Source organism: Rhea pennata, chromosome 1 (assembly GCF_028389875.1).
Source record: "Rhea pennata isolate bPtePen1 chromosome 1, bPtePen1.pri, whole genome shotgun sequence".
NCBI lineage: Eukaryota > Metazoa > Chordata > Aves > Rheiformes > Rheidae > Rhea > Rhea pennata.
In genome coordinates this window covers 78,630,718-78,751,356 of record NC_084663.1, presented here as the reverse complement: position 1 = coordinate 78,751,356, position 120,639 = coordinate 78,630,718, and the positions used below count along the sequence as shown (strand labels likewise).

The 120,639-nt window shown below is 37.5% G+C and overlaps 4 protein-coding genes across 11 annotated transcripts; 2 read left to right on the top strand and 2 right to left on the bottom strand.

Annotated features, from left to right (window-relative positions):
- Positions 1–521: 521 nt before the first annotated feature.
- Positions 522–24,477, bottom strand: TTC38 (tetratricopeptide repeat domain 38). Its single transcript, XM_062592723.1, has 14 exons — positions 24,356–24,477; positions 20,926–21,003; positions 20,114–20,195; positions 19,756–19,927; positions 18,480–18,653; positions 15,875–15,950; positions 13,351–13,470; positions 10,137–10,196; positions 9,002–9,040; positions 8,096–8,177; positions 6,967–7,132; positions 3,508–3,667; positions 3,304–3,377; positions 522–2,446 (listed from the first exon to the last, which is right to left on the bottom strand). Exons 1-14 carry the CDS (start codon positions 24,377–24,379, stop codon positions 2,353–2,355), a joined length of 1,401 nt encoding a protein of 466 aa, XP_062448707.1. The 5' UTR covers positions 24,380–24,477; the 3' UTR covers positions 522–2,352.
- Positions 24,478–24,938: 461 nt separating this feature from the next.
- PKDREJ (polycystin family receptor for egg jelly) lies at positions 24,939–32,941 on the top strand. The gene has a single exon (XM_062569294.1). It carries the CDS (start codon positions 24,939–24,941, stop codon positions 32,910–32,912), a length of 7,974 nt encoding a protein of 2,657 aa, XP_062425278.1. The 3' UTR covers positions 32,913–32,941.
- Positions 32,942–37,791: 4,850 nt separating this feature from the next.
- CDPF1 (cysteine rich DPF motif domain containing 1) lies at positions 37,792–60,984 on the top strand. 4 transcript variants are annotated; one of them, XM_062592677.1, is made up of 5 exons: positions 37,792–37,876; positions 38,184–38,415; positions 49,400–49,523; positions 51,864–51,975; positions 56,931–60,984. In XM_062592677.1, the coding sequence occupies exons 3-5, from the start codon at positions 49,411–49,413 to the stop codon at positions 57,081–57,083; spliced, it is 378 nt and encodes a 125-aa protein (XP_062448661.1). In that variant the 5' UTR covers positions 37,792–37,876; positions 38,184–38,415; positions 49,400–49,410; the 3' UTR covers positions 57,084–60,984. The 4 variants fall into 4 exon arrangements, with proteins under 4 accessions (XP_062448661.1, XP_062448671.1, XP_062448680.1 ...); XM_062592687.1 differs by having other exon boundaries at positions 37,792–37,891; XM_062592696.1 differs by lacking the exon at positions 37,792–37,876 and adding an exon at positions 38,017–38,089.
- A 5,360-nt stretch (positions 60,985–66,344) lies between these two features.
- PPARA (peroxisome proliferator activated receptor alpha) lies at positions 66,345–100,734 on the bottom strand. Of its 5 annotated transcripts, none has more exons than XM_062592638.1 (8): positions 100,654–100,734; positions 96,787–96,909; positions 78,120–78,358; positions 75,158–75,318; positions 73,680–73,818; positions 71,652–71,854; positions 68,569–69,016; positions 66,345–67,252 (listed from the first exon to the last, which is right to left on the bottom strand). In XM_062592638.1, exons 2-8 carry the CDS (start codon positions 96,849–96,851, stop codon positions 67,005–67,007), a joined length of 1,503 nt encoding a protein of 500 aa, XP_062448622.1. In that variant the 5' UTR covers positions 96,852–96,909; positions 100,654–100,734; the 3' UTR covers positions 66,345–67,004. The 5 variants fall into 5 exon arrangements, with proteins under 5 accessions (XP_062448622.1, XP_062448612.1, XP_062448629.1 ...); XM_062592628.1 differs by lacking the exon at positions 100,654–100,734 and adding an exon at positions 99,981–100,417; XM_062592645.1 differs by lacking the exon at positions 100,654–100,734 and adding an exon at positions 100,224–100,417.
- Positions 100,735–120,639: the final 19,905 nt, after the last annotated feature.

Below are 120,639 nucleotides of genomic sequence, written 5' to 3'. Positions count from 1 at the left end.
CATTTCACCCTAGGTTAGTAGATCGGGTCTTGATTTGTAAACAAAAGAACACGTGACTCAAAACTAATGTACCATCCACAGTAGTTTGTGGCGATATCACTGATGCTGTGATACATTTTCCTTGCCCCCCCACCAAAAAAAACCAAAAAAACAGTGAGCTGTAGTACTGGTGGGTTTCGGGGGTGGGAGTGGAGGGAGACTAGACAAAGCTTGAACCAGCAGTTGGTGACAGCTGTGTTTTCATGGTGGTTTCCACATTTCACCATTCAACATAGAGGGGAAAAGCAAAACAGTCTGAATAGAAGGAATAGCTGAAATATTTTAAATAAAAATAAGAACAGGAAGGTAAGGCAGGAAAACAGAAGTACTCACCTACGGCAAAATGTATAGTAGTAATTGAATGCAAAAGCTTCAAGTCACATTCATGGAAGAAAACACTGTTAAGTTTGTAAACCAATAATTTAACAACACATTTAAAAATTTCCCTAGTACAAGCAAAGAAGTCATTTACTTGTGCTGAATTAAGCATATCTGAATTTATTGATGCGAAGTAGGCAAAGTTTTAAATCACATTATATCAAAAGTATTATAAATGTAATTGTCACTTTTGTTTAGCAATGGATCACTTACACCTACACACTTCATAAGTAGCCAACAGTGTTCTCTGGCTTTTGTTCCCTAGGAAATCTGTTACAATCTTTGAGTAAAATTTATTTGTCCAAAAGCATTGTTATAAATGCACTGATTAAAAAAAGGCAATAGTAAAAAGATTACTGTGACTGTAGCAGACAGTGGGCCAAAGCAAGGCCATGGCCAGATAGATACACAAAGGAAGGATGTACCTGAAGTATAGGGAACTACAACTGCCTGCAGGATTCAAAAAGCTACAGGCAAGGACTGAAGTACCCTTGTCTGGTTTCACAAGTTATCATCGCATTAAAAATAAGCTGACTATTCTTTTCTCAAAAGAGGGCTGGGGCAGAAGGCTGGCAGCAAGACACTTTCAGGTCTTAAACCTCTATGCAGGAACTCCAGGTGAAATACAGTGCAGTGTGAGCAATATAGGTGGTAAAGCTGGAAGAAGCTGTACATGAGAGGGGGCTGCTGTGGGACCCAGGGAAGAGCCTGAGTAGGGCGAGAGGGAAAGGGAGGCAAGTGTGCAGGAGACATTGATGATGTGATACAGAAGCCAGAGTTCAGGCACCTGAAGATAGTCCTATTTCCATTCAGAAACAAGATAAGTTTAGTTTTGGTTTGAAATGCTGTCTTTCTTCCCTTTGTTAGGGATTCTGAATTGCTTTTGCAAGATAATCTGTTACCTTTGCTGTACTGCAAGAATCCAGAGGCAGCATCAGAGCTTGTTATCACCTCACTTAAATGAGGAGAAAGCTTTGTGTCAGTTCTCATTAGCTCTCTCTCTTCGTAGAAGCTCCCTTCCAGTCTTCACCTGTACTGAGATGTCTCAGTGTTCTATAAAGTGCATACTGTGACATTGGTTTTAAACTATACTTTGCTAACACGCAGTGACTTGGTGCTGTTGGGATCATAAAAAGGCCCAATTTTCCAAAAGTTGAGATAAGCACAAAAACACCAGTTCAAACTAGCATTGAGAAATATCACTGCTTAAAGAGGGAAAAAAAATCCAGCCTTTTTTTTTTCTCTGAAAGATCTTCAAGTGCCAAAGGAGTACATTAAAATACTTCCAATCAGCAGCCAGCAATTGTCCCTCATGTTTGGTTTCATTCACATAATAGTTTCAGAAAGCTCTGAGGCCCCTTTTTTAAGGGAAGAAGCCTAACATTTTATGAGAGGGAGCTTAGAAAATATGCACCTGGAAAGAGATCCTGAGTGCAGATAGATCTGTAATGCTAGTCTGTGACCCATGGCCAGGCAGTCTAGAAGCTTTGCACAGAAATCAGTTTATGCTTGTATTGCATTTGGCTCTTTATTTTCTATTACCTATGCTTAAAAAGCCTACTTGAATTACCTGAACACTTAATTAACAAAGTAGCAAACTGGGCCAATAACTGACTGATGCCTACATGCATCTTCATAATCAGGTTACAAGGGAGTTTTCAGGCAAAAGTACCAGAAAAGCAGTATCATAGGATGCTTTGGAAAGCTGTGCATTATCAGCAGGGGAGCTTATTCCCTGGTGGAATAAGCTAAGTTACAACCTCCTGAAACCGAACAGCTCTCCTTTAAAAAACAAACAAACCAAACAAAACCCCCCACATTGTTAGGTCTCCAGTTCCTAGGGAGTCTAGAATGGTTTATAGTGTCGCATGCCCCCCCCCCCAAATGTTGATTGGTAAGCTCACTGCCACTTCATCTGAAGCACACAAGAAGGATCTAGGCCATTGAATGAACAGCTGCTGCCTTCCTAATAAGTCGCTCTGTCAATGGTGAATTTGGTCTCATCATATCACGTTCTCTCAGTAGGCATCTGAGAAAATAGAGAAGGAGGAAGAGAGAGAGAGAGAGGAAGGTCATGAGTATAACATCACATTTTCCATAAGATCCCCAGCTATATCATTGTAAGAGGAAGGAAAGAGCACCTGGGACCTCTTCTTGAGGTACAGAACTTCTTTATAAGAGACAGGATGCATCATGCTTAGAGAAGGGAGCAGTGCAGCAGCAAGCAGGAAAACTAGGAAGAAGAAACTCTACCATTTGGCCTTTGCAGTAAGTAAAGGCAGGACAGTTTTCTTTTCAGCACTGAGATGAAAAACAGGCACTCAGGGCTCAGAGTGCACAGAAGACTCACTTTGATTCTTTTATCTAATCTTTACACACCAGAGAGACCTTAGCAAGGAGAACAGGCAAGGCCTCATGTTGTCCTAAGAATCCATTCTTTAAAGCATGCAAGCAGAGCCAATGTATAAATTTTTACAGAACTCAATATGGGTCACTGAGCAACTCTTACGATTTGTACTAGAGCAAGCTCACATATCTGACTCTAACATATTTCCCAATATCGTAGATATGTTACCATTAAGAGGGACTTGATTGTCAGCAGTTTACAGAAGTTTAGCAATCCATTAACTACACTGATAAACAGGCAAGAAGCACAACAGAAGCAAGAACCATTTAAAAATCAACTGCTCTGTAACACAGATCATTCATCGAGAATGTGAGATGACTGGGAGGTATTGTACTTTTTACTCCTAATTAAAGTTTATACATTTAAATTAAACGAGTGCATAAAATTTCAGCTTTAGTTTGGTGTCCCAGTATACTAGATACTTCTCATTTTTAAGAACAGTACCATATCCACAAATATTTAACAGAAAGAATACTTACTTAGCAAGGTTTTGTTTGGCTTCTGATTTACAGTTTAAAGCAGCATGGATCAGTAACTGGCTGAAAACATCTCTCTGGAAAAACACAAGCACAATTCAGTTTTTCACTTCCTAAGAAAGAAGTGTTATTAATAATGTAAGTGCTTAGCAGGCTACTGGAAGAGGATTAAGTCACATTAAAAAGCCTTTTATTGATCTCTTTTACCTGAGCATTGCTGCCTCCTATTTGGATTAGTTGGTAACGGATTGGATACAGCAGATCTACAGCTTTGTCATAATTTCCATTTTCAAACTCCACAAGAGCCTGGCATAGTGGCAACCCCAAACCTGGAGCCAAGGAAAGCTCGTGTTCTTCACAATGTGTTCTGTAGAACAAGAAAGTGGTTAAAATCCAATTTAAAAAAATATAAATATGTGTACTTTCAGTGCCAGTCTGTCCCTGCCTGCAGATAGAACTATTTTTTATCCTGCAAAGCCTGATGTTTCAAGTACTTTATTTAGATAATGGGTTTTCGGTAGTTATGTTACTTTCACCTTTTTGTTCCTGACTTGCTGAAGTTAGGAAGCCTGTTCTCAACATATTTGCTAAAGGCACAGGCCCAATGCCTCCTGCCTTCGCAATATAGTTTTGCGTACAACGAGTAGAACTTTTGCCTGACAACTAGTTCAATAATGACCCTTTCTGAAGGGTTTGGATGACAAAGTAGAAACAATAGTTTAAGCAGGTTTTTCACCACCCAAGCCCTTCTGGTAGCAACTTCTCCTCTCAGTGCACACTCTTAGAATGAACAGGCAAGAACAGGGAAGAGGAGAAACAGAAACATGTCTCCTTAAATACAGCTAGGAATAAAACCACATAGGAGTTACTGTCTGTCTTCCAAAACTCATTTCTCTAGCCAGAAATTCTGCACAAGTTGCTATCCTAATCTTCCCACCAGAGTATCATACTGCTAGTTCTCTGTCTGCATCTCTGTTAGAAGTGGCTAGCAATTTCTTGCAGAAAGCTCCAAACAGTAACCTCACAAAACATCTCTGTTCACACATGTCAGCACTGCACTGTATTTCAGATATAAACTGTATAATGAATCACAGCTCTCAAAGTCTACCCTCTTTCTCTTTTTCCAGACATGACTACTCAGGCAGACTGCTGGTCCACAGCAGGACACAAACAGCCAGGTGGCAGGTCCACAAACAGCCAAGGAATTTCATCTAGTTCTTAAGGTAAGTTTTGTTTTGTATTTTATTTTTTAGTGTTTTTATCTTAACAATCTATGAGTGGGAGAAACATAGCAAGACAACAAGCCTGTAAAAGCAAGTATAAATACAAACAGTCATTGTTTCCGATATTAAAAAACAAACAAAAAAACCCCCAAATAGCCAGAATTACAACTCTTCAGTCCACAGACAATACTTGCACAGGCAACATGGACGTGTGTCTTTCCACTGCCATAGCAGAAGCTGACAGTGACAAGGCCTCTTGAGATAGCCACATCATTTAAGTGCCAAAAGGTTGGTTGGTAGTGCTGGAAAAGGGGAGGAGGGCTTTCTATACCAGCCTGTATAGTTATCTCTGAGATTATAGTGCACATATTTCAATGTTTTAAATCAAATCAGTTGCTTAGAATAGATTTTTTTGGTAATTTTTGCCACTAACCTTAAAAGTTAAGGGACTAGAGTACTAACCATAGTCTCTGGCTACTTCTGTTTAGAGGGCTTGTAACAACAGCTGAGGGCAATGCTCCTAAGCTAAGTAGCTTAAACTCACTGAGACGAAAATGTGATTACATAAGAAGTACATAAGGTAAAAGCAAATGGAAGGCTACACTACACCTCACCAAATGCCACATAGGTAATTTAACTCTGAAAAAATATGCATGTGCATGCTTTCCATTAGGATCATCTTTCTGAGAGAAAGGACAGTAATATAAAAAAATACAAACAAAAAGACCTCCACAAATTGTTTTTCAAGATCTGCCTTTCAAAGCACCAAGCTTTCGCCTAAATCCTCTGTACTGGCTTTCTACAGTCACTTCTACAAATTTCTCTTTTCTCCCACTAGATAACCACTGATTTTTCAAAATGCAGGGTTGCCTATATATAATTCCTTACAAAATATAACCTCCTGGGAAGTTATAAAATGCACATCAACTGTGCACCTAAATACCTAAGCATATGTTTCAGCTCTCAGAAAATGCACATGCATGGAAGACTGATTTTACTTTCTCTTGCAATCATCTGAAATACTGGTTCATGAAGAACAACATGAACCCCTGAATTAAAACCAGAATAGCATTTCCATCCATGAAAATAAGCATACAATATCAACCACCAGAGAAAGCACCACAGAATAGGGTGTTTTTTGATTTATTATTATTTTTTTTTATTTCAACCTTGGATTGCAAAGGCTAGGGTAAAAATAGTAATAAAAATCCAAGGATGATTGGTGTTTGCTTAAGTAAGAGTTTTACCACTGCCTTTTAAGAAATACAAAACACATCTTAGAAATTGTTTAGTTACTACATATCCATGATATATAAAATTAATCTTTTACTATATACTAGCTTTACTTTTTACTTTGCTTTTACACATAGATTACTAACTCAACCTGGTTAGTTTCCAAAGTACCTATTCTTTCCATAGTTAGTTAGAACTGACTAAATTATTAATTGGCAAGCTAAAAAGCAATACCAGAACTCATGGGCTTACACCATGGAAAGCCAAAATTCACAAAATTTACAGCCAGAAAGCTGGGGAGGAAAGGCAGCGGTGTGATTACAGGGACAAGCAGGACAAATAGAGATGTTATTTGACAGTAAGTTATGAATTTCCTTCCTTACAAGCCTATTTCTCAGTTTTGTATCTTCAGTCTCAATCTCTCCAAACCTTAGCAGCTTCCTTTTCACTTTCTGTTGGAGTTGTTTAACATCTATACATCCAAAACTGTCAGTCACACTGAGAGAGTGTGACTGGGAGAGATTCTATTTATATTCTACTTATAAAGCAGTTATATATTTATTAGTTAGGTATTAATCTTTTGTTCTAAGTTTGTTAAAGAATCTAGCCAGGTGGTCTATCGCTTACAGCTTTGTAAATACCTCTGACTTCGGTGCTTAAAATGATGTTTCACACATACCATTCAAACCTGTAACTTGCTTTTAGGATCTATTAATTACATTTATGTATTAAACCTAAAAAGTAATTTACATTTACTTCATATATAAAGAAATATGACAAAAACATTTTGTTTAGTTGAAATATTCAAATTCTGTAAATACTTGAGTTTGAATACAAAATACTTTCTAGTGTTTTCAACACATCTAATAGTAGTTACTAGAATATCATTACTAATTAATGCACTCTGACTAAAGAATAACCTTTTAAATCAGAGCAAAAAGAACCACCACAAACAGCTGACAAGCTGCAGAGTGTCCTTATTACTATACAGGTGAAATATTTTCACCCTTTGTATGTAACATAGCTTAGTATGAACCCACTAAAAGGAAATACATAGCAAATGTTCAAGTAGTGTCCACAACCTCAAATATAGAGGACTTCTATGTAACAAGATTAGAATCCCCTCTAGACATTGCCATATATTATTGCCCTGAAGTTGTGAGGACAAATTATTTATTCAATACAGTGAATTCATACTTCACTTGCTTACTTGGCAAGTTCCTGAAGAGTTGTTAAAAGCTCATCAGTAGTTTTGAGGTCTTTGGCTCCAAGTGAGGACATCAAGATGTGTACATCATTAAACAGGAGAATGTGATCTTTAGTGTGCTGCTTTGTAAGCTTGAGAATATTGTCCCACCTGTTTCCAAGCTTTACACCTATGAGTAAAAAAATTTTCCAGTAGAAATGCCAGATGCAAAAATATCACTTTGCAACATATGTTCACTTTCACCTAGCATAAATAACATTGCTAATAAACTTAAGAAACTTGTCCCTGATACGGCAAGACTGCTACAGCCACAGACTGCTATATTTGGGCAAATAGTTTGTTGACTGTCAGTAATTTTTCACCAATACTCTAGATTGCATTACATGAGATCCTGGCTTTACTATGAGATAACTCATCTCTTCTTGGGAATTGTTTTTATAATGAGTCACCTGTAGCAATCAAATTATACAGACTGGTAAGATGGATTTCATACACAAACTCAATTCATCACTAGAATTTTAGCAGAATATTATAAAAATGACTTAATTCCTCCCCCCTGCACCTCAGAAATCTAATATGTGAATTCTAAAAGTTAAGAAAGAAGTCTCTGGCTCTTTGTGTACACTTGTATCTCAGTGGTGTAATACATATGTACTAGTTATTTCAATCAATATCAAAATGTGAAGTTAAGTATTAGTATTAGCTGATTTGAAGTTTGCTACAAGGGAAGCTCTACAGCTTTTCAGGGGCTTATGTATTTGATTCTTTAGCCTCAGATCTCCAGCAACAACCAAAGAGAAATTTGCCAAAGTGTGATCTCTGGTAGCTTGTGCTGAAAGAAATACTGATGAAATACTGTACTGGCAGGTGAGGAAAAAGCAAAACAAAGCAAACAAACAAACAAACAAAAAAACTCACAAAACAAAAAACACTCTTGGGAAGAATAGAGTTTATGCACTTTATTATAAACTCCAAATTGAGGCTTTTCTCAAGAGGAGAATTTTAAGATTTCCTGTGTAACACTGACCAACCTTGCTCTACAAATCTCTTTAGGTCCTTCTCCAATGATCAAGGAAAAAAAAGGGGGGGGGTATTTCTCTTACAATTTAAAAAAGAATGACTGGTATCCTACCTTCCAAATGAAGTCGGTAGAGCATAGAAGAGTTATCTACCACATCCAGCATGCTTCCGCTTGACAGACACCGGGGAGCAATCTGCAATCACAGGTATTTGTAAGCAGCCAGTGCACTGGTGAGAACTGAATCAGGTAAGTCAAACTTATTTTCACAGTACAGAATTAATTTTATCTTCTTATTCACTAAGAAATAACTACTTTGCAATTGCCCTGATTGCATCTTTCCTGAATACTGCAATTTGCAGAGACTAACATATATGTTTTGTTTCATTTGTATTATTTTGCCCATTCTGAAGTTAAATCCAGTAAATATTGGAAAGAACCTAATATGGTGGTGACCTCTAACACAGAGGTGTAAGTATTACATCACTTCATCACTTTTCCAAGGTTAATAGATAGAGTCTACACAGCAGGTCTCCCAATACTTATGCTATTTTTACAATCTTTACAAAGATATGCTATCTGATTTGCTATTACTTATTTAAGAAGATTGTTTTGAAATCTGGACAGTAAAGAACTATAATAAATTAACAGTGAATGAAAAGATATGTTTATGCTGACCTAGTAGTTAACATACAGAATCAGTTCTCTTAAAAGGTAATTTGACTTTATAGGAAATATATTTTACATTTTTTTCCCCCTCCAGGACCAATACAGCATAAGAGACGTGGACAGACTAGAAAACTACCAGTGCTACCCCTGTAGCTCCTAAAAGTACAACTATACAATGCTGTGTCTTTTGGGCAATCTACCAGTTGAAAATTTTTCCCCACAAATATTGTAATAGCAGATGTAAATAAAATATGTATCGCCCACTGTGACAGCCTTCAATCTCATACAGAGGGAAGGAAGCACATACGTTCCTCAGTGTGTTCTCAGTAAAGAAAAAAGCCCTCTACTCACATGATTGTCATAAATCGTCAAAGCAGCCTCATATTCACCCTGTAAAAGTAAAAGGGACTGTGTGGTTAATATTAAACTACAGTAACCAAAAGTGATTGGTAGAGTCAAACATATATGTAATGTTAATAGATATCATGGTATTATTCCACAGCTGCCTCGTGACTTGATCAAATAACCTGAACTAGGGAAACTTAGAGGTATTAAATGGAAGAACTAAGATAAACTAGGATTTACTTGGCAAAATAGTAAGTATAGTTTCATTTAATGATGGATAACAATATTGCTCTAAGTTAAACATGAGGGAGAAAGACAAGATACTACTTCTAGTCCTAATGTTCCTTTTAGTGATCTTTGCAAAAATGAGTGCATCCTGAAGTGTGTGCAAAGACACAGGAAGAAAAGTAATTTTAAGCAGGCTGCAAAAAAGTTGTATAGACATAAGGTAGCAAAATAAACAAGCTATTAGTCTAATCCTGGGAATTATGCTTCTTCTATGTTACCATTACAGAATATAGACAAGTTACACCACGTTTTCTAAACAAATTACACTGCCTTCCTGACAATATCTTATTTGTCTCCCTAGGTAAATGAACCCCACAAATGCAAAGCATTATAAGAAACATAATTTCTGCATTGCAATCTGACAAGTTGGGTATCTTTTAAGCATTTTTATAAAGTTCTTCAATAAATATGAAATCTCTAAGAAGAAGAAGAATTAATAACACTAAATAGATCAGTCCTACTGCCTCTTTCTTACAGTCTTTGAGGCAGCAAATTAATATTGAATTTGAAGAGAATTTTACCTTATTTTTTTCTGAAGATAGGAGAACCAAGTTATTTTTTCTATCAAATAATTGTACCAAATGTAAATAGTGAGAATATTTGATCTTCAAATGTGTAACAATCTCACAACAATTTTTCAACACTAACAAAAATCTTGGAACTTTCTCCAATGTAACTAAAACTTTTCAAAATAACAACAGACTATCTTACAAAAAATGGCATTGTGTTATTTTATAAAAACATCCCTTCAAGTAGCTGGAAGCCCCTTACCACCCATAACTGCCTTTTAAATAGTGTTAAATAAGTTATCTATCTCGACACTATAAAATATCTATATGAAATTCTCTCATACCTTTTCGATAAAATATAAAGCCCAGTGCCAGTAATTATGGCAAGCAAGTATATCACTGTTCTGGAAAAGAGAAAAAGTTATTTGCAAAATAATTTCCCCTTTAAATCTATCCAGTCAGATTTTTGTTTTCTTCTTCAGTAAAAGCAAGTACTTCATGAAATAAAAGGGACAAGAATTTTATACCAGCTGGCCAAGATACCTTCTCACTTGATACATTTGCTTTTGTGGCTATTCAGAGAGATATCTGAAGCAATTCTTTTCCCACATCATTTTTCAGAAAGGAATTGCATTCAGATCCATCAGAAGATTTCATCCTTTTTTGGCATTTATTTTTCAACGTTGAGGGGGGAAGAAGTGTCAGTAATGTGAGTAAGGTTTGTCTCATCTGAAAATGTAGATGTATAGTCTAAAGTGGTCCAGAGAGTTAGAGGAGAAAGATACTCATTTTATGAGGGCCATTCATCCGTACTATCCAGATAGTCACATTAAGCAGAGAGGAATCACTTCTTAAAGGCATGTCTCACTGCTGATCCCAGAAGCTAGATTAGACATCAAACACATAGGCAGGTCATGAGACAGTATGAATATCACCTGGACTCTATTAGCTTTGCACTGTTCTCTCCAGCAGTTTGAGTACTCCTCCCTGGCCTACAGTTAAGACTCACTGCCATTCACTTTTGTGAGTGCATGAAGAAAAGAAACAGGAATGTATTTCCATAACCTATTGGTGAAAATTAAAATATGAGCAAGGTTCCTCCCTCTTCTCCCATTCTTTCTTGCCATCGTAGGTAAAAATTAATCTTTTCACAAGTGGAAAAAAACCCACTCACTTCTGATAAGCACAAAGGTTCCCAGTGATTCTCAGAATTTTACAGTGCTCAGGTAATATTAAACAGGTAAAGATTACCAGACTGCTTACATCACAAAACAAACCTAAGCAACTGAAGTAGTTAAGTGCTTGGTGTAAACCTGATGATGACAAGTTTACCACCAGGAACTATTCCAAATGTCATACAAACAAGAATACTGGACTCCCTCCTCATGAATAAAATGAGGCCTTTTTTTTGCTATTGATTTTGAGTCCTGAATGACTCAAAATTGCTATGTTGACCTAGTAGTTAACATGCAAAAATCAGTTCTTTGTAAAGATAATTTGACTTTATAGGCAATATATTTTATATCTTTATTTATTTATTTTTCCCCAGGACCAATACAGCATGAATAAGAGACATGGACAGACTAGAAAACTATCAGTGCTACCTCTGTAGTTCCTAAAAGCACAAGAATCTAGAGTCTCAAAATTGAGACTCTAAATTCATAGAATCAAAGAATCAGTAAGGCTGGAAGGGACCTCTGGAGATCATCTAGTCCAAATTGCTATGGGAAAGCAGGCCAATGGGCTGCTAAAATAAATAAAATAAAGCAGGTTACCTTATTTATGTATAAAGGTAGTCAGGGAAAGGACAACAAAAGAGTAGGTTATGAGAACTCATTGCAAGAGTGCTGTAAAAAAAAATCCATTTATAATAAATAGCATTTGTACAGAGGCCTCTTTGGCAAGATATTTTGCCTTGCTTGATTTTTTACTGAAACATACATATGAAATGAATGGCATCTGCTTTTTTGCAGTGGGAACAAAGAAATAAAGCCACCTAGGAAAGAAAATATAGCCATTCTTATTGGGAAGGAGAAAAACAAATTAAACGGAAGAGGAGTAACCTAAATGTGTGGCAGTATAGATAGATTATCTTAGTCATTAAAAAACAAATAAATAAAGATTCCAAATCACCAGGCCAAATTCATGCAAATTCATTAATGTCCTTGGAGCTCCATGATCTTTTTCACATGCTGACATTTGAACATTCTGTGTTCATAATGGCCAAGATGAAAAACACTGCATGATTATATTATCATCACAACACTGTCAGCTGTTATAAATCTTAGCTATACTGAGTCAGACATGAAGGTGTGTCACAGTTCTGCTTACTGATCTTGCAATTTGTTTTATTTGGATAAAGGATACAATTGCAGGGGCGTGCAACCATTTTAAGAAAGAGTTCAAAAGGGATGCAGAAGTCAAGGACTCATTTTGAAAATGGCTGGCGTGATTTTGAAGGTGTCATCTAAACTGTCAGTCCTTGGTATCACCATTTTACTAAAACTGGAATGCCAAAGGACCAAATGTATTCTGAGACATGACAGATTTGAAACTCAAGTGAGGGATCTGAAACTTAAGTGACTACACTTCCAAGCCTGATTCCTGAATAGTTTAACTTAAAAAGCAAACGCACAAGAAGTCATTTTAGCCTCATTATCCAGCCTTCCTCTTTGGGTGAGGTGGAACTGCCCACTGCAAGAATAAAGCTTATCTGTGCAGCCGGCAAGCTCAAATAACTCTCAAAAAACTCTTGCGGCTTCTAGCAACTCCAAACTCTACTGACTTCTGCTCTGCATATGGCACGCACTTAATCATTAGTAAAACATACACTGTCCAACACAAATAAAAACTAAGCTGCATTTCCAGCAATACTCTGCTGAGATATGAAAATACATTGGATATATAAAATAATTTGAGTAGACTTAAAAAAAACAGAAGCATCATTTCTCTTTCCTTTATAGTTGATCTTTAAAAATCATTCCCTATCCAGAAGCAAACATGAGTGTTTAATGAGCCTTCCAAAATGTCTGCTTTGCATTATTTCACAGCTCATCTTAGGTTATTACAAGTTTCATGCCTGATGTTTCATCTGTCAACAATGATACTGTCTTTATGAAATGTGATTTATCTAGCCAGCCCTACTCACTTAGAAAACAGGAACGGTGGTGTTTGTACAAACTACACTCTTGCTCAAAAGCAGTGTTTATTAAAATATTTCTAGCTAAAGTAAGACAGTGTGAAAGGACAGACTTTGGGTGGCTCTAGCCTACTGACTTGTTTGGCATTTGTATAACCTCAGTATTCCTAGTAAAGATGGCTTAGAAGTAATCCAAAACACACAACCCTCATAAAATGACATTTTTTTCCCTGACTCTTGCTTCAGAAATGGCATGGATGATAACAGCACCTGAATCATGGTTTCCTCTAATTTATAAAATTTGCATTGCTTGTAACACCTCTGTGGGTGGAAAGGAATTAAAAAAAAAAATCACTGAATTTGCCTAGAAGAGAGAAAGACGACCTACAAAATTATAAAGAAATTATAAGAACACGTACCTTCCAGTTGTTTTCAGTTTCTTTCATAAATGCTAATCCTTTCTCCACCTCTGCTTTCATTTCATTTATGTGAGCTATAGTATGAACAGTCCATGCATCTGTCTTATTCACAGCCAAGGCCTACAAGAGAGAGAGAAAAAAAGAAAACACGGTAAAGCTTACAAACCTGTAAATAATCATGTTTATTATTGCTGATACAGAAACTAGAAGCTATTTCTCGTTTGCTGTGTGTTAAGTATATCACTGAACTGTTCAGGCCAACCATGGCCTGGAAGACTGATTTGAACAGAAAAGGGAGAAAACGTTTATTGGCTGACTTCACTTCCTCATTTCTACTGCACAGAGATGGACAGCTGCAAAACAGTTTTAAAATGCAGGCTTTAATGATGATTATCAAATGTCATTTTTCTTCACAGACATGAAACCAATATCAGTCATGAAAAAACTGCATGCATAGGCAAAAACATATTTTTTTTCATCCTCCTTCTCAATACAGGGCAAGTTAATAATTTAGTTTAAAAAAGAAGCAAATAAGCAAAAGTAGCATTGTTCCCTGAGTTTTGCCTGTAAGAACATGGTCAGTTTTGAGTATTGAGCAAATTCCTCTTTCCTGCTCCAACAAGTTTCAGGCTTTTTATAATGCTAGTCGTTCAAGTTAAATGATTAGCCTTTGTTGTCACTTTCAGCAATTTGATGTGTAACAGAAACTTGGCAAAAACACACATTACAGATTATAGCTGAGACTCTTGAAGGACAGGGATGATTCTGATGACTGGAAGTAAAAAGAAAAAAGTAATTACTATCTTCATGAAAAGAGAACAGGCAGACTAATTTTGACCCCCCAGAAACATTCTGGAGTTAATTGTTCAAGAATCCAGCAGCGAGCAGTTAGAAAACGGGGGGGGGGGGAACCAACAACCAGGATGGATTGTCAAGAGCAGATTGCCTTAAACCAGTCTAACATTCATTAATAGCGATAAATAGCCTACTACACATAGAAGAACCAGTAAATAGGACATACACTGTTTTAGACATGTTTTTGGACACTGTCTGACATTCTCATAAGCAAGTGAAAGATATATAGTTAAGATAAGATTGCATGGTATGGCATAGACTGAGAAATCTCTCTAAAGAATCAACTGTCCTTTATGAAACTATGTATACATTTCCATGTTACACTTTCTCTCTTCACTATTTCTACTAACATTTGGGATGATGGAGAGAGTCAGTCTATGATATTTGTGGAAACCACTACCCAGTGATAGGCTTCAGGCAATGTGGAGGACAGGAACAAAATTCAATATGATACTGACTGATACTGACACTTCCTTTGGAGGAATGATCTAAAATCAACTTGTAAAAAAAAAAAAAAAAAAAAAAAAAAGGAATATGTTACATGAATGAATAAATAATGAAATAATGAATGAATTAATGAATAAATATTAAAATACAGAACAGCTAACTGTATTGTAGGAAGAGGACAAAGCTCATCACATAGGAAATAAAGGTCAGCATTCTGTTCTAGTCATAGAAAGGCAAATTCTACTCTTGTTAGCAGCAGTGTCATATGTAATAGATTAGAGATAACTATTCTGTTGCAGCACTGATGAAGATTCAACTAGAAAGGTTAATCCACCTTGGACTCCACATGGAAGAGAAATGAACATGCTGAGAAACGTATAAGCTGACCTAGGTTTACATGATCCTTCTTCGGAGCAGGTGAATAGCCTTGGTGACCTCTTGGAAGTTGCTGCTAGTCCTAACTTTCTAAAATGTCCTACCGAGGAGTTAAATTGTTTCCATTCATGCAAAAACTAATATTTTGGAGTGCTGAAAGTCCCTTGTTACATAGAGATGCAGACTCCTTCATATCTCCCTCTGAAACTAGGAGATATATAGATTTCTGATCTTTTACTTTCTTTTTGAAATAATAAAATCAGATTTTCTACTGTTAGCTCTAAAAGATCTTCAATAGCCTTTAAGATAACCCAACAAACCCACAACAAAATCACAAATACAGAATCACAGAATGGGTAAGGTTGGAAGGGACCTCTGGAGATCATATAGTCCAACCCCCTGCTCAAGCAGGGTCACATACAGCATGGTAGACAGGACTGCATCCAGGTGGGCTCTGAATATCTCCAGAGAAGGAGACTCCACAACCTCTCTGGGCAACCTGTTCCAGTGCTCTGTCACTCTCACAGTGAAGAAATTCCTCCTCATATTCAGGCAGAACTTCTTGTGTTTCAGTTTGTGCCCATTGCCTCTTGTCCTTTTGCACGGGACTATTAAAAAGAGTTTAGCCCATCCCCTTGACATCCTCCCTTCAGATACTTGCAGACATGGATAAGATCCCCCCCTCAGTCTTCTAAACATTTTCACACATTTTAATTTTAAAGCAGTTCCTTATATTTGTTTAGTTCATTTTGAATGTCCCTTAACCATATTTCTCAAACGAAGATTTCCATGCAGACTGTAATTTAACTGCTCTAAAACTTTTTAGCACCAATAGCAACCAGTTTACCTCATAGGCAAGCTCTTCAGCACGATCAAAAAAGTTTGTCTCCATCAGTCCAAAAGAGTAGTAGCCCTTCACATAGCTAAACAAAAGGAGAGGGAAAACAAAAGCAGCACTTCATTCATTTAGAACTAATTTAAGCCAGGAAAAAAAAAAAAAAAACTTTAAAAGTAGTATAATTCAAAGGAATTCTTACTATACAAGTTATAACACTGAACAGCAGAAAGAGGTCAGAACCCATGTATTTTTTTCAAATGAGTGTCTAACAAAAGACTAACTCTTCCTCATTCCCAATAAGCACAATAGTCAGAACATGTAATGTACATATTGTGCTGGTAGAGTGTCATGTGGAACTGTGAATACAGCATTTTAAGAAAAATAACTTTTTCAATGCTAAACTGTAGAATATACAGGCAATATCTAAACTCAATGTCTGTTTTCCTTAACATAGTCTAAATCATCATTTTATCATTTTCCAAATTTAAAACATTTAGTAGCAAAATGAATTTTACCAACAGAGGAGGGAAAAAAAGTGCCCATGAGTGTATTAAGAGTTACAGTAGTTAGGGTGGGGAGAGGGTGTTAAAATACCTTACAGTTTCTGAAAGGTGGCTATTCTGGCTTCCATGACCCACCAGGCTGCAGCTGGTAAAAATCAGCTGTTGGGCCGCTGCTGCTGCTGGCAAACTATAATGCTATTTTTAGATTTAGAGAATGTAAGCTTGCAGAAAACAGAACAACTAGCTAGTTCTCATAGGAAGTGAGAGGCCCAGGGACAGCAGCATGGGAAGCAGTGACATGATGCACATCACCAGTGTCAGGCAAACTGATGTTTATATCTTTGTACAGGCTGGAATTAACAGAGCTGAACAGAACAGTCTGCTGATTTCTTAACAGTAGCAAAATGCAGAATTAATGGTTAAAAGCAAAACAGTGTTTCTCCCAAAGTTAGCTGAATGTCTCAAAGGTAACATGTATATATGACTCTAGCCTTCTGCACTTTCCAGAGTGCTCACAAAAAGCAAATATTTTTACGTGAAGTGGCTCTTTAAAACTGGTTATTATCGTTGTCACTTCACAACACACCCTCACTAAGCAATATAGGCTCAAGGTAAAGGAAAATTAGAGATGTTGTGTACTCTTACACAGATACCTGATTTGGTCATTTTAAGAAATATTTAACTCTTATTGCATTTGCTGATTCATGGATTGCAAAATACCATGGATAGGTTCTCTATTCTCAAAGTATCTGTTGTGTTTTTTGGTTTTAAACTCCTGAGGTAATGGAAATAATAATCTGTGTACAGATTACACATAGTACATTGTGTATGATTAACTTCAGGAACTGAGATGAATAAAGGTTGTTTTTTTTCCAGCAAAAGTAAGTTTCAATTCATATTTAAGCATGTGCCTATTGGTTTTAGGATGTGGGGTACCTTCTGGGTTTTGACACTTGAAGAAAAACTTGGCACATAGATATTCTTTTCTTCTTTACAATTAAGTAGACAACAACTTGAAGTTTTGTAACATGTGCATCTGGAAAATTTTACAAAAATGCAGTCAAAACTGCTGAAGAGTTTTTTTCCAGTAAATAATAATAGAATACTGTAGTTGGAAGAACAAAGAGTTTCAGATTTTTCTGAGTTAACACTGCTAGAAAAAAAAATGTCTGACACTGCCTGCTATCCCATGAGTTGTGGGGTGCACAGGTTAGATACATTATTACTAATGCTAACATTCAGTCTATTCTTCTTTACACAGCTTGTGGAAAAGACAAAAAGAAAAAACTGTGTTGAATACAGAGGTACTATGTATTGGTCTACAGTAAAATTCATAGAATATTCAGAAAGTTATGGCTGCCTGTGGATGGCCAATACATCTTTCTCCCTCTAAATGATAAATCTATGTACATAATAATGTACATTTTTACATAAAGTTAGAGGCTTTTGAATAATTTAACAGGTCTTTAAAACTATTTTAAAACTATATATGGCAGGTCAGTTTTTATAAAAGATCAGCATGTCAACAGACTTATAGTATCCTGAATAGTTTCAGGAAATAAAAGCTTTTGGGACTGAACTAATGATACTAAAAAGAAGTCTATTCTCCTTTCAGTCTTTGCCGCACTACCCATTATGAGATATCTCAAAATTTTATTTCAGAATTATACTTTGATGTTCTAAATTGCAACTCCTTTCTTCCTTCCTCCGATGTGCTCTATCATCCACAGTGTGGGCTCTGGGAAAAAAATTGGTCTTAACAGCCCAAAGGAGTTTTGGCACTGTCCTCAGAGAGCCCAGAATTTTATCCTGTACGTTACAACACATGATCCATATATGATAATAAAAAAATTATTAATTGAGCTATAGCTCACTTAAAAAAATAAAGACCTCCCCAACAGTGTTAGCAGCGGTATAGGAAAAATGTTCTGATTGAGGTCAGGTTGGATTCACCTGCCCCTAAGTTCGTCTACAACAAGATAACAGACACCGCTATTTAGATGTGTCTGAAATTAAAAAAAAAAACAACCAAACAAACAAACAAAAAAAAACACACAAAGCACATGCGTACACCAGATACGTGGCAATTTTGAAAATAAAGCATGACCTACTTGCTGAGAGGAACATCAGGTGTCCAGAAAGGATAAACCCGGGCAACAGAATCACGCATCTGTATATGATATCCAAGGTAGAAGTAAGTGTCCTGGGAAAATTTGAGGGCTAGCAGGTCAGTTGGGTAGCTCTGTAGAATCTGTTCCCATAGGTCACAAGCTTTTGGAAGCTGGCTAGAAACAAGAAACTATTTGAATCACTGAAAGACAGGCCTACCTACCTCTACTGTCACTACTAAACTCATGCTACTCTGAAAAATAGAAAAATTGACATCAAAAGATTTCACCTTGAAGGAATTTCTTAGTCTTTTTATTTTAAGGTTTACTGTGACATTGACTTCACAAAGTACCTCGCAGGAAATCATGCAAACAAATGGCTTGTGCTACAAGCCACACACTGTAATAGACAAGGCAAATGAATCAAATTTAATTCATAAATCTAAAGATTTTTCTGCATGGGTCAACTTTTGTATAAAGACCTGTTATGCTTAATCTAACTTCACACACATACGATCATCTTTCTTCACCTCTAGGTGCAAATTAAAGCCACGGGACCAGGGCTTCAGTAATTTTCCCTCACGTGTTACCTCTGTTAAAAAAATGTGAGCAATAAATCTGTGGTCATCTATTTGCTTGACAAACAGATAATGGAAGTGAATCATGTGCCATGCTTTCTATAGAATAAATAGATTTGTTATATTGAACAAAACAGTAAGCCCCACAGTGCCTCCAACACGGTGCTATCTCCCAATTTTACAGACAAAATAAAGCTTCTGTTATAGGGAGGCAACAGAGAGAAGCAGAAAAGTCTGTAGCTTTGATTTTGTGAGCCCAAGTCTGTATGATATTTTACTGGGCCTTTGGAGCATTTAAATAGTTTCTCAATTTTAAACCATTTATTCCAATGATTGACCTATGACAAATTTTTAAAAAGGAGTGTTTAATGACACGACGTATCAGCAATATAGCATTTGCTTGCCTGTGGTGCTGCTGGCTAATTAGTCATGGTGCATACCATTTGGGGAGATAAATTCAAGAACATCTGTCTATGTGTCATCCTGATCTTTTGCTAGATCTCAATTAATGTCAGGTAATACTATTTTTGAGTAGTGCTTCTATTTGTGGTTGCTAAAATCTTCAGTCTTTCACGTAAGATGAAAGATGGCAACATGACAGCAAATGTGATACATCCCAAGGCAGTACGCAGTGGGTAGCAAGAAGATTCTGAATGGTCAAACCAACTCCTGCCTCCTTCCCTAGAGGGACTGCCACTTACCCATTGGCAAACATGTCCAGAGCTGATACATGAAGTTTCTCCCGCTCAGTCAGTGGCTGTGATTTTGCAAGTGTCATCATTGTTCTCACTGCACTGTCCAACTCTTTGTTGAGCCGCACTGAACTTCCGGTGCCAATCAGCTCCAAACCATTAGCGATGACATGTCCCATTGCTAGAGAAACCAGCACATTAGAGCTTTAGATATAGAGAATTACAGGTAATTTATCTCTACATAAATTCTCAAACGGTTTTGGTTTTTTGTTTGTTTAAAAAGGGACTGTCTTGTAGGCAAAAAGTAGTCCTAGGATTTAGGACACTATCCAGCACTATCAATCAATGAATTAAAGGTTATACTTACTAAAATTTGGATCTGCTGCTTTTAACTTGGAGAGACATCCCTCAATACCTCCTAGATGCTCATCATTGGTCCAGGTTGCATACTGTAACAGAGAGAGACAATTGCTAGAAATCAGATGACGCTGTACTTCTTTCCATTATCCCAAGCAAGTAGAATTCAAAAGTAAGCAATATAATTTAGTAAAAGAGAAACTTAACTTTCAGATAAGAGTTAGCTTAGCAGAACAATAGATAAACTAGTTTCCTTAAGGCATTTCAGCAAGTAGAACTAATAATCTTGGTTTTGATGTAGTTTATGTTGAGTAATTTCTCCAGTGCTAAGTAGTATGAACTGGCTGGCTGGAGTTTTTCCCCACATTTAGCATAGCTCTCTGCTACATTGATTTTTTTTTTTTTTTTTTTTTTTTTTTTTTTTTTTTTTTGCTGCCTACTAATGCCTGGCATTTGTAGCCATGCGGCAGCCTGATTCTGAGGTTTCTTCTTCTCTCCTCAGCCACTTTTTGTCAAGACACTTGCATGAATGTAACATCTTTGAGTCCACAACCTTCCTGCTAGGTTTGGCTGAAATTAGCTAACAGATTCACACATTACTGGGAAGAACCAAAGGACACACACGTACACACACACACACACACACACACACACACACACACACACAGAGTCATTGCTTAAGCTTTCCTTCATAAAGAAACTAAACTAAAAATAGCTTGTTTCTAATCTTTCAGTTGATAAGAAATTTATAAAAACACATGCAGTGAACACTGTTTCACACACAAGTTCCTTCGATTCACATTTTCTCATTTTATGTCATACCTGGGTCAACACAGCATCAAATAGTTTACAAGCTTCATTGCTAGTAGTGGACAGGATAAGTCCAGCATCCTGCCAGGCCTGCACAACAAACAAATATGAAAGGGCTCATTTCACACATTGATTTTTCCAGATGAAGCCAACAGACTTTAAAAAGTGATCATATCTTTAGATGTTCTTCAATCATGTTATTAAAAAAAAGAAAAAGAGCTGGGAGAACAATGTGTGGTTATAATTACAGGAGATAATCAATTAAATGGGGTTAGCAGGGGGAATTGTACTCGTGGAGAGACAACAAATTCCAGAATTCACAAGATTTCAATGGGCTATGCACCTTGCAACGAACTATCCTTAATTCAAAACACTTCAATTTTTGGCTAGTCTCTCTGCTGCAGACAGATCTCTTCTGAAGTAGTAACATGGTAAAATAAAAACCTGCTTTACTCTTTATGAAATCAATACCACAAGTAACACACAGGCCACATAATCTGCCTGAGTAGGTTGGTATCCACCATGTCACTGGATTGAAGCCAACAAGTAACTGGACCACAGATTGTGCACAGTCCTTATGTAAAGGAAGAATAATGGACATTTGATAAAGCTAAAATGCAATACCGAATCAAGCTGTCACAGTTTCTTAACAAGTTATATAACACTAAGATATCACATCTCCTACAGTCAAACTGCCAGAAGATTAAAAGAATTTATTTTACTAAGTGGGTGGTAGATGTGCTCTTTACCCAACAGTGGAATTAGCTGCAGCAAATTAGTTCAAGGCAGTCTTTAAGAGTGCTCTTGTAAGTATCTCATGAAACAAATGAAGAATCCAATGATTATTCCAAAATGCCTAACTTATTCATATGACTGCCTAGAGCCAATTGGCATTTTATCAATAACTGCCTGCAAGCTCTTTTCTTACACAGGATGGCTGCACAATCAGAAAGCCTGTCATTTTACAAATGTGAGTGCTTCCCTTCAAAACTTACTAACATTCTTTGAATACAGTTTTCACATATTCCAACTAATCACTCTCCATTCAGCGGTCCTATATTGAACCTATTACTACCTTTAAGATTGCAGGCGTCCCCAGTACAGACTTAAATTTAGCACACCATGTCCCTGTCTAAGTGTATACACATTTGAAGAGCTATACTAATCACTACAGGATCACTCTTATTCATTATTGCAGGATATATATACAAAAAAGACCTGGAGCAAGCTAATTCATACTTCTCTTAATCAGGGATTATTCCTTGTGTGTTCTGCAGGAATTTATCTAGTTCATTCTACAGTTTAAATAATTTCCTGGTTCTAATAATTCAACTGTCAAAAATTTCAAGTAACCAGGCAAGGACATCTATTTTAATAATATTCTAAAGCTTTCTCATTGTGACTGAATTAAAGGCTCACATGCCAGCAGTTTAAGTACACAAGTGTTCAAATTGCAACCTTAGAAGACTACACCAGAACATAAAGTTATGTATTTTCTTAAAAATAAATAAATAAATCACACTGCATCACACTGCATTAAGAAATAGGGTAAGAAGGAAAGTGAAAAGGGTTAGGCCTACTACTTATAAGCTACCTTTCACGAAGCTCTGCAAAATAGACCATGAACCATAGGCTGATAATCACTAGTTTTCATACCAGTTTCTATGCGAAGTTGTTTTTTTGTGCTACCGCCCGTCTTGCACAACAGTTGGAAGCACTTTCCAAGTGGAATATGTTATCCCATTTTGAGGAGATTTGTAATATTAAGAATTGTATGAATGAAGTAAAAACGAAATTGTGTGTGGGCATCAGAAAAAATAACAGAACAAAGGTTAACAAAAGGCCAGTACCGATAACTAAGATTTTCTTCACAGTTTATCAAATTGAGGAAGGTGTTGTTTTTACTGAGGTGAGAAAGTCTGGGCTCTAATAAAGCCACAGCACAGATAAATCAACAGAGCCTCACTCTGACAACAGGAAGATTACAGCAAGGTTGAGTTGTTTCATATGTGCCATTACTTTTCATGTTAACCCACCAATAAAACAGACTTTAGGAAAGAACCACTCCATAAATGTTCAATCCTAAAGGATATAAAAGATATGCCTGAAACCTACTTTGTTGCTGCCAATTGAGAACCTAAGAGCCATGATGAGGATGGAAGAGTCAGCACCTCTCATCCTCTGTATCTCACCTAAGTGACTCTCACCAGACTACCTGGACACTGCTTGGTTTTTGTGCTTGTGTGTACACAGGTGTGAGATTCTGAGCAAATGAAATCTGCGACAGAATGAAGTGTTCATAGGTAAAAATCACCTTGAGATTTTGTAAAACAAGTATCGCTGTCCTCTTTTCTAGTGTCCGGCATCGAGTTTTGTTGCCTTAACTTCCTGCAACCTTTCACTCTAGAACAGATTGTTCTCTATAATATTTCTTGGAGGAGAGTGCCACTGCCTTGACCCTTTATTCTGCTTTTCGGCAAGGTCAAAGCCTTGCCCTTTTTCCTGCTTTAAGATGAGAGTTTAGTTATGAGAGCTGGTGATTTTTTCATACCTACATCCCTCCTGGAGGCCCAGCTAGCTCTCAGGAACCTCTGCTTCTTCCAGGTTGCTCTTTGCCCACTCCCTATCACTCTAGTGGTAGTTTTGCAGAGCTCTGGCATTCACAAACCTATGACACTCCCAGAAGGTCTCGAGCACTTCTTTAGCCTCCTCTCCTAACTTTTTCTTACCTTATATATCAGCAGGGATCATGCTGGCACCTCCTTGGACCTCTCAGTATTTCCTGATAAAGGGCCCCATTAATAGAACTCTTTCCAAGTTAAAATTATCTCTTTTTTTAACCAGTAACATGACAGTACACTTTGAATCCCTCCAGATGTGGCTTCCTCTGGAAGCCTGAGCTATCTCTAATACAACAGACTACTCTCTGTTAAGTGTTAAACTTTGAAAATGCCACGGTATGAACAAGCCACAGCTTTGGGTAAGAAATTAAAATAAATAAATAAACAAAAAAGGAATAAAGGGAGTGAAAGAGAGAACAAACTGCACTGTGCAGGATAATTTGAAATCTTAGAGCTGGAAAGGAGAACAGCAGGTAAGACATGTAACCAACTAATAAGGAAGTAGCTACCGCAGGCAGATTTTGAACCCTGAGCATCAGCTGGTTTAGAGCTCACCTAGAGGGCTCTCTGCCTCGGGGCACACGAGGGACTGCCAGGCACGGCCGGGCACCCGCTCGCACAAGCGACAAAACGCGGGGACTTTCACCCCCTTGTGCGGCGCTATTTATACAGAGGGGAGCGACCAGTGACTCGGAAGCATTTTAAGGTCGTAGCAGCACCCGCGGCTCACCTCACCCTTACTTTCTGCGTAAGGTTATCGGGAGAATAAGCCAGGGTGAACTTTAAAGACAACTCCCCTCTCCCCGCAGCGCGGCCCTCACCTTGCAGTCCCTCAGCGGCGCCATAGTCCCACTACGCAGCACCTCCGCAGACACCACACTGCCTCCTGCCCCGCGGGAGACGGGCCGGGGCCGCCAACGGCCGGAGGCGGGGCCGCGGGGCCCCGCCCCTCCTCTGCCCTGCCCTGCCCTCCCTCCCGGGCGCCGCCGGGGGGGGTCGAGGGGGGCGGGGCTGCGGACCAGCAACTCCGGCCAGCATGGCTCTTTGCTCCTGCGGCCCTCAGCTTGAACGCGGGCAGCGCTGGGGTTTTGACAAGCCAGGCTGGGGGGGTTATTTCGTTTTAGAGTGGGAGGCTGACAGAACGGGCCGTACAACACCTCCCCCCACCCGCGATGGAATGGGAAGCCCTGTTGCCAACAGTGACTTGGCTTGGCAGCTGCCCTGGGAACCAAAGTGCCCATTCCGGCAGCGGGCCTGGGGGGCACAGCTCACACCCCACCAGGCTCCCTCCCTCACGGCCCTGCCGCTGAGGGATTGGGCTTTGGGCGGCTGCTCCATGGCAGTTAGAGCAGTCAGAAACAGCCGGAGTTTTCTCTTTTAAGCTTTCTTCTAGGTTGCCACGCAATGCAAGGGCCTGCACTGCGTCTTCTGCTCCTCGGGTTGCTCAGCTGCTGCCCCCCAGGTTTGGAAGACACCTCTCTCCTTTTCCAGCCATCGCCCCTGCTCATCACCTGCCTGGGTCCTCATGGACACATCTCGCAACAGCGGGACGACAAGGACTGGATCTCCTGCTTGTGGAACAGCACCATGAAGCTGCGTTACCAACCAGCCCCAGCAGGCAGACCCAAGGCAGAGGTGCAGCCGCAGACCCCACCACATTGCTTCTGGTACCTGAACTCAGCCTGGGTGAAGAATACCTCTCGCTGGTCAGGGCAGGTCATATTGCAGATGGACCTCCTTCTAGGAAGCATTCCACCACCTACAGCCTCCAGCTTCATTACAGTGCAGTGCTCATCTACTTCATGCACTGCACCTGAGTGCCTTCATCACAACTTCAGCATTGAGATATCTCGGCAGGATATGCATCTGTTTGTACTTTGGCCACAGATTCACCTGATCCACACATGGCAGCCAGTAGAGCTGGGCTGGTGTGCACGCCTCAAGAGTGCAAACTGGCAGTACCGTTTCAGCAGCCATGGAGGTAACCCATCTGCCCTTCTCATTCCCAGCAATGAGCATGAAGACACAGTACCACCCTCTGTTTACCCAAGAGCCGAGTTGCAACAGGTTTGTGCTACCTACTACAGCTACCGTTTGACTGTACGCTACAGACACCATGGGCTCTATGTAGCTTCAGTCAGCATTGAGCAGATGCCTCAGATAAGCCTCAGCCTCTCTCTCAACGTAGAGCCTAACTTGCTGCATGTCCTCAGTATCAGCTCCAAGCTCCTTAGTGTTCTTCACCAGCCCCTTAGCCTCTCCTGGAGTCTTCAGCCCCTTGCACTTAGGACAGTGGCCTACAGGCTGGTAGACACACAGGGTATAGGAGGTTGGTTCAGTTCCTACAGTTCTTTCACATTGCAGAGCAACTTCTGTGCTATACCCACTATTCAGAGGCTTGGTGAGATGGTGGTGGCCAGCCTCTACTTTCATGCTGATGGAAAGAGATTCAAAAAATTGACAGGAGAATTACATCTCTTCAATGGCACACTAGGCCTAACTGGAGTTGGAGAAACTCCTACCTATGTAAACCTTCACCCTGGCAAAAACAAAAGAGGCACTTATATTTTCAGATACAGCCATGGAACTTTTTCTACAATTGAAGAAAACAACAGCAGTACTTCCACAGATGGCTCTAACACACACTATGTATTCTACCAACACCAGGAGCTTTCCTACTTATTCTCCATTGAATTTGTGAAGTTTCATTGGTACAAGTTCAATATCTACCTTTATATGAATCAGAAAAGGGCTTTGTATAGGTCTCTGGTAGACAGAGATCTTGAAGTCCACATTTTCAATAGCAGTCCTTCATTTCTGCAGAGTTTTATTTATTTAGTGTGGTTTATTCCTGTACAACATCCTATGCTACAGTGTGAGTGGACCTTCAATCTGCAACTATTTGGAACAAGAAGAGACCATCTTATTCAGAATAACACTTATACATACAATGATCACGTAAGAAATGCCACACGTTTTGTTCGTCGCTCTGTTTTACCTTTTGATCCTGAGAAATATGCTGGGTTTGTGGCAAAAGTGAATTGCACCAGGAATGGACTTACCCCTGCTCTTTTACAAGTCAGAATCAATAATTATGCTTCCAGAACCATAGAACCATTGGTGGCTTGTCAGAAAAAGCCCTGTCGGATAGACACGGTTTGGATTCAGAGACCTACTGTTCATACCTCTCTCTTACGTCATAAAAAGGGGGCATCCTTTTACCTGTTCGTCAGACTGCTAGTAGACTGCAATGTAGGTATAACTATTAGGCCTCTGTGGCAAATCTATCCTGTTGAGGACACAAAAGCTATTCCAGACTGGTCAAGACCTATAAACTCATCTATGATGTATGGTATAAATACCATACGCATAACTGTTCCCAGTTATACTTTAGATTACGGGTTGTATTTGTTTAATTTCTCTGTCACAGTAACTCCAGTTTGGACCAAAACAGTTCTCAGGGGCTCAGATAAAATTCATATTCAGATTGACAGATCTGATCTAGTGGCAAATATTGCAGCAGGCACATTCCGAACAGTGGGTTTTTCTGATAGGTGGACTCTTGATGGCTCTGCATCCTCTGATCCTGATTCAATGGAAGGACTGAAGGGAATGATTTTTACTTGGTACTGCACTAAAAGGTTTTCAGACTATGCAAACATGAAATGGAGTATAGGAGAGAAATGTCATCCAGCCCAGAGAGATTTGAAATGGTTAATATCTTCGGGTCCACTTCAGGTAATGGCACCAGAAACCCTCCAAGGAAACACTATGTATTACTTTCGTCTAGTGATTCGAAAAGATATAAGACGGAGTTACGCTGACCAAACCGTACATGTGAAGTCTGGATCCCCACCTCTTCTGAATGTGGTATGCATTGAAAACTGTGGTAAAACTGTAATCCCAACAGAAAGGCTTACGTTATCTGGAAAATGCCTAAACTGTAGAACAGGCAGCCAACCAGTCTATCACTGGTCCCTTTTTTCTACAGAAAAAAATTCTACAGAAATTAGATTTGATTGGTCTTCCAGAACCTCAACAGGGAGGTCTGGGGCTTACCTATCTATACATGCTTTGAGTTTTATGAATACTGCATATCAATCATATGTACTTCTTTTAAAAGTAACTACTTGGGATGGTAGGTCATCAATCTATAGATACTCATTTAAAATAAATTCTCCTCCAAGGGCTGGAAGGTGTACCATCAAGCCACACTGGGGTATTGCGTTTGTGACAAAATTTGTCATTCAGTGCAGTGGATTTTCTGATAGCAATTTACCTCTGACCTATAAAGTAATAGTAGCTTCTGAGGTACCAAAAACTACCAAAATAAATTCTTTAGAGCAAAATACATTTGGCACAATTCTGTACTTTGGTTATCAGCCTGAATCTCCTCCATCTTTTCTCCCAGTTGGATCACCCTCTCAGAAGTATACGTTGACAATTTATGTTCAAGTCTATGATTCTCTTGGGGCATTTACCCAAGTGAGCTTACACGTAAAAGTGCAGAACCCAGTTGAAAGTCGACCACTAGCTATTGTGTTTCATGAACTACTTGCTTCAGTAAGTGGTTCAAGTGCACCACTGACCTCTTATCTCCAAACTGGAGATTATTTTAATGCAGGATATTTGATTTATATTGCAGCCTCAGTCTTAAATTATATTAAAACTGCACCAACTCTCCAAATATCTAAGGCTCAACTTCGTGAAAACCTTATTAAAACAGCCCTGAAGATTTCAACTGAGAGCATAACAGAAATTAATCAAGTAGTTGCTTCTATTTTTCAAGTCACAGAGGAAGTTGATGAAATAAATATTAGATCACAAGAGCTTGTCATTAGGAAACTGAGAGAAGTAACTGAAGTGCTGAAAATACAAAGGAATGAGAGCCACTGGTCTGAACAAACAGAAATTCAGACCAGTGGAATACTAAGATGCTTATCTAACATCCTGAGAGCTTCTCTTTTACATCGTAGGAATGTCAATGAAGATGGAATTAAACAAGTTTTCTTCATCATGGAAAATTTAACTGACATAGTTTTCCAGGGCAAAGTCCCTGGGGAAATGGAAACTGTAATGGAAACAAAAAACTGGAATATCACTTTGAACAAAAATGAAAAATGGAATGTTACAAATGCTTTCTCTACCATAAAAAAATGCAAGAATTGTTTCTATCCAAAGCTGAAAAAAGAGAATTATTCAGAATTGCCCCATGATGCTGTGATTTCCACTGCCCTTTATGAGTTTTATGAGAACCCTTTCCCTTGGTTAGGTTATACATCAGAGATTGCAACAACAGTGCTTGGGTTCAAAATGACAGAGACCAAAACTAATGGGGATCTAATAGGGCTCATGCCTGAAAGGGCAGACATTATTATTGCTAGGAAAGATACGGACTCTTCAACTTTTCAGTTAGCAATAGGGCCTGATAAAACACAACATTACACAACTGGAGGATTTAGTGTTGAAGTGAAAAGAAATACCAAGGAGGTATATATCCAGATTGTGACAAAATTAGAAGTTACTTTCAAAGTGTTAGTATTCGCAAGTGCTAATGTCACTCATGCTTCTCCTATAGCCTCTTTTTCTGCATTTCACAATATGCCAACAGTTGCAAGCAAAAATAAGCTATCTAATAGTGACTGTAACATTAAGGCTCCTTACGTTATCTGTCTCCCAAAGTCATTGTTGAGATTCACAGCCCAAGAAAGTGGTACTGATAGTACTGGTAGTCATAATATCTCTATCATCTTGATGTCACGCTATTTTGTAAGGTATCAAACCCCAGGACTGGTGAGCATATCCATTTTTAGTGATCAATGCTTATTTCTGGATGGAGTTCAAAGTCACTGGAAAGAAGACACCTGCAGGCTTGGCTCTTCTACCAATTGGCAAAGGGTTCATTGCATCTGCAATATGAAGTCGAGACCCAGAAGACTGTTAAAACACACTGCCTCAAATACATCCACTTTCAACATCAGGTTCCTGGCAGCCAAAGTAATAGTTCCCCCCAACACTGTGGATCTGGAAAAATTTTTGATAGCAGATATACCTAAAAACCCTGTGACTCTTTTAACAGTGCTGTTTATTTTTTTAGTCTACTTTCTTTTGGCGCTCTGGGCCGTGAAAAAAGACAGGGTTGACAGAATCAGCAAAGACAAGATTATCCTTCTGCCAGACAATGACCCTTTTGATAAAGCGTGCTTTTTGGTCACTTTATACACGGGTAGTCGCTTGGGAGCTGGAACCAAGGCAGATGTTTTTCTTCAACTCATTGGTCAGGATGGCACAAGTGATGTCCATTCTTTAAAGCACCCACATTTTCCATCTTTCGGTCAGGGAAGCACTGATACTTTTTTGTTAACTACTAAGAGAGATTTAGGAGACATTTGTTCCTTGAGGATCTGGCACAATAACAAAGGCCCTTCTCCAAGCTGGTTCTTAAGCAGAGCCAGAGTTGAAAATATGTACACAAGGAAGATATGGTTCTTTATTTGCAGGAAATGGCTTGCTCTTGACAAGGATGATCACTCACTGGAAAGGACATTTACTGTCATGAATCCAAAGGCACCTCTGTCCAGAATCGACTATTTTTTGATTAATCTTGCTGAAAACCTGATAGAGGGTCATCTGTGGTTCTCGATTTTTGCTCATATTGTCACTGGCACTTTCAGTAGGCTCCAAAGGTTATCATGTTGCTTAGCAATATTATTATTAAACCTGCTTGTTAACATTATGTTCTTTAATGCTGACAAGAGTAAAGAATCTCCACTACACCTGAGGTATTTGAGATCAATAGCAGTAGGAGTTGAAAGTGCTTTGGTTACCATACCTGTACAAATGATTATAATTGCCTTCTTTAAGTATTCCCAGAAGAAACCTTCTTCCTGGGGTGTGGCTCAGAAGCACCCAAAGGAAAGTCCATCCCTCATGTCTGAAAATCCTGAGAACTGGAAGGAATACTTACAAAAATGGTACCTTTCAAAGACTTCAGCACAATCCAGAAATATTAGTCCCCTGGGGAACTTTCCTGGTGCTAGCAATTCACAGAACTTCCAGAATTACAGAAAGACAATAAACCAAGGAACTCCCCAAAACTGGAATAACTGCACAATTTCTGAAAGAGATGCAAACGTAATTGCAGCAGAGGAGGAGACAAGAATAAAGGATTCCATTCCAAAGGCTAAGGCCTGGCAGAGAAGAAAACTACCAAATTCCAATTTTAGCAATAATAATGCATTAGAAAAGGACAATTTTCAGAGAGAAAAGAAACCACTAAACATTATATCCATGCCCTTTCGCAAAAGACCACGTATAGTTTTTTGTTGGTGGTGCGTCTATCTCTCATGGGTATTAATTATAGCTGTAACTGGGCTATCATCATTTTTCATTGTATTATACGGTTTGTCTTATGGCTATCAGACTTCACTAGAGTGGCTTTTAGCATCTGCAATATCATTTTTTGAGAATGTGTTTCTTCTTCAAACTCTAAAAATAATTTTTTTCTCAGCTCTGAGTACAGTGATTCCAAAATACTGTGAAAACATCACATGGTTAACTCAGGAAAATTATTCTGAAATTAAGTTGGATAAAGCAACTATGAATGCAGATGAGATGGGAGAGATGCACTGTCAACTTGTTAAAATCAGAGGTAGTAAGCAGTATAAGCCTTTAGAAGATGATGAAATTGCAATCATGTTGAAAAGGGCAAAAATTAAAAACAAAGCTCTTGTTTTTCTAAAAGATATCATCAGTCACCTTACATTTTTAACACTTATATTAAATCTTGCCTATTCCACTGAGAACAGAAATAGTTTTTACTATAACCAATTCATTCACAAGCAGTTCTCTCTCAAACTTTCCAATGTAGATAAACTGGGACATATTTACATGTGGGTGAATGGTGTGTTCTTGCCTTTGATCCATAATGACATTCAGCCAACCTTTCTTTCTGACAGCTGGTCGAAAATCATTGGTTTGCCTAGAATGAGGCAAGTACGGGCTAAAGATACAGAGAAAAAGTGTTTCCGTTCTCGCAGCTTTGTAAATAAAGTTGTGATCAGTAAAAGCCACTGTCTTCACAAATACGGCAGTGATATCCAAGAGAAAGGTGACTATGCTGGCACTTGGACAAAGATTGCCAAGGAATATGTTTCCAAGGATGCCAGCAGTTATACTGGATTTACTTACCAGCCAAACAAGTCTCCATGGGTGTATTACTCATTTGGAGATTTGCACACATATGGACCAGCAGGATACACCTTTTACTTTTTCCCTGCAGAAGGAAAACGCAATTCAACAACAAGGCTGGATGTTTTACAAAAGAGCAATTGGCTTGATGAAAAGACATGGGCTGTGATCATTGAACTAACGACATTTAATCCAGATGTACATCTATTTTGCTGCATCTCAGTCATATTTGAAGTTTCTTATTTTGGAATCATAAACTCAAGCTTGTCAGTACATTCTTTTGCTCTCCCCATTTTTCATCAGCAAACTAAAGCTCAGATGGCTGTATTTGTAATTGTCCTTGTCTTTTTCTTCATTTACATTGCAGATGAGCTTCATACCATAGGCCAGGAAAAGAAAGATTACATTAGCAATATTTCCAATATAATCAACTTAGGTTTAAAATCAGCATTCTTCCTTTTTGTTTTTTTTAAGGTCAAAAAGTTTAAGATGGGAGCAGATATTGTGAAATTTTACTTACTTCATCCAAATGATTTCATTCATTTTCATGCAGTTTCTCATTTAGATCAGATTTTAAGGATTACTATGGGTTTTTTGGCATTTTTTACAGTTTTGAAAACTCTGAGATATTCCCAATTCTTTTATGATGTACGCCTCGCACAAAGATCGATCTTGGCAGCTCTTCCTGGAATCTCCTCCATGGCCCTTGTGGTGGTGGTGTACTTCTTTGTATTTATGGCTTTTGGCTACCTTGTATTTGGGCAGCATGAATGGAATTACAATAATATGATTCATTCAACTCAGACTGTATTCTCTTACTGTGTCTCAGCTTTCAGAGACACTGCATTTTCATCCAACAGGTTGCTGGGTGGTCTTTTCTTAGCCTCTTTCATGTTGGTGATGATCTGTGTCTTGATCAATCTATTCCAAGCTGTTATTATATCAGCTTATGAAGATATGAAACAACCTGTATATGAAGAACCATCTGATGAAGCAGAAGTAGTTACTTTTCTAATTAAAAGGCTCAGAAAGATGTGGTATCTCCTGATCCATAAAACACCCAAAACAAGTGACCCAGATCTTCTTCACAGTATATTCTATGGGCAGCCTCAGAGGAGACATCACCGACATTTGGGGCTCAAGAACAGAAAAATAAATGGGAAAAAAATGGTTTATCTTGTCATATGAGCAAGGCAGGATTTTGTATTCAGAACTAACTTTACCCTTTGATATTTATTTTTCAAACAAATACTCATAAATATTTACGTTAATTAGTTTTTGAAGAAATTCTTAACACTCAGCCACTTGCTTTTGATTGTGTTTAGATCTTCTCCAGAATGTTTTGCATCTACTTCAGTGGTACTTTACTATCGTGGGAAGTGCTACCTAGTTTACACAGACAATGAATAAAGAATAAGCTCAGTAGACTTTAAGTTGTAATCTTGCCTCTGAAAAGAGTGTCTGAGCATATCTATACTAACAGAAGATTAAAAATGGCTAGAGACCTGAAAATGTTGATAAAACCTTTACTACTCAAACCATAAAGAATAAAAAAGATAGGATGATCTATTGTGGTTTGACCTGGCAATTATAAAAATATAAGTTCTCAACACTACATTTACGTTTGTATGCAGATGACACTGATACAGTTTAACTTTTGGAAATCATTAATATTAGACTATAAAATAGTACAAATAGTATAAATACTATTTATACTACATAGCCTAAAGGCTTTCAGTAGAATGCTGTATTTTACAACTTTATATGGATACTAATCAGTATGTTACTTTGTATATGTGAAGACTATGCAGTGTAAACAGATGCAGGCAAGAAGAAAAACTTGTTTTTATCTCATCAAATATAAAATAAACAGAAGTTACCCAGAAAACGTATCAGTAAGCTTTCTTTTCTCTCCACATAACTTGTTTCCTTTACCAAATGGATATGTACAATAAAACACTTCATCCTCAGTGTTAATGATCTAGACTATCTCTATGTATTCATTCCGTGCACAGAATTTTTTACTCCTTACTTGAATTTCTGCTATCCAACGAGAAATTTCAGGTCCATATTTTGTTAGAAAAAGTGAGGGCCTTACTATAAAAACCTCTGACATTACACGTTCAGCTAACACTTTTGGTACTACATTTTGTGTTTCAACAAAGTATGGGAACATTATTTTAATGAACTGATTTAGTGATTTTGAGCATTTATTTGCTGTATACATACTGAAGAAAACCAAACCTTGCTGGTCAGCTGGCAAATACAATTATTCCTTATTCATAAAACAGTGGGCATATTCCAGGCAATGTACTTTGAATTAAAATCATAAAATGTAGATCACGGAATAAATTGTCGGGTTTTTTTCTATAGTAAGTGATGGACTGCATTGATTTCTTAAGTGTTTTCAATTCAAGAGTTAACTGCATGATAAAAATCAAACAGTTCCATAAAGTAGCTTCCTGGTTTACGATTTTTTTCATCTTACAGTGTTGTCACTTATCAGTATATCATTGGTTTTTTTTAATGTAGTATAGTCTTTGCTATGCAGTTGCTTCATCTGGAACATTATGACTGATTTGTGTAAGTGCTCCGTACCGTCAGTGGCACACAGCAACAACACTGGGCACATCTTGAACACCTCCTGCTTTGCAAGTGGGGAATGAAGGAAGGCACTTACCAACCAGGTGCGGGGCGCGTGCTGCTGTTATTAGCACAGGTGCAGAGCGGCCCCTTGCTGCCGTGCCCGGTGCGCAGCATGGCCTCTGGGCAGACATTGCGCCTGGTGGCCTTTACAGCTCATGCCAGACTGGGCAACTGCATCCCCATCTCTCTCATAGCAGCCTCAAAGCACAGCTTGCCCCCGCAGGCTTAGCTGTCTGGTGTTGAACAGCATTTTCTGGCCCTATTGCATTTTAGGAAATGGAAATTGGGGAATTACTCCTAAATTTTCTGGACAGAATGTTTTTTGTGACTTAATGTACAGGGCTTTATCCACAGTTGTTGAAGAAAGCTATAGGGGCAGGTTAATTGATGCATCTTTTTTTTACCCTGAAAGGAATAAAAGCCCATTACCAGAGTATACATTGATGTGAATAAACATTTTGATTTCTGTATCATTTTAACAACCTTTTTTACCTAGCAGCTTATGAAACCAAATGCAAGTCAGTAAAGCCCAATGACAGCTCTTGACATTTGAAGCAGCCATGTCTACAGTGCAACTGCTCACCTTCTCCATCACTATTCTTGTATTAACCTTGTTTCTGCTCCATTTATTCAGAAATTGCTCTGTAATGAATTATCAGTGGCAAAGATTTTTTTTTCTATTGCTTGTGCTTTGTTTTTATTTCATTTTAACATTTTCAGGCCTCGAGTGCAACGAAGAGCCTTTCCTCAATGCAGGCCACATAAGATATGCAAACAGCTTTGGTGAGCCGCATATTAACTAGGGCTCCCATTTATCCATATCATCCCTGCACGTCCCATGATTTCCTGCACTCCCAGCACACACCACAGAAAGGGTCTCACACATGCCAAGTCTGCACTAGTAAATCTTCATGGTCTTGTATTAACAAGACTATGTATTATCACTCCTTCCCCCATGCATGCTAACTCCTACTTAAGGTTCAAATAAAGCCTCAAATAGAAGATCTGTTTCTCACTCATTCCAACAAATACAAAAATCAACAGATGAAAGATCCTGAGAAAATAGCCTCGAACAAATGAAGCACAGAACCCCAAAGCAGGTGTACCTACTGCTGAAAATGTAAAGGCCCACCCATATAAGAGATGCAAATTTTATGAGCCAAGGAAGATTAATCAATAAACTTCATAAGGAATACTGGAGGTGGCTGCATCATTCAGGGAAAGAGAGACTGTACAGCCTCTTTGTGCAAGCAAGCCCATAGTCCCATATGGGAAATACAGTGTATTAAGGAAAAAAGAAAAAAAATATAAAAGGAGACCACAAAGCAAAAACATAAACAATTATTATCAGAAGAGTGAATTCTCCAAAAGGGTTCAACTAGGACAGGAGAAAGAAGAGCAAACCTGTTACATTGTACTGCTGCAGTTTTTCTGGGGAATCCCGAAGTGCAAAACCATTGGTAACTGGGACAGCAGTACAGTATTTTTTTTTAATGCTGTCAGATACCTCAGAGATAGCAACCCACCTGTAGATTTGTCCATACTAACTTGGTCTACTTAAAATAGACTGACAGAAATAAAGGTCCCCGCATTTGTCCAGAAATATGGGGAAACTTCTGGTGGTGTGACACTATGGTTCTTCACAGATTTCTAGAAATCTGCACTGTCTTCTCTACCCAGCATGAGTCAGACCCGGTATGCAGCACAGTCTTCTCCAACTTGACCCTGCTTATCTTCCACATTTAATAAAGCCACTCTAGATGTGGTCCTACGGAAAACATTCTTCACTCTTTGCCTGAATATGAATATGACTTGTGACCATTTCACAAAAGCTGAGGATGGCAACCTGTGAGGTGTAATTCCAGAGCAGTAAGAGTTATACTGACCACATAAGAATGCTATTAAGTATTTTCCAAGCCATTTTTTTGGAAAGGTCTAAAGCAAGACAGTTTTTAAGAAAGGCAGTATCTTTTTTAAGACCAAAGATCTAGTTAAAAAAAAAAAAGACAAATTTTGGGGCACAAGCCTTTCTGCAGGTCTTACAGTCTCCTGGGGTTAAGTGGCATAACTTTTGTTTTTCCTTCTGGCTCATTCTAAATTTGGAAGGTTTTCTAACTTCCTCGCTCAAAACTTGGAACTTGTCTTGAAGTGGAGCTATTACTGCTAATAGATAACTGCAGTACCCCTGGTAAAAAAATATCTGATTTCTTAGCACTGCCTTATTACAGAACAGGTTTATACTAATGGTGCATTGCATCTATATAGGTGGTTCAGACTACTTTGTATTTTCCAAACCATTCAACTAGCCTGAAAAGTGAATTTAACCAAATCCAGCTGATACCGAGCCTAAAGGAGCAGGATGGTTCCTCCTGTGTGGAGGCAGTGCTGTCAATACAGATAAAATATATAATTAATAGAGTAAGAACTCCTAATAGCTCTAATAGAGAAGTCTTTAGGCAGTTTTTAACCTTACAGCTGTAACCCTCTCCTCTCTAGAGATGCCTGGAGATCATTCAAGCACTGCTGTCATGCCTAATTCTATAAAGTTTCCTACATCCAGACTGTTGGGGGAATAACATTTTATTGGCTGTTTAGCTGAACTGTTACCTGATTTGTTTCTGTTAGTCTTTACATAGGACTTCAGAAGCTCTGGAAGTGAAGAACTTTTTCATGAATAATTATGGTTTGTTAAACTTTAAGTTCATGTTGAGTATTTTACCAGTCTGTTTTCTGTTTTGGGATGCAGGTGAGGCTGCATAGGCCAATTTCAAGCATTACAGCCAAAGGATAAAGAGGTTCTTTCCTGAGATTTCAGTTCATATTTCATCATTTGCTCATTCCTTGTTGAAATTTGGTGACCAGCAATTTTGTATTATCTGCAGCAGCTGCAACTAATTTCAGACAAACAAGCAACATTTTTACTTCCAGAGTCTCATGTGGATAAAAGGCAAAACCTTCTTTCACATCCTAGAATATAATTTGCAACTTTTATCCTTTATTATTAGACAAAGAATCTCTTGCCTTCAGTTGGTAAAAGGGATCCCCTCTGGCAGGACCACTAAGTATAGTCATGATTCGCAGTCCTCTCCAGTCTTAGATGCTCTCTTTCAATTATTAGTGCCATCTGCAATACGAACGCGCTACTGCGCCCCCACGTCGGACTCCGGCGCCGTCTTCCCTCCTGCCCGCCGCCGGGATTCCTCCAGTGGCTCCCGGCGCGCTGCTCGGGCCGGCCCTTCAGCGCCGCCCCGCGGCATGGCGGTACCTACTCGGGCGGCCGCTGGCGCCAACGGTCGCGCGCAACAGTCGGCCGTGCGCCCCCTGCCGGCCCGGCCGCGCGGCTGCGCAGCCCCGCTGCTGTAGCGCGTAGTTCCCGTTGTCGTTTATCACTGAGCAACGCGAGATTTTACCCCGAAGGGGCTGCGCGCAGCCGCGAGCCCGCAGGGCGCCGGCCCTTTAAGGAGGAACAGGACTGGGCCACCGCGTCACAGCACCAGCACAGGAAAGTAGGAAGCGGCGTGGTGGGTCTGCGCTGGCGGCGGGGTTGGGGCGGGGGGGGGGGGGGGGGGGGATGTGCCGGGATGTGCCCACAACGGCTCCTGTCGGGCCTGGGACTTGCGTCTGAACGAGGGCCCACACTGGGGAGAGCCGGAGTAGCGGGGGTGGGCCGGCTGGAGTTATGCCTGCCTTTGGCAGCCCAGCTCCTGAGCATTCCGGAGGTAGTTACTGCTAGCAGTAGGCAGGGATTAATCTTTATCTTGTGCAGACAGCGTGTCCAGGGTCAGAAAAGAGTGTTTCCTTTCTTCTCCGCAGGCTGGAGGCCTTTCTGGAACACCTGTGGCCATACCCCTACCTAGGAGGTTCGCTGACTCTTCAAAAGGCTGTTGCAGAGGCAAGAGCACAGGGCCTCTCCATTGCAGAAGACAGCAGGTGGACAGCCTTGCTGCAGAGGTGGGAGAGCACCATTCAAACCCTGGCTTGGCTTGAGGTGGCAGAGGCTTCAAATACGCGTTTCCTACTTCCAGAGTGCCTAAATCACTGGACCGTAAGTTACACTGAGCAGGGGGCCCTTCCTTTTCAAGCTGCTAAAACAATTGTGAGAGGAGCGTAAGTGAAGAGAGGTAGCACAAGCCTGACAGTAGCTGGCTGACCAGGATGCTTACTTAACAGAGGAGACACTCTCTGAGCTTGGTCCTAGAGCCAAAGCTTGATTCTTATCATATTCTTCTATGCAATACTTTTATATTAAAATACAAAGCATATACTTTCTTTAGAAGAATATAAAAAAAAAAAATCTGTAGTCATTAAAGTAACTTGGCTGAATTGAGGTTGGAGCCACAGGATGCAGCCCCAGAGGGGTTTGTGCAGAGGATTTTAGACAGGCGCACACTTTTAGACATGTGCAGAGGTGGAGCTTTAAGGACTCTTGGAAATTTAGGAAAAGCCCTGAGGTCTGGTGAAGTTTAGATGTATCCAGTAAGAGGTTGCACCAGAACAAGGCTTTTCAGGATCACAGTTTTGTACTTAGACAACCTTAGAACCAATTAGGTTCTCAGTTCCCCTTGAAACTATGAGGGTAGGGATTTTGTAAAATGTGTGGGAGATGAAGAAGCGTAGATTCTTTCTGAATCTACTGTGAGAACTTCCATAACTCTCCATATCTTAATGTTAAGAAATGGTCTGACTGCTTAAGGAGAGAGCTTAGTCATGTGACTTTCCTTCAGATTTAATCCAGACTTGTTCACTAACCTATTACTTGTCTGTGAGGCACTAGGGCTGGTAGGAGAGTCTCTATAAACATACTTCAAATCGCCGCCAAAATGAAGTCAGTTATGTCTTGGGAGCAGTAGACTAAATCTCTTGAGCTCTCTTCCATGTACAGGCCTCTGTGAGTCAAATAACTTGATTTGTGTACTGGTAGTTAGTTATACCCATACTCAAAGGTTTGTGCACTAGTTAAGCTTTTTCAGTTACGGTTTTTCTCTGTGCTGTAAATTTACCAATGTACACATTTGGAGGGCATTAGTAAAGCTGTAAAGATAGCTGTAACAATACTGTATGCTGATTTATTTCCCTTAACTGATGCAGCTTGTAAGCTGTACTGATTTGAACCTCTGCTTAACTAAATCCATACAATTCAAATATGTTGTTTTCTATAAGACAAAATTGAAGTCCTTTGTGCTTCAGGATGCTATGTCAAAATGTTACTTTCCTTATGCCTTATTTTCCCAGGTAAAGGGAAAAGTTGTTCAGGCAAAATAACTGGTATGACAAGAGCATGGTAGGGAAGTCCCTGAAAGTTTGGTTCTGTGCACACAGGTGGCAGCCTGGGGTTGTTTGGTGTTATTCTGTTAAGTAAGATTTTGATTTGATGATGTAGAAGACTTGGATTCCATTGTTAACCTCACTGGGAATGGTGATTTGCTCCCCAAGTTTGTTGAGACATTAAACTTCCTGTCTTACACATTAGCCTTACTGTTTACTAAGGCAGAGCTTCTACTGGCGCACAAAAAAAAAAAAAAAAAAAAAAAAAAAAAAAAAAAATGCTGCCGAGCCTCTAGTAGATAAGCACAGGCCTGAGATGTATATTAAAAACTAATCAATTAGCCATATGGTTTCTGTGTTTGATTTTATTTCTCTAGGTCAGAGTAAAGCAAGGGAGCTTTTTGTCATGTTCTGTTTCCCAGTGCCTTGCAAAAAGAGCACTTTTTTACCTGATCTTCCTGTTTTCCTTTTCACTGGCCTGCTAACATATAAATATGCTGTCTCCTATAAGGTCTCCTTCTAACTGTACTATAATAATTTTCCACCAGGCTCCCTACCCCATCTGTTCACTTATTTTGGCATAATTTTCCTAACATAAACTAGGTCAATATATTAATAATTAATCACATTTAGATGCATACATATTTACAAAAAGGAAACATACATTTAAGCCTATAACATAAACATCACAGTGTTCTTAAGCTTTATTCATCTGTAGCTGTATCTAGTACTTCTGTCAACTCTTAACATAAACATATGGCTTATGAAATTTCTATTAAGACCCTAAAAACTCTACTACTTACTCAGCTCTACTCTGTAGTCCACACTATTCACTTAGACATTAGGGTTACCTTAGACCAATCTATCCTTGCTTAACAGAGAATTGAAGCCAAAGGAAAGTTACTTAAGTATCTACGATTCTTTGAGGATGCTGCTATTTTTTGCTGGATTTTGAACCTCCTGGAAGACAAGCCAGAGCTGCAAAAATTTTGCATGTCTGCCCTCCTAGCATATGATGCAGTAGGAGTGTTCAACTGTGCTGTTAGAGTGAATTCTAGCATCCACTCATCTCTCTATGTGATAGAACATGTCACATGAAAAATCCTACTTTCTTCCTGTAAATTTGTCCAGAAACTTACAGAGGAGGAAAACATAAACACATGTGCTCTGCAGAACAGGCTGTGCAGACTACAGAGCATGCACAAAAGTTCAGCTGCCTATGGTACAAGACATCTCCCCCTGTTTAAGAACAGGTAAATTGCTCTGTTTCACATGGAAAACTATGGAAATGGTTGTTGTAAGCAAGTCTGCCTGATACTGATTTGATGAGAACGTTGAAAGGAGCAAATTCAGCCGTAGTTCCTGCACATTTTTTAGGCTAAGTAATTCAAGTAATGATTGGGGAGCCAAGTCTTTCTGGTAGAAAGAGACTAATCTGAAAGCATACCAGAAATTCACACCCTTAGTGCATACTTGAATTTGTATTAGTCATACTGCTGTGTGGTTAGAAAACAAAAGATTTACCATACAGACAAGTCACAAAGTCTGGAAGCCACTAGTCGTTATCTGAAGGATTAATTTCAACTGTAACTTGTAATCAAAGGGAAAAAAAAAAAAAAAAGTTTGTGGGGAGATACCTGTTTGTAAGTTCTTGTGCCAAAACTCCCACTGAGTGCCCTGGAAAAGAAAACTTTCCAGCAGTTATTTTGGAGTGGGTTTCTCGGCTTCATCAAACATACTAGGAGTATCCATCTCTTCAGTTTTCTCCATTGCTTGCTGTTCACAATAGCTGAGATAACCAAACTTGGTAAACCAAGTGCCTTGCAGGGGAAAGGGACAGTGCCTGTAAGAAGGTTGGAGGTGGGATGGAGGACTATGTGCATGGGAAAGTTACATAAGGAGTAGATACAGGACATTATTTTGTGGATTTTTTTTCATAGCATCAGAGAATCAGTAAGGTTGGAAGGGACCTCTGGAGATCATCCAATCCAACCTCCCTGCTTAAGCAGGGTCACATAGAGCATGTTGGACAGGGTTGCATCCAGGCGAGTTTTGAATATCTCCAGAAAAGGAGACTCCACAACCTCTCTGGGCAACCTGCTCCAGTGCTCCATCACTTTCACAGTGAAGAAATTCCCCCTCATGTTCAGGCAGAACTTCCTGTGCTTCAATTTTTACCCATTGCCTCTTGTCCTGTCACATGCGACAACTGAAAAGAGTTCAGGTCCATCCCCTTGACACCCTCCCTTCAGATACTTATACACATTGATAAGATTCCCCCCTCAGTCTTCTCTTTCCCCAGGCTAAACAGGCCCAGCTCTCACAGCTGTTCCTCAGAGGGCAGATGCTCCACTCCTCTGATCATCTTTGTAGCCATACGCTGGACTCTCTCCAGTGGCTCCATGTCTCTCTTGTACTGGGGAGCCCAGAACTGGACACAGTACTCGAGATGAGGCCTCACCATGTCTGAGTAGAGGGGCAGGATCACCTCTCTTGACCTTCAACACTCTTCCTGTTGTGCTACCCCAGGCCACCCCAGGATACCATTGACCTTCCTGGCCACAAGGGCACATTGCTGGCTTATAGTCAATTTGTTATCCCAAAGCTTGTACTGGTGCCTAGGGTTATTTCTCCCTAGGTTCAGGACTCTGCACTTGCCCTTGTTGAACCTCAGGAGGTTCCTCTCTGCCCAGCTCTCCAGCCTGTCCAGGTCTCTCTGAATGGCAGCACAACCGTCTGGTGTATCAGCCCCTCCTCCCAGCTTGGTATCATCAGGAAACTTGCTGAGGAGGCACTCTGTCCCTTTGTCCAGGTTCCTTTTTAAAGGTTTTGCTCTACTCTACTATGTAGTCCTCAACCTGATCTCATTCATAACAAGCTGAAAGCATCAGTCACATTTTACTGAAAAGAATTCACTTCCCCTGGTATGTTAATGCTGAACTTCTTGCTGGTCATAGAGAAGAGTGGGCACTGGCTATCCCAGCAATGATGTTGTAACACACAACCCCAAGTGGAGGTGATGAGTATTTCCTTATAGGTGCAAATTTGCTTACTGTAGGAAGATAAATCACTGATGCTATATTTGCTGTATTTCAGTAAATTTGTATTCAGTATTATGTTAACTAGCAGTGTCTTATTTCCTGATACACTGTTACCTTCTCCTTGTGTACTTCAACAAAATCTTGCTGTTCCTAATTTTAGACTGTTGGAAAGTGTTGCACTAAGTTTAGATTGTGCTTAACCACACTGATATTTTTCACTGATACGTGTGCAGCCCTCCATAATTTTTCTTAAAGGAGAACCTAAAGGGAACCATCATCCCCTACATATTAATAGAGTCTTACCATCTATGGATATTAATCCAACAAAGCTATAATAGGGAGCTATAGTTTGAAGGAGAGCCAAAATCAGTTCAGGACAGGAGGCAGCCTGTGGCCATAGCATGCTTATTTATTGTGGATGAATCAGAAGGGAGATCTAATGAAATCAGACCTCAGGTCTGGTATACTCTGTATATGGAAGGAATAGTTATAATCCAGAACTGATAAAAATTCAATGTTTGGATCCTCTTTGTTGCCTTCTCTGCACTGTGTCCCTATAATTATGCTGTGAAAAGAGGGACAAACTTGCCTTGCCTTCATTTAATTTCTGAGCCATTTTACATATAGAGTGTTAGACTGGCATCATGGATGATGATGTGATAAGCTCTGTGCAGGAAAGAAAAGAGTTGAGTGGAAAATCAGATATGACCATGGATAGATTTTTTGAGGGGAGGGAGGGTAGGGGAGGAGAAACTGGAGAAACTAATGATACTGTTCTCCCATCTCTGTTAGTATTGTTCAGGGATAATACTTGCTCTCTTAAGCAACAGAGAGGTCTACCATTCACCATGCCTCTGCAACCATTATACTATGCATGCTTGGCAACTTACTTTTATTTTATCCTATTATTCATTCTAACTGTGGTGATCCACTTAATTGTGTTTTCACAACTGAGTCACTCTTAACAGCTTCAGCTGAACTACTGAAACAAGAATTCCTAGCAGCTACTGAGAGAAATACAGCCAATCGCCATGGCTGTACAGCTCTGAAGTGTCCACTGGGGGGCAGTGGTATATGGCAGTTAATCAGTGCCTTGTTGCAGCATTCCTGTGTGAAGCTGTTAAATTCTCAACTAATCTGAGATTCTTCTATATTAAATGCTGTCTAATTCAGAGCTGGCTGCCTGCCGCATTTAGGTAGGGAGTACATGGGTAGACTTTTCTTTTGTGTAAGTGTTGATTTCTCAGCTTTTAAAAATCTTATGAAGAAATGCTTTGTTGAGATTCATCTTGTGTTCCTAATGCCTTTTTACCCAAGGCATTAGGAGCATTTTACCTTTTGATTTGCTCATGTATAATATTCTTCTCTTTCTTCTAACGCACCCCTATTCAAACATTCTCTTTAACTGTTCAGAAAAAACATTCACATCTAAAATGGCCTTCAGGGCTAGCTGCATGGACCAGGCCCTAGGAGTGCTGTTGATCTCAGGTTGATCTCATGCAAACAGCAATAAAGAAGCATAGGATCTACATGATCCCTACATAGAGGGAAGCTGTGCATTGCAGGAATGTCAGTTCCTTCAGAGCAGGCAGAGCCTAGCAATACCAGCGATATCCCCTTAGCCTGAAGGGAGAAGTTGTTGTAGCAAGGGTAAGGTTCAATTCAGTCAAGCTGTCTTTGGGGGAGGTAATGGGAGTCAAGTTCCAAGTGGCTGCACTTAGTGAACTTGTGTTCCTGGGCTAAGTAGTTACCCTGAACCCAAGGCAAGTGAGCTTGAAGGAAAAGCAGGGAGGCAGGCAACAAGTGATCTAAGCATACCTTCAGGGCATGAAGGAACTGGAGGGAGAGCTGTTCACCAAGGGATTAACTGGCAAGTAAGAAGGTTGTGCTGTTTCATCTATTACCTGAGCAATTAAGCAATAGATAAGTTTTCTAAAGGAGGTGAGTGCATTCCTAGTGCTGAAATGTATTCAAACTTATACCACACCAAACACTGTGGAATAACTTGGCATTTACTAGGCTATGAACTCAGTGGTCCTAGCAGTAGAAGCAGTGTGTCCTGCAGAGAATCAAGCTAAGAATATTTTAATAGGTTATCATCGTCACTGGATAGTGCCGGAAAAACTTGGCAGGAAAAAGAAACGACTTTAATTTGATAGGATTAAAGGTGTGTCAATACTGGGCTTATCTGATGCCCTTTCAAATCAAAGTCTATTTCTGTTTGTAAGCAGTTTCTTGCATAGTTTCTGTAGTTTATCAGTGACTCAGAAATACATGAGTCTCCTGCTGAGAATTAAGAGGGGCTTAAACTATGCATTGTAAAGACCTGTGCTAATAAGGTTTGAAGCAAAGAAAATCAGATTACTTATCTGTGCCACTACTTTGCCACTGACCCTGACAATTTAATGGTGATTTATTATTTCTGGCATGCCCTCTGGGCCTGTTAGCAGAGTGCTCCAAGCAGAATTGCCCTGAAGTTTTTAGGAGTCCCTAGAGAACTGCACTGAGAGCCATTTCCCCCCATCCATATCATATATCAACCACAGCACAGAGAAACACTATTATACCACTGCTGTCTAAGTTGCACCTTCCTTTTACTATAATTATTTACATAGTACTGCATTCAAATCTGTGTGCTTTACCTTTTACCATACCACATAGGCCAACCTCACATGTGTCCTGCAGTATCCTGGGCTTGACTTGGCAGGTTTTTGCTGAGCGTGCTAGTTCAGGATTTGAACATAATCAAGCACGTTTGGGTAGCTGTGTTCTTTTCAGAAGTGCTATGTATGTGCTCAAAGTAAGTATAAGCTTAAGTACCTTGTGGCTTACAGCCAAAATGCCAAATACCTTGGCAGAGTTCAGTTCTAAGCAAGCTGTTCTTAAAGACTTCTTCATTACATCCAAGCCTACTGGAGATTTGACATGTTTCTGGGACATGGTACTTCAAAAATTCCCAAAGAAAAGAGGAAAAATCCAACAATACCACTGATAATGATTTGAGTCATTTGAGGTCCCCAGATTGCCTGCCTTGATTACAAAGGGATTAGTCTTGTAGAGTTTTTCCTTTTTCAAGAGATCTGTCATCCTGTAGCTGGTATGCAAGAGAAAAACTAGCTATCATCCATTCTTCATATGCTTGGAAGGGAGGCAGATAGCTTGTCAGAGTCATAGTATTAGGCATTTTGCTAAGGTTGGATACAGGGCCAAACCGATGAGTTTATTTAATGATAAACGAGGAGTCCGTCTTGACTCTTTTTACCCCCAAACTGCTTCTGCACATTAGTTTTCTGACATAAAAATACATTTTTTTAACTGCAAAAGAGTGAAAGTACTGAAAGCATTGTGAGAGTGCATCTTAGCATTTGTCTGCTTCATGGTTTAGACTAAAGATGTGAAGCACATGGAGATAAATTTAAAAACTTATTATTTTTTGCCATTATTTTTTTTCTTTAGAAAGAAAATGGCTTTATTTTGTTATATAGCAAACTTTACTTCTGAGTGGGAGCATTCACACAGAAATCTGTATGTGCATTAAATTCACACCTTAAGTTAGTGACCTTAGTTTTTCAAGTGCTGCTGCGTAGACAAGCTTTCAGGACAAATGTTGTTCCCGTGAACTGAAACTTGGTGCAGCTGATGTCAGTGACCTGTAGGTTGGAGTGAAATGGAAAGCATCATAAATTCATCTGTGCCTTGCAGGCAGGATCATATGCTTTTCAACTAGCATGGCCAAAAATCTTTTTGTACATAGATATCATTCCTTCCCAGCGGTAGTCACTGAACAGATTCTCTTCTACGTGCCAATGGTCTATAAGAGAGCAGGTGTTTCTATATCTAATGTACTTCAGTTCTGAAGCCGGGGCTGTTCTCTTGACTTGGAATCGGGACTCATTCATTCCAAAGTCTATGACTCCTGCTGCCATAAATACTCTTTTGTTGTTGTTGTCCTTAATTTTTTGTTTTGTTTTAAAGAAAAGATCACCATGATAGCCTTCTCTATTTAATTCAACTGATCTTCCATACTCTACCTTTGCAGACTTAACTATTTTCGCTTTTTAAAAAAAATTGGTCACCAAAAATTGCACACACTGCTCTGAACTGTCTGAATGAGGCAGGTGGGTATCTTGGTATTGCTACTCACTACCTACTGAAAAGACAACTTTAGGTATGTTTGAGAGATTTCTCTGTTAACCCTAAAATTTAGGGTTCAAAAAGCAGACTCCTCAGTTCAGGTTATGTAGTTTGAAGAATCCCAGTTTTACCATACAAGAAAAAATACATAGCATATACATGCTTTAACTGAAAAGCCTGAAAATACTTTAGTTAGTTAAAGTCTTTCAGCATCCCTGTGAGATAAGTAAAATACATATTATCCCAGGTTTATATCACTTTCCAAAAAACGTAGTTGCCTGAGGTATTCAAGGGTTAGATGTATTTATTTAACCAGTACCCAGGCACATTAGTGTTAGGTTTGGAGAGCTCCCTGTACTACTAAAATGACAGGAATGGCAGTGGAAAGGGGTGGGGAGTGAAGGAATTAGTTTGACAGGATAAGGGAGACTATCTGCAAAATTAAGTTTCGGGATTTAGCAGGCTGAGGCTTTATGAGCTGCAGGTCCATTATGAAACCTCTGTAACATCTGAGGATCTTGGAGCTGCCTGTTCTTTTGGACTATTAGATAACAAGTCTGTTTCAACTTGCCCCTAATTCACCTTAGCAGCATATGTCTCTAAAGATTTGATTTCACCACCTGGGGTGAGCAGAAATAGCAGCTTACTGTCACTGAAGGGGGGAAATACAGGTCCCTCATCCCAGCCCTCCCTTTCTATTGGCTGTGAAGGTTTGCCTCACCTTGAGCTACTGTTAGCAGTTGTTGAATCCTTCTGCAAGCTAGTTTAACTTACTAAAACAACAGAAGAAAAGACAGTGAAATAAAACGGAAAAGTAAGGTAGTTCTGTTGTTTTTGACTACATTAGTAAGTGGTGTGATGCAGTAAGACTAAAATCATGGACCAAAGTGTTTGGTGCTGAGTACCTGACATCCCACTCTGTATGTGGGATGTTTAGGGAGTGTTTCAGACTGCTTCTAATCTAGTCCTGTGGATTGAGTGCCCGTTAATTGGGTATTCAGGTTGGAGGGCGCTAGGTGCACCTCTGAAACACGTCTTCCAGTTAGTTCCATCACAAACAGTCTGGTTTGTGTTCTTTAAGACTGCTCCATGGTGCAAACCAAGGTGTGGTAGATGCGCGCAGTCAGACAGTTAGTTCCCAAAGTACATCCCTGACCTGAATATTAATGGAGACACAGCCTTACTGAACTGAATCAGCCCTGAAAGGAAAGGGTATGGCTGGAAGAGTGGGGATGGCTTCTGTTCTTTGACAGCAAAGAGTTGTATGTCAGCTCATTTGTGAGCACACACAACTAGACCTGGACTAGTCAAGTGTTTCCAGTGATTCCTAGTGTTTCACATTTCTGACAGCCTAGTGCTTGCTTTTCATCACTTATGAAAGTGATGGGTTTGCAGCAGAAAACTGCGTGGCATAGAAAGTCTGAGGGCTCTTAGCTAAAAGCTTGAATTTTTTAGCCAACTGCTGGGTAAATGCATCCATTCAAGAGAATGCTGCAGGTGAGCAAAGATACCCAATTTGCAAACAAGCAGTCACATTTCATTCATGGAGCAGTGCAAATTTTGGGCATGTGCATTGTGCTTGATCTAATCACACGTGCACATAGCAATCAATCTTAAAAGAATACTTTCCATGCTATGCTTTTGGAAAACTGAAGAGTATGACTCTCAAAGTAGTATCAGTTATCAAATGTAAATCAATGGCCAAGATTTTAAACAAGTTGTCTTCTAAGCACCAAAGATGAGGAAAAGTGCTTTCCTGAAGTTTGTATGTCATGATTGACAGCTACACCTTTGTAGAGGGTGCCTGAAGTCTTCTTGGGTGGATTCTCTGATGTATAGAAACATACAGATTCGTGTTGCAGCTTTTTGCTCAGTGAGGACTAAGCAGCGTCTCCCTTTTCTACCTATTTGCTTAAAAATTATAGGACCTAAAAATTTTTGAAACTGCCTCCTTCTCTGTCCTGGTTGGTTTGAACTCTAGATAGATACATGATACGACTTCATCAGCCTCATTTCCCTTGGAAGCCAGATAATAACAGGCAGTCAGAGTCCCAAAACTGTTTGAAGGTGATAGTCAAAACCCAAGAAAAAGTACAGAGGCATTCCTGTAAGTAAACCATTGCAACACCTACCTTTCTGGTACCTGCTTCCTGAGTGGAGTTCCAACCCTTCCATGGTTTGTGGGAGGAGATGGATGCTGCAAGCCTGGATGGGGATGCTGCACACTGGATGGGGAGGTGCTTACAGAGCACAGGCCTTAGTTGGGCAAAGGGTTTTCCAGGTCACAGCTATGTGCTTCATTACCTAAACTCTTTCTTCAATCAAAATTGGTAAATTGGTAGGCAGACTTTTATAGTTGGGCTCCAAGGCTGTAATTTCCAAGCCTGTCTGAGAAATTTGGAAATGTAACCAGGGCATGGGAAATCAACTTGATTTAGAAGAAATGATTTACCAATCAAGGCTTGCAACAAGTCAGTTCTCTGCTGGATTTTAATTTGCATAACCAGATGTCCCACATTAGTTTAATTATCTTGCAAGTATGTTCCAAGTGCAGCATTTTGGAGCGAAAAGATTTTTGGTTTCTTGTAGGTAGCTTAAAGATGGATTCTCACAAAGAAGCTCAGCCTAAAGGAGAGTTCAAATGTCGGTTATGTGGCTTAACAGCTCCATGCACCTACTATGGGCAGAAGCCACCAAACACACGCTCTATCATGTGAGTACAATTTTTCATATTATAGACTTCATTTATGCTGTGGGCATTAGAAGCCTTGTACTGTGAAATGATATATGCTACATAAATTCAATAACATGCCATATTGATCCTGAATATGAGGCTTCAGATTTAAGATGACTTTCATTTTCCAGAGGAAGAAAATGTTAAAAATTGTCAGCATTGATAGCAAAGAAAAAGAAAAGTAATAACTTTCTCATTCCACTTCAGTGCAATGCAAAGATTCATATTTAACCTTTTTTTGATCCACGCTGGCCACCCTACAATTTATCTGTACCATAATTTTCATACTAGAATATTGTTGACTATTAGCATAGTGTTTCTGGGAATAGCCCTTTACTTCACAGCTGTGTCAGCTGGGTAATACTGTAAACATAACATGAATTACATCCATATGGTAAAAACACTTTTTAAGAGCTGTTTGACAATTGAGTTTCAAACCACATTGCTTTTTGCATGAATTAGACAAATTTTTAGCAGAATATATAACATTAAAATGTGTGGAAGTTTAGTATATATTTACATTTCAGAAGACTGAAGCTTTTTACTTCCCTACCAAACAGGGATAGTTTGACTAGAAACTACGCAGTCATGACTCGGTCTGCAGACATTAAACTCCTCACAAAACAAACGTTTAGCTTTAAATATATGAGTATTTCTTTTAAGGCTATCCTGGTCAATGAACCCATCAGGCAGACATGGTCAGGACCGTACTGGAACTGGAAGTCAGGCATACACTCAGTGTTTCAGCCTACTAAGACTGCTCAATTACTTCTAAAATGGAAACAGCTGTTGTCACTGTTTGCGTGGGCTGAGATCACTTCTGTTATCCTCAGGCAGCTGTATTTTTATCACTGCAAATCCTACAGTTCTACCATTTTTCCCCCTCCCACTCAGAAGAACAATGGATCACCTTTAGTCAGGCCTTCGTGTAAAGAGTCTGAATCAAAGCTGAATATGACTCCTACTTTTAAATTGTCCTGGCTCGTTGTTAACATCTTGTCTTTAAGTCATTCAGATTCAAACAGCAACAGAACACTTACGCTATGATAATGCATTGCCATACTTGCATACGGGAAATACCTTTACAGAACAGACTACCTTTACTGACTTATTTTCTGGTCTACTCACTAGTCCTAAGCACTGTAGGAGAGGCATGCCAAACATGAAGGCTTGTACAGGTCTCTGCATTGATGATGGCTATGTTAAGACTGTGAGGCTTGCAAAGGGAACTTTGCAAAGATAATCTATCCTTTGTACACTGGAGGACTTGTTGACAAGATGTTCTCCCATGCTAAGGTGCCTAATCTTTCCTAACAGCGAAGGCTTGAGCCATACCATTTTTTATTTGAGTGGAGAGGAAAGTGAAATATATACTCACAGACACACACACACAAAAGTTTATGGACATATGTATGTAGAAAGACAAGAAAATGACACACACACACAAAAGTTTATGGACATATGTATGTAGAAAGACAAGAAAATGACAATATGAGTTGTCAGAATATCTTTTGTATGGTATTATACTCCATTTTACTACAGAGTTCAAATTTGATTTAAATATAATCTTATAATATAATGTAATCTTATAATAAGCCAGCCGTGCAGAATGTCCTTTGCAGATATAAACCAAACTGACTTCAGTAACTCTTTGCCTGGAGCTTTCAGGAAGAATAAAGTGTTAGTCTTTCCCAAGCAGGTTGCCAAGTTCCTAATAAATGGACTCCCTCAATACCCTGAAGCAAACAGTACAGTCTCTGAGATAATGTCAGAGTATTTCAGATCATTATAATGCTCAGTGCTGGTAACTCCTGCCTGCAAGAGATGAGAACCTTAATTTTACAGCAGTGACATAACTGAGAGCAGTAAAAGCTCTTCTTATTTTATACTTACACACACATATCTTTCAAAGAGAACTCCTAATTAAAAGTGCTACAGTTGAGATAATAACTTGACAAGGTACTTAAATTGGCCGTGCAAAGGAGTGCCTGTCATAAAAATGGAAGATAAAAAACACTTTTAAGGCGTAGCACTGAGAAAAGCTTAATAAGGCAATGCTGAGATGAGCACCAATTGCTCTCCTTTTGGGAGGAAAGTTAATAGATAGGAAGTGCCACAGTTTAAGACTGAAGGCAGGCACAAGGTTGATTTTAAAAAGGAAGGGAATGGCATAGCTAGTCCACTGTCACTTACACAACACTAGGCAGTGCAAGCCAAGAAGAGAGGGCTTTTTATCTTCCCTGCGATTCACCCTTTCAACTCTTCCCGTGCCCCTACTGTGAAATCTACCCTTAAAAGATTGAAATTATTCTCTTCTAGGCTTTTGGAAGAAAGTTATGTCATGAAGGATCCTTTCACCCCTGAAAAGGACAGATTCCTCATCCTTGGGTCTCAGTGCAGTTTGTGTAGCAGATCAGTGTGTGTCGGTACAGTAAGTAACAAGCATTTTGTCACTGCTTTTTGTTCCAGCCCCTGTGACCTATTAGAGAAAGACCAAACAACAATAAAGACCAAAATAGCCTGTTTTTGAGGCACTCTGGTTATCTGTCCTTTTGGATTCTCCAGAAAAAACTCTTCGTATTAGTAAATGAAAGTGGTCACCAACTTTAAGTGTTTACTCTGTTTAAAGTTTCCTCTATTTAAACAACCCAATCTCAAAAACACAGTGAGCGCTCTTTTCCTTTATTTTAGCAGGTCCTTTCTTACAGCAGCATACTGTACCAATGATAGATTTTTTTTTCCATAAAAAGGAATTTTTTCCATAAAGGGGATATGAATGTCCACAATGGTTAGGTTTATGCTCTTCTCTTCCCAAAAGCAGGTGTAGAAGGTGAGCAGGGAGAAGAGTTGTGAAGTGCTATGGAAGATCTCTGAAGAAGAAGAAATTTGGGCAAACTTAAGCTATGAATTCTGAATGTGGTTCAGAAGGGTGGTGTAAAATAACAGTTGCCTTAATTCTTTCTCCTTAGTTCAAAATTGGTCCGTTTTTTTTGCTGTGAGTTCAAAATAAAACTGAAGACAAGTTATTACACATTTCTCAGTATCCTGAGGCTGTATAGTGCTTCCCTAAGGCAACGTAATGAATTGAGGTTACATCAAAAGTTACATTAAAAATCCTTTTTAAAATCAACCTTTTAGGTTACACTCCTTTCCCTTAGCGAGCCAGTTCTGTGACTGAAGAGATATAGGCCAGACTTATGACTCATGCATGATCTCCATTAGGAGATTTTTGGACATCTGATCATTTACACAGACAGCAGCATGTATGTTACACTGGACACCATTGCCCTCATAGTAGCCAGATCCTAGCGTTCTCTTCCAAAGTGTTCATTTAGTCTTCTGAAGTGCTGTGTTTCAGTCTAAAGTGCAGCTAATGGTATTTGTGACAACATACCTCAGTCTTGAACATCAGCTTCAGCAGTTTTCAAATTTAACCATTTCAGGCTTGTGCATAATTGCAGTGGTTAGGGCCCAGTGTTGGTGGTGTGATCCTTACTAAAAGTAGCTAGTAGGAGGAGTTTTTTAAAAAACAAACCTCCTAATGACTTGGTGAAGATGCGGATTTTTTTTTTTTTATGGTATGTTTGGTGGCCAAAGTAACCTTTGACCCTTCTCAGAGCATGAGGTGAGATAATTCGGGCAACTGAAACAGCTCCGCTGCCAATACCAGACAATTTCTGTGGAGGAATTAGAGCAAATTCTCTTGAGCACATTTTGCTGTTGTCATCCCCGAATTCTGTATTTTGAATTTAAGAAGGCTTTTCCAAGTCTAGTAATTAAATTTGTCAAAAATACTGAGTTTAAACCTCTCAGTATTTTTCCACATAGTGTATCTTTCTGAATGAAGGTGGGGCTCTGAATTTAAGAGATTTAGTAATTGTTTCATTTAATTTAGGACATGACAATCTATAGAGGACATGAGCAGTGAGCTGGTAGAAGCCTCTTAATCTTTTTGCATTCTTAGCTATTTTGGCTATTGTGGAAATATGTTGATCATTTACCTGTTGTTATCTGTGTTGTTATCTGAGTGTTCAAGATTCCCCTGATGGTATCACTCAAAGCAAAACATTGACTGTAAATAATTGAAAATAAATTTCTTACCAAACTGGCCAGACCAGATAGTGAATCGCACATATGACTATGGTTACAAAATATATTTAGCAATACAGCTTAGGTAACATTGGAGATTTGCAGAAATGATAATTAATGCTGTAAACACCCACACCAAAGTAGGTAAACAGATACTGTTCCTTTTTCATGTAGGGAAAATCAGAGTGCAGAGAAGTAAGAACTTAGCCAAGGCTGTGGAGAGAGCCAAAGCTGGGATAATAATTGCATGGATTGTTTTTGGTTCCTGCTTGTGCTTGACTCAGGTAGATCAATTCAGCCCTATTCGGAGTATTTCCATCATGTTTTATAACAAAGCAATGAAGGTAAAGAAAATCAAGCTTCATTAGGCCTTTCTGGCAAAGCAGCAGACTTCTATGATGGAAAGCTCTCAGTGATAGGTTGTTTTAATTTTTCTGTTACTTCAAAATAATACTAGATTAACCTGAGGCAAAATTAAGAGATTTCTCACCTCAGATTTGGCAAAGGCCAAACTGGATTTGATTTACTACCTTTTGTATCTAAGCAGCTGATCAGATTTTAGTTTTTTCTTGAGACACCCCTTACACTGGCTGGAGTGTCTTTCCTAGCAGTTGGTGTGCCAGAGAAAATGAAAACTTCAGCAGCTGTTCTGCACAGTGCTCATTAGCTTACTTCTTCAAATATTCTTTCAAGTCTCACTAAATTAATTTATTCCAGTCAGCTGGCAGCATATATCACTCTACTGAATCAATATCTTTAACACGGTATACTGGTAAGTGCATTAGATCCAACCAGAAATAATTCTTTTAACGATTATCTATAATGTCTTCAAACAGGCCAAAACACTATAAAAGTGAAGATAATAAGAATGATTTTAAAAACCCTTAGAAAAGTTGACTGCCCTTCTCCCTGTTTCCCTTTCAGAAAAGTGGAAAGGAGGTGATATAACCTGACTGTAGTCATTTAAAACAATTAAGTTACTTCTTTTTGTTGTGACACTAAACTTAAGAAAAGAAAAAAAGGTGACTTCTGGAGAAGAGAGGAAGATAAGAAGCAAATTTCATCCCTTATTGCTCACTCACCACAGCAGATGCTGAATAAATACTGACTTTGGAAATGACTGTAGATATTAAGTGATATGCGTAACACTGCAGCTACTTTCCACTCAACTTCCAGTCATGTGAGGACAATCCTGGACAAGCTTAGTAAGAATCTTTCCTTTACATAGAGTTTCCTTTACAAGTGTGGTAAAGGTAATATCCACATATATTACTTTCAGATGTGATCCTTACGAAAATAGAATAAAACTCTGGCAGTAAGCTTTGGCAACTCAGTTTTGCCTAAATTGAACTAGTAAGTTTGAAATGAAAACAGCACTGAAAACAGGCCTGGCCCTCTCCTACTTTGGTTGTGGATGGGGTAAAACATACTAAAGAATTTTCTGATTAAGAATAGAATTAGGATAATGATCAAAGAAGGGCTTGAATATACATAGTAGGTTTAGTTTGGAGGACTTTTAAACAACAGGTAGGCTGAATTAACCTGTGCTTGAGAGAACAGGGAAGAACAAAGAGCATCCTGACCTACCATCCAGAAGTGGAGTAGTTCATATTCATAATTTTGCCTAAATATGATAGGCTTAAATCAGCCAAAATAAGCAGGCAACTCACTTAGCTGAAAGAATGCAAGTTGAGTACCTGTGAGGAGCTGGGTTTTAGTGCCAGAATTTGCCATCTGCAGAACGAGGGGCAACCCCCCTCACCCCACCTCTCTTTGCCTTTGCCTAGTATCTGGTGGGGCAGTGTCCATCACTATGGAACCAGGGACTTGACCTGGGGTGGGGGCAGCTGTGTGCCATAATGTAATACAACTAACAGCGGGGCCAAATGAAAGTCTAATCTCCCCTTTTTTAATTGGCATCTTAAAGTATTAAGGATATCAAGAGACAAAAAACAATAGGCTATGGAGGTTGCACAACTGAAATCCTCTTTCTGGCCATTCACAGTGCTTTTTAAGGACCAGGGTGTAGTCTCGCACTACCTCTGAATACAAAAAAACCTGACAGGCAGTCCAGAAAGAACAATACATGAAGAGAAAGTTGTTCCTTGGGCTTGAGAGTAACAAAGAGGCAGGTTGATTGTGTTTTTGATATAGTCATGTGCTACCCCACACTAAAGTGCAGATAGTGCCATGGGAAACAAAAGAGAATAGAAAAGCAAAAATATCCAAGCCAAGCCCCCAGAGACAGCCATAAATGACTAAGCTGAGAGGAAAACTTTGGTTGCTATTTAGGTAAAACCCAAGGAGCCCAGTGCTCCCAGAAAGATGCCCTGATCCATCTGAACTGATGTCTTTATTTATGTTTAAATCCCTAAGAATAATCCATCAGCACCCCGGCTCTAGCTTACCCATTAAATCCTATTTGGAATTTAGTGATCAGCACGCCAGGAGAACCGTGAACTTCAGCCTTACTACAAGGCAAAAGAATAATATATTAACAAGCTTTTCAAGTTGTTAAACTGTGCACTGTCAATAGATCATTTCTGCTTCTTCCTATTAAGTACTTCTCACATCTTATTAGAGCTAATTACGTGAAAAATAAAAAATTTGGTCTGTAACACTAGCTAACTGAATGTTGGTGAAACATGTTAGATCACAGTGTCATTGAATTTTAAGGGCAGCAAAAATATTTCCTTTTTGCACAAGAGATTGATACTTCCTCATCGTGAATTCAGACAAGAGATATCAACTCCATCTTTAGTACCACATGTTTTTTGTTTTTAATCAAAATAATATATTCAAGATAAAGGTGGTTAATGGATGAAATCTTGGTTAGTGGATGAAATTACAGTTGAATTAAACTCATTTAGCTATTCTGGTTATTCACTGAACACTTCTAAGGTGTTCATTGCTATAATACTTAGGTCTGTTGATATTCCCTTAGGGCAATACCAAGCACATCATAGATTGATACAAAGAAGGCTATGTTTTGTTGGGACCTGTGGAACAAGATATAACTAAAGTTGCTGTGAGCCTACACCTCCAGTTCTCCAGTTCTTCGTTCTTTGTGCTTGTGTTTGCCCTTAGGCCATTATGTGGAGATTGGTGGGGGAAGAAGTGCCAAGTAACACTTTTACTTACATGGCAGTGCAAGAACTTGGAAGCTCCTCTCAGCAGAGGCATGTCTTTATAAACTAAATGAGGAAGAAAAAGAATTCTATAACCATAAATGTGATTTAGAGAGCCTGTAACTTAATCAGTTTCATTTTCTGTACTTTTTTTTTCCTGCTTTTTCAGGAGTGTAGCCTGTTTTACTCCAAAAGGTTCTGCCTCCCCTGTGTGAATGACAACCTGAAGGCTTTTCCTTTGGAAATACAGGAAGATATGGATAAAAGGAAGCCCCAACCAAAATCATTCCCCTCTAAAAAAGTGGATTCAAGGACTTCTTAAATATTGAAGGACCAAGACAGGCAGTTTTTTGGCTGGAGTTTTGCCTCTCTTCTTTTTCCAGACTATCATATTGCTCCTGTTAAAGTGACCTTCATCAGCTCACTACTACAGAAAACAGTAACACATTTCCTTACATTTGGCTTGGCTTCAGGCATCATCATACAGCAATTACAGTGCCAGCAGTATGGCCTTAAGGTGTTGAAAAGCCAGAAATAAAGGCAGACAAGCCTGTTGTCACCACATTAAATGCATGTGGTAAAAAACCCAAACAGCTTAAAGCATAGGAAATGCATCCAAATTTCATATTTGTTATTTTAATAATGTTTTATGTTGTTCTTGACACTCCTACAGTGTTATAAAAAGCAGAGACAGATTTATCTGGCTTAATTCAGCACACTTCCACAGAAGTCAGCATACCCCATTGTTACCCAGACAATGTGGTCTTAATAAGATTATAGTAGGCACTCAAAATTTTATTTTTTCAATTTAAAATAAACCTGTTATAGATATCATAGATACCCTTAGAAATATGTAGATTTTTTGAAGGTCATAATCTCAGTATTAGCAACCTTTTAAGATTTCTGAAAGTAAGTAAGTGCTCATAATAAAATGCTAGCTGATTCTTACAAGTCTGCAGTCACCTTACATTCAAATTTCTAGTCCATGCCAGGATAGCAGTGAGAGTGGTTAGGAACCCTTACTACAGCTACTTTAAACTTTGCAAGTAAAAAAATGACTTCCTTTTCACTTTCACATCAGATAATCTGGAAATAAATAGGGAAAAAAATCAACTAATTAATAAACTCAATTCTTTCCTGAAGTGTGCAGTGAAATTGCAACTAGAGTAAGAATCCAAGAAACCTAATTTTGGTCACAAAAGGATTAAAAGTTGCTAGGGAAAAAGCAATTGTTTAGCTCAAATACTAGTTTCATAGTTATTTATGTTGACTGTGTCTTAGGTACAAGGAAAATTTATATAGTATCTCTATCACACCACTTAGTGGCATACTTTAAGGATATTTCTGCAATGCTGTCTAATCACCAGGTCACATCGTTTAGTCAAGCATTTGTTGAGTGTTGGTTCAGAAAATGTTAATGCCTTGGTTAATAACGCCCGTTTTCTTAGCTCTTCTATCCATGTGATTTGTCATATGTTAACTTCTGAAGCTAATCATTTCAGTAGAGTGAACCACCTATCTGTTAAAAGAATCCAACATAATTTCAATGAGTTATTTTAAGTTATTTAGGGCAAGAATAAATCTTTCATTTTCTTTTTATTGAGCCCAGCATAGTGGTGGTTTCAGTTGATGACTGGGATTTCTAACAGTTACTAGAAGAGCAGTAACAGACCTGTTAGTGCCCTTCTCAATCTCTAGGTGCTTGAAGACAGAAAAAAGTATATATAGCCTCTAGGTGCTTGAAGACATATACAGCCTTAGTTGTCTTAAAAAAAAAATGCATTAAAAGTTATCCAAAAAAGGGGAGTAGAATCATTGCTAAAAGGGGACAGAAGCTGTAACTACATGGTTTGAGCCATTATAGCCTGCTAATTCAAGAGAAGAGTAGAAACAGCTAAGGAAGATGAGTGTTTTGTAGTTACCTGGTTACTTGTTCCTTTTTGGTAAAGCAAAGCTTGCTTTCAGCATGGCCCACAAAATGGTTCACTAGCCTGAGGCTATGATTAAAGTCCAAGTTTGTCAGATATGGTCTGTAACTTCTGTTTTATGTTTAAGGGAAAGTATACTGAGCTACATGTAATTTGATAGTTCCTATAATGATGAAGGATTATATAAAATTGTTTAATCTTCTTGGATGTGTATTAAAACTTGTGTCTACAGCATTCTAATGATCAGTGTTGAACATGGACGTTATGATCCCTGTATCCTAATACATTATTAGAATTATTAGCATATATGTGTGATTGCAGACCAAAAGCCATCATGCCTATACTTTCCAGGCACCTGGCCTACTTTTGAAGATATGCTGAGCTTTTACAGTTTGATTTCTTCTGGCTCCTTGAATACTTTCTACTGCTGAAAATTAGGGCCTCGATGGTTCACAGCAAAGCTGATGCAGAAACATGCATCTCCACGCTCTGCAGGAACTCTTCTTCAGTGTTGTTCTTACCAGCTTAATAAACCACCAGATCTTTGGCTGGGGTCGGGGGGCGGGAGGAGATTATCTGTGATATAGCCTTCCCCACCAATATTTAATTTGAAGACATGCTCATCAAAGTAGTTTGTGCTACAATTCACCTAGAAGTGAATTCCAAAATTCTTGTTATTTCTTAAGCTGGTCATACATGGGTATGCAGAAGGATAGTAAGTCAACAGACAACGGCTCTCGCTCGCGCTCGCTCGTGCTCTCTCTCTATCTCTCTCCCCCCCCCAACTAAAGTTAATCTGCGAGGACCAACACTTTAAAGATGCTCCAAATTATCTCTGCACCTTTAAAAGATTCACACACCTTATTACATAGTACGCATATTTAATACAGTTTCTTTACAGTTATTTGATGCTAATCTCAAACTGGTATGGGCACCAGTCCCACATTATTATGAATTATTTTTCCTAGAAGTAAAAGATCGGCACAACTCATTAAACTTACTTTTAAAAATACTTTATTAATTTTTTAAAACCATTAAGGCAAAACCTTTTTTGAAATTAACCATCTTTACATTCAGTCTTACAGGATAACTTTTTTTTTTTTTTTAAAGCATAGATCTCTACCAGTCTGTGTACAAACACTATGAATTCTACCTCTTTATTTTTAAAGGAGAGGAAGAAAATTCAAAATGTAAAAAAAAAAAAAAAAAAAAAAACTTTTTCATTCTAGATCAGTAGACTGGCAACATTTGAGAATTCACCATCACATTTAGCAATATATAATTTGTACATTCACAAGTGCAAGAGACTGTCTTTCCTATAAATCCCTGTGAGACCAGGACTTCCATTCTTTCTTGAAAATTTCATTTGCATTGTTCTGACTGAAAGAAACTTGGGAACATAGATTGAATTAGTGGTATTTTACTGCAAAACAAGCATTCCATGAGAATCAGGTTGGACTACTCCCTGTAAGAAATGTCTGCTCCTCAGAAGTTTGTTATTTAATACAGTAAAAGGCACCCAAGAGACATCATAAAAAAAAAATTAAGTGACTGGAAACAATGATGTTTTCTTCTCTTTAATATTGGTATTTTTATGTAATTAAATCCTTGCTAGTTCCATAGATTAGGGCATTGCAACACTAATAAAAATACTTTTTTTTTTTTTTGGTGTCACAGCGGGTAACAGACAATTTAAGACATGATAAAGGGTTTCAACATCATGATGTAATTAAAATGATGTATAACACTCCTAAGGAAAATTCAGAGCAATTGTTTGTAAGAGCTGTAAAACAGCAGGAGCAATATGAAATGTAGGCCATCTGAAAAGTTGATAAAATGGACTCCATCAAACAATACCGGGATCGTGTTAAAATCATTAATATTAAAGCTTTGATTAGCTTTGTTATTGCTAAAGAGATAAACCATAAATGATCTTCTCACTTCCGAAAGCAGAACAAAGTATTAGTGGATACAGAGATGGCAGCATTACTTCACGTGCACACCCACTAAATGGGCTCCCTTTCCTCAGGAGGACAGGATGAACAGGACATGATGCCAGCAGCTGAACAATGGCAGTCTGCTCGGTAGCGGTCTGCCAAATGGAGCTGCTGGTGAGCACAGGTAGAGACAGGCATGAGTGCACACATGGCCTCATGAGCAGCTCTGAAGAGTGCTGCAGTACTGATGGGGGCAAAGGCACTGTCTCCATGAAGGCAACCCTAAGCTATCACGTGGCAAAATTTACCTACGCTTTGTGAATGTGACAGAGGTAATAAAGATTGGATTTGAATTGCACTCTGCATCGTTATTTGCATGTGAATCATCCAGCAATTTTGCTACAGTAATTTTCTTAAAGTTCCTGTTGCATATCACAAATTCTGAATGTTTATACTGCACTCCTATAAAGTAAAGCACAATTTTTGCCTGATGCTAGTATTTTGGCTGGTATTTTCTCATGCCACCAATATTCATTTCAAGTGTAAAAAGAAGCCATGTAACTTTCTGTATTGATCGTAAGGTTGGCATCTCTTCCACAATAGGGATTCGTGGACATGCATATCCAACCTGAGAAAATACACCAAAATATTTTAAGTGACTTTAAGCACCTTATGCTAGATCTTGCAGCTCCCCCTTTTTTTTATAAGGTCCTGCCTACAGTCAGTTTAATAATTTCTTTTGTGCATGTAGCCTGTCCTTCTGGGCAACAGCAGCTCATCTGAAATTTAGGTCCTTGCAGTAGGAATTCTGTGCTGAACCATATTTCCCTGCTGTGGAATTTGACAAGATAGAGTAATGCAGTAAAGGTTAAGGAGTTGAAGACAAAACAGCCTTAGAAGCTGGAAAAAAAAAACTTTTTTTTAAAAAAATCCACTAACAGCAAGCAAATTAGGGAATACAAAAGAGCAAACACCCTTGCGCTGGGATGGGTTTTGTTAACAATGAATTTATATCACATAATTACAGTACAAAGTGACATATCTGATGGCACCTTTTATAGTTTTTTCAGTTATCTATGAAATTTGGAAAACTGAAAAGCAACTGAAACTCCTGAAAAACAAAAATACGTGATCAAAAAAAAATTTTGAGTTGCAGCAGTTTTGGAAAGTACAATTATTTCATATCTATTGCAATTCATTTGTTATAAATCATTGCTGGAACACTTGTAATATGTTGTGCTTGTACTAGATGCTACATTAGGAATACAAAGGTAATTCACTTTGCTCCTGTATGAGGACACAATCCCTATGGACAGATTCTGAATTCATCTGTACTTAAAAATTATAAAAGGAAAACTCCTATAAGGAAAAAAAAATTACGTATATTTTGTTTTGCATTGCCAAATTACATATTTTAAAATATATCCATAAAAACTATAGATCAATCTCAATGCAAGTAGCAGGAAATAATTATGTATACACATTTTTATTCCTAGTAAGCCATAAATCAGTTTCTCAGGAAACAACTGCATATGAAGTACGACTAGGAGCTAGCTCTTAGCTTTCTTTTCAGACTTTAAAAGGAAGTACTCTGGTGTAAAGCAAAAATGAGCTTTTTTCTATAATCTACCTTTCATATTGGTGAATTTGAGCTAAAACCTGAATAATATTAACTCTAAATATTTTAGAATTACAGCTCTTTCTAACCTAGACCTTCATTAAAATGAAGTAAAAGGAAGTCTATGTTGTAGGTGAAAATATATTTAAAAATTTGGTTACAACTGTCAATACCAAATACTAACAAGTTGCAGAATTTGTAAAACTTCTTCACAAATGATATAGTAATAAAGACCATAGAGGAATAAATAGTAGTTTGTCTTCAACTTCAGACCCATTATCCTTACCCATAAATCTTTCCTCACTATACAAAAGGCTTCACAAGATAAAATGTGAAACATAAGTATTTAAATTAAATAATTTACATATTTTTCTTAAAGCACCTTTGCAATATAATTTAGTGAAAGTTTATACCTTGCAATTATATTCTTGTATTTTACAAATTGAAACGCGAAGAAAAGGTATTACATTAAAAAAATCCCACAGTACAGAATATCAATAATCTCTGATCAAACCAACATATAATTTAAATGTGTAGTAAAAGAAGGATGATAAAGCTGATTAAACATAGATAAAAAAATATATGCAGCTGATATCAAAGAAAGTACTTGAGATACAAGCAAGTACTAGATATGTACTATAGCTTACATTTCAACACTTTTGAATGGATTTGGGTTTTCAGTGAAGGACCATTGTAAGATCTTATGCTTAGGTAATACCACAGCAGCTGCAAATGCCTTTGTTAAATGTGGTTGCAGATTTTCAACTAAATAACAAGGACATCTTTAAGGCGAGAAGGAGCTGAAATTGTTCCTCTTCAGAGACAGTAAAGGCAGCTACAACAGCTAAATCTTCTCCAACTGCTTTAAGAGGGTGTGTACATTGTCCAGGCTTTCCATTAGAAAGGAGGAGGACATTCAGATCTAACAGCATGTACCCAGCTCTGCAATGAGTAAATCTCCAAAGTTCTAGCAGTCTGAATAAACAAACGTTTAGTTTTTTATTATAAGCTCTTCAGTTTGCAAACTTGTGCTAGCTCTCTCACGAGAACAGACTTAGTGCAACTGCTGGTATTTCCTAAATCTGCATGGGCCAGAAATAATACAAAAGTAGGCTCTTTGGCAGTATGTCAGCTTTCTAGCAGCTGGCTAGAACTAAAGTACAAAGGCACATGAAAATGAAAATTTCTTTAAATACCAAGACAGGTTCAATTTGTATAAATGGAAAACATTACTAGCTATGGTCTGTCATTTTGTGTTTAAAATAAAAGCAGGCTTCTTAAATTTAACAGGTACAAAGTAACTTTTTTTTTATGGCAGTTGTGTGCTGTTACACTGAAGAGAGTACACCTTTAAACAAAATATTTAAAAGATGCAAACATACACCAGATTTCTCTAATAAATGGTACAAAGCCTTCCTTGCCCCCCTACCCCCAACTTTTTGTCAAGACACCTAGGGTATCCCAACAAATCAAATAAACTCAACAACAAATAGGCTATAGGTTCACTGAAAACTATTAAGTTGTACCCCTGTTTCCTAGGATTTTTCTCTATCCTCTGCTCTATCTTGTCTTAAGCTGTTCGTGGGTCTGTGATCCCTAACTAGGGTTCTTCGGTGCTATTGATAATATAAATAAGCGTAAATAAGAATCAGATCAAAACTATACATAACAAGCCAGTAGATACGTAAACAAATCTCCTAAAATCTGACCCCCAGCCCCCACCCCCAGATTTGATATTTTAAAATAGTTTATGAACTATGCAAGCTGGAGATGCTGAAGGTTCCCCGGTAATATATCTCAAACTTGTCAGACTCCAAACTTCCAAAGAACTAACACAAGTTGAGTCATTTTGAAATCTCATTGGCAAATGCCTACTGCAGCTCTCTACTGAGGTAGCCAACATACTTTAATAAAAGCATAGTGTTGAAATTAAGAACTTCTTTCACACATTAACATTCGTGAAGTGTCTGTCCTGTATCATTGCTCGAAGATAATGTGGATATGGGCACAGTGCAATAGCATGCATAGTGGTACCTATCCAGAATTTTAGGCTATGCTAACATCTTGTTCACATTTCTATAATTTATATATGTATTTTCCATACATTTAAAAAGTTGTGATTTAATTTAAAACAGAAAAAAAATTTCAGTGTCTGAAGAACTATTCAAAAATGCTAGCCGATTTTCAAATAATGAAATAAAATTATGCACTTTCCTAGTGTTTATAACAGGAACCTGCAACAAGCAGCTGCTTAAAGCTACGCTTTCCACTGAAAAATGCTGTTTTCAATTGTGTATAGCTTTGCCAAGTTTAAATATTTGCTATTCAATTTTTTATGTTTTTGAAAAGTTTCAGTGACACTTGAGAGAGCAAGAACAGGGAAATACATTTTTGTCTACACTAATTTTGTCTATTTTTTCCAAGAAACTTTAGTATATCCAAACTACAGAACAGAATTTTAAAATTTGCCTTTTGCATGCATCTGAGCTTTGGAAAAAGTTACAGCTTTCACTTTTTCAGAATAAACTTAGAACTACAGGAGACTCCAAAGTTAGAATTTACACTGCCCTCAGCTGCAGTGATCACTACACTCTTCCTACATACTGATGCCACAGGTACCATCTCCAAATATTCAATATACCATCACAGAATGGCTAAAATTTTGACAATTTTTGAGTAAGCAATATTGTGTTTCAGCTACTTAAAAACTGAATGTCTTATGCTTAAAGCCCAACGTTCCACAGTGAAACACAGTTGACTTGAAGAATAAAGCAGTATCATTGCTAAAATCTTCTGTTATTTCTGAGGACATATTCTGTACTGCTATAACATACAAAGGAAATTCCACCTGAAAGTACCTGACAGGGAAGGAGGGATAATTCTGTGCCTATGCTTTATTCCTTCTATCCTGCCCAAGACAGTCACCAAATTTGAGGCCTATGCATTAATATTTTGCACAATTGCAGTAACTAAAACCTCAGCAAATGGTCATCACCTGGATAAATACCATATTGCTTTTAAGCCTGTAATTTATCCTGTGTCTAGTCATACCAGTGGGCCTGTAAGAAACAGATGTTGTGACTAAAATAAGAAACACAGTAGGATGTTCTCACTTTACCAATCTTTGTTAATTCTTTCAGTGAGGGTTTCAAATTCTGAAACTTGCTACAATAAAACAAGCGTAAGTGTCCTCCTGTGCCACTGGAAGTTTAACTACTGCGAAAATGCTAAAATTGGCACCCGAGATCTTTGCATTATGAAAAAAATAAGCAGATAAGGAAATAACAAAATTAACAGATTAATAGCAGAGCCTTGAACAAATATGCAGTTAAACTAATGGCTAATACTTGCATTCACTTTTAGTGCTGGAATCGCTGAAAAAGAATCCTGTTAAATAGCAAAAGTCAAGCTGTTCCATTTTGGTTGATTCCACATTAGGACTAAGTAGTATTGTAAAAATCAAAGTTTCCTCTCAGGTGTTCAATAAACTTATTTACTCTCAACTGTGCTCTCGTTCATATATTACACAACTGACATCTAGAAATTCTGCTCTGGTGATACTGTAACCTTATCCACTATGGTTGTATGGACAAGTACAAAATTTGATGAAATAATATGGTTAATATTGCTATGGACAAGGTATAGGAAAAAACAGAAAAATATATTTGAGTGGATAATTGAAAAAAAAAAGATACAAAACAGTGTATACATCAGAAAAGTGAAAATGTTTGAATCAATCTACACTGCAAAAATACATGTCAAGATAGAAGGTGCCATTCTTATATAAAGATTTCTTCAGAGTAAACTATCAGTCTAGGCACTAGAATGCTATGAAGTTGGAATTCATTTTCTCTGGGCTAGGATTAGGATTTCTTGGAGTCTCTCCAGAACTCTTGCTAATTCAAAATGGTATTTTTAAGTCAAAAGTGCATCTAGAGCTATTGCAAGTTCTCCGGAATACACACAGTATGATATATTTATCCACAGGACATTTTCTTATTTCCCTAAAATACTCTAAAATAACAAAAAACAACAAAAAAAGAAAACACTTCATTTCATGTAATCATTAAGAAACATCTGAATGGAGTACTTTGGCTGTATTTTAGATAGCTCCTTGTATTTTATTTCATTTCATAAAAGAAACATCTTTTCAATATGCTAATGCTGAAGTTCACTGCTGTAAAACTATATGAAGCTGTACTTCATGGAATTCAGGTTGTAGCATATCAGAGGTCTTTCAATTTTTTTTAGAAGTACATGGACAGTAATAACCAACCATTTGATGCATCTAGACTGACTGCCTTAAGAAAAAAATGTTAGTTAGTTCTCAGTAATTACCATTAGCCAAAAGTGCGTAATTTTTATGATTGTGCATACATATACTTGGAGAGAATTTACTGAATTTGTTATTTTTATTCTAAAATGATTTCGCCAAGAGGAAATACAATTTTGTTCATTTCTGTTAATCAACATTCTGATTTATTATACAAATACATATTCCTTACCAATCCTCAAATTTCCAAATAAATGAATCCTTGTGAGCAACTTCATGAGCGTTACAATTGATATTTCTCTGCAGAACTCTTTCAAAAGAGGACAGTAGAGCCCAAACCAAAAGTTTAATACTCAGTTATCTAGCTTTTAGATTTTTCATGCTCCAGACTGAGTGAATAGCAGATAATTGTGCAAGTAATTTTGCTCCCATCTATTATTAATATTGCTGTTGTCCTTAAATATTGTGGAAAAAATATTTAAAATCCTTAATACATATCCCTGTAGATTTCCTGTAGTAAAGGGTGTAAATGTGCATCAGATTCAGTCTTCTTAATTATCTGAACAAGCTGAGCATGCTCTGTCACAAGTTGTCGGAGGTCAGCCATTTTTTGAAGAAGTTTTGGGAAGAGGAAGATGTCATCAGGATGGTTGGTTTGCAAGTGAAGTTTCAGTACATGCACAATGCTCTCTTGCATTTTTTCAATGTGTCCTACATTTACAAGACCAGGACGATCTGTTCTCAAAACAAATAGAAGTATACATGTCATAATTTTATAATTACTCTTTATTGTAGGTTACTACATTATACATGAAAGACAACAAGAATATTCCCATCAACCTCAATAAATTTTGGATCAGGCTTGAAGCAAATCTTCTTTAAATAGAGGTAGTCTTGTCCCTTCGGCCCAAGTGTTTTCAGTGCCAATAGTTATCTGAGGAGAGAGTTCATGATTCTCTGCTACAAAAAGTCAGTAGAAGTACACAGCCTAGGAATCCAGTTCTATATTCTGTATGTTAGGATAACAGAATTCAAACTGTAAGAACAGGGGCGGGGAAGCATTTGGCATTTTCTAGGGAGTTCTCCAAGACTGGAATCTATACAGAGAGTCATAAAATAACAGAGTTTCACTCTGGTTCCCATATACATTCTCATGACGCAAGTAATTGACAGGCCTTAGAGAAGCTAACACCCTCAACACTAGTAAGGCAGACAGTCACAGTTGTTGGAACTGTCTTGATGCCTTGTTTCTCTTTTCAAAATGCTTTCAAATAGTTTTGAATTTAACCTTAACTATGCATATTGTTACTTGCTGGAGGAAAAATAGGTTTACATTTGTGTTCCTTTTATGTTCCTTCACTCACAAAGAGCTCAAACAACAGGCATTAAAAAACAAATACACACACATATTCTTAGGTATTATGAAATTATTTTAGAAAGCACCATAAGTTAATCTGAAAGAGGTAGCTAATATTTGAAAACAGTCTGTGATATTAAGATCATAATCTTAATACAAGAACAGCATCAACAGAGCAGTGCATTGGTGCAGAACTTGTGATCCAGTCAGCAAATGTCAAAGATCAGCAATGCTATAACCTGCCTCTAAAAGTAGAGTAGAAAAGGCCTACTTAGTTATACTAACAATCTCATTACATAGTATTTTTCTGCCCATGTCACAGATACAAAAAACATTTCCTACCCAGCCCTAAACCTCCAAAACAATCAAACAAACAAAAAACCAAACACCAACACTCTTCACATTCTGTTTTTAAAAACATGGAGCACCCAAGACCCCTCTCTGAGGGAGGCTAAACAGTAACTCTCTGCATGCATGCAATTCTGCAAAGCGAAATACAGGATCAGGGCCCCAACAATGATGCAGTATATTCTATGAAACCTGCTAAAAGGGAATTAACATTGTTAAAGGAAGAATTAAATCTTTGGATTTCCATTAATTGTAAGACATAAACAAACTTTTATATTAAAATTATAAATACAGGTGAAGAAAATCTTAAAAGTTACTACCTGAAGAACAAATGTGTATTGCTTACCTCCACAGCAAATGATAGCAGCCACAAAAAGGGATATATCACTATCATCCAATTCCAGTGCATTAAATTTCATTGCAAAATCAAATTTCGGCTCCATTATATCACAGAATGGCTTTCTCAGGCTTTTCAGGAACTCCCGGGTTATAAAACCGTTTCCATAGGCTACCAGCATCCCATCTTTGTTCATTACAGAAGCTAACATGGCAAATATGGCTTCATAAACTCCGTATTTTAACAGTGTCACTTGATCATTCAAGTCAAGATTGGAGAAGCCAGGGATGGATTTGGCAAATTCAGTAAGTTCTGTGACAGTCTCCACAGAGGTGCACTGGCAGCAATGGAAGATTCGAACTTCTGCTTCTTTATTCTGAATTCCATTGGCCACTAGTTTTGCCACCAGCGTCTTCTCTGCCATGCATAATGTGTCCATATCATGTATAACAAATGGCTACAGAGCAAAATAAATAAATAAATAATTTCCTATTTCTGCACCATGAGTAACCAGATATCATAGAACTACAAACTGCAGTATCTAAGAGACTCTGCTCTGAAAATAACAGTGCAAATAGTAAAATATAATTTTACAGGATATTATCTTTAACATAGTTATTTTTAACTATTCAGTAGCTGCAGTGAAGATCCTGCAGCACAGGTTATCATGCATTTATTCATCTCAGATTAAGTTCCAGAAGGTTCTCAAAAGACTATCTTCTTCAGAAGCCCACATTACTCTACCTACTTTCCTACCAATTCCTGATCTAACTATACTTGACGCACAGAATGATGCTTTACATATCTTCCTCTAAATACATGACATTTAAATACAGGCAGTCATTTAAATATAGCACAGAATATTTACATGAGAATGTGACTCCTGTATTATTCTTGTACTTTATTATCAAACTGTCATAAACTATGTTCCAGCTGCTCTTCAAAAAATTCAGCTCTCCTTTCGAGCTACGGTTAGTGCTAGATCATCACTAAACCCAGAATTACACTAGAATGTCAGGTAATACAAAATTTCAATCTTGATCACAATCTTTTCCATAAACAAAATACTCCTTATTTAAAAAGATATGCACAGTACCAATCGATGGGCTGGTCTCTTATCATTTTAAAATTCATTCATACTTTCCTCAGGAGAGCAACCAACACTCAAGAATATTTTAACATATTATATTTTAACTAGTATACCTAAAGATCAGTACTCAAAAAGAAGGACTTTTCTTGAATGAAAAAAAAAAAAATAACTCTTAGTTAGTTAAAATCATGTCGATTAAAGTCATGGCAATTGACCTCAAACATAAGTCTACTTCCACAGGTGCTGAGCAAAGCATCTTTCCTGTGCCATTTTACTTGTCTCTGACACAAGAGAACACACAGAGAACTTTTGGTGTTCTGTTAGAAACTCCCATAGAATTCACTTATTTTACTTAGAAAACGTTAAAACATGCAATTTTTCTTACAGGTCAGTGAACAATAGTGAACACTGTCCACTTCTTTTTACTTGCAAACTCATTAACACATATGCAAACCACTATTCTCTGGCCAGCCAGCTGACTCTAATCTGAGAGCCAGTAAATCAATCTTATCCTGCCATAAATGCAAACACAAAAATTACGATCTAATGATCCACAATCTCTGCATTGCGGAATTCCAACAGATATTTTAACTTATGATTATGTCATAATAACAAGCTTGAAAAGAATTGTATGCAGGTATACATACAAGTGTCAAAGCATTGTAGGTACTGTAGGTTTCTGTCAGCTTGTACCCCCTCCCCCAAAAGTTTAAACCCATACATAAATTTTAAGCATCTCATTAATACAGTGAAAAATATTGGAATTATTCATGTTTCTATTTTAATGTAGAAATCCATATGCTTGGCTAAACTGGACTTACAATACGTCAATTTCCACTATTTAGAAGACATCTTGCGTACAATTTTTATAACATTCCATAGTAACACGTTTTTTATTCTGTTAAATGTAAAAGCTTCTCCTCCTTCACACACACACACCTTTTACAGAAGTTACATCTCTTATTTTACCACTGCTTTTATCTTCTACATGTTAATATAAATTACAACAGAAATTTAAAAAATTGTATTTAAATATGAAACAAGTCAGTCCTTACATTGGTTATACTATCTCATGTGCTACAAAACAAAAAGCAGTTGATAGCACTAGCCAGCCTGAACTCCTCAGTGTGTAATGATGGTTTTCTTATGATGATTTTCTTACCATATTCAATCATTTATAGGAAGTTTATTCCAGATTGTCAAAACTGTTTGGCTCAGAGTTAAATTTCAAAGATGTTGTACAATTCATGAGTAAATATTACACAACTACTTATTAATCAGTAATGATCCGACTACCTCAAGTAAAAATTCACAGAGGACATTCACTATTTAGTATAAGAGCTTAGTTAAATAATCCTGTAAGAAAAATAAATTCTACCAATGTATGTCTTCAAAACTTGTTCACTTCTCCCTTTCAAAGTAACCACAGAGTTAAGACCAAGAAGGCTTTGTGAGGAAGTGGTAAGAACTTTAAATGAATAATTACAAACTCTGAGTTCTCTTTCCACTCCTACTATAAGTATTGTTGTGGTTAAAACAACAGTCATACAAAGAGCTTCTGTATGCCCTAAAAGATAGAAAGATTTATCCTGATATTTGTGGCAGAAGAGTGTTATAAAATTCCTCTCTTCAAAAAAAATTTTTTTCTACTTTCATCATAACAGGAAATTAACTTTTAATCATTCCTCCCCCAATACCAAGGGGTATTCACATTCAGTTATCACATTCTGGTTTTTGATTAAGAACTAATTTTCTTTTGCTTCCCTCTTTATTATAATTTAAGGCTATAAGCTTTCATTTAACTATAACCATCACTTTAGTCACCTGGTTTTCTCACAGCTTCCTAGTCTGACGCTTTTTTTTTTTTTTTTTTTTTGCATATTTTCTGTCTGTATTAACATGCTCTTTATCACTTAAAACATTAGTTTAAGAGTTTAACAGCTTATTACATTTCCTTATGTACATGTCAACTTTAAAGTAAAGTTACAGCAAAACTACTTACTGGATTGTTATTAGTTTTCCCAGCAAGGATAACTCTGGCTTTAACCTTGTTCATATTGAAGTTTTTCAGGTAGGCGTCATGAATTCTTTTGGCAAGTGATTTAAGATCTGCCATTTCTGAATCTTCTACATAATTTTCACCTGTTAGAATTTCTGCTTTTAACTTTGCCTTCTCAGACCTTGGCATTCGTCCAAAACGTATTGCTGATGGGAAAGACATAATTGTAAAAGAAACCTAAGTTAGACAAAAACATATGCCTGTTTTCCATTGCTGATTAGAGCAATAAGAGTATCTACAAAAACGGAGTAGAAGTAGAATATTTATTATGATAAATTCATAAATGAAATAATCTCATTCTTTCCAGTAGAGTCAGTGACTAATTATCAAGTCAGTATGCTAAACTGAAGGTAATCAAAATATTTCAAAACACAAACAGGTATCTGAACCAATCTAAAATACATGCCTTCTCCCTTCTACATAGCACAAATCATTGTATTTTTCCTCTCCTTATTATGTTCTGCATCTAGAACTCCCAACATGAAACTCAGAGTCAACTATCAGAATTCTCAAAAATAGCAACTGAGTGAAGTCATGTCACGAACTTAACTGAAAGAACATACATGCCAGCTGGAGATCTGCCTCAGGAGTTATTTGGTAGGGAACACTGCACAGAGGTGGGCCCCAACTCCATTCCTGATTCTGAACCTGCTGGGGCATGTAGTTTTGTATATGCTGGTTGTCCAGTTCAACATACCTGTACTGCCTAGTGAAAACAAAACAGAGCCCAGATTTATGCTCAAATCACTAGGCTATAGCCAAAAAACCTCCTTCTAGACTCAGAATTTTCCAACTCTTTCTCTGTAGAGAGAGACTGGTCAGGATGAGAATTAGTTTTGATTATCCAATCTAGCAGGTAGAAGATTATCTTGAAAGGAAGGAGACATGAGTTTGAAACCCACTGTATGTGAAGGTCTCCCATTTCTTGGGCAAGTAGTCTTGCCTTTTAGCAATGAAATATGCACGTTCATATCCTTCAGTTTCATCTTAAAATTTAACTCCTTTTACACGAAGCCTTGTGCTCTGACGGTATATGCAAGGTTTGGAGATGGTTATGGCTGCATTTTGCAGACTTTCATTTACTTCTAGTCTTTTCATTAGAAGTGCTGTCCACAAGTTAGTGGTCTTCACTTTCTGCTACCGCCTCCTGGATGTTTGCTCCCCATGTCAGCTGGAGCACAAGTACCCACATCTTTTTAGTGGGCTGAAACGGCTTCAGGTGAAAACTAGTCCCTGCCAACCAGCATAGTGCAGTACTAAACTCCTGCCCCAGAGACGTTACTCTGCTGGCTGGCACATTCTTCCCGAGTCTGCTGCTTCAGGAAGGTTATCACTAACCAAGAATAATAAAACTTCTTCCAATGGGGCAAATCTCAGTCCATCTTTCAAATTTGGCTGAAATGGACAAGCTTTCCAGCCTTATGCAAAATTGTTAACACAAATAATAACAAATTTAAAGCTGGTTATCTAGATGCTCTAAAATATTACTGTTTCATTTAAAAAGCAACCTACCAGATTTCTGTTCCACAGTGAGCACAGACCTTTCCCTCCCCCATACTCCCTAAACCTTCTGCTACTACACTGCAACCTGCAAAATAATGAAGTTTGATTTCCTACAGATTTCTAGTCTATGTTATTTCTTCCCACAATGAGCTCGTTCTCCTTCTACTCCTGGAATTTGTTTCAATAGGACCAATGGTGCCGAAGTTCTGGTTCAAGAAAACAACTAATGAACATTCATACGCACAAACAGACAATCGACTGTGTATTTGTGTAGGGTTCACAAAAGTACATTTGGCAGTTGTGTATCAATTATATTAACTAGCCATTAGTGAAATTGGTTCATCCCCACTCTGTACAGTAATAACTTGATGTTCAACACATCAGTAAGCATAAAACCATTCAAGTGCCTGCTCTCAGAAGCAGACCCCCCTGGGTACGAACACACAAATTAAGAACACTCTTACCTACCATTATGTGACATTCCAACTGAAAGGCACTTTTGAAAACGACAGTATTGGCACTTATTACGATTTTTTTTCTGAATTTTGCAGTTGCGATCACATTTATCATAGATGAGTTTTAATCGAATTGTTCTCCTAAAAAAACCCTGTAAGAAGTTCGAGAAAACAATATGTAATGTTAAAGAATATTGAGTACTAAACTAATCACACAGGTAATTTTTTTCCTTTTATTGCTTATTGTTGTCACTAGCAAAACAACATGCTAAGTATAAACTGCCCAAAAGTAAAATCTTCTGCTCCACACAGTGAAGTGGGGTTTATGAAGGCATGTATAGAATATGGGAGTAGATCTCAGCCCTCTTTCTTAGAAAAGTCAGCCAAGAGCCCAGAGTACCTTTACTGTTACTCTCAAGGATTAAGCAAAGCAGTCATGTCTTGCTTTTGTATGCATTCTCTCTGTCAGACACAGCCTTCATCTTTCATATGTGTAAGTAAGTCACATAAAAACAAAAAAGTGACAAAAAGGAAAATTACAAAAAAGCCTATAGCTCAACACATCTTACCATGATGTCTTGATACTGCAATGTAACACTAATCTCATACTACAAAATCATGACAGGCTTATCAAAACTAAAGATATTGTAATATCTTGCTTCACAGGACATAAGGACATAATATTGGATATCATTTAGACTGTGGGGCTTTACGACCACATCTGATTTGGAACTCGCTCTTTGTCTCTTCAAAGGCTAGTACAAATTCCTGTATTTGCTTCTACCATTGTTCTGTAAAATTTGTATTTGAATTGTCATCTTCTGATCCAAAGAGATTTAATGGTGAACAGAAGAGAAAAACATAAACATATATATAAACAAATAAAATTATTTCACTCAGAATATAATTTAGGGGGGAAAATATAAAATTAAAACTTTAGAAGGAAAAAGAAAAGCATCATAATTCCTGGGTTATATCATGTATTGCCATATGTATTATTGATAACACTAATTTGCCCCAGAGATATGCATTCACTCCAAAACTACAAGAGATAGAATACTAAATAATTCAGGCAGAATGTAGTGGAGATGAGAAATTCAGGATTTGTTGCTGTTTTAATGGAAATGCAGCAAACTTGCATGCTTCTCACAGCTACACTTCCAACACAAATAAAACACTAGTGGAGCAATTAGGCTTTGGGTTTTGGTCACAGTTTAGTGTTTTAAGTTGTTTTAGTGTTTAACTAGCTGTTTTCAGAAACACAGCATTAAAATTATCATTGTAAATTGCCTCGGCTTGATGAAGGTTTGGTATTAAATTATGGTATCTGAACAAACCATTTTTCAATCATTTCACATATATGCTTATTATTTAAATAAATTTAATTGTTAGAATTATGTTAATTAAAAATTTATGAACCAAATGTTTATCTTCTTATACTCTTCTAAAGCAACATGATCTAGAATCTTAGAAAGAAAATTACCACTGTACCTTACAACCTTCACAAGCGTGTACTCCATAATGGTAGCCTGAGGCTTTATCCCCACAAATTCTACATTCAATGTTTAAAGCTCCACTGGGTGATTCATCTATGTTACCTGGAGCTGTGGCAAAATTAATGGATGAAGGACTGGATGCTGGTGAAAGAGTGTCTAAAAAAAATAAAAACAAACAAACAAACACAAAAAAAAAAAAAAAAAAGGAAAAACAACCAAAAACAACCAAAAAAGCACTTCATAAATACTACGCTAACAAGATTGATACCATTTCTATATTAAATCCACACCAAAAATGAGCTTATTTAAAAAACAACCAAGTCACTAAGTGTTCTAATAATTTGGCAATAATAGTGTTTGAAAAATAGTTTTTATGTATATTCACAGTGCAAACAAGTACAAAATACATGTTGCATCTTGCTAATTTTGGTGAGACATACAATGTGTACAAATAGACAAAAAAAAGCTAACAGAAGTCACTCTGATAACAAGAACCAGAAGGGTGATAATGGTTCTTTAATAATTCCATAAATATTCGTCATACACAATAAGAGTTAAAAAAAAAAAATATATATATATATATATATATATATATATATATATATGTCTTTGGGGGATTTTCTCATGTTCATTTTTTTTTATTTTGAACCTTTTTTTTCAGTTTAATGGGAACACTAGATGTTTTTATCCCATAATTTACAATAAATGAATTAAAAGTACTGAAATTATTTTTCACTTAAATCAAAGAAGTTTTCTTAACTATAAAAATGCACACATACTGTCTTCACTTGTTCAGTAACACAACATTGAAATTGAAAAGCAATACTCAACATTTATCTACTGCTCCAGACAAATAGTAAAAAACCAAGAAAAAACAAACTCACTCACATCTTCAAATCTGTATCACAGTACCCTTTCTAGCTGCTGCTCACTCTTTCCAAAAAAGTTACTGACAGCTCATCTTACCACATCTTCCATCTCTCATGCTGTAGCTTTCAGAATCACATCGATTGTTATGGTATGATAAGAGACATATTCCTAGCTCAACCCTGAGTTTGTCAAGCACTTGAAGATACAATCAAAAGTCCCACCACCTTCAGAACAGCTAGTCATGGGTTTAAATGATGATCTAAACTGAAGTCTAAAGGGGAGCTAGAGAACTTCTCTTTCTAAACAGGACTTTTTCTCAAAGAAGTAAAAGCATACTCCTTCCTAACCAGAAAAAGACTGAACAGATATTAAAAGGCAAATAAGAAACGTATCTGCTTCTAAGGTAACTTAGCAATAGAAGTCTTCCTCAGGTATTTTACCTATTGGATGTAGAGGGAAAAACATTTTTGGGTAGTCATACAATGAAATAAGCTGTTCTGATACATTACTGATGGATGAAAATGTTACAAAGCTAACACATCCCAATTTTAATTATTTCAATTAATATTTCCACTTCGCTTGAGGAAAATATTTTCTGAGGTCAGATTTTTTTATCTTACATCTTGCAACTTGCACCAGAGGACTATAGCAAATTAACAGGTGTGTTATTTTAACAGAAAGATTAAGAAACACACATGAATGTAGGTCAGCAAGTATTATGCTGGAAAAAAAATTGGCATAGAACTCAACATCTGCATTGCCAGCACTGCCAAGCCCACAGGCATCAGAATAACCAAGGAACAGCTTAAAACCAAGGATTTTTTTAAACTATGACTTTCATTCCATTCCTTATGGAATTTGTTCACATTTTCCACCTTCTCGATAAGCAAAACTAGAACTTTTTCCAAGGAACACTGAATACTCGAAATAAGAATGTACCACTAGAAACCGATCCAAATATCACAAGACTTATACACAAAAATAACAATTAAAATCCCATGACTTGGAAAGACATCATAAACCCAGTTCATCTAAACTTGTATCTGTGTAAGGCCTATCTCTAACGTAAAGGATTTCAATGACAGAGGGACCCAAACCATGTTTTTACAACCACTTTTTTGGACAACAGTGCCAAAATACAGCTCTCCCTCTCCCTTCAAAACTGTTCATTCCAACCACTGTATTAAAGGGGCACTCCTCAACCGTGCTAGTGCAGTTTCTATGAGATATAAATCTATGAATTGATTTATAGTGTTTAAAAAAAAAAAAAAAAAAAAAAAACAATGGCAAAACAGTCAGAAAATAAATCACAGACTGCTTAGATTGGCTCTACTTCTGGAAGGTTCAGAAAACCACAGTTTCAGGGAGAAACTGACATTATTGCAGTGTCCCATAACTTTTCAACAAATTTCACTGGAATCTCTCACACAAAATCTCACGCAGTCAAAGATCTTTTGACTAATGACTATGTAATGTATTAGCGCTCTCAGACAAGTTACTTTAACCCAGGGAGAAACTATTAGTTGAATAACGCTACTCTTGAGAAGCGGGGAAAATCAGCACATTAAAAGCATCAATACCTTAAAATGTACTAGAATGCCAGGTGAGCTTTTTACGGGTTAGGTTACAAACATATTTTTAGTAAATGCTTCACAATACATTTCAAACTTGCTATTTGAAGAATTTTTTTGAAAGTGAGAAAAGAATTTACTGTAATTTTTTAAGTGCTTTACAGTATTTCTAAAAAATATACGTTGTCTTCTTTGCTAGCAAGTTTCAAGTTATATTGAAAAAGGGTTGATACTAATGACAATTTAAAAACAACTTTACACACCAATCATTTTTCAGCAATATTTGCCTCATAAATTAACTCTAGCCTTAAATATTTTAAGATCAAGCTATAATCAGCTCATATATTTGTAGTGCCATTTATTTATAAACAAGTACTACATTAAATGTTTATATATACATACATATACACATACATACAGACATATATATATATTTATATATATATACATGCACACACACATACACACACAGTGATGGCAGAAAAAATGTTTTAATATAATCCAAAACTCTCCTACCTGTTATAACTGATCCATCAGATCCTGGACCATTTCCCAATGACTGGAACTCTGTTAAACTTAAAGCTCCAGAGCTATCATCACCAAGAGACTGAGAGATGTCTTGAATATTCTCCATATCTTGTAGAAACTCTCCAGGTAAAGGGCTGCCTATATCATCCTCCTCCAACGGAGTAAGTGGAGAAAGCTGGTTTTCAGTGTCCACCATTTTGGTCAAGTAGAAGTTAAGCTTCTTTACACTGATGAAAGAAATAAAAGAAAATCCTGCCCTTATAATATCAAAACGACTTTAAAATGCATTACATTTGTATCAGTTACACACGTTACATCAAATATGTGAATTCTAAACTGATAGTGAAATACCATATAATATTCTGTTGTTCTATAAACTTTATAAAACATGAATTATTGACACGGTAGAAAAAAGAAGTCCACAAAATACCTCAATATGAATAAAAGCTATGGCAAGATTAGTTTATAGTCATGATTCAGACATGTTTCTATGGCAGACATTAGGCACTTTCCACCAAAATTGATAGAAAAATAACAAATATCAACATGTATACATACTATGTTAGTCTCTTTCACTTCAGCTATACAGGATTAAAGATGTTGATTTGCTCCTCTGTTCATGTCTTTTCAATTTGTTTAAAAGGTCTTATGATACTGTAGAGAACAAAATGCTGTCTTATACTATAATCCCTATGGAAGTGGGCCAAACAAAAACTTTTTGACCTATTCAGGTTAATGAACTTGCACTTTGAACAAGCATGCTCAATTATATGCAGTCCGGTGTATCTGTAATTCTTAGAGCTAGTTTTATTTCTTAGAATGAAATTTGTTTTCAAAGTTGCCCTCAGAAAAAGCCACCAGTGTCATCAACTTAGAATAAAGGCCCAGATTCCTTAGAAAGCACGTATTCTATTTCACAAATTTAAATTTTTCTTTTGTTGACTCATCACGTAAGGAATTAAATGTACTGCAGAACATTGTTACTACTGCAACTATCCAGCAACTTGCATCCTTCTTAACATTGGTCAGCCAATGTTATTGAATCTGTCAATATTCTCCTCCGATTTTTAGATTACCCAAATTTTTATATGTGGTACCAGATAACTGTAGTAGTACATCCTGTGTATCCAAAATTTATTTTTAGCCTAGTGAATAGCCATCAACATTTTAATTCTTCAGGAACAAGAAAAGATTCAAGTTAGATTCATGTCTGATGATTAGAACAGAATAATTAATATGTTACATATGACCTCAAGTGATTATTATAGTTCTATGTGCCAGTTTACCTCCTAGTAAAAGAAAGGTAACAATATTCACATCTGATAACTACATTCAGGTTCACTGAAGAAAAAAGTGTTCCCTGAAACAGTGTCTAGTTAGGTTCTTTTTCCTGCAATCTATGAAAATAATATAGTGTTTAGCTTGTAGCACTTTTCCCCCCAACCCAATACCAGTGTATAGCGAAGATACAGATTTTTCTCCAGCGTAATGGTTTAACATGTACATGGAAGAATAGAACTAAAAGATTAGCAGACAAAAATATACAGCAAAATCTAGTCTCTGCTCATTTTATTTGTTTCGCATACTGGAATATAGTTCCTTATGAAAGTGAAACACTAAAGATTTCAGGATCTGTCTAACACAGCTGAGAAGGCCAGGTTTTCAGAAAGTTCATGGTATTTTGACTGTTAAAACTATGCTGCAAAATATGAACCATTCTGAAGGCAGAAAACTGAAAGAAAAAACATGTTTTAAGAATCACATTTCTAAATATCTGATGTTATAAATCAAAACAAGATAGAATTTCACTCTCCCTTATTATGTAGGAAAAAGACTGATATTGTCACTGGCTATTACTGGCTTGTCACCATATACTACAGGGATCTTGGGTAAACATTTGCCCGATTTCTTGGAAACAGGATAGCTTTAACTAGAAAAAGGAAGTATCATTTGACTATAAAGATGACCTTCTTGGAAAGAATTGTCACCTGATTATCTCTTTTTTTTGCAAAACCCACTTTATCTCAACTGTAGCCAGGTTGAGTGAAGAACTACAAAGTAACATTAAAATAACAATACTACATCCCTTTTGAATCAGTATCTGCTGGTTACATCATTTTAAAAAAGCCAAACCGTAAGTAAAGAAAAATGTCAAATGAAAATATGTTTTATAGCATACGGTGTAGCAAATAATGCCCAGGAAACTAAGAATGGGAATTTACCCATGATTTGTAACACCAATTACAGACAACAGGTCATTATTGACTTTGCTTGGATGTGTCACATTTCTCCTCTATCACTATCTATCTATCTATCACCTCTATTTAAAAAATAGTAGTCAAATTAAACTATCCATTCTGATATATTAAATACCAATTGGGACACTGCATAAGTGTGGCAGCACCTCTCAGCAATATGAGGGTTTTGAAGTGCATCTCAACATCTTTTGAAAAGGATGAGTTGAAAGGGTAGTGCAGCTTTTTAGAGCATCCAAGCAATATTGATTGTGATGCCTGGTTACTTTAGATCATAACAGAGTATTTTATTAGAAAATGAAACTAAAATAATTTTTTCACGGAGAATACTAAAATGCAATCAGTTACAGACAATACAGAATTTCTGTATTTTTGAAACTACTGAATTTTAGTAAATCTATTCCAATCGTCACTTTCTTTTAAAGTTCAACAGCTAACCTGCCTCCAAGAACCACCTTTGCTTCTCTTACAAATCCTACAGACCTGTGACTTACCAAAATATTAAGAAATATCTAGATTTGATACTCAAGACTGTCAAAAGACCTAAAATTTACACTCAGATGATTGTAACTTTCATGACCACAGTTACTGCAAAAAAAATCAGAAATAAATATGAATGAGGACTTGAAAACAAAGCCTCTACTTTAATTAATTAGCCTAAATGTTTTACGAATTTATGATCATACACCACAGAAAAATTGTAAATTATCTGACAAAGATTTTATTGCTAAACTATCCATATATATTCAGAACAATGTTTCAAACCTTAAAAAGACACAAGATAGAGAATAATTTTGCAGATGCAGTGTACATTACAAAACACTAATTTCACAAAAATGTAATTGAAAGAATCAACCGCAAATATTCCAAGTTAACATCATCTGTTGTCCTCTGCTAGTAATTTTAATCCTGGATATCTTTGTACAATTTGTCTGTTGAGACATCGTGAACCAGCTCAGTAACATCTGGAACTAACTGTGCTGTTTGTTGTTAGTAATCTAACAGAGTCCAAAGCAGAGGTTTTCAGCGCTGTATTATGCATCTTTTTTTCCCCGAGACAAAACTTCAGCATCATTACATATTTACAAAACAAAGTTAAATTGCTATCTCCATGATATGGCTATTTTGTGATAAGGGAAAGGAGTAACAAAACTTTGACTTGCATTTTTTTTTGTAATAGCAAATGAGAGCTTTTTTGTAATAGCTTGTAATAGCAGCTGAGAAAAACAGCAACTGTTCTCTGGCAACTCTAGAGGAGACCATTAAATTTGTATCCCCTATGAGTCATCAACAAGAAATTAAGAAAGTAATGGCCGAGAATATGATCAGCACTACTCTTCCAGGGTGTTCATCACAAAAGCTGTCTCAGCCTTAAAAAGGTTGGTCATGGCACAGAAACATTAAACTGCTCTTCACACATGTAGGAAGAGTATTTTGCCCCAGTATAGCAGCTGGGGAAATTCCAGGAGGCACTAGGCTCCTTGTAGCCATATTTAACTTGAAGTTCTTTATTGAATCATAGAATCACAGAACCGGTAAGGTTGGAAGGGACCTCTGGAGATCATCTAGTCCAACCCCCCTGCTCAAGCAGGGTCACCTACAGCATGGTAGACAGGATTGCGCCCAGGCGGGCTCTGAATATCTCCAGAGAAGCAGACTCCACAACCTCTCTGGGCAACCTGGTCCAGTGCCCTGTTGCTCTCACAGTGAAGAAATTCCCCCTCACATTGAGGCAGAACTTCCTGTGATTCAGTATGTGCCCATTGCCTCTTGTCCTGTCACATGGGACAACTGAAAAGAGTTTAGCCCCATTCCCTTGACACCCTCGCTTCAGGTACTTATAGACATTGATAAGATCCCCCCTCAGTCTTCTTGTCTCCAGGCTAAACAGGCCATATGACGTATATCTCTGAATGATATATATCTCTGTAAGTATGACTTCTTAATTCAACACAAATATTTTTAAAAGACTGAGTGAACAATGAGGTTTAATTAACTTTAAATAAGATAACTTTATAATAAGTTATAAGGTTATTATTATAACATTAAATAAGATAAGCATTATTTCACAAGAAAGCAAAGAAAAAGCTTGATAGCTGAACTCTGGACATGGCCACAGCTTTTTCAGCAGCATGCCCCTCATTGCCAAAACTGCATTTTTCATATTTACAGTAAATACAGTAAATATTTATAAATATAACGAAAAGTAAACAAGGCCTATGTTGTAAAGACACTGACATAGGATTTTTTCTCAAGTTTCCATATAATACTCTAGCATCCAAATCCCCATCCCCACACACAACAAATACAACCCCCCACCCACCCACACATTCTCCCCCCAACAGCCCCACTCCCCACATACTTCCCAAACACACTCCCCAAACACAGAGAGTGAATCAAAACAAGAGAATACACAAAGACAAATGAGAATATAATTTCATATAATTATGGTTTCAAGGATAAATAAGTTTTACTGGAACTCTATCAGAGATTGTGATCTCTGAAGTATTTCTGTTTTTGGAAGAAGTCCCCTTTCCCACCACCACACCACAAATACCCAACGAGTAGCCTGCTTATATATTTAAGGGAGATTTTAAAGAAATCACAGTCAGAATATCAAAGAAAAACATATAATCATGCAGCAATCAGTTCTTTGTTTCATTTTTGGAAAGGAATAGTGGGAGATTAAACCCCTGAGGTGACCTTTTCATGTTTACCACTCACCACACTAGGGATAATCTATGTTGGCAGGCAGGTGTTTGAGATGCAAAGGTCTCTGAGAAGCAGTGACAAAGTCTGGATTTACTGCATAAGCAAATTGATTGTGTAAAGGGCTTGCTTGCAAGCATCAAGGTTAAAGTTGAAATATTCATGATGTCTAGGTCACTTTGCGAATGTTATAGCTGAGCACAGAACATTTAAAACTACTGGATACAGTGGATACTTTTAGAAAACTGAGATGAATAAGAAGAGTCTGAATATAATACAAAGGCTACATGATATTTCTGATATCTTGCTTTAACACATAAAAATCATCAAGTGAAAATAAGGAAAAGTTGGCCGCTAAAATATGAAGCACAGGCTCCTGTCTGGGAGAAGATGTAGGTTTTCTCCTCTACGCTCTGACATTTGCTATGGTTTTTACTCTTCACAATCTTCCAAATCACTATTTTATATTTTACAAAGCACTACCTTCATAAGACAAGAGCATTCGGAAGATAAAGAAAAGTTACTTTGGATGAAATTTAAAACTTCTTGTAAGCCATTTCTTTTCCTCAAGGCTGTGCCAGCTGCACAAAAAAAACAGAATTCTTTTGTTATTTCCTTTGTTTTCCTTTATATAAGTTAATTCTCTTATATGCAACTTGTAAGCATCTTTAAAACAAATCAGAATTCACATAAGTTCATTTTGAAAAACACTAAAATTGCAAAGTTAACCTCTTGAAAGTAGGTAACAACAAAGGCTCTGCAACTCTGACCATACATCCTCATTTTTAAGGCACTATTATAAAATGTACATACATACTGCACATTGTTCTTTTTTTCCCTACATCTTCCCCAGATCATTGCCTTTACAACTGGGCAGTATACTAAACAGAAGCAGAATTACACGGCTTGCAGGACAACCTTATTGATATTAGTCTGCAACAAGAAAAAAAAATTATCGGTTATTTATTAATTTATTGGTTAATTTATTGGTCAAAAAGAAAGAACATAGAATATATTTCTTGACTAAGAAAAAAGAAGCAAATCCTCTGATCCATAAGTACTTGCAAAATTGGAGGAGTGCTGAAGAGTTTCTTGAGGGAAAAAGACAGGCCACAGAGGTAACTTGTGTCTGCTTGGTTAGGGCAAGGAGAGACCATGAGATTTACTCTCCTTCCCGCAATACACTTCTCTAATTGCATCAGTAGTTACAAAGACAACACATTTCTAGTTTTACATCGGAATAGTTGGTACAGTTCTGACATACTGTAAATATTTTACTGACTGATATTAAAAGTGGTAAAAAGAATACGGGAATATTCCCTCAGTTTTATACTAAGTCAAACCCAAGTAGAACTTACTGAGCCAGACTGCAGTCATTTCTTTGGTCCCAGGATTTTCTGTCCTGTTGGATTTTAAAAGACATGATCCAAAAAGAGAGAGGAGAGGCAAGATTTTCTTATTGAAAATTAACAATTTTTTATCAACTTTTCCACACAAGTAATTATCCAACACCATAGGCAAGCAATTTTTAGACAGTACTACAACAAATGAATTTACATGCTGTGCAAATAAGTCAACAATAAGAAGATACACACAAGAGCAGTGCTGATTAATGACAGGCCAGGTGTGCACAGTGAGCAGAAATATTCTTCGACTAGATGTACTCTGTCAGACAGACAGGAGCATATACAATTCTTCTGTGGGAATTGTGGTACCTCTAACTCCTCTTAGCTCAACTAGAGTATGAGAAAATTTAATGGTAAGGTCCACATGGTTTATTTAGGCAAAGCACTGAGATTTTAAAATCAAGTTTACTTTGTGACATATGCGGCGCAGATTATTTTCCAGATATACAGAGAGATATAACAAAGTTGCTAAAAACTTTTGTATCATGTAAGATGCATGACATTCAGCTCTAAATTAAAATTAGCATTTTAACTTAAATCTTACTTCTTACGATGTCGCTATTTTGTTAGTTATTCAGACATTTTTACTTTGAAAAATAGGGAAACTATTAATAAAACTATTAAATGCCATTTATATGTCAAAGCTACAAATCTACACTTTTTCTTCTGGAAACTATTTTTAAAGTAAGAATATATTTAAGGAGATACTAAAATAACCATACTAACATAACTAACAATCTGTCAATTAGCAAGAAGAGTATAACCAGCAGTATAATATAACATTAGGATACAAATCATATGTGTACAGAAAAAATGGGGTTGTTGAAGAGGAGGTAGCTACATTAAACATAAAGGATTCCTTACACAATATTTAAGTGCAAAGCAGTTATTATGCAGAATCTGTATTAACAGAAATTTACGGATTTAGGACTCTAGATCTAGTTAGGACTCTCATAATCAAAAATCTAAAATCTAAACCTGTATGATTATTAAAAAAAAAAAGTTAAAGGTGAAAAATTCAAAGTCAGCTTGGATTCTTATGTTATCGACTTTCTTAAGAAAAAGGACTTCAAATCGCTTATAATTGCAGGATATACAATGATACAGAATAAAAATTTAGCATTTGCAGCAACATCAAAAAGCAAAAAGCCCCCCAAACTTACTGAAATGACTGGCTAAATCTAATCATATATGAAAGTACTTGCAGACCTTACACAGAAAGAAACAGAAAAAGACCGGAAAAAAGCAAGGAGGAGGAGGAATGACAAACTGAAAAAATATTAGAGGAAAATGACACAACCGACAGCAGTCACTATTCAACTACTTTGCAGTTCCTGAGCCAGCTTCAATTCCTGTTCACATCTGCCTGTAGCTTCTTTCCAAGATTTAGTGGCACAGGGTAGAAGCTACTTCATCAGTCCTGATTTTCCAAAATAGAGTCTCATTGCCTAGAATATGATAATGTCTCGGAACAGGGCCATTCATCTCTGTTTTTAAATGCAACATTGCTTCTTTAAAAACCACTCAGTTGCTGTCTATACTGTTATGATTATATATGCATTATTTTCTCTGCTGTTTTCTTTCAACTATGCAACACTTCCACTACGCTCTAAATAATTATAAAATTGCTTATTTTGTCAAGAGTACTGCTTAAGAAGTAGTTAATAACAGAAGAGTAGCAGAACTATTCAGGAGATAAACTACTTCTCCAAAATAACACATCCTCTCACTTTCACGCAACAAAAGCGATTACTAATGGAGAAAACCAGCAACAGAACAGAAATTAATTTCCAGTGGATAGACATAAAAGGATTCATCTCTACCACTGTCAAGTACCTCACTTACACATCTGAGTTCAGAAGAAGTCAACCAACTTTCCAGAACCCTGATTGCGCCCTGAGGCCAAATCATACAAATATTTGTGCTAGCTCAATGGAGGGAGCAGAAATAAGCAGTTGGGGAGAGGGACACCTGTGTTGCTCTGCTAATAGAGAAACATATACACATAGATTGAATCTCCTCTGAAGAATGCAGTGATTGTATTAACTCTCTAGATCTCTAAACCACGCACTTCAGCTGTCTGAAGTAAAGCAGCTTTGCCATTTAAAATTTTGATGGAAACTGAAAACTGCTCTACGGAGCAGAGAACCTCCACATTAGATTAAGCTGTATCACCTTTTGACATGGCCATGCATCTTTCATACAGGCTGCGGAGCTCATGCACATCCCACAGTTATTTGTGGCTTCTGTCCTTCCAATAGGAAAGCTCGCACAGAAAATTGTAATGCAGGAAATGGAAGACATGGGCATTTACTCTGAGATGAAACAACATGCTTAAAAAAGTTTTTTTCCAATGGTGGAAATTCAAGCTGAGAAGTTTAATCTAGTCCAAAGACTAGACTTCAGCTGTTTGGCAAAGAGTACACCAATATCCTACTATCAAATGGCTTCCTAATGGGAAATTTTTAATTCAATAAACCTCTCAAGAACTTGATAACTAGTGACTCAGCTGAGAACACTTCACATACGTGAGATTTACATTGACTTTACATTAGACCAGAACACGTATTTCACCTGAAACCTGTATTTCAGCCGTAACATTACATTAGTTAATCTCTAGTTATAGATCTTGACGGAAGATGTAGAGAAATACCATAGTTCTAGATTATTGGTTACGATGAGATCTCAAGCCTGTCTTTGAATTAGCCACTGCTACCCCTAGAACAACAGGAGCCAGATTTTACTTCGTTAGCAAGCAGATATAAAGGTTTTGCAATCTCTGCCTCTAGGCTCCTGAGACAAGACTTATAGTTCTATCTGAAATCATGCTTACTTTCTTCCACATAAATGGATATTAGATGCATGTACTGTGACGTTACTCAAACCCACAAGAAGGTACTTCTGATATAAAGGAAAATCTATTTTTCCTTGCTCGCTTCCATAAAGAACAGAAATGGGGCAGTTGCTTGAATTGATGTCAAGCTCAAATATATTCAAGTCTGCATTATTTTGTGGAATAACAGTATGACATTCGGACGCTTCTATTGCTTCCCTCACCCTCACAAGTGTAAGCTTTCACATCTAAAAGTTGAATACTTCATCAGTTTCTGTAACTGGGAACAGGAAGATCCGATTTTCATTTTAATTTTAGTGAGATCTGAATGGAAACTTATGTCAGAGGGAGCTGTATGTATGTAAAGCTTTTAAATCTTTCTTTTACCTAAGTTTTCTGAATCTTTCAAATTCTTGACTAGCCAAGGCTTCAGATAGTATTACTCATCACTAGTCATACCATAGATTACTGCATTAGAATTACTGGCAACCAACATCGTTCTCCCTCACTTTACTGTTTTCTTCAAAAAGTCTTTTTCTTTAAAAAATAAATAAAAAAAAATCTACAGAATAGTTTCTGCTGCTTAGGCCAGTCTGATCACTAGATGATTCCTGACTCTAAAACAAGCACTGTCAATTTCTTTAGTGGAAAACTTTGTACGGAAGTCTTTAGTCATTGCTTGGGCTTTTGTTGTCAAGATGCCTAGAAATTCTAAAGAACTAGCAATTTGCAAGTTTTTCCCTTTCTCCATTTATCCTGTATCTGGTTCCACTTTCATGGGCGGGGGTGTGTGTGGGGGGGGAAGCTCTGACACATGGTTGAGAATTGACTACAACTTAATACTATAGGATAAGCATACTATAATTAACATTATGAAATTTCAATAAAAAAAAGAAGTGTCTGCACAACTGCATGAGGGAAGTTTATTCAACTTATCACATCAGTTATTAATGAATATAAAGCAAACATCCACATGAGAGTTAATAATATCCAGCAGTTTTGATGCACTAACAGTGAAGTCAGTATAATTTATTAATAAGAGTTGAACAATAGGATTTGTTTTCCTGCAAGAAACTAAATCATGGTAACATCAGTCAGTAACCATTAGGGTATAGTGTACTCAGTGTTCTCAGTTGTGTGTTCTCTCTCCAGTTCAAATTCAGTTCCATATGTACTACTTACAGCTCACCAGTTTCTAATTAAAAAAAAAAAATCACTGATACATATACCTTCATGCTTACAACATGCACTCTTTTTTTCTTTCCCTCTCCATATAAACTCCAGTTTTTGCCCTTTATTTGATGCCTTTTCAATGGCCATATTTGTTCAGGTCACTCTTACAGTCCACTTAAATTATTCCATATTTAGAATCAGATTCAAATGATTACACGTGTTAATCACAGCAGCCCTGGCAATTCATACTTCAAAATTTACAGATTCTAAATCATTCATGACAACACCTTCGAGGCAATGAAGCTTAAATAATTTACAGTGGTTTGAAGTGTTTTGCACACAGATGCTCTTTGTGTTCACTGAACACTTACACGTGAAGACCAGAACTACTGAGAACTGAAGATCTGATGCATCATTTAAAAGGTCATTGCACGTGTACATTAAAATCTAGGATTTGATTTATGATAGATATTTGATCCAAAGCAAGGTCACATTCAGACAAACATGACACTTAGGTATTTGCTATTTGATCCAAAATCCAAGGTCACGTTCAGACAAATGTGTTATCTGAGTATGTGGTACATTTTTATTACCATGTCAACAAATTTAAAGCTCTCTTACTTTCCTCATCCATCCCAAAACTACTTATCCATTTATTTGGAAGTGATCCAACAAATTAATATATTTTTTATGTTTTACAAAACTGTACAAATGTTTGTCAAACTAATTACCTAAGCCAAGATTTTGAATCAATGAACAATTAAGAATACCTCAGCTTGAGAAATCAGAGCTCTGGCAGTAAGGTCAGTATTTCAGACTGAAGCTGTATCTGGCTGCAAGGTACACTCAAAATCAAGAGAGATTAAAAAACAAAAATACAAGACGTATGTTTTATGAACTGTGTGCACATATTAGATATTCTAAACCATCACCAATGTTTCCTCTAAAAATATTATCTGAAAGTTTTAGAGGTTGAGTCAAAGTCACCTCCTACATAGCTAGCATTTACAAATAGCCTACACATCTGTCCTAACACAGTGCTCACTTAGAAACCAGATGCTTGAGACTAAATAGAAATGTTGCAATTGTTTCCTTACACAGTGAGTACTGCATCTCAGATTATGTAAAGTAACTTCTCAACAATTTTCTAACCATGCCCTGATACTCTAGAGACTGTATTTACTGAAGGATAAAGATATCTGAGGGTAAAAGGCAAATACAAATTGCATTTTAGTGTAGTGACTAAATGATTACCTCCAACATAATCAATTTTTGAAGTAAATAAAATGAAAGCCCCCTTGCTAATAAGTATCCTGTGGAGTACATTTTCATGACATATGGTAAAAATAAACTTCAGAGGGTAACAAATTAAAGCCATCTGCTCAACTAAAATTGTCAATTAAAATTATAGTTTAATACATACAGAGGCAGTGCCAGGCAAAATTTCTAGCTATCTTCCATTAAATTATATTGACTGTACTGTTACATAAACCTCTGTACCTCAGAAATTTAATTGTTCATGTGCTTGATAAAAAAAAAAAAAAAAAAAAAGATACAATATACACAACTGTCCTATCCAGAACATCACAACCGAGATTTTAGACAGTCTGTATTTATAAAAAGATCACCACTAACTTAAGAGTTAAGTTCTTTGATAATTCAGTGAAAAGCAGTTTCTAAAAATTTCTGTTTTGACATTCCTTAGGGTTCATGTATACCTTAAATGTGCCATTATTTACTAAAATACTGACTTCCTTTTGTTGTGCCTCCATACACCCTTAGGCATGATAGCCATTTGTATACATTGCTAATCAGACATTTCTTATTGACAGGACTGGTAGTAATGTACTCTAAGAACTAAGAATTCTTGCTTTGTTATAAATGAAAATACTTGCCTGAAGTTTAAATTCATACCAAAATGAAGACTAAGAAATACTTAACTAAGCTTTTGTTCTGTAAGTGTAGTTATTACTTCTATGTGATTTCAATCTTGCTTACTCTCCACAGAGCAAAGGAACATTTCTGTGACAAAAATACTTGTCAGTTGAATATACCTAATACCTGGACTCATTCTGCAAATCAATCTGATGAATTTTATGGCTCCCAAGTGGTTCTGAGTTATTTTGTTAACTGGTAATGAAATTTTTGATGTTATATATAACTGAGTTTAAACACCACGACACATTAACTTATGACACTATGCGCAAGTGAAAGGTAGAATTCACATTGGTATTTACTATTAGCAGTACTAGAACCCCAGAATAAGGACAACTTCAGTAAGAAGAAATAAAAATTTTGATTTCTCTTGATATGCATTAAACGACATAAAATTTGCATCTCATGGTCACGCCATGTCTTCATGTCAGGTCTCTTCGATCTTTCCCTTTCTCACAGTACTTTTAGTTCACTCTCCCCACACAATGTCCCTGAACTACTGACTAGGCAAATAGAAAATACATGCTGTAGCTGGTTCAGTTACATGTTGCAACTGGCTTGCTAGTGCTCCTAGGCTGATTGGCAATTGACAGGCCAAACAGAACAGATAATTGTTGAATTCACATTGCGTCATTTTCTCAGCAGAATCAATAAGGTGTTCCTTTCTTCTTTCCAGTTATCAACTTTCATAAAAAAAAAATAGGGCTTTAACGCCTTTGCAATCACTACTTAGTTTGGTAAGACCTGTGAGTAGCTTCAAAATTATTGTAATGGAGAAGGTAGCAGACAGTACTGCATATACTCATTTTTCTTAGGTAAATAGACTAAAAGAGATGAAAAAATAATCCTGAAAACAGTCTTCTGGTGTAATACTTCAGGAGCATATCTCTCTTCCAAGGTAAGTCTGGAATTTTCCTCCTCCTTTTGTTCAGGTAGATTCCAGAATTTGTTTTATGTTTGCTAAGGTTTGTAAAACACAAAGAGTATGCTGAACGCCCAAAGTTAATGTTAGTACTTTAAGTGTTCTACAGTTTTCCAGGGTCCATCTGTTTGACTTCTAATCACATACTTTATTAGGAAAAAGATAATTGTCTATCCTTACAATAGTGGTTAAATATTCACTTTGGTGGAGGACTTCTGACTGTCCGCAAAAATACTAACTCTTACAGCCATCCTAGTGACAACATTCTTCTTGAAAAAAACAACGAGTGATTACTTTGGAACGATGCTTTTTATCTAAAAAGGGAGGAAAAAACCCAAGAAAAACAAAAAGATGCATTAGATCATGTAAACTAACATGCTAAAAAGTCCAAATCATCTTTCATCTTTTCCCATTAAGATCACTTCTTTTATCACTAAAATCATTCAAAGGTTTAATTCAATCTTATCTGCCCTTAAAACACAACCAGGGCTTTGCAATCCCCCCTTTTTAAAACACTAGCTACCAAGACAGACTCGACTTGGCCACTTGGCAAACTACCAAATCTTGCCAACCCTGATTTCATTAAAGGGCCCCAGTTAGAAATAATCAACACCAAAAATCACAACTCTGCATCTATACCTGCTACTACAGTATCTTGCCTACTTATGATCAGGATTTTTTTCAAAGGAACATGAAGCCTCTCAGTTTCCTCTCTTCATTTACAGCTTAAACATCCTTTTTTTGTTGCTTTTTTTTTAAGCTTGGGACAGAAGTCTAATTACTTTGACATCTAACACTGCCACTTTTGCTTCAGAGATTAACAAAAAAAAATCTTCTTATCTTAAATGCACCTCTTTTTCAGGCCCCAGTGTTCTCTCCATCTCCAAATCTCAGGTTTCAGTTTCTGCTTTACCCCAGCACTCTCAGCCCCAATTTCAGCTGTCTTATTCCTTTCGTTCATAAACCATGCCAACCCATCCTCAAATCATCTCCTTCACCCCCTTGGGTGCTCCACTCTATCTCAACTACTCCAGTATCTGCACAGCTGCAACCCCTTGCATGATTCACCACCAAACATAACAAACCACCATTATTCACTATTTGAAAAGCTACAGTAGAATTTACATCTGTTTCTGGAAGAGATTCAAAAAGCCTGAATTTGCCTTCATAGAGAAGGACACTACTGTGTATTTTCTGTGGTTTTATTCCACTGATAAACTTCATTCCCTTGCCCAGCCATACTAGCAAGATATATTTGATAACCTAGATTTAGCTTGGTAAGATTTATATTGTATATTAAGGTCCCTTCTGTTTGGTTGCTTTTGCAAGTGTCTTTTTTGAAAATTAACTGAGGTAATTCCAATGTGCTAGCTTCCCTGCCCTTCTGCCAGTAGACAGACTCTTATGTCTTCTACAAACAGCACCTGGAGGCTGCTTGGTTTGCTTATTCTTCAGTGTATTACAATTTTACTCATTCCTTCACAGGGTTGGTTTTTTGTTTGTTTGTTTTGTATTTTTTTTTCCCCAGGCTCAACTATTACATTAAAAAAATGCTCAAAATAAACTAACTTTGATTTAATGACATATTACAACTCAGAGTATCCAGAGTAGAATGTGATAAAATAATTCTTTCATAACTTCTTTTTATTAAAAAAGAAAAAGTTTTCAGTTTTGTTTCAATAACATAGAAATTCTTACCGTAACTTTTTCCTCATGACTAATGTACCTCACACACAAAAGTTTACACTAAATTAACATTGCTTAGTGGAGTCTTGGCAATAGGCATGAATGTAATGAATCTACACTTTTTGGCAAACTGACATCAAATACTTGTACTTCCAAACTGCTGATATGTCAGATAGAGTATATACTTGGGACATATGACTTCACAGTTCTTAATCAGGTCATTCTCTGCGGTATAGAAATCACAAGCTTCACTCTCCTGCATGATTAAAAATGCCAAAATATATCTAATTATTTTCCTGATATCTAAGCTCTCTGCTGGTCCTTCATATGAAGGATGGGTGTCTACCTAGTGGTTTAATAGCTCTGTATGAACAATAGTATTGCCATTGCTGCTCCCTAACACTGCTTTTTCTTAAATTGGTAAAGCAACTGTAGCACAGAAAGATAGAAGAAAACCAACAGACTACTGAAACAGTCAGGAAGAGAAGCATTGTTAAAGAAGATCCATATATGTATATACTTTCATATATCAGTTTTATTTCACTCTGTAAGACATCTGAGCTGATTGAATCAGACTTTGGAGAAGCAGTTACAGGAACGCAGCACTTAGTCCTCTGCAGAGCCAAAGAGAAGTTGTTGGTTGCAAATTAAAGTTACATTATGGGTACAGTTAAACGAGCCAGCTTAAGTAATCTAATAGCTCCCTGCCATCAAAAGGATATCCTTTCATAAGTTCCTGACATCGTCAGTCCTGTGCCTTCTTCCCTTCTTTGCTTCCAGCTTTGCAGCTCCATCCTGCCCTTTTATTGGCTCTCACACTTGCCTGACCTCTTTGGCCACATGTATAACAGTAAATAAAACAGGGCCAGAGACCAGGCTAAGCCATACTGTTAACATGCTCTCTGACTACGTTGGCCCATAACAGCTAGGACTCTCCCGGAAAAATACCCAGGCATTGTTAAGCGGACAGCACATGGAACGCAGTGAACTACTCTCAACTGGCAGCTCAGATACAACCACCCTGTTTCAGGGGGAAGACAGTTAGGTGCGGGGAAGCAAGTTGTATCTTGCCACTATGCTCCAAGTCCAGAGAACAATCCCTGGCCTATTATAATCCCCAGTACAGACACAGTGTCAGTGAGACAGTTCAGCTCATTAAACTGTTTGAAACAGAACACACAAAAATATAAATAGTCAGCTGGCTGAACTGACTTGCTAAGGGACCAGCACAAAGGAAGGATGGGACAGCATGGCTGGTAGCAAGGGAAAGAAGCAAGAAGAAGGAGCATGACTGATTGATCTTTAACAGCAGTTGCCAGATCAGCTCCCCCACGCTCTGTAACCACACCTCCTATTGTAAGCTTCCTATCTGCAGGACTATCAGATATAATACAGAGAGGGAACACCCTATTCTATGTTTTAATTTCTATACATATATAAATTAAATATATAAATATATATTATATATTTTATATCATATATTATTATAAACACTATATAATTATATGAATTAATTAATATTATTTATTTAACCCAGGTAGAAGACAGTGAGAGCTGTAAACTGAACAGGTGTATATTCTTCAAGGATAATTTAGAAAAGGATAAATTTCACAGGACTTATTAACTTGATAAAATGCAAATCCCCATAGGTTCAATTAGAATTATGGCAGCTCAGTATGCTGAAAAACCAGGTGCCCAAAATGTACTTTTAGAAGCACAAACATTTGACACCTGTTTGAAAATATTGGCCTATTTACATACAGTCACCTCTCTATGAAAATACAACATACAAAGTGTGCAGCTGCTGCTGTTTTTAAAAGTAGTACTCTATGCTAGGAATTACTCTTGTCCTTCAGCTACATGTTTTCAAAAGCTGCTACCTGACTTGTTTCTAGTCAGTCTGACCCGCTTATTTGTGCACAGCAGCCTTTTTTCCTGAGTTGCATATAAATATATATATATAATTAATTTCAAAAATAAAAATCAGTTCAAATTTCTTATGTATTCTTTTATGTGCACAGTATGTGGGATATGAGTATACCTACTACAGCATTTTTAAGTTTCACAAACATACAACATGATAATATAAGTCTCAGATCAAAATTGCAAACAACCTGTCTAAAAATCACAGCAGACAAAATTCTCCTGTTTACACAGCTCTCTTCTAGTGAAACTGCATCCATATAGCATATTGCATGGTCAAAAAAACCCACTCAAGAAATCCTAATAATTCAGCGCACTTCCTCAGAACTAAATGTTTATCTACATATTAAGGAAGAATATTTGGAAAATTGCATTTAGGCATGTCCAACTTCACTGACTAAATTTCAGTGTCCAGTATTTTGTATCTGTGCTAGTTATTTTTTCAAATTATTTTTAAGACTACTAACCTTTATCAAGAACCTAGTTTTAGCCTCCATTATAAATATAATTTTTATGTTAGCAATGTACATTGCCTGTAATCTCCCCTAAAATTGCCAATAAGCCCACGATATCCACTATGACCTGTGGGCTTTTTAAAAAAAAACTTCAGAGTGGATGAATTACTGGATTACTTCACTCACTGACTTTCACGCGTATTTCAACTGGCTGAAACCAAATGCCAAAGGACCTTACAACTTCAGTAGCTGCTAACTGCCAAGTAATTACTTGAACTAAGATCCTGAAGGCAGGTACATTTTTTGAGTAAGTTTCTTCTACTATTTGGAAGGAGTAATTGAATGGTCTTGTAATTTGTAACTTTTTTTAAAAAAAAAAAAAAGATTAAGTTATAAGCATTTCTAGAAAGGTTAGGTATTTTGCCAAATGCTTGCAAATTTATCTTGCACTGTAAAGTGTTTCCATAAGATAACTTGGACTCAGTAAATTTAGACATAGTTTGTTCACTCTATTCTTCTATCTACTAGCTCTCACTTTTAAAGCTGAAAAAAAAATTCATTCTACAGCTCATGCTTAGAGTATTTTAAAACATCACAAACAAAGCCACACAAACCAGTCATGTAACAACTTAAGCCTAAATCAGAACTAGACTGCCTGTGAACTATATTTTATAATTTGTATTATTTTGTGCACAAAAAAGTCCTTAACTGAACATAGAAACCATACTTCCTAGTCATTTAAAGACACATGCAAAGTATTTATAGATAAATATGATTTCATAAGCAGAAACCATTGGAACTGGTATGAGGAAGCGGAATCAGTTTTGTCAATATCGTAATGCCACATGCAATCTAGTCACACAACAATCTGCTCCATATCCATTTCATGTTTTAAAAATAAGACAAATATACTACTAAATAGATTGAGAGGTTTTAGTTTATTTTGAGTATAGCGATGACAGACGGTCTAATTTTAAAGGACAAGTACTTCTTCATTCAGGAAATATCAGCACTCCATAAAATATTGTTTCATACTTAATTTTACACATCCAGTCCTGTGAGATACTGAGCACTTTTAAAATATTAAGAATTCAGAATTCTACTGAGTAATGCCTTTATTTCATTCTATTTAAAAGTACATCACAACAACAACTATCAGAACATATGGAAAAAGTACTCTGTTCTCCAGATTGTGCTGTTACCTTCCATTTATCAAATATTTGTTTGTACTATTTGCTCACTTTTCTTGTCAGTTGACCATACATAACTCTTTACAAAAATTCTTCCTCAAATGTTTTTCTTCCCTAGCTGTCCAAAAAACCATGCCACGATAGCTCTCAATCCACATATTTACTCACCACTTCATGCAGCCTCCTGCAAGGTTGAAACAGAAGTTGGTTTCCACAATCTGTTCCCTTTCCATGTCACGTGCACATTGGTGTTAACACGTGGCTCTTCATAAATAAAAAGCTGCTGACATTCTTAAAAATAAATAAATGAATAGAGTAAGCAAAAATTTCCCAAAGCTTACCACTCTATATTAAAAAAGTAATATTTTTTCATGTTTTTGTGCTTCTTCAGAAAAATATATTATCACTTCATTTGAGCTACCATTATTTTTTTTAACCTATTTATTAATACAGCTTTTACTCTTATAGCAGGACTACTTTGATGTTTAGCTAAGTGGGGTCTATGACTGGTACATTCTGATATCATTCTGAATTTTATTCTCAATATTAGAAGAAATCAAAAGTTAATACACTTTAGCAAAAGTCTTGTAGTATTCTCCTAATTATCTGTTATAAATTATTTGTTATAAAACAAATACTTTTACTCATAAAGAGCAGTCTCAAAAATCCAAGTATTTATGTGGACAAACTGTTAAGAGCAGCAATGGCTTCAGTTGCACACATGCCACTCATACGCCAAAGAGATAGAGAGGTAGAGATTTTACTTTTATATACTTTAGAAGTCTTGTTTAAAACGAACAAGCAAAACAAAAAGCTTTATTTCTGTAGACATTTATGGAGTTCCTTTTTTCTTCCTTTGTAACAAATATTTCCTTTGCAAAAAAAAAAAAAAAAAAAAAAAAACCCAGCTCAGAACTCAACCTCAAACTCACCTTACCTCATCAGGTAAGCTAAAGCAAAGAGGAAAAAAAAAAACAAAACAAAAAACACAATGTTCTCCTTGACCATCCCAGGTTAACAGTGAGCACTATAATACTATAATCCATTTTCTGGAACAAGATGAATATCCTAGGCCATGTGTACTATAGTGCTGTAGGATATTATCATCTTCTGTAATATTTTAAATATTAAATATTTAAATATATTTAAAACATAACCATACAATATCACAATGGCAATTTCACTAGCTTTCCATGGTTAAAAAATCATTATTCCCTTTAAGGGGATCACATTTTTGAGGGACGTGAGTAGAAAAAAAGAAGACATTAAAGAAATACTGAAATGCAAGTGAGAAAAATACAAGGTTTTCACAACATACAGGATCATAATAGGTAACCAAAACTCCTAAGGCCACTTGATTATAGAGGATCAGATTCAATATGAGATTTTTTTGACTATAACAAGTGTTCCTTCCACACATGGAAAAAGAAAGAGAGCACAATGTTAACACTTATTTTACAAACCTCTGATAAGGTCAGTTCACACATTCATCCTTGTGAAATAATACATTATGCTACTTAAATCCAAAAAGTTGCTATTAAAAGTAACTAGTAGCCAAAGGCTGTTTGATCGCTCGTGCCAAATAAAAGAGTTATGAAACTCGTTTAATTCTGAGTGGACTTGTGACCACATCACGTGAACCACCACTGCTGCTGTCAGATTCAGAATGAGGGCAGGTATCCTCATTATTAAAGTAGTGATCAAAATGTATAAAGGAAACTTTTTATAGCTTATCGATTTTGCTACCTGGAAAAAAAAAGGCGAGTTTCAAATCAATATTTAGTGTTAGATGCTAATAAGAAAGTATGTTCATATTCTATAATACAAGAACAGGTTGATGAAATCTTTGCTTCTCAATAAAACTTATGCAACTTCTTTATTTGCACAGCACTTCTATGACATCTGATGCCACGAAAGCGCCAAAAATCATTATTCCAGATAATCCTGGCTGATTAATTCTGTATTCATATTTCTTTCATTAGAGACCTTAGGAATAACTACTCACTTCAGTGAGACTGGGCTAATGTTAATATGAATAGACAAGGCCATTTCCAACTTAAAAGCAAGACCTTTTAACACTTCTTTCCACTTTTATTTGAATGCTATCTTTTCCACTCTTTCAGAATGCAAGTGGACAGCCCTGTAGGGACAATCAAGAACACGTTTTTCTTGTTAAACCACAAAAGCAAGCCTAGGGAAAACTGCCACTGATACACTCATCTCTCCATGGATTTTCCTCTGGCCAAATGAATGGTAAAAGCACAACCTGCCTGAAGGATAACCTCCAAAACACATTATCTTGCATCTAGTGCGTATGTTGCTTTCTCAAACTAGGTGAGGACAATTTAAATGTGCTGTGTTTGGAGATATAGCAGTAGCAAAACAGCACTTTAAATGACAGGATTTCTCTCCCTCTCTCTTCCCCTTCCCCCAACACCCTGAACTCTCCCTATAAAGTTTCCCAGATTGCTCTTTAGCAAGACCTCTGCCTGGGCTGGTTCCTACTGGTTCTTTAAACCCCTGTGACCCTGGGCCGCCTCCCACTGCGGCTCCCCACACAGGCAAACCGGAGGCGTAAAGCCCAAGCGCAGTAATAGCTAAAGCATCTCCCCAGACCAACTAACTCTCTCTCCTCGGCTTTGCCGCCGTCACCACGATGGGTTTGCAGAACGTTTCAAAACACAATGACCAAAAAAAAAAAAAAAAAAAAAAAAGAGAGAGAGAGAGAGAGAGAGACAAAAAAGACCAAATCGTTAGCTAAACTGCCACCGTTTTAGCGAGACAGAGACCCCACTCCCACTGCTGCGCCCCTCGCCAAAGCTCAAGCGAGGGAAACAGGCAGGCTCTGCGCTGCCGATGCTAATACCGTGCATTACTGCTGGCCGGCGGGCAGGCAGCTCGGCGCTGCTGCCCGCGGACACCCGCGGCCCATGAGCGGAGTGGGGTAGGACAGATGCCACCGCGGCCGGCGACGCACAGGGCGCGTGAGGGTCGGCAGGCGCGCACCCCAACCGCCACTGCCCGCGCGGGCGCACCCCCTCGCAGCCACCGCCGCCTGCCCAGCGCCCACACTGCGGCGGGGAACGGGGTTGCTGGGGGGGGAGGAGGGAGAGGAAAGGAATGGCAGAAGTACCCCGATCCCGTGTCCGACTGACGCGGGGCAGCAGGGTGACAGGTACCGGAAGTGAGGTCGCCGCACACACCTCCCATAATGGCCGCCTGCTATTGGCTCCGCGAGCAGAAAGCAGAAGGGGGGGGGTTGTCAGCGGCCTCCGCGCGTCCCCCCACCGCTCTTCCCTCCCCCGCTCCGTGACACCCCCCCCCCCCCCCCGCCCCGGGCGCCCGTCCTGTGTGAGACTCACCCGGCGATGAGCTGGAAAAAAAAAAAGACTCGAAAAAACAGAGGAATTTCCCCCCTCTGCCCATGGAAAACGCGTCTGGGACAGCCCGGCGGGCACGGTTCCGCGACGCCGGCGCTCCACGGCCGCCCGCGGTAACGGCCGCCCGCGCGGCCCCTCAGGGCCCCGGCAGCGCGGGTTGAGCAGCGGCCTGCCCGCAACTTTCGGTCAAAGGCAAAGAAAACACGAGAGAGTGAAGAGACGAACCGGCGCTGGCGCAGAGGGCGAAGACATCTGCCAGGGAACAAAGTCTGGCCTCGCGCCGCCTCTTATCCGCCTGCCAAGCTATTTGCGGAGCGCGGAGGCCAGGTCGCGGCGCTCACGTGAAGGAGCAGTGCCCGCAGCGGTGCCGCTCACAGGCAGCGGCAGCGGGAACGGCGCTGGGCGCGCGCCGCCGCGGCATCCCCGGTCACGCGTGAGGAGGGTGTCCAGCGCCTGCCCGTCAGCCGCCCTGCCCCCCTCTTCCCCGCCCCCGCGGGCAGCCGTTGGTGCCGGCGGCCGTGGGTGCTGGAGCCGTAGCCCCGCTGCGGGCACTCAGGCAGGACGGGGCTCCCCAGCCGGGCACGGCTCGGCTCCCTCGCGGCTCTCGGCGCCCCGCGGGCCGGCAGGGCGCTGACATGACACGGGCAGCTCCTACCTGTTGGGCGCGAGAGGGTTCTGCTGCGCCAGGGAAGTCAGGCCACCAACGCTGCTCTGTCCCAGAGTCCCAAACTTGAGGCTGTGAGGCCCTGCCACTTGCACCTAAAAAGCCAAAACTCCACTTAGGAAGTGAAGTACAACCAGTTCGGTTGTGCTCTGCGGTGCACAGGACCAGCAGCCTCTACTGGTCGGAGTCGCAGGCTGACAGGGTGGCCCACTCCAGTGGCATTGCCTGGACCCAGCATGGGACAGGCACATGCAGATTATCACGCAGGCCAGGGGATGTTGGCTACCTGCAGCTACCACCCCCCCCCCGCCGCAAAAAAAAAAAAAAAAAAAAAAAAAAAAAAATGTTTAGAAAGTTAGCACAGGGAGCAGCTATCAAAACAAAATCCTGAAGAAAAATCATCTGTAAATGACTGATTTCTTCAGTCTCTCAAGGACCGGAGCTCTTCAAAAGGCGCCCAAAAGCATAAATACATTATTTTTAAAGGGAATCATTTTTTTTTCTTTCTTTCTTTCTTTTTTTTTAAGAAATCTACTCTGCATGACTGCTTCATGTGTGTTACATTTCTTGATTAACCTCATGGTGGTCATCAATTTTTAAATTACATTTTTACTCCTTACTTACTGTATTTTTACTTATATTTTTACTCTTTACTTACTGTTTTCACTCCATTTGAAAAAAAATGAACTTTATATTGACTTGAGTAGTCTTTACTTGGCAGATGCCGAGAGGAGAAAACATGACCCATTACAGATGTTTCTAAAATGAAGTTATTTTGTGTGTAGCAAGCCTACACACAGAGCTTTTGCCTGTTTTGACTCCTTCACAGAATTACAGTTTGTGGCCATTCAGAAGAAGGAGGCATAGGAGCAGATGGAAAGAAAAGAAAACTCTATTCTGGATAGTCTGTCTCTACTACTGCAAACATAATATTTAATTCCATAAATTTCTCAACCTTCAGATTAAGCACACAAATCAGGACATTAGAGCATTCAGTACAGAATCAACAGTAATGACAGAGGATGAAAAACACCCAGAATGTGTATCTCAATACAGACCAATAAAAGATAATATCAACAGCAGAAGATAGAAGCTAATGAAGGCCCTCATTTACAGTAATTCTTTTCCAAAATATTTCAAAATGTTGTATTGGCTCTGGTCACAACCTGACTCTCCTGATTAGTAGTGCTGCTCCAAGTTCTACTCCAAGGCAAGCCAACTCCTAAAGTCACAAGAATCAGATGATGTTAACATCCAAATTTACACCTACATATTCCACCCCACAGTCTGTGTATAATACAGCTCGGCTGGTAACAAGGATCAGGGACTATTTCCATAAGAGATGTTATCTGAGCATGTGTGCTTTTCAATCAGTTTGGTTTTACTTCTTTTTTTTTCCCCCTGAAAATATACACATGTAGAAAGAATATAGTTTAAAAATATATATACAATGTTGTGATTTGGGTACGTAAGCAGCTCCTAGCGCCATTTCCCCCTTGCTGTCAAGGAAGCTGCGGAGAATGGCGACATTTTCCTTGGAGTTTCCATATTGAACTTTTTGACAAGATTTAGGTGGTCAGTTTGCATGCATATTTCTACTGTTTTCCCAAAGACAGTATTGTACTAACACTACAGTGAAATTTCAAGAAAAAAAAATGGCAAGGTTGTAAGCTTTTGCCTTTGGAATTTACAAATTTGAGAGTTCTACCACAGTCAGGACTTAGTCATTTCAAGTGAGCAGAATGCCAGACTGGCTAAGCTTTATCATAGCTAAAGAGATCATCTCTCTTTTCCAAGGCTGAAAAAGGTATTTCATATACCTTGTAGAGAGTCACACATTAACACTACTCAAAATGCAGTAAAAATACCAAAAATGTTTATTATGAATTAAAATAAGTTGTGGGCCATTTCCTACTTATAGCTTGCCCATCCTGCACTAACTTATAATCAGACTCTTAACCTCTGTTTCTAGCACAATCAGCTAAGACGACTGTCTTATCCAAGACCTAGGGAAGAACTTTGATAAGCTCTACTTTGGAACCATTTTCTCTTAAACAAGTTACATAAAATTTGTCCATAAATATGGCTGATTTTGCAGAAAATACCTGCAATAATAAAGAAGGAAAATGTACTCCTCATTTAAAATCTTTACCCAAGAGACCATACAGAATACTTTTGTACTTAAAACTCTTTTAAAATGTAGATTATTGATTTGATTGCATAAATTCATGTCAGAGTTTAAAACTTACTAACATACTTAGTAGCTTAAGCATCCATTAGCTATTTAAATGTGCAACCTTTCAGAAATCTGAAATTAGGTTGCTTACTAGACTTTTAAATGGAATAAGCTTTAATTAGTGTTCTATTCTATTATTATGCACCAATCATATTGATATTGCTTAATAGATTGACAGTTGTGAAACAGGCAGTTAGGCTTACGCAGTTGTCGATTTTCCATCTTTCAGGTATCCAGCCTGTTTTATCATAGATCTTAACAGTCACAAATAGCATTACTCTAATAAAACGTTTTTGTTTGCAGTTTTTAAACAAAATATACAGAGTATTTTAACAACTATGACTGCAGAAGTAGATTAACAGAGCCATTCAGGCCAGAGTGCAAGTTCATTCATAAGTCTGGAAAATGGACTTTAACAGCAAAAATTCTCTATGCATTTGCCACCTCCTCCAACTGCTGGGAAAATGCAGGAAGTGGGCTGACCCTTTGTTCAAATATTTGCTGTGGTTTCTCCCTTGCTGATCTGATGATAGGAATTTTAACAGATAATGTGCCTCATTTTTGCTGTGTCATCGTGAAGAACCTTCCTTAAAAAGTCATTGTATTAAGTAAAATAGCTCCGTCCCATATTAATAGTTTACTCCAGTATGGCAAACTTTTCCACTTATCTTGGGAACTATACTTATTCTTAATTAAATTAATTATTAATTTGATTGTATAATGCATTTTCAGTTGTTAATCCCTGTGCTTCTACTCCTCTCTACTGAATATAATCTGAACATTTCCTATTTCAAAGAAGGATTTTTCTTTCTTTTCCAGGCTTCTCATTTTCTCTCTGTTGGCTGAATGAAGGCTTTCTTACCTCCTTTTCCCCAGTCTCTGTTTCACATTCAGGGTTTTATCTATCACGCTGAGATTCTCCTCTTGGGCAACATCTTTAAAACCTCTCTGTCATCACCACTGTAACTATGATTCATATCTTATTCATTACTTGACTATTGCAACATTTTTTTTTGGCCTCATTCTTCCCACTTTCCAGTTAAAGCTATATTTTACTCTTCTTTTCAAGTCTCTCAATTATCTACATCAACTTTGGACTCTTCTCTGACATCTGCTTCCAATTCCCAACCTTCCTTCCTTTCTTTCTTTCTCTTAATATCCTATGCTCTGCTTGCTATCCTTTGATAATCATGCTAAAAATGTCTTTTCCCTAAAAACCTTGTGATATAAGCATGAAATATCAGAAGGCAGAAACAAGAAAGAATGTATGGTGGAACATAAGTTTATACAATTATTAGCACTTTAGCTTGTTTTTCTTTAAAACATGTACTGTCTCCTCCCATATACCTCTGCAGCATACACCTGTTCCCTTGCATTCTTAGATTAGGTTAAACTTAAACTGGTAAATTATTCAGCATACTCTGATTATTTTTGTCTGATTTATTGTAGCCTTAACCTAAGGCTACAATAGGTTCAGTAGTATTAGTAGTACATACAATAAGGTTCAGTAGTATCTGCTCCTTTCCTCACTTGTTATGCAGAATTTAAGACAGGAGTTATCATGTAAATACTATTTTCCTGTGATCTCAACCCTTTGTAAATTCCAAACACAGAAAGTAAAACTGAAGTAGAAACTTAAGTTTGCCTCCATACTAAATATGTTCATTTTAGGCCCAGTTCTTTATGCACTAAAAGTATAAGCACATTTATTCAGCAAGCAGATGCAGTAATTTTGAAATTATTTTACTGACAGAGTACCCAAGAAGGGTCAGTGTGAATCATGTGCACGTACATCTATTTTGGTGCAAAGTCCAGTGACTTGGCTTAAGCTGCTTTTGAAGGTGAGTTTAAAGCTAAGCTCCTAGACTTTTCACTGAGGCAATTAAAGGGAAAGTACATGTTCCTTGCTTCTTGGAGCATGGAATCATGTGGCAAGCAGGTAGAATATGCACCAGGAGTCACCAATACCTCTTCTCCTCTCAGGTGCATTTTCCAGAGCTCATCTGATTACAGTTTTGCACTACTCCAATATCCTTACTGCAAACAGTTTATTTTCTTATTTGCTTATACTACCCCAGACACTGCTATGACATGAACAGTTGTAGAAAGCTCATAATAATTCCTCCCCCCCACCCCCCGGAGGAAGAGCAAGATATTTGTCTTTGGTACAAGTATCCAACTCAATTTATCAAGTAAAAATGTTGAGTTTGGGTTCTAGGGTGTGTAAATCAAGAGACTTACTCAAAGCAATTAGCTGAGTAACTATTTAGTTTAAATTGTTTTCTTTCCCTGTTTTCCAGCCTATGATTAAGTCTTACAGGGCCACACCCCAGTCTTTTCCAACATTCATGACTGATACTTTGAATGGATGCTTGGAAACCTTTTTGAAGAACAATCACATATTTCATCTTGTCGTTCCTTGTTCAAGGTTTTTTTAGAAAACCAAACACACACATAGTTGGACTGATGCTCTTCAGGTACCAGTTTTTACATCACACTTTGATCATCAATGTTCTCATTGAAGTATTTCTCACCAGTCCTTATACCGGTCGAGCTTTGTTTTGTGAATTAATACTCACAATTAATTCCTATTTAGCTTTTTTAAAGGAAGATTGTACTTCTAAAATTGTTATAAACTTTTGGTAAAATAATTTGCAAAAGAAGACATTAAAGTAACACAAAGTAAATGACAGAGGTCAAATAAGATTTGAAAATGCATGCAGATTTATACTACTAAGACATATTAACAAGATTGCTACATGGTAGAAATTCAGGAAAGACCCATCTCAGGTCAAGCAGAAAGACCATAGTTTTCTGATCCTGTGGCCTCAGAAACGATCCGAAGATCAACACAGTGATACAACATCACCCCTCAATTTTCCAACACCAGCTCTTTGCAAGGTCATGATGTGAACCAGATCAGGACACCTATTCAGCTGAAAAACCATAGAAAAACAGTGCAGGGCTACAAATGGTTTCCTGATCTAGTTCACAGCACATCCCCATGATATGGGGAGGTGGCACACTGTGATGAGGAAATGGTGACCTTCCATCTGTATTACCATTGAGAAATAGGCCTGCGATCAAACCACAATCAAACCTGATCAAAGAAAGAGAGAAGAGGACATTAGTGAGTGAGCTGAGCAATCAAAGAAGAGTAAAAAGCTTATTTTAATTAGAAAAAGGCTACAGAGAATCTAGAAAAAGATTGTGATTTTTTACTAGATCGTGAAACAAACCACGCCAGTAGATGTCTGCAAAACTGGAGCATGGGCAAGTCCCATTTGTTTGGGCATGAAGAATGTAAGCAGCAGTAGGAGCAGTAATATTCCAAACCTTGTGCTTTGTGAGAATTCAGGAACATTTGAGCAACACTAAAGTATCAACTACAAACACTATATTTATCTAAAGAGTTAAGAACAATTTTAAATAAGAGGAGGATATGGAGCTGTGTTTAGCTGAAAGATCTGTGTGGGAGAGGGGTGGGTACCTTTGGACCTTGTTAATAATTAAGTGGAAGAGTGTGTTAAAGCCTATGGCATGGATAAAATGGCAGTAAAAATACTGTGACTCACTGAAGTTTGAGGTTAGCAAATAGGTAGAAGTAAACAAAATAGTACCTGACAGGTCCTTGTGCAGCTAGATCTGTCTCTCTTTAGTGAAACTATATCTGAAATGCTTCATTCACTTCTGGAAACACCATGGAAATAATCTGACAGTAAACCAAGAAGAAATAAAGATGATAACTTCCATTGCTGCATTCAGTGCTGGATGCAAATCAGGTTTCCAGATCTTTTCTATAATACTCACAATAATCAGCTTATTTTCCAAATACTTTTTTCCCCCTCATAACACCCCCTGAGTCTTGCCAGTTAAAAAAAAATCTTTTCTCAGATCATTTCTCTCTAAAAGGCAATGAGAGCCAGAATAAAAGTCTAGATGTGTAGTTTTTTAAAAGGCAACTGCAAGAAATTCTGAGTTTCTTTGAAGCCTGCCTTTCAATACACTAGTATCCCCCTAATAATTAGCTTTTAACTGAGTTATTCTAAGGGATTTCCCTGTATTTTTTTTTTTTAAAAAAACCCACTTCTGCGTATTTGTACATAATTCCCTTTCTTTTTCCCTCCTATTGATGGCTTGAGCTAACATTCAGCTTGCTGTGGCATTTGGCTCTAGAGATTGGCAAAGAGAATTCATAATCATAAATACAAAGCAGCAGATATTCAAAAGCTTGTCCTTTGTCAGTTCTCTGCCTCTTATGAAGTGTGCATGCACTTGGTGTTTGGGATCTCAATTTTGACAGCCATAGCCGAAGATCCCAAACGTCCCAGAGCTATTGAGCAATGCAGAGGGCAGGACATGCAAACACACTAAGTGATCAGTGGATCGCTGAGGCAGTTCCACCAGAAGCTAAACTAAAAGTTATTCATGTGTAGACATGCTTGATTTGTGAGAAATGATAGTAATCAGTTATTACCTCTTGGCTATTAAAAGACCCACAAATCCTGGAATTATTTAACAGTACAAGAATGGTTAATTAGAACTAGATCATGGATTTTTTGCATCCCTTTTCAATCAGATTACTTGATTCCAGCTACTTGGATTACCTAACTCATCTTCATGTAACTCTACAAATATTTGCTAAAGAACACAGAATATTTGTTATTTATCCTGGGGTTTCAGTAATTACAAATGTTTGTTTAACATCCAGACCTGGATTTTCAAATGTATTGGCTAGTTCAATTTACCTTTAATTGATTTCTAATTCATCTAGAAAGAAAAAAAAATATCTTGCCTCTATGCCTGCCATACCTGACTCTTCTTGGATTTTAGGGGTTTCCTGATTGTAGCTAGGTATAGCACACTATCCCTGCCTCACCCATCAGCGTTTTATCATTACAAAAAAGGCCTTTATCAGCACGTACTTACAGTGAGCTACTCACACCACTGTGAAAATGGGGTGAAGACAGGGCACTACTAGATTGTCACAGGGTAAATGAGGCTAGATTAATCCAGGGTATGAGCTGAGCATGCTGACATCACCTAATTACTTGGTAGCAGAACTACATGTGCTGTCTTTCCACTTAAGATTTTACAGTTAAATATCTATCATGTACTATCAAGCTAAAAGACAAGTACTTTGGTGTAAATGAAACTAAAGCCTTTTCTTCTGACCCAGTAAAACTCTTAACTGTGACATACAGCAAAAACACAACTTTTTCTCAATACGGATAAGGCATCAACTTTGTTGTTAAGAGGGAAACCAAGTCAGGAAGCACTCCCCATGCCAAGGCATTCCCAAATACAAGAAATGCATTTTACAGCTGCTTAGACAGCAGCATAGTTTGATGGGAGCCGCAATAAGTCAATGCAGCGTTGCCGAAAACAGAAAAATCCCATTCCCTCATCTCTTCTCCAGGCATGTACCACCCCTACCACTTACCCAGTTTGGTGTTTTTCAAACCCTCTAGCGAGTCAAACTTTGAATTACTACCCTACCAAAAAGACTGGACAATTTCCCGCAGGTTAGTGAGCTGAATTGGCTCAGCCAGGGACCAGCAAAAACCCCAGTGGGGACCAAGGAGAGGGCAGGACAAGAGAGGAGGAAGCAGGAGCTTTCCCTTTTGCAGCTGTAAGCCATTACATCAGTTCAGCTGTTAAACCATGCCTTGGAAGAAGGTGGAAAAGGCAGCTCACTTTGCATGTTTAAAAGCAGATCGAAGAGTGGGTGGAATCAGTCAGTGTGTGGATGGTTTTCCATATTACCAGTATTAGTTTTAGTCCTCTTTTCTTTCCTTCCTACTTCTGAACTCCCCAACTGGGGCAATGTCCTTCTTCCTAATACACCATTCCTTTTTAGTGTCTTCGTATTGGTCCTTAAAGCCATTTTTCTTTTGTATGTGGTTTTGTATGAATCGGTTTTTCCTCGACTACTAGAAATGTAATTGCACTAGAATTCTTACTCCTGGTTACCTGACTCATCATGCCAGGTCTATGAGGCAAAAAACTTATCACTTCGCTTAGTTTTGCTGAGTGCTCCCTGCCCATACAGAAGACACTAAAGATTCTAAGACAGCTTTGCAGCTTTTATTTGCACTTAGCTAGAGAGAAGAAAAAGATCTGAATCAGTCATTAGTCCACTGAAATTCCCTGAATTATTTACATGCAAATATTTATCATTAAATTAATAAAGCTGAACTACACTTGTTAAAAAATCTGAGTGGTATACTGGAATTGAAGTGTGCTTAATCCAAAACAAATTAATCACTGATTAAAAATAAAAGATTAATAGAATGCTGATTTTCTTTTTAAATAGTGTAATTCCTGGAAGAGAACAGTTGGAACAAGTAATCGTTCTTCATTCTTCTTTTTTTTTTCTGTTTCTGGCTTTTACATTGATTTTTTTTTTACTCCAGAAATAGAAATTTTACAGCTCGTATATATATTACACTAGTAATGCTTTGATTTAGAAATATGCCTAGAGATGTTAAATTAATCTAGTCAGATTTTGATCGCTGTTGAGACCTAGCTACAGTGTTTTCTTTCAGGTATTCACATTTCATTTAACTTCATGGCTCACAAAAGTCTGGGTGTCTTTGCATGAATTATGATTTATTTTGTACTTTTCTCATAAATCCACATATGCCCATAAATTCAGAAGATATATATTGTACTACTTGGTTATGTACTTTAAAATCAGTTTTACGTTTGCTTGCTAATCTAGTACCCCTCCTTCTTCCTTCTGTAAAGAATGTCACAGTGTCAAATGGGCTGAGCATAGCAATTTTTTTTTCACTGAAGGGCCTCTAGGTAGAGTTAATCTGTAGTGAATGCCAAACCATACATTAAAAGAGAAGTTTGATAATACAAACATAGGAAAATCTGTACCAAATGTCCATCTCAATATAAATCTATTTGCAACTTTCTGAACTGATACAGTTGAATTGGGGAAGAGAAGACTGAGGGGGGGGGGGATCTTATCAATGTGTATAAGTACCTGAAAGGAGGGTGTCAAGGGGACGGGGACAAACTCTTCTCAGTTGTCCCATGTGACAGGACAAGAGGCAATGGGCAGAAATTGAAGCACAGGAAGTTTTGCCTGAATATGAGGGGAAATTTCTTTACTGTGAGAGTGACAGAGCACTGGAACAGGTTGCCCAGAGAGGTTGTGGGGTCTCCTTCTCTGGAGATCTTCAAGGCCCGCCTGGGCGCAACCCTGTCTAACATTCTCTAGGTGACCCTGCTGAGCAGGGGGGTTGGACTAGATGATCTCCAGAGGTTCTTTCCAACCTTACTGTTTCTAAGATTCTATGATTCTAATTCAATTCCAAAGCTTTGTTGCTTCAACAGAATTAAAAGTTATTTTTTAAAAAATATTCAGGCAAGAAGAATTAAAACTTATTTTTAAAAAGATATTCCAGCACCTTAGGAAAAAACCCCTCACTCGTTTGACGAATCACTTGGAACAATGTGCTAAATATACCGAGCTGTTCTTTCTGTTCAGTGCAAAGATCAAGTCTCGGTTCTTGGCAGGCACATGCCTCATGCCAGGCATACTATAACCCGCCACTGTTATTTTTTGTTCATCACAGAAGAGCTAACTGTTCTACAGCAAGTAAAGGGATAGCTCCTCACAGAGGAGTGGATGCTACAGCAAGAGCTAACCCTCCAGAGGAGTGGGAGAGCACAAGGGTCGCAGTAAGAGCCATGATGAAAGCTTGATGCAACCTGTGTGTCTTGTTAATGCTACTTTGGACTTTGCACATTGCATTCATTTTTACAGGTGGTATTCAGATTTTTGGCTCAGTGGTGGGAAGCTGGTGTAAAGAAATGCATTTGTAAAAGGAGAATTTACGTCCTGCTGTGATGTTCCAGATGCAGAGATATTGTGGAAAACAAACAAACAAACAGACAAAAAACAAAACCAAAAACAAACAAAGACCTGCAAATTGCACTAAGTTGGCAATGAGGAAATTTGAGCCAGAAGGCAGAAAGGCTATAGAAACTTCTGTCCTTTAATCTCTAGTAATATCATGCAACTTGTTCATCCCATATCCTCTGAGGACATGGGTAGAAAGGGTAGGTTTTGTCTCTCTCCCTCTTTTTTTTTTTTTTTAATCTGAGAGAAAAGTATTGTGATTATCTTTGCCTTGCTGCATCCATCAGCGTATAAGAGATGGACCCAGGAAGTCAATAAAAAAAAAAAAAAAAAACCACAAACCCAGCAAAATTATATTCTTCCTCCAGCATCATTAACAAAAAGGATCAGTGGTTAACACAGTAAAACTACAACCTGTAAGGCAGCTGATAGGAGGTCAACTCTTACACAGGCAGCATAACAAAGTTGTAACACCTGTCTCAAGGGTAACATATATAGGTGCGTGTATTTCCTGTTTATATTCACCTGTTATCGACATGTCTCCAAAAAACAGAAATTACATAGAGATGAAGACAGAAGCAGAGAAGAGCTAGTACTACATTATACTAATCCGAGGAGGTAACATTAAATGTAATAAAAGAGCATCACTTTTCAGTAAAGGAATAATGACTAACTGCAGTGGCTTAACGCTAAGAAGTGTAATCATCTAGCATGAACCAGGTTGCTCTTCCTATTTGTCAGGAAGCACAGAAACCTAATGCTGCTTATGCTCTTAAGTTTATCATCATTATCATAAAATTGTTTTAAAGTATTGCGTTCTGCAGAAAACACTGGAGCTCTCAGGGAACACTGACATGTCACACTCAATAGTTGCTCAGGTTATTCCTCTAAATATTAGTCAAAGTGAATTTAGTTACTGAAGATTTTATAAGGGCTGTATTTTAGAAATAAAAACAGTAATAGTGTCAGTGTTGAAAATCTCAGTATAGAAAGTAGAGTGGCATTTTCTGCCACTAGCCCTCTTTATCTTGTAGTCTGAAAAAGCCTGCTTGTTGTCTTGGTCTGAAAAGCACATAAAACATCCCGTTCTCTTCCAGTTTGCTAAGAAGCTGCAAACTTCTCTCCAAAGCAGTGAAAGAAAACATTTAAACTGAGTCAAAAGTTAAGGAAAAAAATACTAGTTAACATCATATTAGATTAATCACTTTGGTATATGGTTGCAATAAAGGAAGAAGATTCAGTGCTTCCTGTAGCAGCTACTGAACAGATTACTGTGATCGACTCGTGAATGAGACAACAGACATCAGTGGTATCTAGGCAGAGTTGAATTGTGTGCATGGATTAGGACAAACTTCAACACTTGGGCTTTTTTGACAGTGGTGACAGATGCTGTTCTTGCAGTTTAACCATATGCATCAAAAGTTATTGCCAGGACCAAAGCAGTGTTTCTGTAATTAGCTAATGTGAATGATGAAAACTTTCATGATCTCTAAAGTATCATCTTTGTTATAATATTTGAATAACAGTGCCTTTATCTTAATAATTCTAGAACTTGAAATGATTGAAGAGTAGAGGAAAATCTCTTGTTACCAGCAATAAAAGATACTGGCCCTTTGAACGTAGTTGGTAGCTTTGCATTGGTCACTATTTGTCTGAAACTAGAAAATTCCCTAGATAGATGTTTGAGGAACTGTCACTGAATTATCTTTTTTCATGCCTAAAAGGTTTTTAATGTCTATGGGAATAAGAGCAGGAGAAACCTGCTGGATTAATCTAATTCTCCTAACTTAAAAGATGAATAAAAAAAAACCCCTAGGTTACCAAGATAGGCATATCATTTGACAGTTGCACAGACTGTGAAACTTAGAGGTCAGAAATTATACTGCCCATCTTGAAGTAACTGTTTTGTGAAAAATAAAGGCAAAAGAACTTTCAATACTGCTTTCTGAAGTTGAAATTGTATTAGAGATGGATAGGTAAAAGGTAAAAGGTGGCTTACATCAGGCAAAATACACTCTCAGAAATACACACTGATGCCCTAGGGCATCCGTAGGTACACCTTTTTCATCTCTGCAGCACCAATGGAAGGCACATCTATAGGGCACCAAAAGAAACTGTTTTATAATGCACTGCTGTAAGCACATTGGCATACTCACCTCAGCTCCCAGTGACTGCAGTAAGCATAGGAGCTATAAGTATTCTCCTACTGACAGTATATAGCTCCTTTCTGCTGATGTTCACAAGGCTCAACCTGCTTCTTTTCAGAAACTCACTTAAGTTTGCCTCTTTCCAGATGCATTTGCGGTGCTTATCTACTACACAGACTGGGTTTAACTGCAGTGTAACAATTGCAGTTCTTTCTTACTCCTATCTGTATTTTTACTAATATTTCTCCTGTTCCAGTGTCATAAATGACACGGCCTTTTGCCAAGTTCATAGAACAGAAATAAATATGACTTTCTCTTTCTTATTGCTCTTGTGCTTGAATACAGAGTAGCTGTTGGTACTGTTAAAAATCAATTGAAATTTGTCCACAAAGATAAGCATTTCTTCCTATAAGGTAACAGATAAATCAAGGTGCTTCTGAAGCTAGAAAAACTTAGTATTTAAAAAAAATTAAAGACTACACACAATATGACTTGCAGAGATTGCAAGCCCGATGACAAATTAGTGAATTTTGACATAATGTGATATTTTTAAATAACTTTTTAACATTTATCCTATTTACATAATTATTAAGCAAGCACTATCTGCACAAAACGAAGGTCAGTGCTTACCTAAACTATATTCAGATTTACTGGTAAAAACATCATGACTTTTAGATTTAATGAAACCAATGGAACTTTATCATTTGAAAGTATTTCTCCTTGCATTTGTCTTACTGCGTTACAAGAACAAAAAAAATCATTGATTTCCCTTAAACACTTATTTTCACTATTCATAAAAAAATAAAAATTTGTCTCTGCCAATAAAACAAAAGTAACCCTCCTGGAAATAATTGATAACTCAGAAAGGTTATCTGCTACTCAAATTACTCTCTGATAAGAAAAAAATATAAAACTCCAGGCTCTCTTCCACAGTGTTCTGAGAAGCAAAGCTTTAAGCCACAGAGAGCAGAATCTGAGCAATGTAGTCAGCAAAACCACTAAAAAACCCCCTAAAACCTATTTTAGCAAACCATAAAGTACTGCTCTCCATGAACAGCTTGGTATTACCAGCAGCTAGTTTAAAATAGTAACAGAAGAATTGGGCCATCCTCTAAAACCATGATTCTGTCATAACAAAAATATTTGCATGAAGTAAATAGACATTGAGTAACTATGAACTTTTGTACCAGTGTTTACATTGCATTAAGCCACATAAGTGCTTTTAGTTAAAAAACAAAGTGGAGAGACTAGAAAAAGCCTGCATATGAAAAACCTTGTACCCTTTTTCCATTCTGCCATTGAGAGACAGAAGAGGACAAACACAGTTGTAGTCTTGTTGGTTTGCTTGGAACAAAAACAGATATAAAACATTCAGGAAGCTTTCATTTGTAAGACTATCCATTTGTCCTTTGAATAAAGACAAAAGGAATGGCTTTTACTAAAAAAAAAAAAAAAAAAAAAAAAAAAAAAAAAATCAAAAACTGTTTGTACCACACTTCTTCCTTATTCCTAACCCATTTGATGGGTACACTAAGTTTTGTGATTCTTTGCTTTTTTCTTTGCTTTTTCTGATATCATCATCCAGCAGAGAAGTTTGTAGCAGAAAGGGAAACAACTCGTCTCTGATAGTGATCACAGTTTTTCATATTGAACCAGATCCTGAAAGATGTTCTCAACCTTCTGGCAGTTTTCAGATTCATAACCCTTGGAGGAAGAATTAAGCATATCTATCTCTTGAAGAGAAGAGATACTGACATACACAAACACAAAGAAACTTTGGATACGGTCTCCCCATTTTTAAAATGTTCAGACCCTGAATTTGGACCATGTGAACTTGATCTCTTGCTTCAGTTTCTGCAATTCAAAAACCATTAGTACATTCTTTTCTTTCCTTCCACTCTATTGGAAACTGTAACTCTAGGAAAGGACCACCACCAGGTGTCTTCTTCTTCTTCTTCTTCTTCTTTTCCCAATGAAATAAACCTAACATCTCCAACATAATTCACAATTCAACTGTGATTACAATTGATTTTACAGCTGGGTCTAAAGCTTACCAGTTCCACAGATTTGGGGAATATTAAGGCTGTCGAAACATGTCTTCTTACAGTTAAATACTGAATAAACACAGTGGATCCTATTTTTTTCGCAGGTCCATGCACTAATAGTGCTTTTTTTTCATACCACTTAACACTGCTGGAATTCTTTCACCAAAAAACTAGTGTTAAAACATAATCAGATTACTTGGAGGAGTCTTGAGCTATTAAGGTAGTGGACTGCTGTTTTCTTATATGTGTTCACTTGTGTCATGAAGGTTAACAACATCAATAAACATTTTTAATTGAGTGTGCACCTTTCAGCTGCTGGTAGTCTAAATGATCTATCACAGGGCTCCCTCTGAACTCTACAATAGTCCTGAGGTTAGGAAGATCCTGTGATCAAGATTTCAAAAGCCGGTAATAGTATTGTTTTTTCAAACAGATTTTGAAGTGGCCTGTTTTTCTGAGAAGAAAAGTGTGATTTCTGGAACCCCTAGAAAGTAGTATGGTAAGATACACAGAAATGTGTATCCGTTCCTTATTGTTCTGTGTCTTGATTCTCTATTAATCAATGTGAACAGAACTCAGGAGAAATTGCGGGGAAGAGGAATTGCTTTGAGAAGAGAGTAAGGTCCTTTAAATTTGACTGCTAGCTGGTCATTATTATGTTTATCTAATTACTTTTATCATTACTATGTTTATCTAATTGATAATAAAGTTGAACATCTCTGACATTCACAATCTTAGTTTTCTAGTGACAAAATTTATACTAATCCTCAGCCTTGTAAGAGTCTAAAATTTTGTACCTAAGATCCCCTGAAATGTTGACTGAAGGTACAGGATTGAAGCACAAAATCAAGTCATATGTTTCAAACATACCTGGAAAATAATTTTAAAATGTAGTGATAATGAAGCCTAGAAGGCTGTGCTCAGGGATAAATATAATAACAGATTTTCCTGTCACAGAATTTTTTGTGAATTTACAGCATTCTGAAAAAAATAGTGAAGGAAATAGTAAGCTTCAAAGATCATCTCTATGCTATTTATATGACATATTCTGCTTATCAGGTGGCATTCTAAAGACAAGTTGAATTCTCTTCAAATTTTCCTAGGAGAAATTATGAAAGTGAAAAGTGTCTTGAGCAGAAGGCTAGCAAAAACAGATGTTTGAAGTGCTGAAATGGTGGCAATACTTGGGGCTGGCGATGACACATCCAGAGGCCTGCATCCAGATAGCCTAGAGCTCTCCTGTTACTACTCGATGGTTTCTGGCAAAATACTGAACCTAACTTAGCTGTTTTTTTTAACAGGCAAAGATAGCAAAGATGATTTGTCATCTTTTCCACAAAAAAAAGAAATAAAAGCTCCTCTGTGGAACAAGGACATGCCATGAAAACTTTTTCCTGAAGGAGTTGGTTAAGTAAGGAGTTTCCCTCCTTTCAGTTGGATGTTTTTCTCCTTTAAGGAACACTATTAATCAGTCGGATATAGTTTGCATGTGTTGTCAAATGACTGTGAGTCTGCTAACTAAATACCTGTTGTACAGCCTACCACATGTCACTGGGCTATAACTGACATCATCATAAGATCATTTAATGAGTATTCATATGGAGCCGTGTGATGTTGAGAGCAAAATAATATAGGTGGAGCTCTGCAGAGCCCTATACAATTGGATGATGTCACTGCCTTGTGCTGTTTTAGTTAATTGATTTAATCAACAGCTTATTTCATTAAGTTTAGTTCTTGATTTTTCTTAGGCACTTCAGAGAAAATGAATGGCTCAGCAAATCATTATAGTATTATATTGTGTAAAATTATATACGATGAGCTGTGAAAAGATTATATACTTGGAATGAGAATGATTGCTGTCCTATTCATGTTAGTCCATATTAATATTTATTGCATTATGCATCTGGGAAAAACAAAAGAAACTTTCTACATTTTATATATCTTTATATATTCTTATATTAGTCTATTTAATAAAGTGCACAGGAGCAAGGTAGAAAAATCAAGGACTTACTTTATTAAAATGATGTATATATACATATACATTGTTTCCATGTTTTGTGTGCAGCAATACTAATAAACCCAAATTTCCTGTGCATTTTGTGTCATGAGAACATCAGCTAGCCACATCTTCCTCAGCCCCTCTCATTCTTTCCTTTGTTTTCACTATTTTTCTTTCATCTTGACTGGACAGTACTTCTCCAGTATCTCTTCTTTTGGGCTAAGTAGCCAATTTGTTGCTCTGCATGTGTTGACAGGCCAGCTGGCTGCTCCCTCATACAGTGAATACAGGGCCAAATTGCCAGGCAATCACTAACCTGTTTTCTTTTCAACTATTTAGCTGCCAATATTTACATAATTTATGGGGACTTGATTTCTTTGAAACTAATATCCCTCTGTCAGTGTTGGTTGAAATCAGACTGTGGGGTCTAAGTTGTTAGGTGTACGCAATCTCAGTGTTCACCCAACAGAGCCTGGGCTAAAGGCAAGGGACGCGAGTAGCCATCACCATGATAAGAACGGCAGCATATACATCTACTTTGGGCTGGTACAAATCAGAATGAAAAACTGCTGTACACTATTCCAAAAGTGCAAGTATTGCATGCAGCAATTGCTTTCACCACTGCTAATAATGTGAAAGCTAAAACTTCTATGTTATTTTTGTTACAACAGTAACTCAAATCAATATACATTTCTTTGGGTGCTGGGAAATTTGCCTATAGCACACCACAAGCTTTTCCAAAAAATTGGATTAGCTCCAGGGGGACTGCTAAAATACTTCATAGTGTAGGTTTATCTGTTTCTCTAAGGTTTTCAAGCTGAGATAGGCACAAATTACATAGAGACAGAGGCTTTCATCAGAAATTAAACTGCAAATTTCATTCACCAACTTCTAACTAAGCAATTCTTAAATATAGTGATTTCTAAAGTGTACCATTCACAACATTTATATGTATATCTATATATACGGGAAAGAGAGAGAATAAATTTAGCCAATTTGCAATGATGTTCTTTTGAAACTGTATAGCACTGGTAATTAATGACACTAAAGATAAACATCTGACCTCTAGTGGCAGCTACCTCACCAATAACTGTAAAGCATGTTTTAAACTTTGGGAAGGAGCAAGGGATTTGGAAAAAAACGAAAAAGGAAAGGAAAAGGAAAAGAAAGAGGCTACAGGTTAGACTGAAATTGTGATATGGAGCCAGAACTTTCATTAACTACTTTGTTAGCTTTATTTAAATATCTTTCTTATCAAGATCACAGTTCAGAATCCTGCGTATTTTTGCTTCTGAAGCTTTAATTCTTGAATCTTCAGAATTTATTATTCTTTTTAAGAAACGGGAGCGGGATTTTCCAGAAAGAAGCTTTGCAAAAGAAACCAAGCAATGTTCTAAGAGGTTTTATACCTTCATACGGAAAATTTGGGGTAGGTTTTTAGCTTTGGTTATTTCCCCTCCACGCCCCCATACAGAGTGAAGAAGCACGCTTGGATCCCCATTAGACTTTGTTTCTTCTCCTCAGCTAACACATAACATTTCCCCAGTGAAGAGACCTACTTCACTATCAGCACCCCTCTGCACAGCAAAGCTTTCATTCCTATCTGGCTAAAAATGCAGCAGGTATTCCATAAGATATCTTGCCAATCAAGTGGTTAATCCAAACAGTAAATCCTCTCAGTGAGAAACAGTAGTGCTGCTCTTAACCCCTCTAAGATTAAATCTCAATGCATTAGTTTGCACTGTTACAATCCAAACTTTATCCTAAACTGTAATTATTTGTTAGTTTATGTTTCATCTACTTTTCATTTCAGCTTCATGAAGCCTTCGGACCACTGATAATGGTCTGTTTAATGTGATGGTGACAGATCTGCAGAGTGACAGTAGCAATATCAGTAGTAAAGGATCATCATTTTTAGTGCTTGGGTTAGAATGTTATGTGTATTATATGTTATTATATGTATACATATATGTATATATGTGTATATGTATACGTATATGTATATATGTTATTATATGTATATATGTATAACATATATGTATTATATGTTATGTGTATTTCCTGAAGTCAGAATAAAAACTGAATTACATAAGACCCAAATCATTTTGTATATTAAAAACAAGTCTGTACAGCTATAGGAAGATTTGATTTCTGTAAAGATATCTGTGATAACAAACATTTTAGCCCATTTAACTGATCTGATTAATTGTAACATAATTGAGTAAATTTGTGTTTCCTTATGATTGACAAACATTGCTTTGAGCAGGGTGTAGTCCTGGTACTATTTAATACTGTTTAATTTGAATGTTTCTCATAAGAAAGGTTGATTTATCATTGTTATAGTTAAACATCCTCTCATGTCTGAGCCATTTATACATTTTCTATTTAATAGAGAAATTTCTTTAACATTTTTCCTTTAGAAGCCTTTGAGAATCAGATTTTCTTCTATCCATTGAGACTAATTCAAAATCTCCTTCCTTATCTTCAAGGTGCTTTGGCCTGAGCCCAAGATATCCAATTGCTTGTCTCTACAGGATGTCAGAGTGAATTAACAAAAAAGATATGAACTTGAAGTGAATATAATTAGAGCATATATAAATCCTTTATGGACATTCGTTTAGGAGTCAGCTGGCTATAATTACCTTAACTTAATTCGTGTTCAAAGTGAATTAAGCTGAAGTAAATGAATGGTTTATCTACATGGAAGAGACACTGTACAATAAGCAAGGTGTAAATTCACAATTCATTAGGGACTTTGCACTGACTTCCCGTGTGGAAAACCAATGTGCCCTCAAGGTGCCTTTGTAAGAAGTAGCTTACTCCATTCTTTTAGGTGGAAAAAAAAAGCTCTATATGTAAGTGTAGGCTGATTGATAGCAGGTGCAGAAGTGATTGCATTTCAATAGTGCTACATATAGCAAGATGGTCAGCATATATCATCTGCTCGGTTGAAGTCCCTCTACCATTTTGTGACCCTAATAGCACTTTCTGTGCTACAGAATTCCTTTTGGTCTGGAAAAAGCTGTTTGAGAAAAAAGCATGGTTGGTGTTTTGGCAGTAGGGGAACAGGTGGCAGATCAGCAAAAAGTGCCTGGAGTATTGTTATTTCCTATCTTTGGTCACTATTTAGTAACTTCAGCATGCAGCAGTGTAGATAAGGCTATCTTTTTCTGACTGAAAACATCCACATATATTTATATACTTTAAATTTATACCATTAGCCAATATGGTTTAAGTTTACTGAATATCCCATTATAAATGTTCCCTAAATGATTTCCTACATTTCTTTATTCTTTAGATTTAACGTCATTTTCTGTTAGCACCAACAAGCCAATGCAATGAGGAAAATGGAGAAGTACTCTCACTTGCATGGGCAGGCAGGCTCTGGCATTATTATCTGGTTATGCAAACATCTCTGACCCTGTTCATTCAGCCATTTCTGCTCATTTTTCCAGGCATAGAAAGTTTGCACTGTAGCAGTCCTTGTCAGATCTGGAGCTCTTCCAACACCTGATGAGCATATTAACAGTGCTCCCATTCATATATTATAGCCTGCCAGTTCTATCTAATTTTAGTTAAGTTGCTATTTATAGTTAGATTGCCGTGTTTTCACTTGTGAAAGCCTCACAACTGCTAGACTCTGAGTGAATATATATTTGTTCTGTTGCATT

What these genes read in the sequence shown, in the direction of transcription:
- CDPF1 (XM_062592671.1), top strand. Translation starts at nt 40,833, where the DNA reads ATGCACAAAAGTTCAGCTGCCTATGGTACAAGACATCTCCCCCTGTTT. An exon ending in CTCCCCCTGTTTAAGAACAG is followed by an intron (nt 40,889 to 49,403) that starts GTAAATTGCTCT and finishes TCTTGTAGGTAG; the next exon opens with CTTAAAGATGGATTCTCACA. An exon ending in CCAAACACACGCTCTATCAT is followed by an intron (nt 49,524 to 51,863) that starts GTGAGTACAATT and finishes ATTCTCTTCTAG; the next exon opens with GCTTTTGGAAGAAAGTTATG.
- PPARA (XM_062592638.1), bottom strand. Translation starts at nt 96,851, where the DNA reads ATGGAAAGGGAACAGATTGTGGAAACCAACTTCTGTTTCAACCTTGCA. An exon ending in GCAGGAGGCTGCATGAAGTG is followed by an intron (nt 78,359 to 96,786) that starts GTGAGTAAATAT and finishes TTCTTTCATCAG; the next exon opens with TGTAAAGAAGCTTAACTTCT. An exon ending in ACGCTTGTGAAGGTTGTAAG is followed by an intron (nt 73,819 to 75,157) that starts GTACAGTGGTAA and finishes AACTTCTTACAG; the next exon opens with GGTTTTTTTAGGAGAACAAT.
- TTC38 (XM_062592723.1), bottom strand. Translation starts at nt 24,379, where the DNA reads ATGGCGCCGCTGAGGGACTGCAAG. An exon ending in ACTCTTCAGGAACTTGCCAA is followed by an intron (nt 3,668 to 6,966) that starts GTAAGCAAGTGA and finishes CTTGTTCTACAG; the next exon opens with AACACATTGTGAAGAACACG. An exon ending in GCCAAACAAAACCTTGCTAA is followed by an intron (nt 2,447 to 3,303) that starts GTAAGTATTCTT and finishes CTATTTTCTCAG; the next exon opens with ATGCCTACTGAGAGAACGTG.
- PKDREJ (XM_062569294.1), top strand. Translation starts at nt 24,939, where the DNA reads ATGCAAGGGCCTGCACTGCGTCTTCTGCTCCTCGGGTTGCTCAGCTGC.